Source organism: Heterodontus francisci, chromosome 18 (genome assembly GCF_036365525.1).
Source record: "Heterodontus francisci isolate sHetFra1 chromosome 18, sHetFra1.hap1, whole genome shotgun sequence".
NCBI classification, from domain to species: domain Eukaryota; kingdom Metazoa; phylum Chordata; class Chondrichthyes; order Heterodontiformes; family Heterodontidae; genus Heterodontus; species Heterodontus francisci.
Genome location: NC_090388.1, coordinates 19,992,718 through 20,136,896, shown reverse-complemented (window position 1 = coordinate 20,136,896; position 144,179 = coordinate 19,992,718). Strand labels below are relative to the sequence as shown.

The following is a 144,179-nucleotide window of genomic DNA, read 5'->3' as shown; positions in this document are numbered from 1 at the left end:
ACAAAAACAGATGATCTGGTCATTATCACATTGCTGTTTGTGGCAGTTTGCTTTGTGCAAATTGCCTGCTGACAATACTTCAAAAATACTTAATTGGCTGTAAAACACTTTGAGATGTCCAGTGGTCATGAAAAGCACTATATTTTATTTATGTAGAGATACAGCACTGAAACAGGCCCTTCAGCCCACCGAGTCTGTGCCAACCAACAACCACCCATTTATACTAATCCTACATTAATCCCATATTCCCTACCACATCCCCACAATTCTCCTACCACCTACCTACACGATGGGCAATTTACCATGGCCAATCAACCTGCAAGTCTTTGGTTGTGGGAGGGAACCGGAGCACCTGGCAGAAACCCACACAGTCACAAGGAGAACTTGCAAACTCCACACAGGCAGTACCCAGAACTGAACCTCAGTCACTGGAGCTGTGAGGCTGCAGTGCTAACCACTGCACCACATATAAATGCAAGTCTTTCTTTAAAAAAAAAATCTAACATCCAAAACATATTTGCCAGCTAGGTGTCACTAAGTCGTGCTCAGGAATGGGAATTCTTGCTAACTTGTGCCTTTCTGGCCTATGGACACAGAGATCAATCAGCATTCCCACAGTTGGGATAAGGTAACTCAGCAGTGAACCCAGGAGCTTTCTACTCTATATTGTTTAGTGTCACCTCAGATGGTGTATTTATCCACTGAACCATTATGACAATTCTTTAATGAAGGAAATCTACTGTCCTTACCTGGTCTGGCCTACATGTCTCTCCAGACCCACAGCAATGTGCTTGACTCTTAAATGCCCTCTGAAATGGCCTAGCAAGCCACTCAGTTGTATCTAACTGCTATGAAGTCAATAAAGAATGAAACCAGGCGGACCAGCTGGCCTCAACCCTGACACCAGAAACGACAACGGCAAACCCAGTCCTGTCGATTCTGCAAAGTCCTCCTTATTAACATCTGGGGGCTTGTGCCAAAGTTGGGAGATGTCCCACAGACTAGTCAAGCAACAGCCTGATATAGTCATACTCATGAAATCATACCTTACAGACAATATCCCAGACACGGTCATCACCATCTTTGGGTATGGCCTGTCCCACCAGCAGGACAGACCCAGCAGAGGTGGTGGCACAGTGGCATACAGTCGGGGGTAGGGAGTTGCCCTGGCAGTCTGCAATATCAACTCCAGATCCCATGAAGTCTCATGGCACCAGGTCAAACATGGGCAAGGAAACCTCCTGCTGATTACCACCTACTGCCTTCCGTCAGCTGATGAATCAGAACTCCTCCATGTTGAACAACACTTGGAGGAAGCACTGAGGGTGGCAAGGGTGCAGAATGTACACTGGGTGGGGAAATTCAATGTCCATCACCAAGAGTGGCTCTGTAGCACCACTACTGACCGAGCTGGCCGACTCCTAAAGGACATAGCTGGTAGACTGGGTCTGTGGCATGTGGTAAGGGAAGCAACAAGAGGGAAAAATATACTTGACCTCGTCCTCACCAATCTGCCTGCCGCAGATGCATCCGTCCATGACAGTATTGATAGGAGAGACCACTGCACAGTCCTTGTGGAGACGAAGTCCCGACTTCACATTGCGGATACCCTTCATCATGTGGTGTGGCACAACCACCGTGTTAAATGGGATAGATTTCAAACAGATCTAGCAATGCAAAGCTGGGCATCCATGAGGTGCGATGGGCCATCAGCAGCAGCAGAATTGTACTCAACCACAATCTGTAACCTCATGGCCCAGCATAACCCCCACTCTACCATTACGGACAAGCTGGAAGACCAACCCTGGTTCAACGAAGAGTGCAGGAGGGCATGCCAGGAGCAGCACCAGGCATACCTGAAAATGAGGTGTCAACCTGGTGAAGCTACAACCCAGGACTACCTGCATGCCAAACAGTGTAAGCTGCATGCCAAAGACAGAGCTAAGCGATCCCATTACCAACAGATCAGATCTAAGCTCTGCGGTTCTGCCACATCCAGTCGTGAATGGTGGTGGACAATTAAACAACTAACTGGAGGAGGCAGCTCCACAAATATCCCCATCCTCAATGATAGGGGAGCCCAGCACATCAGTGCAAAAGATAAGGCTGAAGCATTTGCAACAATCTTCAGCCAGAAGTGCCGAATGGATGACTCATCTCGGCCTGCTCCTGAAGTCCCCAGCATCACAGATGCCAGTCTTCAGTCAATTCAATTCACTCCGTGTGATATCAAGAAACGACTGAAGGTATTGGATACTGCAAAGGCTACGGGCCCTGACAATATTCCGGCAATAGTACTGTGCTCCAGAACTTGCCGGGCATCTACCCGGCAATGTGGAAAATTGCCCATGTATGTCCTGTACACAAAAAGCACAACAAGTCCAACCCAATCAATTCCCGCTCCATCAATCTACTCTCAATCATCAGTAAAGTGATGGAAGGTGTCGTCGACAGTGCTATCACGCAGCACTTGCTTAGCAACAAACTGCTCAGTGACGCTCAGTTTGGGTTCCGCCAGGGCCACTCAGCTCCTGACCTCATTATAGCGCTGGGTCAAACATGGACAAAAGAGCTGAATTAAAGAGGTGATGTGAGAGTGATTGCCCTTGACATCAAGGCAGCGTTTGACCGAGTACGGCATCAAACAGCCCTAGCAAAACTGGAGTCAATGGGAATCAGGGGGAAAACTCTCCACTGGTTGGAGTCATACCTAGCACAAAGGAAGATGGTTGTGGTTGTTGGAGGTCAATCATCTCAGCTCCAGGACATCACTGCAGGTGTTCCTCAGGGCAGTGTCCTAGGCCCAACCATCTTCAGCTGCTTCATCAATGACCTTCCTTCAATCATAAGGTCAGTATTAGAATTAGAATTAGAATTAGAACATTACAGCGCAGTACAGGCCCTTCGGCCCTCGATGTTGCGCCGACCTGTGAAACCATCTGACCTACACTATTCCATTTTCATCCATGTGTCTATCCAATGTCCACTTAAATGCCCTTAAAGTTGGCGAATCTACTACTGCTGCAGGCAGGGCGTTCCACGCCCTTACTACTCTCTGAGTAAAGAAACTACCTCTCACATCTGTCCTATATCTATCACCCCTCAACTTGAAGCTATGTCCCCTCGTGTTTGCCATCACCATCCGAGGAAAAAGACGCTCACTATCCACCCTATCTAACCCTCTGATTATCTTATATGTCTCTATTAAGTCACCTCTCCTCCTCCTTCTCTCCAATGAAAACAACCTCAAGTCCCTCAGCCTTTCCCTCAGCGGCACAGTGGCGCAGTGGTTAGCACCGCAGCCTCACAGCTCCAGGGACCCGAGTTCGATTCCGGGTACTGCCTGTGTGGAGTTTGCAAGTTCTCCCTGTGTCTGCGTGGGTTTTCTCCGGGTGCTCCGGTTTCCTCCCACAAGCCAAAAGACTTGCAGGTTGATAGGTAAATTGGCCATTATAGATTGCCCCTAGTATAGGTAGGTGGTAGGGAAATATATAGGGACAGGTGGGGATGTTTGGTCGGAATATGGGATTAGTGCAGGATTAGTATAAATGGGTGGTTGATGTTCGGCACAGACTCGGTGGGCCGAAGGGCCTGTTTCAGTGCTGTATCTCTAATCTAAACCTTCCCTCCATACCAGGCAACATCCTAGTAAATCTCCTCTGCACCCTTTCCATAGCTTCCACATCCTTCCTATAATGCGGTGACCAGAACTGCACGCAATACCCCAGGTGCGGCCTCACCAGAGTTTTGTACAGCTGCAGCATGACCTCGTGGCTCCGAAACTCGACCCCCCTACTAATAAAAGCTAACACACCATATGCCTTCTTAACAGCCCTATTAACCTGGTTAGCAACCTTCAGGGATTTATGCACCTGGACACCAAGATCTCTCTGTTCATCTACACTACCAAGAATCTTCCCATTAGCCCAGTACTCTGGGGATATTCGCTGACAATATCCAGGTTTGGCTGATAAGTGACAAGTAACACTTACGCCACACAAGTGCCAGGTAATGACCATCTCCAACCACAAGGTTATTAATTCAAGTCTTTCTCCAGAGACTTGAGCACAAAATCTTCCCTGACATTCCAGTATAGTACAGAGGGAGTGCTGCACTGTCAGAAGTGCTGTCTTTTGGGTGAGACATTAAACTGAGGCCCCGTCTATTTTCTGATGCGAATGCATGAGAACGCCACCACCTGCAAGTTCCTCTTCAAGCCACACACCATCCTGACTTGGAACTATATCACCGTTCCTTCACTGTCACTGGGTCAAAATCCTCGAACTCCCTTCCTAACAGCACTGTGGGTTTACCTACCTTACATGGACAGCAGCAGTTCAAGAAGGCATCTCACCACCACCTTCTCAAGGGAAGTTAGTAATGGGCAATAAATGCTGGCCTAGCCAGTGATGCACACATCCCATGAATGAATGAAAAAAAAGCTAACCTTTCCAATCAATTAAAAAAAAATTAAGAAGCATATCTTTATAATAGAATTCCTTGAGCCTGTTGTAAGCATTATCTATATCATAACTATTGAGTCTGTCCAAATCTTTCTTCCTCATTTGTTAAGAGCTTATCTTTCTGTTGTCCTATTTTCTAATTGGATATTTTCTACCATTATTATATTTCTGTGATTCACTGATCATATAACACAAACCTTTCTCCTCCAGCTTATATTTCACTTGAATCATTCTATAAGAAAATGGTCTGAGAGATAGAGTCACCAAACCTAATTTCAATGCGCTGAGAAAGGATCTAGCCGGGGTAGCATGAAACCAAAGGCTGACAGGAAGAGCTGTATCAGAACAATGGGTTATCTGTAAGGAAGAGATGCTTCAGGTACAAGCTAGGTACATTCAACAAGGGCGAAAGGTAAAGAAACCAACAACAGGGCTCCTTGGGATGGCGAGGGAAATAGAGATTATGATGAAACAAAAAGAGAGGGTGTCAGGTGAATTCGTCAAGTGAGAAACAAGCTTCATACAATAAGTTGAGAGGAAAGGTGAAGAGAAAAACAAGACTGGCAAAGAGAGAATATGAGAATAGAATGGCAATTAACATAAAAAGGAACCAAAAAAATATTCTAGCAGCATGTAAATAGTAAGCAGGTAGTAAGAGGTGGAGTGGGGCCTATTTGGGTCAAAGAGGGTAATATATATTTTGAGGCGCAGGGCAAGACTAATAAACTTCATGAGTACTTTGTATCAGTGTTCACTAAGGAAGTGGAATCTGACAAAATAACGGTAGAAGTGAAGAGAGTAAAGGTAATGGATAGGGTAAAAATTGAGAGGGGGAGGTACTAAAAAGGCTGGCTATGCTTATGGTAGATAAGTCACCTGGTCCGGATGGCTTGCATCCCAGGTTGCTAAAGAAAGTGGGATGGAGATAGTGGGAGGGCTTACCATAATCTTCCAATCTTCCCTGGATATGGGGAAGGGGCCAGAGGATTGGAGAGTGGCAAATGTGCTCATGGAATGGTTGCTCTTTCTATGTATGAATGGATCTTCATTGAGGGTAGAGTCAGAGGAGTGTGGTTAATTATTCCCTGCATTTGTGGGAATCCTGTCACATAATAGAAGAAGAGGGGTGTTGCTTGTTGCTGGTTGTTCCTTTCTGCAAAAAAAAAATTACATTAAATCACTGGTCTGGGCAGATATTTCCATACTTGATGCAAATGTGAGTTGAAGGTTGGAGAGATAACCTGAATATGCCTGGAAGAACCCTGTTATAAAATGGTATAATGCAACTGTAACCTCGACAGGCACTCAAAGAACAGTCCATGAGCTGGAACTGTCATCCATGTCTGCTTGCAGAAGTGTACATAGCTGTGCTGTAAGATTCTACAATTTTATGATGCTGTGATATTTTTTCTGATAGATTCATAAAATGGTTATAGCACAGAAGGAGGCCATTTGGCCTATCGAGTCTGTGCTGGCTCTCTTTTTCTTTAATTCATTCATGGGATGTGGGCATTGCTGGCCAGGCCAGCATTTATTGCCCATCCCCAATTGCCCTTGAGAAGGTGGTGGTGAGCTGCCGTCTTGAACCGCTGCAGTCCATGTGGTGTAGGTACACCCACAGTGCTGTTAGGAAGGGAGTTCCAGGATTTTGACCCAGCGACAGTGAAGGAACAGTGATATAGTTCCAAGTCGGGATGGTGTGTGACTTGGACGGGAACTTGCAGGTGGTGGCGTTCCCATGCATTTTCTGCCCTTGTCCTTCTGGTTGGTTTCACGGGTTTGGAAGGTGCTGTCTGAGGAGCCTTGGTGTGTTGCTGCAGTGCATCTTGTAGATGGTACACACTGCTGCCACTGTGCGTCAGTGGTGGAGGGAACGAATGTTTGTGGGTGGGGTGCCAATCAAGCGGGCTGCTTTCTCCTGGATGGTGTCGAGCTTCTTGAGTGTTGTTGGAGCTGCACCCATCCAGGCAAGTGGAGAGTTTTCCATCACACTCCTGACTTGTGCCTTGTAGATGGTGGACAGGCATTGGGGAGTCAGGAGGTGTGTAATTTGCCGCAGGATTGCTAGCCTCTGACCTGCTCTTGCAGCCACGGTATTTATATGGCTACTCCAGTTCAGTTTCTGGTCAATGGTAGCCCCTAGGATGCTGCTGTACAAGAGCAACTCAGCTAGTCCCACTCCCCTGCCTTTACCCCGTAGACCTGCAAATATTTCTGTTTATGTAAGTATCCAATACCATTTTGAAAGCGATGATTGAATCTACTTCCACCATATTCTCAAGCAGTGCATTCCAGATCCTAACCACTCACTGCGTCAAAAAGTATTTTTCTCATGTCACCACCAGTTTCTTTGCTATTCTACTTAAATCAGTGTTCCATGGTTCTCGAATGTTCTGCCAACAGGAACAGTTTCTCTCTAACTACTCTGTCCAGAGACCTCAGGATTTTGAACACCTCTATCAAGTCTTCTCTAAGGAGAACAGCCACCGCTTCTCCAACTTATCCTTTATTTATTTAGAGATACAGCACTGAAACAGGCCCTTCGGCCCACCAAGTCTGTGCCGACCAACAACCACCCATTTATACTAACCCTACAGTAATCCCATATTTCCTACCACCTACCTACACTAGGGGCAATTTACAACGGCCAATTTACCTATCACCTGCAAGTCTTTGGCTGTGGGAGGAAACCGGAGCACCCGGTGAAAACCCACGCAGTCACAGGGAGAACTTGCAAATTCCACACAGGCAGTACCCAGAATCAAACCCGGGTCCCTGGAGCTGTGAGGCTGCGGTGCTAACCACTGCGCCACTATGCCGCCCAGTTACAGTTATCCTTGTAACTGGAGTCCCTCATCCCTGGAACCATTCTCATCAATCTTTTCTGCATCCATTCTAATGCGTTCACAGCCTACCTTAAGTGTGGTGCCCAGAATTGTACACAATACTTCAGTTGAGGCTCAACCAGTGTTTTACAAAGATCCACCATAACCTCCTTGCTTTTGTATTCTATGCCTCTATCTATAATGTCTAGGATTCTGTATGCCTTATTAACTGTTTTCTCAACCTGCTCTGCCACCTTCAAGAATTTGTACATATATACCCATTGATTCCTAATATTTATAATATATTTAACATATTTATAAGGATGAATTTCAAATTTTGTTATATTTGTCTGCATGGGGAACTCTTCCATGGTTGCTGAACTATAAGCAAGGTGGATTGGTAGCATGCTGGGGGATATGTCATTGAGGTTCTCAGTATACGAATAGTTCACTTATCTATGCAATTAGTATGGATACCAAAAGGCTTAAATACCACAACAATGGTGAAGTTGTCTGTTGAAGTTATACAAAATATGTCATACAAAACATTGAAATAGTGCAAAAATGTGCCAATAAGTCTTTATATGCATTGTGAGTACAATTAAGCAGAAACTCAGGTTTAACAAATCCAATAGATGGTTTTTAAAACCAATAGATACACCACTCATAAATTTCTGAATTGTGTTCTTAACGCTGATTACAATTTCTGGTGTTAAATATACCAGTTCTCTATTTTAAATTCAAAACATTACATGTTATTGAACTTGGCTCCTCAGTCAATTACACTCAGTTTTTTTCTTCATCTATCCCATTAGGTGAGCAGGCAGATCAAAAGGCCATCAATTTCCTCATGGTCAGTATTCCCATAATTAGCCACAAAAGGCCGTGGACTTCTGAGGTGAGCTTGCCGCACAGTTTTAATTTTGTTCTAGAGACAGAATGCTGCTGACCATGAGATATGCCAATAACGGTTTTCACAAAATGCTAAAGCTTGGCTAAAGGGGCCCATTGAATTCTGCTGATACTGGTCCAGACTGGGATTCAGACTTGAGCTTTGTGGTTTTTATCCTAAAATTTTAATACTGCAGCTTCTGGGGAATTTCTTCTTGTTTTTAATAACTAAGCTGACCACAAAGGTTTTTTTCACATTCTGTTTAATGAAAACTTCTTGTTGCTGTTTTGCAGATATAATTCAGAAAGCAAGGAGAGGGCATCAAAAAATATTGGCAAGTGAAGTCAAGAAAAAATAAAAGTTGTTTTATAAATACATAAAGGGCAAGCGGGTAACTAAGGAAAGAGTAGGGCCGACTAGAGACTAAGGAGGTGCAAGCTGTGGGCATGGTTCTTAATGAATACTTCATACCTGTTTCACAAAAGAGGGGTAAGAAGCAGATATTGTAGTAAAGGAGGAGTGTGAAATATTGGATGTAATAAAGATAGTGAGAGAGGAAATATTAAGGTGTTTAGCATCCTTGAAAGTGAATAAATCGCCAGGCCCAGATGAAATGTATCCCAGGCTGCTAAGAGAAGCAAAGGAAGAAATAGCAGAGGCTCTAGCCATCATTTTCCAATCCTCTCTGGCTACAGGCATGGTGCCAAAGGACTGGAGGACTGCTAATGCTGTACCATTGCTTAAAAAGGGAGGAAGGGATAGATCAAGCAATTACAGGCCAGTCAGCCTTACCTCGGTGGTGGGCAAATTATTGGGAAAAATTCTAAGAGATGGTGTAAATTGTCATTAAGAAAGGCACCGAGTAATCAGTGACAGCTAGCATGGATTTGTTAAGGGAAGTTTGTGTCTGACTAACTTGGTTGAATTCTTTGAAGAGGTAACAAGGAAGGTTGATCAGGATAGCACGTTTGATGTAGTCTACACGAATTTTAGCAGGCTTTTAACCAGGGCCCACATGGCAGACTGGTCAGAAAATTGAAAGCTTCTGGGATCCAAGGGAAAGTGGCTGAGTGGCAGGAATCAATGGGTAATGGCCGAAAGATGTTTTTTGCAATGGCATTTCGCAGGGCTCAATACTGGCTCTCTTGCTGTTCATTACAGCAAAGTCATAAAATAGGGATGCCATTGAGATTAGAAACTTCTGCTGTTGCTGATGCACTAGTTTTTCATGACCCAGAATTTGCTGACAAAATAACGGTGAGTTTAATGGCATTCACCATTATTAATATGTAAACTATCCAGCAACTTGTGGTGAGGAAGAGATGCCTTGTGAATTGTATATTGCCACAGGTTGTTCGATGATTTGCATAACTTTACTGGTATGCAGCAATGAATGATTTGACCATTGAGCCACTTCCTCAGTGAATGTCTGAACTGGTCCATAAAGTGACTGCGATTGAGGAGAACTTAAGTGAAAATGAAATCAGGTTCAGAAACACAGGAACTTTCTGCAAACAAACAAGGGAAGAACTGTATAAGTAAGCAGTATTGAATAACCCATATTGGGGAATTTAGTTTGTGGTAATGATGCATATAATTTAAATTAGAGATGATTATTTCAAAGAGAATGCAAAACTTTTATAACAGGAAGCTGTTTTTATAATGTCAGTAATGGTAGTGCTTGGTGTGGTTTATTCCAGATATACTTAGTGGCAAAATAATATATGTTAAAGTGTATAGCCTCTTTTACTTTGACTTTGCTTGTTTTGTTTGCTTTTTTGGCGTTAGAGTGCATTTTAGAGCTGTTTGGAAGAACACAAACAAGTTAACATAATGTTCTTATTACTAACAATATATACGTAAGCTGAGACTTATCTATAGGCAGATCTCAGGGTTCTAAAAAGCTGAAACTGTGCCAAAGTCCATTCACTGTGTGCTCTCTAAATACAGTTATTTAACACATTGTACAAATTATCATCCTTCATTTCTTACGAATAACTCTATGTATTTAATTGAAGGTGAAAGAGCCGGTGGAAAGAACATGTTGTATTATTTTCACAGGTGTCCAACATTGCCTCTACTTGTGTGCTGGCTCATTATTGAAGCCTATTAAGTCTAACTGCTCTGTGATGGGATTTTCTTACACAATAGAATGATGACATCACACAAGTAGTTGAATATCTTTTCTGCAGTCAAACCTTTTTCTTTCATATAATATATATGGAACAGATATTTTTCAGAATTCTGAAGATGAGTATTAGATAATTGAATTAAAGAAATGAATATAACTAACAATAATTCCTTAGTCATAGTCATCATACAAACAAACGAACATACGAATTTGGAGCAGGAGTAGGCCACTCAGCCCCTCAAGCCTGCTCCGCCTTTCAATAAGTTCATGGTTGAACTGATTACTCCATATTCCCGCCTACCCATGATAACCTTCCACCCCCTTGCTTATCAAGAACGTATATACCTCTGCCTTAAAAATATTCAAGGACTCTGCTTCCACTGCCTTTTGAGGAAGAGTGTTCCAAAGACTCACGACCCTCTGAGAGAACAATTTCTCCACATCACTATCTTAAATGGGTGACCCCTTATTTTTAAACAGTGATCCCTAGTTCTAGATTCTCCCACAAGAGGAAACATCCTTTCCACATCCACCTTGTCATGACCCCTCAGGGTCTTATATGTTTCAATCAAGTCGCCTCTTACTCTTCTAAATTCCAGCAGTGCAAGCCTTGCCTGTCCAATCTTTCCTCATAAGACAGCCCGCCCATTCCAGGTATTAGTCTCGTAAACCTTCTCTGAACTGCTTCCAATGCATTTCCATCCTTCCTTAAATAAGGAGACCAATACTATACACAGCACTCCAGATGTGGTCTCACCAATGTCCTGTATAGCTGAAGCATAGCCTCCCTACTTTTGTATTCAATTCCTCTTGCGATAAACAATAACATTCTATTAGCGTTCCTAATAACGTGCTGTAGCTGCATACTCACCTTTTGCGATTCATGCACTAGGACATCCAGATCCCTCTGCATCTCAGAGCTCTGCAATCTCTCACCATTTAGATAATATGCTTATTTTTTATTCTTACTGCCAAAATGGAAAATTTCACACTTTCCCACATTATACTCCATTTGCCAGGTCTTTGCCCACTCACTTAACCTATCTATATCCCTTTGTAGCCCCCTTATGTCCTCTTCACATGTTACTTTCCGACCTATCTTTGTGTCATCAGCAAATTTACCAACCATACTTTCGGTCCCTTCATCTAAGTCATTTATATAAATTGTAAAAAGTTGAGGGCCCAGCACAGATCTCTGTGGCACACCACTTGTTACATCTTGTCAAACAGAAAATGACCCATTTATGCCGACTCTCTGTTTCATGTTAGTTAGCCAATTATCTATCCATGCCAATATATTACCCACTACACCATTAGCTTTTATTTTTTGCATTGACCTTTGATGTGGCACCTTATCAAATGCCTTCATCCACCAGCTTCCCTTCATCCACAGCACATGTAACTCCCTCAAAGAACTCCAATAAATTGGTTAAACATGATTTCCCTTTTACAAAACCATGTTGAATCTGCCTGATTATCTTGAATTTTTCCAAGTGCCCTGCTATAACGTCTTTCATAATAGCTTCTAACATTTTACCTAAGACAGATGTTAAGCTAACTGGCCTGTAGTGTCCTGCTTTCTGTTTCCCTCCCTTTTTGAATAAAAGGGTTACATTCGCTATTTTCCAATCTAACGGAACCTTCCCTGAATCGAGGGACTTTTGGAAAATTAAAAGTAACACATCAACTATCTCACTAGCCACATCTTTTAAGACCCTAGGATGAGGTCCATCAGGACCTGGAGACTTGTCAGCCCGCAGCTCCAACAATTTGTTCAGTATCACGTCCCTGGTGATTGTAATTTTCTTGAGTTCCTCCCTCCCTTCCATTTCCTACTTACAGCTAATTCTAGGATGTTACTTGTATCCTCTATAGTGAAGACCGATGCAAAATACCTGTTCAATTCATTTGCCATCTCCTTATTATCCATTATTAATTCCCCAGACTCACTTTCTATAGGACCAACGCTCACTTTGTTAACTCTTTTCTTTTTAAAATATCTATAGAAACTCTTACTATCTGTCTTTATATTTCTAGCTAGCTTTCTCTTGTACCCTAATTTTACCTTCCTTATCAATCTTTTGGTCATTCTTTGCTGTTTTTTATATTCTGTCCAATCTTCTGACCTGCCACCCATCTTTGCATAAATATAGGCTTTTTTAAAAAGTTTGGTACTATCTTTAACTTTTTTAGTGAACCATGGATGGCAGGTCTCCTCCTTGGAATTTTTCTTTCTCATTGGAACGTATCTCTTCAGTGTATTCTGAAATATCCCCTTAAATGTCTGCCACTGCATCTCTATTGACCTATCCCTTAATCTAATTTTCCAGTTCAATTTAGCTAGCTCTGCTTTCATGTCCTCATAATTGCCCTTATTTAAGTTTAAAATACTAATCTTGGACCCACTCTTCTCTCCCTCAAACTGAATGTAAAATTCAATCATATGATGATTGCTGCCACCTAGGGATGCTGTAACTATGAGGCCATTAATTAATCCTATCCCACTGCACAATATCAGGCCTAGTATAGCCTGCTCTCTGGTTGGCTCCAGAATGCACTGTTTCAAGAAAGTATCCCGAAAACATTCTATGTACTCTTCATCTAGGCTACCTCTGCACATCTGATTTTTCCAGTCTATATGTAGCTTAAAATCCCCCATGATTATCGATGTACCTTTCTGACAAGCTGTCATTATTTATTCCTTGATACCCCATCCTACAGTGCTGTTAATGTTAGGTGGCCTGTACACCACTCCCACAGGTGACTTCTTACCTTTATGATTTCTCATCTCTACCCAAACTGCTTCTACATCCTGGTTTCCTGAACTTAGGTCATCCCTCTCTATTGAGCTAATACCATCATTAATTAACAGAGCCACCCCTCTGCCTTTTCCTAGCTTCCTGTCCTTCCTTAATGCCATGTACCCTTCAATATTTGGGTCCCAATCTATGTCATTCTGCAGCAATGTCTCTGTAATGGCTATCAGATCGTACTTATTTGTTTTTATTTGTGCTCTCAGTTCATCTGTTTTTTGTTGAATGCTACGTGCATTCAGATACAGAGTCTTTAGTTTTGTCCTTTTATTATTTTTGTGACTTCTAGCATTATCTGTTGATTTATTTTTAGATTTGTATGCTCTGTCCCTTCCTGTCACAGTCTATCATTTTCCATATTAATACCTTTTTCTCTTGCCTCGTCTCTACTCCTTGATTTACCATATCTTCTCAAATTTGATCCCTTGCCCCCACTATTCAGTTTAAAACCCTCTCTATCTCCCTAGTTATGCAGCTGGCTAGAACACTGGCCCCAGCACGGTTCAGGTGTGGACCGCCCCAACGTTACAGCCACCACTTTCCCCAGTACTGGTGCCAGTGCCCCCACGAACCAGAATCTACTTCTACCGCACCAGTCTTTGAGCCATACATTCATTTCTCTAATCTTATTTGCCCTATGCCAATTTGCACGTGGCTCAGGTAATAATCTGGAGATTAATACCTTTGAAGTTCTGCTTCTTACTTTGGTGCCTAGTTCCTCATACTAACTATGCAGAACCTCTTTCCTTGCCCTGCCTATGTTGTTGGTACCTACATGGACCACGCCAACTGGATCCTCCCCCTCCCACTGTAAGTTCCTCTCCAGCCTTGAGCAGATGTCCCGAACCCTGGCACCGGGCAGGCAACACAGCAGTCTGGCCTCTCGCTCATAGTGTTGATTCCCCTAACTACACTGTCCACTACTACCATTACATTCCTTTTTGCTCCCTCCACTTGAATGGCTTCCTGTACCATGGTGCCATGGTCAGGTTGCTCATCCACCCTGCAGTCCCCACTCTCATCCAAACAAGCTGAAAGAACCTCAAACTTGTTGGACAATCGCAAAAGCTGAGTCTCCTGCACTCCTGCCCTCTGGGTCCCCTTACCTGTCTCAGCTGCAGCCACGCTGTCCTGTCCCTGACCACTGACCAAACCAGAAGACCCTAACCTAAGGGGTATGATCGCCACCTGGTACAATATGTCCAGGTAACTTTCCCTCTCCCCGATGTGTCGCAGTGTCTGCAGCTCGGCCTCCAGTTCAATGACTTTGAGCCGAAGCTCTTCGAGCCGCAAACACTTACTGCAGACGTGTTTGCCCTGGATCACACTGACATCCAGGAGCCCCCACATGCTGCCGCCATGACACATCACCTGTCCTGCCATCCTTAATGTGTTTCAATTAACTACTTAATTATTTTATTCAATTATTTCTTTTATTTTCCTTTTGTTATATATTTTATGAAGCTTACCACTAGTTCCTTTATTATTTTAAACGTGAGGATTAGAATAGATCTTAACCACTTACCAGATACTCACCAAACAGGTAGCTTCTTCCCCAGCCAATCACCTACCTGCTTGCCTGAGACATCACACTTGATTTTCTTTGAATGGGCTCTTCCACTGAACTGGATAGAGGATCTGATAGGATACAGGATAGGATAGGTTAGAGGATAGTGGATAGGATAGAGGATAGGATAGGTTAGAGGATAGGATAGGATAGAGGATAGGATAGGTTAGAGGATAGTGGATAGGATAGGATAGAGGATAGGATAGAGGATAGGATAGGATAGCCTCACCCCGCTCTTTTTGAAGTGAAGCCTCTCCCTGCATTCCGCGCTCTTTTTGAAATAAAATCATAGGGTGAATGCTCAGCTATTCATTCCAATAGACTTCATTGGTAGAATTTATTGCTATCTCATTATGGGTTAGAAAATCTCTGTGTGCTTCCAGGTAGGATACCAGCAGTAAAATTATCACATGGGCAAAGCAAATGTGCCTGAACTTACACCATCGATTCACCTTTCACCCATTTTACGCAAATTGTAAAATTTCAACATTTTGTTCGGTATTCTCCATATAGAATCATAGAATGGTTACAGCACAGAAGGAGGCCATTTGGCCCATTGAGCCCCTGCTGGCTCTCTGCAAGAGCAATTTAGCTAGTCTCACTCTTCGACACTTTCCTTTCAAGTGTTTGTCTAATTCCCTTTGAAAGCCATGATTGAATCTGCCTCCACCTACCCTTCAGGCAGTGCATTGCAGATTGTAACCACTCACTGCATAAAAAGTTTTTCCTCATGTCGCCTTTGGTTCTTTTGCCAATCACTTTAAATCTGTGTCCTCTGGTTCTCCAATCTACTGCCAATTGGAACAGTTTCACTCTACCTACTCTGTCTAGACCCCTCATGATTTTGAACACATTCAGCAAATCGACTTTGAATCTTTTCTTCTCTAAGGAGAACAGCCCCAGCTCCTTCAAACTTTATAGAAGGAAATGATCCTACTTTGTCTATCTTGTCAATTCCTTCCATATTTTTAACACCTTGATCGCATTGTCTCTTAACCATTTCATCTCTAGGGAATATGGCCCTGGAGATAAGGAGGTTAAAGGGTGATCTGTTATAGAATCATAGAGTCATAGAGGTAGACAGCACAGAACCAGGCCCTTCGGCCCATCATGTCTGTGCCGGCCATCAAGCACCTAACTATTCTAATATAATTTTCCAGCACTAGGCCCGTAGCCTTGTATGATGTGGCGTTTCAAGTGCTCATCTAAATAATTCTTAAAAGTTCTGAGGGTTCCTGCCTCTACCACCACTTCAGGCAGTGCATTCAAGATTCCAACCACCCTCTGGGTGAATTTTTTCCCCCTCAAATCCCCTCTAAACCACCTGCACCTTACCTTAAATCTATACCCTCTGCTTATTGACCCCTTTGCTAAGGGAAAAAGTTTCTTCCTATCTAACCTATCAATTCCCCTCATAATTTTGTATACCTCAATCATATCTCCCCTCAGCCTTTTCTGCTCTAAGGAAAACAACTCCAGCCTTTTCAGTCTCTCTTCATAGCTGAAATGCTCCAGCCCAGGCAATATCCTGGTGAATCTCCTCTGCACCCTCTCCAGTGCAATCACATCCTTCTTATAGTGTGGTGCCCAGAACCGTACACAGTACTCCAGCTGTGGTCTAACTAGCGTTTTATACAGCTCCATCATAACCTCCCTGTTCTTATATTCTATGCCTCAGCTAATAAAGACAAGTATCCCATATGCTTTCCTAACCACCTTATCCACCTGTGCTGCTGCCTTCAGTGATCTATGGACAAGTACTCTAAGGTCCCTCTGACCCTCTGGACTTCTTAGGGTCCTATCATCCATTATATATTCCCTTGCCTTGTTAGTCCTCCCAAAATGCATCACCTCACACTTCTCAGGATTAAATTCCATTTGCCACTGCTCCGCCCATCTTACCAGCCCATCTATATTGTCCTGTAATCAAAGGATTTCCTCCTCACTATTTACAACACCACCAATTTTCGTGTCATCTGCGAACTTTCTGATCATACCTTCTATATTCACGTCTAAATCATTAATGTACACTACAAACAGCAAGGGTCCCAGCACCGATCCCTGTGGTATACCAATGGTCACAGGTTTCCACTCGCAAAAACAACCCTCGACCATTACCCTCTGCCTTCTGCCATTAAGCCAATTTTAGATCCAATTTGCCAAATTGCTCTGGATACCATGGTCTCTTACTTTCTTAACCAATCTCCCATGCGGGACCTTATCAAAAGCCTTACTGAAGTCCATATAGACTACATCTACTGCTTTACCCTCATCTACACATTTCGTCACCGCCTCAAAAAATTCAATCATGTTAGTCAGACACAATCTCCCCCTGACAAAGCCATGCTGACTATCCCTGATTAATCCTGCCTCTACAAGTGGAGATTAATCCTGTCCCTCAGAATATTTTCCAATATTTTCCCTACCACTGATGTTAGACTCACCGGCCTGTAATTACTTGGTTTATCTCTGCTACCCTTCTTGAATAATGGTACCACATTCGCTGTCCTCAGGTACCTCTCCTGTGGCCAGAGAGGATTTGAAAATTTGTGTCAGAGCCCCTGTAATCTCCTCCCTTGCCTCACATAACAGCCTGGGATACATCTCATCTGGGCCTGGGGATTTATCCACTTTTAAGCCTGCTAAAACAGCTAATACTTCCTCCCTTTCAATGCCAGGAGAGGGTAAATGTCAACAAGACTGGTTGGGCTGAATGGTTTGTTTCTGTGTTGTGATTTCTATGTATTTCTCTATATTTAGGACAGGGAGGTTTTATCAAATGGCCATAAGGAGTCACTTAAACTCTAACAAACAGTCCCTCTTTAGAATAGTGGGAATGGAGGTTAAGGCAGTTGTATGTTCCTCCTGCAGAATGTGGGAGGTAAGGGTCGCCAAGAGTGTCCCTGCTGACTGCATCTGCGGGAAGTGCACCCAACTCCAGCTCCTCGAGAACCGCGTTAGGGAACTGGAGCTGGAGCTGGATGAACTTTGGATCATTCGGGAGGCGGAGGGGGTTATTGAGAGGAGTTATGGGGAGGTAGTCACACCTCAGGTAAAAGATGTAGGTAGATGGGTTACTGTCAGGGGAAGGAGAGGGAACCAGCAGGCAGTGCAGGGATCCCCTGTGGCCGTTTCCCTCAACAACAGGTATACCGTTTTGGATACTGTTGCGGGGGACGACTTACCAGGGGTAAGCAATGGGGTACAGGTCTCTGGCACAGAGTCTGTCCCTGTTGCTCAGAAGGGAAGGGGGAAGAGGAGCAGAGCATTAGTCATTGGGGACTCCATAGTTAGGGGAACAGATAGGAGGTTCTGTGGGAATGAGAGAGACTCACGGTTAGTGTGTTGCCTCCCAGGTGCCAGGGTTCGTGATGTCTCGGATCGTGTTTTTGGGATCCTTAAGGGGGAGGGGGAGCAGCCCCAAGTCGTGGTCCACATAGGCACCAACGACATAGGTAGGAAGAGAGATGGGGATTTAAGGCAGAAATTCAGGGAGCTAGGGTGGAAGCTTAGAGCGAGAACAAACAGAGTTGTTATCTCTGGGTTGTTGCCCGTGCCACGTGATAGCGAAGCGAGGAATAGGGAGAGAGAGGAGTTGAACACGTGGCTGCAGGGATGGTGTAGGAGGGAGGGTTTTGGTTTCCTGGATAATTGGGGCTTTTTCTGGGGTAGGTGGGACCTCTACAAACAGGATGGTCTTCACCTGAACCAGAGGGGTACCAATATCCTGGGGGGGAGATTTGCTAGTGCTCTTCGGGGGGGTTTAAACTAATTCAGCAGGGGAATGGGAACCTAAATTGTAGTTCCAGTGTACAGGATGTTGAGAGTAGTGAGGTCAGGGATAAGGTTACAAGGACACAAGAGGGCACTGGCAAGCAAGAACTTGGTTTAAAGTGTGTCTACTTCAACGCCAGGAGCATCCGGAATAAGGTGAGTGAGCTTGCAGCATGGGTTGGTACCTGGGATCTCGATGTAGTGGCCATTTCGGAGACATGGGTAGAGCAGGGGCAGGAATGGATGTTGCAGGTTCCGGGATTTAGATGTTTCAGTAAGTACAGAGAAGATGGTAAAAGAGGGGGGGGGGGTGGGTGTGGCATTTTTAATCAAGGAGAGTATTACAGCGGCAGAAAGGACGTTTGAGGACTCGTCTACTGAGGTAGTATGGGCCGAGGTTAGAAACAGGAGAGGAGAGGTCACCCCGTTGGGAGTCTTCTATCGACCTCCGAATAGTTCCAGAGATGTAGAGGAAAGGATAGCGAAGATAATTCTCGACAGGGGCGAGAGTAACAGGGTAGTTGTTATGGGGGACTTTAACTTTCCAAATATTGACTGGAAATACTATAGTTCGAGTACTTTAGATGGGTCAGTTTTTGTCCAGTGTGTGCAGGAGGGTTTTCTGACACAGTATGTAGACAGGCCAACCAGGGGCGATGCCACATTGGATTTGGTACTGGGTAATGAACCCGGCCAGGTGTTAGATTTAGATGTAGGTGAGCACTTTGGTGATAGTGATCACAATTCGGTTAGGTTTACCTTAGCGATGGGCAGGGACAGGTATATACCACAGGGCAAGAATTATAGCTGGGGGAAAGGAAATTACGATGCGATTAGGCAAGATTTAGGATGCGTAGGATGGGGAAGGAAACTGCAGGGGATGGGCACAATCGAAATGTGGAGCTTATTCAAGGAGCAGCTACTGCGTGTCCTTGATAAGTATGTACCTGTCAGGCAGGGAGGAAGTTGTCGAGCGAGGGAGCCGTGGTTTACTAAAGAAGTTGAAGCGCTTGTCAAGAGGAAGAAGAAGGCTTATGTTAGGATGAGACGTGAAGGCTCAGTTAGGGCGCTTGAGAGTTACAAGCTAGCCAGGAAGGATCTAAAGGGAGAGCTAAGAAGAGCAAGGAGAGGACACGAGAAGTCATTGGCGGATAGGATCAAGGAAAACCCTAAGGCTTTCTATAGGTTTATCAGGAATAAAAGAATGACTAGAGTTAGATTAGGGCCAATCAAGGATAGTAGTGAGAAGTTGTGTGTGGAATCAGAGGAGATAGGGGAAGCGTTAAATGAATATTTTTCGTTAGTATTTACAGTAGAGAAAGAAAATGTTGTCGAGGAGAATACTGAGATTCAGACTACTAGGCTAGATGGGATTGAGGTTCACAAGGAGGAGGTGTTAGCAATTTTGGAAAGTGTGAAAATAGATAAGTCCCCTGGGCCAGATGGGATTTATCCTAGGATTCTCTGGGAAGCCAGGGAGGAGATTGCAGAGCCTTTGTCCTTGATCTTTATGTCGTCATTGTCGACAGGAATAGTGCCGGAAGACTGGAGGATAGCAAATGTTGTCCCCTTGTTCAAGAAGGGGAGTAGAGACAGCCCTGGTAATTATAGACCTGTGAGCCTTACTTCGGTTGTGGGTAAAATGTTGGAAAAGGTTATAAGAGACAGGATTTATAATCATCTTGAAAAGAATAAGTTCATTAGCGATAGTCAGCACGGTTTTGTGACGGGTAGGTCGTGCCTCACAAACCTTATTGAGTTTTTCGAGAAGGTGACCAAACAGGTGGATGAGGGTAAAGCAGTGGATGTGGTGTATATGGATTTCAGTAAGGCGTTTGATAAGGTTCCCCACGGTAGGCTATTGCAGAAAATACGGAAGTATGGGGTTGAAGGTGATTTAGAGCTTTGGATCAGAAATTGGCTAGCTGAAAGAAGACAGAGGGTGGTGGTTGATGGCAAAAGTTCATCCTGGAGTTTAGTTACTAGTGGTGTACCACAAGGATCTGTTTTGGGGCCACTGCTGTTTGTCATTTTTATAAATGGCCTGGAAGAGGGTGTAGAAGGGTGGGTTAGTAAATTTGCGGATGACACGATGGTCGGTGGAGTTGTGGATAGTGCCGAAGGATGTTGTAGGGTACAGAGGGACATAGATAGGCTGCAGAGCTGGGCTGAGAGATGGCAAATGGAGTTTAATGCGGAAAAGTGTGAGGTGATTCACTTTGGAAGGAGTAACAGGAATGCAGAGTACTGGGCTAATGGGAAGATTCTTGGTAGTGTAGATGAACAGAGAGATCTTGGTGTCCAGGTACATAAATCCCTGAAAGTTGCTACCAAGGTTAATAGGGCTGTTAAGAAGGCATATGGTGTGTTAGCTTTTATTAGTAGGGGGATCGAGTTTCGGAGCCACGAGGTCATGCTGCAGCTGTACAAAACTCTGGTGAGGCCGCACCTGGAGTATTGCGTGCAGTTCTGGTCACCGCATTATAGGAAGGATGTGGAAGCTTTGGAAAGGGTGCAGAGGAGATTTACTAGGATGTTGCCTGGTATGGAGGGAAGGACTTACGAGGAAAGGATGAGGGACTTGAGGTTGTTTTCGTTGGAGAGAAGGAGGAGGAGAGGTGACTTAATAGAGACATATAAGATAATCAGAGGGTTAGATAGGGTGGATAGTGAGAGTCCTTTTCCTCGGATGGTGATGGCAAACACGAGGGGACATAGCCTTAAGTTGAGGGATGATAGATATAGGACAGATGTTAGAGGTAGTTTCTTTACTCAGAGAGTAGTAGGGGCGTGGAACGCCCTGCCTGCAACAGTAGTAGACTCGCCAACTTTAAGGGCATTTAAGTGGTCATTGGATAGACATATGGATGAAAATGGAATAGTGTAGGTCAGATGGTTTCACAGGTCGGCGCAACATCGAGGGCCGAAGGGCCTGTACTGCGCTGTAATGTTCTAGTTCTAGTTCTAGTTCTAGTTCTAGTTCTCTCCACAGACCCCCAGAGCAGTCAGTATTGCTCATTGGCCCAAATGTCTCTTAGTTATTTTCTCTGAGATATAGAGGCTCTATTCAACACATTTAAAAATCTTTTAAATGGTATAACAATAGAAATACTGAAACTATATTAAAATGCTTGTATGAAGTAGTTATCATCTGTTCTGTAGTGCAGACTAGCTACAAAAGCCATTAGAGTGACATCTTTCTGAATCGTCTGTTTCTAGCTGATGCAGAATTGACACCCTGCTGAAAAACTCCACTTCATTTCTATCTTCTTTGCTTCCCACCAACAGTTTGATCTTAATGCCAATGCTTTTATAATCAGAGCAGCAGCACTTAGGATTTCCTACATTACAATAGTGTCTACACTTCAAAAAGTACTTCATTGACTGTAAAGTGCTTTGAGACGTCCAGTGGTCATGAAAGGTACTATATAAATGCAATAAAAGCAAAATACTGCGGATGCTGGAAATCTGAAATAAAAACAAGAAATGCTGGAACCACTCAGCAGGTCTGGCAGCATCTGTGGAAAGAGAAGCAGAGTTAACGTTTCAGGTCAGTGACCCTTCATCGGAATGTAAATGCAAGTCGTTCTGTCTTTGACTTATGCTATGCCAGAATCCATGGCTCAGCTGGGAGCATTCTCCCCTTCTGGGTCATTCAGTTGTGGGTTCAAGTCCTACTCCAGGACTTGAGTGTAAAAATCAAGGCTGGCACTCCAGTGCCGAACTGAGGGAGTGCTGCACTGTTGATAGTGCTGTCATTTGGATGGGATATCAAACTGAAGCCCCATCTGCCTTCTCAGGTGCATGTAAAAGATCACATTGCACTATTTCAAAAAAGAGCAGGCGAGTTATCCATAGTTTCTTGGTCAATATTTATCCCATAATCAACATCACATAAGATGATTATCGAGATATTATCACATTGCTGCTTGTGGGATCTTGCTTTTTGCAAATTGGCTGCTGTGTTTCCTATTGTTATGACATTGCTTCCTTTTTCAATATTTTTGAGGACTTGTGTTAAAAATTATGGAAATTGATTCATTTGAAAGACTGAAGAGATTCCATAGATGCTAGACTTAGTTTTTTTTAACCAAAAAAGGTCACAGGAAGGAGTTGAGGCTCTGTTTAAAAACAAACACTTACAGGAAGTCACATGTCTTAAGCTAACTGAACAGCAGGAGCCTTGGTGACCATGGGAATTGTTTGCAGAGAAGTGACATGTCAAGATTTAGAATTAGAATTAGAACATTACAGCGCAGTACAGGCCCTTTGGCCCTCGATATTGCGCCGACCTGTGAAACCATCTGACCTACACTATTCCATTTTCATCCATATGTCTATCCAATGACCATTTATGGTGGTCAAGAGTTGGTTTCATCTTGGATATTGTTTTGGTTCAGTTGGGGGTAAGTCTGCGAAGAGAAAAGCCACCAGCTCATCCTTTTTCGACCTTTTTGAGAAACCCTGAGAATCCAGTGTGCTAGCTGAAACCCCTGATGCAGTGATTCTCCTGAAAAGCCTGCCAGACAAATCCTCCATGTCGCTTGAAGAGAACTGCTCTAAAACGATCCCAATGACAGCTGTCTACGTGTATTGGGATGCCAGGCTAAAAGGGACAGCTGAGATAATTCCATATCTTATTCTTTTTTTCTTCAAGAATTAGCAAGTATTTGGCCAAAATATTTTTGTTTTGCCTTTTTTGTGAACAGATATCTGTAGCAAAAACTTCTTTATTTTTTCTTTAACCATTTTGTGTGCATGTGTGTGGTGGGTTAACTTAGAAGGGAACTTTCATATTTCAACCTGTGTATTAATAAGCTTTGCATCTTTGTTGAATATGTCTTGTTTTATAATAAATTAATAATTGGTTTAGGACTTTGTAGGCTTGAGGAACAGTACCTCATTTTCTGATTAGGCACTCTACATCCTTCAGGACTCAATATTGAGTTCAATAATTTCAGACCACGAGCCCCATTATTTTTTGTTTATTTCTTATTTTTAAATTTTATTTATTTATTAACTATGTGCTAGTCATAAACTTATTTTTCATGTTTTTGCTTTTGCACAGACCTGTTTATTATTCTGCCATTAGCATTCTCTCTGGACGCATGCTTTGTCTTTTGCTACAACTATTTAGCACTCCCTTTGCATTCTGTTCCATGACATCTGTCATTTAACCTCTCCCCCTTCTGTCTTATCACAGTCCTTCCTTCTTGTTCTACTTGCCCCTTCCCCCTTCTCACTTGCTCAAAGACTGTTACATTTCTAACTTTTATCAGTTCTGATGAAGGGTCGCAAACCTGAAAAGTTGGTCTGGATTTTACCTTAGGCCGAAGGGAATTCACCACTGACGTAAAGGTTGGTGGCAAACCCGCTTCCGCCTAGTCCGGGGATCTGTCCCGCATTTTGCGGGTCCCCAGGCTTTAATTGTCCCGAGGCGGGACTTGCACCTGCTTGAGGGAGGAAGTCCCGCCTCATTGAGCTGCTAGCCAATCAGCAGGCCAGCAGCTCAGTCCCAGCAGCGCCACTGGGAGCAGTGGCTACTGCTGGGACTGCAGCCCAGCTGACCAGATGGAGCCATGAGTGAAGGTAAGTTGGGCATGCCTCACCAGGGAGATCAGTCCTTCCCTGGTGAGGCTGGTGTGGTCATTTGTGGGGGGGGCGTCTTGGGTCCCGGGGGTGGGTTAGGAGGTGGAGGCAGCTCTCAATCGGGCACACTGTGCCCGACTGCCATGGCCCCCCGCTCCCCGGCACACAGAAAGGCCGGCAACTATCACTGGGCGGCCTTTCACATCCCCAGCATGCGCGCTTGGCACGGGTAAAATACCCATGGAGGCAGGTGAGGACCGTTAAGTGGCCACTTAAGGGCCTTGATTGGCCTCGGGCGGGCCATTTCCTGCCCACCGCCCGACCGCCGTAAAGTTGATCGGAGGCGGGAGCGGGGCGGGTAGGTCTCCCGGAGCCTCCCCCTCAATTTAACGCCACCCCCACACCATCATTCGACCCGCTGGGGCGATGTAAAACTCAACCTTTACTCTGTTTCTCTCTTCACAGATGCTGCCTGACCTGCTTAGTATTTCCAGGACTTTCTGTTTTTATTTCAGATTTCCAGAATTCACAGTATTTTGCTTTTATTTTAATAAAATAGCCTTCTCATTTAAAGCTTGTTCACAAAAATGCACAATTGTTGTTGTTCCGGCACTTACTGTTCTCATTTCAACGTGCAATCCCTGCTTGGTCTGACCTAGATATGACTCTAGTCCCATAGTAGATGGTTGACACTTAATGTCCTGAGGACCATTAAGCATGACATAACTGCTACGGTTATCGCATGTCAAGGACAAATTAAAAACGATGATGGGTTTCTGTGTGTGTCAGATGCCTGGCTGAAAAAGAAATAGGTCCTGGATGGTGTAATGCCAGACCACGTGGTGTGTTTACTGACTGAACCATAGGGTGGCAGTCAAGGTAAAATGTGAATGGATAACTAGTACACTTATCTATGCTTTCTACCCTTGTATGTTGTCTGAGAACAGTGGTGGTAAGTGATACTGAGCAAGAAATTTTAGAGGCGTAGCTGAATAGTCAAGCATTCAGAAGTGTCTCCAGCAGAAGCATTTGGATACTACTTTTATTTCTTTTGGATATTTTAGGAATTAATTGCATGAGTTATATCTGTCTAGCTGCTCAGTGGATTTTGGAAATTTGAATAATAAAGAATGTGCGAGTGATACACATTGTTAAATAATGTGGATGTGTTATAAGGAGAGCACGTAATAGCATAGTTGACTGACCTGAAATGGTAGTGATGATGGGAAGCAGGAATGAATAGGAAGTTCTAACTGTGCATTGAAGAAAGCCACCTGATGAGCTGACCAGCCCCATGTTAAACTACCTGGTCAAAAAAGCAAAGGAAAGCTTAAATGGACATTAGAAACTGTCTAAATTGTTGAACTTTCCAGGAATAATGCCACAGGTAGTCCCTTGCCCCAGACCTGCTTAGTATTTCCAGCACTTACTGTTTTTATTTCAGGTTTCCAACATTCGCAGTATTTTGCTTTTATTTTAATAAAATAGCCTTCTCACTTAAAGCTTGTTCACAAAAATTCACATTTGTTGTTGTTCCGGCACGTTCTGTTCTCATTTCAACATGCAATCCCTGCTTGGCCTGACCTAGAGATGACTCTAGTCCCATGCTAGATGGTTGACATTTAATGTCCTGATCCCCAATTTTCTAAAAATAAAGTGCTAAGTAAGTCTTTTGCTGGAGTATCTCAAATCTTGCAGAATCAAACTTTTTTTAAATTGAGGTTAGTTGAGGTGAAAATGTCATCAACATTTATTCTGTTTATAATATTTAAAAAGTAATTTGAAAACTCAATGAAATGAGGAGGTAATGATTTACTTCAATTTTGTAGGAAGTAGCAAGTGGAGCATTAGAGTTTACAGTTTCAGTCAAAAAAGTACATTTTGAGGCAATGATCAGACTTTTACTCTAGGTTTACATGCTTTTTCTCTGTATATATTTTGACAATCTTTCTTCATTTTCCCATTATTTCAGTAGTCTGCCTCCTTGCTATCGATTTCCTATACATTAGAAAATACGATAAATATGTATTCATGTTGTGTCACATTGATTGTTGCCATGCAATGTAAGCTTCCATTGTACATCTGAGCTGTTCTGTGAACTGAGAAGTCTGGTTTATATCAGAAAGGAATTGATTTTATTAAAAAATAAAGAACTATGTATAATTATTCAAATAAGATTGAAGAAACCACTTGTGCTATTTCATACAAGCAAACTCAAGTGGAACGGGTCATTTGTCCCATATTTTAAGATCTCTGTTCAACATTGGTTAGTTAAAAGATATGACAACCATTCTATCTTTTTAATCGCTGATCTGTGATTAAAACCATGGTCTTAAGTATTTATTGGTTTAGTACTTTGTAGGTACATAACAATAGCACAATGAGTTTTTTTCCTCATATTACTATGAACAGATTGCTAATATTTTTAAGATACTTACTTAAAGGTGTGTGTAAAATGCACTGTAAAGCAATAAAGGGTATAGTTAGATTTCAATTGAGTTTAAATGTTATAATCTTTCCAAAAAAAGTCAAATTACAATATTTGAATTTGTGTTTCCTGTAAGAAGGTTTATTGATTTTCTGGCTTTTGTCTGTGGAAAAGGACATTTGGAACGTTATTGTCTGATGAAGATGATCGTAACAGTTTTATTTGGCTGCTATACTGAAATACTCTTATTGGCAAAAGATGGAAGATAGCTAATAGAGTAGACAAATGGTTAGTATAATATCTAGGGTATATAAGTGATTTTTCTTGTGCTGTTGCCCAGCTGAAAGGGCATGAAATTCTGTCGCTTGTTTTATATATTTATAAACTAAGATAACCACAGTTATCTATGTATGTGGCTGATAACAACAGTGATATTACTACCATTGTATTGGGATACAGTAGTGTAATGGTTATAGTACCAGACTAGCAACCCATGTGGTGTGAGTTATGCATTTGCTCCTATCTGAAAAAGCATATTGAAATGGTACGTTGGCCACATCCCCAATTTAAACTCATTTTATTATTGGAAAGAGTGCAAACTATATGAAAGTTCTTGTAGTTTAACTAGAAAGCCTTAATCAATACAGTGAAATGTTGAAGTATGATTTGTGTTCTGTTCCCTAGTCTCATACCAACGATTGTTCTAGAAACAGAATTCATATGAAATGGTTCAGAATTTGATATGCACTGAATTTCTACACTGATTCTGGGCAAAACTAAATTACTGAAATCTGAATGGTAAAAAAGAGAGAGGGAGAGAAGGCCAATAGAAGAACAAAAATGAATATCATGGTGCCATTTCCTCTGGGATACTTCCATCTTATAGGTTCCTGTGCTAAATATGGATACAGAACAATTGTCTTCAGACTCAGATTTCCATTTTTGTTCCCCTCATGATTGAATTTGAGATCGGAGCATTAACCAGCAAGAAGAAATGAAACATTTGTGACCTTTGGGTCATCTTGACATTCCCCACTATTATTGCCTGTGTTGGTGAAGGTCACTGTGACCCTCAACATTTACACCTCAGGATCAGTCCAGGGATCCTCTGGAGACATCTGTGGGATCTCAAAAGCCCATTGTTGCATCAAGCTGGTAATCTATGCCTTGTAACGGAGGGCAGGCCAGTACATACAGTTTCACACCGATTAGGCCTGACAGGCCGAGAGGGCGGTTGCATTCAGGGCCATTGCTGGATTCACTCAGGTTCAGGGGGTAATCAACTGCACACATGAGCTTGCTTCTCCTGCAAACACAGACATACTCTAGCTGCGCTCGTCATTCTGTGCCGGTTTCAAGGTCCAGAACTGTGCCATTGGCAGAACTGTGGCAAGGGGCCTTTCAATATTGACAATGCAGCAATCAACTCTGAATGACCAGGGGCCTGTTCTGTGAGACTGCTATGCATTTCGCTGTGAATGCTGACACCTCCCCATGCCTGATGCTTGGATCGTCAACCTCTTTTCACATTCCATTGGAGCCTTTTGTCACATCCAGGGCTGCGAGCTTGGCATTACGATGTCCACTCACCTTGCCAGAGTGCAACACAATATTGAATCACTTGCCGTACTGCAACCATATCCATGTGACCACCCTGTGGCTGCTGACTTCCACTGCGACCTCCAGCCATGTCTTCTTGGTGAGGCTTCCTGGCCTCTTCCTCCCATCGACTGGGAAAAGCACCTCTCTCTGCGGCATTGGGGAGGCATCACAACCTCGGAGCCACTCTTCCTCTAACTGCAGCCATTCCCTGAAAGCAATCCTTGTTATCTCTTCCTTCCAGGTATGATGGCTTTAAACCAAGTACTACTGTCTCTTTAAATATGGCACCTGCATTTCAGTTTCCAGGACTTCCTCCTGCCCGCCACCTGCTTTTGGCCGGCTCCCATGCCTACTGGCTGTTAATTGGATGCTCCCTTCAAAATCCAGTATCATGCCCCACTGCCCACATTAAGCGGCCACGTGACCTGATTTGGAGCCTGATGTCAGAATTTCCTCCCTTCCAGTACGTTCTCTGCTGCTCAGGACAATGAAAGTGAAAGCTGCTGCTTTTTTGGTGCCGACAACCCTTTTCAAAAACTTATAATCAAGTGAACTCAACTACACTGCAAATGTTTTTGGTGTGGCTTTAGAAGGAGAAGAATAGGAAAGCTGAAAAATACAGGAGTACAGGAGTAGTGAAGTCTTGCTTCAATTGTATAGAACCTTGATTAGACCGCACCTGGAGTACTGTGTGCAGTTTTGGTCCCCTTACCTTAGGAAGGATATTATTGCCATAGGGGGAGTGCAACGAAGGTTCACCAAACTTGTTCCTGGGATGGCGGGACTGTCCTAAGAAGAGAAATTGGGGAAACTGGGCCCGTAGAATTTCGAAGAATAAGAGGTGATCTCATTGAAACCTACAAAATACTTAAAGGGATAGACAGGGTAGATGCAGCGGAGATATTTCCCCTGGTTGGAGAGTCTAGAACCAGAGGATACAATTTCAAAATAAGGGGGAAGCCACTTAGGACGGAGATGAGGAGAAATTTCTTTACTCAGAGGGTTGTGAATCTTTAGAATTCTCTACCCCAGAGGGCTGTGGAAGCTCAGTCATTGAGTTTGTGTAAAGTAGAGATTGACAGATTTCTAAATACAAATGACATAAAGGATATGGGGAAAAAGGCATTGAAGTGGATGATCGTATTGAATGGCGGAGCATGTTTGATGGGCTGAATGGCCTATTCCTGCTCCTATGTTCCTATCTGAAAACTCTTATGTGGGTGAAATTGGTCTTAGGCGGTAAAACAAAATCACTGCCCGTTTTATATTCTGCTCGATTTGCCTTCCTAATCAAGTAAAACAGGTTGCCAATCTGTGACCATCCATTTCACACAACTGCCCAAGACAATTTTAGAATGAAAGTTCTGTATGTCGGAGGAGTAGAAAGATTGGAGCTGAGCATTGTCAAAGCTTTTGCAGTCTCACCAGATTCCCACGCAGTGCTTGAACAGTGGTAGATATATTATGGTAAGAGAGAGATTTGTATACAAGATCTAATGCTGCCAGGTACCATTTTGCTCACAGATTTAAATATTTAAAAGTGAAGTGCATATTTAGATGTTCAAATGAAAGACTTCCTTGCTTGCATATATTGTTTCTATTGGCTTGACAAGATAAGAATTGAGAACAGGAACAGACAATTAGGTGCAACAAATCAGTTTGTTTTTCCATTTAAATATAATTGTGAGAAGAATGGTACCATTTATTCATATTAATGCTGCATATGAAAAAACTTAGATTATTAAGAAAAATGACCAATAAACAGTAGGCATTCACAATGAATGAGAACCAGACAGGGACTAGAGCAAATCTATTTTCTGACAGAGTGGAGGTGAGATCGGTGACATTCTTCACTGAGGGAGTGGGCAGACCAGTTTGGCAATATGCTGAGGCTGTTCATAATGGGTGGGATTAGAATTATAAATGCCAGTGGAATGTCAGGTTCTCCACAATACCTGTCAGCTAGCTGCTAAAAAAAAAATGTGGCTTTAGAAAACCTGCACAGTCCTTTATTCTTGCCGTGCCTTTGGTCTTAAAACTTGGGATGCTTGAGGCTGTTCAAAATAAGGTGTCATAAGTGGAAAACTGACCCCATTGCCATTTAATCATCAACACTCCAATCAGTTAACTAAAAAGCTAAAGGTTTCGCTAGTCCCGACAATCACTTTGAGTAAGAGATATTAATTAATTGACACTGAACACGAAATCCATGTGGCGAATCTCTGAAAAGGAAAATGCATTACATAGCAGATCCTTTAGAAAAACGAAAGCAAAGCTCGCCATTGAAATGCTCTATGTTCAAACCTCTTGTGAAGGTCACTCTCACTCATTGATTATGCTCACCTTATTGCATAAGAGGAGGCTATCTGAGTACAACCTTGAGCTTTGAGTGAATGGACTCCATTTTAAACTGCTGAGCAATTTGGCTCATTTCCATGTGGGATGTAGCAAAGCATTTTGTAATAAATTTGGTCAGATAACAAGTTATCTAAAGGCATTTGTCTCCTGTTAAAAAAAAACCCACAGGCACTGCTGCAGCTGCATTGGTAAATTTCAATACAGCTGCTTGATGTTACAATGATGGGCACTTTAGAAAATGGGCATCAACTTAATTGCAATTCAAGAGTATAACCAACCCATTATACAGAGAATAAATAGCAGCTGTACAGTGCTGATGATGCTATTATTTGTAAAAACAAAATTCGAGTGGTTTGTAACTGAATGAAAGTCAGAGATGGTGTTACAGCAGGCAGCATGCTATTAGTCATCTCATTTTTTTTGATTGGCATATGTAAGTTAGTGAGCTTTCCTGATTGTTCATGAATTTCCCGTGACTAGCATTTTGACAAAAACAACTACAACAATTTGCATTTATATAGCGCCTTTAATGTGGTAAAACATCTTAAGATGGTTCACTGGAGCAATTATCAAGCATAATTTGACCCTGAGCCACATAAGGAGATATTAGGACAGATAAACAAAAGCTTGGTCAAAGAGGTAGATTTTAAGGAGCACCTTAAAAAGAGGTGGTAAAGAGGCAGGGAGGTTTAGGGAGAGAATATGGAGCTTCGGGCCCAGACAGCTGAAGGCATGACTGCTAATAGTAGACTGAAGTAAATTGGGAATATGCAAGAGGCCAGAATTGGAGGAGCGCAGAGATCTTGGAGAGTTGTTGGGCTGGAGGAGGTTACAGAGATAGGGAAGGTCGAGATCATGCAGGAATTTGAAAACAAGGATGAGAGTTTTAAAATCAAAGTAGCTGGACTGGGAGCTAATGTAGGTCAGTGAGCTCAGGGGGGGTTGGTGAATGGGAGTTGGTGCGAGTTAGGATATGGACAGCAGTGTTTTGGATAAGCTCAAGTTTACAGAGGGTGCAAGGCAGGCGGTCAGCCTGGAGAGCATTGGAATAGTCAAGGCTAGAGATAATAGAGTCATGGATGAGGGTTTCAGCAGCAGATGAGCTGAGGTGAGGGCAGAGATTGGTGAGCTATGAATACTTTACAGAGCAATTACTAGAACATAAATTGTCCTGTCTCCTCACATGACTAAAGCAAATGATTTTATATTTATATTTACCTACCTGCCCCACAATGCAACTGTGTCAAATTGGTGAGTTTTCTTAAAGAATTGTCTTCAAACTTGTTTTGATCCTTCCATTATCTGAATTATGTAGAACTGGGCTCAGGAAATGATCCATGGGCCTGAAAGGATAGGCCCAAGATGCATTCAATATTAGGCCTCAGGCCTCATTTATTTCCATTTTTACAGTTTTACACTATTGCTGGAAGTTAAAATTACCCCCAACACCCTCTACTGAATTCAGTGGAAATCATCTAATATCACATCAAACCTAGCTGAAACAATAACTTAACAGGAGTGTGCTGTTATCACAGTATCGAGAGTATAGAATTTATTTTGTTAGGTGAGAAGTAATGACAACTTTTTTTTATTATACTGCATTTATTTTAAAAGCTTTATTTGCAGTCAGAATTATCTAAGTTTAGCATAGAATAATTGTAATACTTTTAAAGGAAGCAAGAGATGGCAATTTTGGAATATTACATAATAGGAAGAAAGGAGGACTTGCATTTATAAAATTTCAATAGGGACAGATCTATCTCAGAGTTTGTGATAACAATTTTGCTACCTTTCTGAAAATTAGGAGTCTTTTTTCCAATCTAGAACAATGTAAAACAAGGCAGTTGATAACAGGGACACAGGACCATGAGAAATGTTCTCTCGAATGTACGCACGTGTGTGGCCGTGCAGCAATCTGGAATGTACTGTGCATTGAAACAAACAAACTGCTCACGATTTCATGACAGTTCAATGACGTTTAAATTTTAAGTCGCTCATGGATCGAAACGTAGTGCTCAGAGGAGTTTGTAGCCCGCCCACTACAAAGAAGATTTAGAGGGAACATTGAACAGGAGTAGGGCATTCAGTCTCTTGACCGCATTCAACCATTCAACTGGATCATGACTGATCTGTATCTTAACTCCATCCACCTGCCTTGGTTATGCAACCCTTAATATCCCTTCCTAAAAAAGACCCATCAGTCTCAGTTTTGGAATGTTTATGTGATAGAGATATGTGGATACATTTCGTACTTGCAGTGTTGTATTTCTCCATTCCACCTACGCATCCTGATAATCTTGATAATTGGGGGTAGTAGTTGCCCTTATCCTTAATGATCCCACATCTCTGTTGCCAGTTGGTTTGCACTGATACTATTTATTCATAATTGGATCAATCACATCACCTCTTTTGGGCAATGCTGTGCATTTTTGCAACTGAATATTATGGATCCAAGAAAAACATCATAGAAAAGTTGATGTTTGATTAGACCAGCTTGTCATGCAACTGTATTCTGTTTGCGTTCAACCAAGATTAGGGGATTTTTAGCCTCCAAAGGGGTTGGGTATGGAGGTGAGTTGGTGGGGAATTTCACGCCGCTGGTCGGCGTGCTGGTTCCCTAGTTCCATCCCACCCTCTAGCTTCAAGAGCCTGCCTGCCATCCTTAATTGGATGGCAAACCCACCCTCTGGCCACTAATTGGTCAATTCAGAGGAATATCACAAATGATTGACTGTTCACCACACAGTGTATGCTTCTGACCCCATATGAGCCTGACGGCGGAATCCTGAAGCCCATGGGGAAAATCCTGCTCTAGATTTTGAATGAAATGGCGGGAATCAGGTAGGTGAAATTCAGTTGGAGAGCTGGCCTGTCAACTGGGAGTGATAAATTCAGATTCCAGTTTTGAGTGAAATTTCTGTCAGAGATTCCTCATAAGGACAGGGAGAAATCTGAGAGGTCAGCATGCCTCTTGAAAAGTTATTCAAATCTGAACAGTAAATAGATTATATAAAGTGCTTTGACGATGATACTTTTCAATATCTGCGAATAAGTTTAAAGGTCTCAAATGATGTAGAAGTGGACAGGACAAAATAGGATGTTTTTTCACTTTGGTTTTACCAAGCCGACGATGCAGGCTCTATGGTGGGGGTTGGGGGCTGGAAGATGGTTCCAGCAGCAGTCCACCACAGAGGTCGACGCAAGAAGGTCTAGTCCAAGTTCCTGGTGGTGGTGAGGCTCCATGGCAGCCCCACCCCCACCCCCGCCACTGGGCGACGGGATCTGAATTTAAATATTTAAATTAATGACATGCATAAATTTAAATCAACTTGCCTTGAATCATCCAGGCGCGCTGTGATCTTGGGCGCTGCGGCTGGCACTCCCGCACCATCAATTCCCCATCCGGGGAAAGCCGGCGCGACACTGATGGGGAGGGGGGGGGAGGCGTTAAAATTTCAGTGCGGGTGTGGGGGGAGGGGGGACAGGATCAAATAAACGTAATGGGTGTAGGGGATGCTGGGAGAGGTCGAACTTTAAACTTTGTGCAGTCTGGGCGAAGGGGGAAGTTAATGTAATTGTTATTGGGGGATGGGAAAGGGGCTTTAGAAATTTATTTGATAAATTTGGGGGGTGGGGGGATGGTGTATCTTTAAAAATTGAAATATGCTGGCAGGGCTGCCTTCCCTTTAAAAATGGCGCTGGCACTTGCCCACAGGCAGCTGTTGCCATTGCCAGCGTCAGACAGCCCGACCTTTCCGCATGATTTTGGGGAAAGGGGGGTGCGGGCCATCCCGACTATTTAAATGAACCACCGTGTAGGCGATCATAGCGGCTGTTTGGTATGCGGGCCGCCATTTGTTGAGCTCACCGCCGAGATCGGCGGCAGGCTCTTAAAATCCTGACCACAGTGTTTATATTGGTTGAGTTTCAAAATACACTAACATGGGATTCTTATGGATGGCCATGCAGCATATTTAAAATTTTAATAGATGCAGATTTAGTTAGATTGATATGTAATTTCTAGCTGTGGCCATGTGGGAAAGCACTGTAGCAGAAAATTTTGAAAGGAAATATAACCTTATTCCATTGTCAACCCAGGTGTGAAGCCTGCCAATGTTTTGTTTGCTTGACTGCTCAATAGATATGGCTAATAAATATCCCAGTTCTAGCTACTAGTCTTTGGTTCTATGTCATGCTTGTGTGAGCATTTGAGTCTCATGTGTAATACCTCATCCCAAAAGACACACTTTGAGACTGTATCCTTTGTGCCAAGAAATGAGAGAAGGCTGAGCACAAACCATTCAAAGAAACTTCAAAGGGCAATTTTCTGAAAAGTGTTTTTAATTACAGTTACTGAACAATAAGGTGGCTAGTCATGGTAACACTGAAATTAAAAGGCACACTAAAACCAAAACCCATCCATCCAGAGCAGCTTATCAGTTCCCTGTTGACTGCATACACTGGCTGCTGTGTTGAGCAAGTCAAGGCTGGAGCTCCAGGCTGGTGTCGTCCTCAAGTACCGGCCCACCAAGATCCAGAGCTGGTCCGAGACATCAAGGTGACCAGTTTGCCATCTCCAACAAGAAGCTTGACATGTTGCTGGGAGCTGCCACTATGGCATAAGACAGGATCCTACCCAACATCCAGGCCATGCTGCCAGTAAAAAATATCAGGCTTCCAAACAAGGCTGAAGTTGAAGGATGGAAATCATCAGTTGGGAACTGATGCTAGATGACCATTAAGTATGGCTCTGTTTGTCATATTACTGTTTATTTCTTTACAATAAAAAAAATATTCACAGTTCCTTTTGCTGAATATTTTTAATGTAAGTATATCTGGACCATACATAGCTTGTTGCTGCATCATCTTCTTTCATCGTCACTGAATCAAAATCCTGGAAGCCCCTGCCCGACAGCATGGTGGGAGTAGCTTCACCACATGGATTGTTCGGGTTCAAGAAGTCCCACCACCACCTTCTCAAGGGCCACGAGGGATGAGCAATAAATGCCCACCTTGTCAGCGATTCACACATATCGAGATTAAATATATAGAGAAAAGCAAATATATAGCTGGTATAAAGTGGTTTTGAGTGTGACATTTTTCAGTATCTAAGTTAACATATAATATGATGAACATCCTGTCTTAGCAATTTACAACAACTATGGTTCATTGTTAAATTAGAGCTACAATAACTCCAGAGTAAAAGACGTGGGTTTCAGTCTGTCGAGGATGCAGCTTGATTATAGAAATTGTCTCGCTGATGATCATACAAAAAAGGATGCTGGATGCTGGAATGTAACAGCAGAGGCATTGCTTAAAATAAGAAAAAAAAACACAGCAAAGGAAAAAAAGCTGAATTTAAACTTGGAACAAATAATGAAATGAGACTTCTAATCCAGTCGTGTGGGGTCATTTTTTATATGAGGCTTGCTGGAAGGAGCACTGAAGTTGATTCTGTTTTTCCTTATAACAGAGAACAATTTAAATGAGTTCCAGCAGTGCTCAAATACTTTAGAAGTTTCCTTATTAGCATTTAACACTGTACCAGCCTGATTGAGAGAAACCTCGAGGGCTCAAGTTTACTTTTTAAAAATTCCACTTGAAATGTTCAGCTCAGCAGGGGAGCTATGAATACTTTTTTTATTTGAATGTTAGAAATTTCTGAAAGCATTCAAATATGCGTGAGGAGAAACAGCACTGAATAATTTCAGTTGTAAAAAAAAACAGAGTACTTTAGTGAGAGAACTGTGTCCTTTTTTGTTAATAGACAACTATGGGCATTTCAGTCAGCAAATATGCAGTTGTGGTTAACATGCCCAGTTTATGAAAAACTGGTGAAAAGTGACTCCCTTGACCAAATAGCAGTTATTAAATATGTAGTGCTGCTGCATCAATTTTAAGATAGTTGGCAAAAAATCCAGAAAGGAAATGAAGATAATTTTCTTTCTACACAGTGAGTTGTTGTGATCTGGAATACGCTGCCCAAAAGGATGGTGGATGCAGATTCAAAAGTAACCTTCAAAAGGGAATTTGATGTGGACTTGAAAAGGAGAAATTTGCAGCGCTGTGAGAAAAGGGTAAGGGAGGGGGACTAATTGGAAAGCTGTTTAAAAAGTGCCAGCAGGCACCTGATGGGCTGAATGGCCTCCTTCTATGCTGTAAGATTCTCAGATAAGATTCTACCATTCTATGTTGCAATACCTCACGCCTTGGCAGATACATGAAGTTGAGCAAATGGTGAATCCAAGTCAAAGTTTTTCAGCCTTGTTTCTAAAGTTGCAGTATTCCACCACCAGTTACATCGAGAGATTCCAGGCTGCAGCACCCCCAGTGGAAGCACTGCTTGCAGGAAACACATTGTGAAAAATTGGGGATGCACAGCAATGGAAATAAAAATCAGGAGAGGTGTATAAACAGGCTGCCAATATGCTATCACCTGATTTTATAGGTTGCACAAAATCAAAGTTACCCCCCAATCAATGTCACATTGCCTATGAGTATTGAACGCGGATCATGCAAGTGAAAGTCCGCATTCCATTAGTAGTCATGTCACTTCATTTTAAGGCATTCCCCTGTGCTAAGATTATTTCATAAAAGAGGAAGATTGAAAGAATGATTTCTACAATATCTAGGCTCCCTTCTTCATCTTTTGCTCCCGACACTTCAGAGATAGTCACCAATATCATCAAAGGAATTATTGAGCACACTGAAGTCATCTTGAAGCAGCGCTTCAGATGCCTGGACAGATCAGGTGGGGTGTCTTACAATACAGCTCTGCTAGGATCTCCATGATAACCATAGTTTGCTACACACTGCATGCCATCTAATGAATCACAAGTGTTGGGTAGGTAGAAAATAAGAGAATACCCACCCACTGTTACGGACAAGTTGGTTTCCAGTGCCTGGTTTCCACTGTTCACCTCCCAACTGACCACAGTGTTTTTGCATTATTAATGTTTCAGCCCCTGTGCTTTGTTTGCCAAATAAACAGACAATGACAGGCTTTCTCATAGGTTTAAATCAGAAGATTAAATATTTATTGAACAATATGCATCACCTGAAATGTTTGCAACATATTCATATTCACATATTCACTCTCACAGGCACACACAAGAGAAGATAGCTAAATAGTAGGGAAAGGGTAACAGGTGTTAAGAGTTCATAGTGTAAAAGTCTATAATTTCAGGAAAACCTGTGGGATCCTCTCGGAAGGTGAGTTTTAAAGTTGCCAGCCTGTTTGCTGGCTGTCTCGTATTTGTTGGGTTTATGAAGACGGCTGGCAGTTCACTTTCATTTGAAAATGGTGCTGATGTTCTTTGTTCAGTTTTCACAGGTGGAGGAATGATTTTTAAAAAGGCATTCTCTTTTCTCTGCTGCAGTTGGCTTTTAACTTGTCTCAGCCTTGTTCAAAATTTAGCTGCAACTGGTCTCTCTCTCTCTCTCTCTCAACCTTATGCTGAAATTCAAAATGTTGACCGTGTGATTGGAGAGAGACCAGGCTGATGTTGATGACTTGATGGCTGAACTGGAAAGATGCCTTTGTTATTCAAAACAATTACCTTTAAAGGTAAACTCATTGAGTGTTAGTTTCACTCATGTGACTTTAGGTCTCAGTTCTCGACGGGCTGGTACAATGGCTTTTGATGGTCCCATGTTGATAAAGGCGGGGCTAAAGTGTGGCGAGTCGAAGAGACTTAGCAGTTGGCAGGAAAAAAGACAGAAGCGCAAGGGAAGAGCCAACTGTGTAACAGCCCCGACAAACACATTTTTCTGCAGCACCTGTGGAAGAGCCTGTCACTCTCGAATTGGCCTTTATAGCCACTCCAGGCGCTGCTCTACACACCACTGACCACCTCCAGGCGCTTACCCATTGTCTCTCGAGATAAGGAGGCCAAAGAAGAAAGAAGGATGTTGATAATGAGTGCTGTACAAAATCTATTGTAGTGAAGGGTAGTTGGAGATGTAGAGTCTGGGAGTGTCTTTGTTTTAGCTCGTTTTGTGTATAGCTCACATCCACGTGTGATAAGTTGTCCATTTCCATGTAGACTAGGTTAATTGGTTTAAGTTCTAGTAGACATGGATGCGTATTATAGTGCAGGAGGTGATATTTGTCATGTGACTGTGTGCTCCATCTTGTTGAAAGCAAATGTACCAGTCTTTTAAAATTGTTCTAATTTTTTAACTCTTCAGTTCATTTTTTTTGTATTTTCATCATTGCATTTCCTGTGAGTGTGACAAGAGCAAGATAAAAATGAGGGTCCAGGCAGAGTCTTGTTGATCCTTCTTGGAAAGCAGAAAGAACCATAAAGCAGGCTCTCAATAATAAGATAACAACAGAAAGTGCTGGAAATACTCAGAAGGTCTGGCAGCATCTGAGGAGAGAGAAACAGAGTTCATGTTTCAGGTCTGTGACCTTTCATCAGAACTCCTGTCATCACAACAGTCATCGCAGAGTGTTTGTCATACCCTTTCATGACTGGAGAACATGTTAGATAGCATTCTTATTTTTGAAATACGCCCACTGAAGTATGGATTCCAATGCTTTGCAGCTGAGGAAATGTAGAAGGTAGCACACAGCTCAGCACATTCCTTCTGATCCTGTATCTTCACTTGCTGAAGCTCTCTAGTAACCTGTACTTCACCTGGTATAACTACTTAAATCTCTCGGCATGAATGTTTTTGTGTTGATCTTAACAATGGGTAGAGTGAATGACACTGAGTGCTGTGAGGTATAGATTTCTTGGGTACCACTCAGACATGCAGTTTGTTCTTTAGGGCTGTCCAGAGAAACAGAAGAAGAATACATTGTCATGCAGATCCCCACCTGCCAAAAATGAGGCATATTGATTTCGTTGTATGAATATTGATTTTAAACTGTGCCTGGAGTGAAGAAATAACTGGTTTGAAGATCACCAGACACTTGGCTGGAAGAACAGCGGCATACTAAGAGACAGTGCTTGGAGAGACAAAGGAATTGATCGCTGATTCAATTAACAGAGATTGGTCTGACAGTGGTTCCACATCTTGTTGGTAAAAGATAGCACTACACCTCCCCCCCCCCACCAAGAGCCTTGAAATCCACAAACCTCGCAGGAGAGACTGTTCCAAAATAAGGAGCTAGTCACATGCCTAACCTGCTGGGCAACCTGGGGTTTTTTTGAATTTTGCCACAGAGAAAGGTACAGAAGGCAGTGTGCAACTGAGGCTGGAATAAAGAAGCCTCTCTCTCTCACTTTCACCTCAAGCCACTGGATCCATGGAAGACACCTAAACCTCAAGAGAGAAAAGCCTCCTACATCGGAACAAGTTGAAGGGTGAACTGGGCCCCAATGAATTGCAAGACTTATCGGTAATCAAAGACTCCACATTGAATGTAAAGGACTGTAACTACCAGATATTGCCTCAAGCTTTTCCCCTTTAGTCCTTCTACTTTTTCTGTCTCTACCTGCGTGTGTGTTTATCGCGTATGCATGCTAATGTGGTCATGTCGCATATTCGTAGTCATTAACCGGATTAGAATTTATGATTAATAAACTTCTACCTTTCTTGTTCAAATCTAAGGAAACCTGTTTGATTTTGTTACCTTACAATTGGAGCAGTGAATAAGGATTCACTGAGGGGAAGCTAAAAACACGGTGTTTAAAAATTAAACCCTGTTACAGTTAAACCAGGCAAAGGCTGAGAGGGAACCCCTAGACCCCTTCTCACCTGGTCGTAACAACATGTTGGAACAGTGGAAGAAAAACACTTCCAAAACTGAACATACATCACTAATAGTGTGTGTCATGGTGATTTTGTTTAATTAGATATGTGTTTGTGTGTAACTGTAAGTGTATAAGCAGGTGATTGTGTGAGGCAAAGACGAGGCAGAAGTACAAGTAAAAAATGGCAATAGCTCTGAGTTTCATGACTCCTCTATTTCACTATATATTCTCAAATGCCACAAATGTTCAACATGGCATTTTCATGCGGACTTAGGGGTCTAAACTGAGGGAGATCTCTCATGGTTTGGGTTTGTCCACTTTGGTCATGTGAAGCTTTACTTTACAAGCAGAGATTAAGTACTGAGACCTTGGATGTTGGAGAGGCACAGAGATGGATGAGAACCAAGTGGGCAACGTGCATTGCAGCTTCTGTGCGAGTCAGGGAACACACATCATGTGGAGTAATTATAACTTAAGTTTGCCTTTGGCGGTCATCTTGAGCACCAACAGAAGTCATTTGGAGTAATGGCAATAAAAAGTGCCCTATTGCTTTTTTGGGCATGCATATGATGTTGGGAGATGCTGTTTTCTGAGGGATTAGTTTACAGTCTCAATCAGGATGTAACAGAATGACAGGAAACTGTTAGCGCATTACACTCTTACTCATCTATTTTTTTACGGTTCATTGCTCATTATCCGTCCCTTGGCAGACTTCCTAAGGCTATTAAGCTTTTGCCTCATCTGCTTTCAAGGCTGCTGGAGACTGCATTTACCCTGACAGTCACTCCCCTGTCAAGTAGCCAATACACTTCTTCTGAGAGAGGCTGTGATCCCAAAGAGGTTAATCTTACTTTGCCGCTAAGTGTATCTTCAAGCTTGCATTTGAAAGAGGGGCTGATTCATTCATTCATCCAACCATTTCTCCTTATCAACATTTAATCTCCCTTTTAAATAGCAGTTGTTGCCTCGAAGAACTGCAGCTGCCTGCTATTTCCACCCCCCCCCGCCCCCCCCCCCATCGTCAGTAACCTCATGCAGGCCAAGTTGGGATCTCATCATGAAACCAATTACACCAATCTTGGGAAATCTTACAAGTTCGACTCAACATAATTTAGGGAATGTCATGCTCTTAATTCCTGGCACATTAGCATCTGGAACAGAAAATGTACCTTCACAGCTGACAATGGAGGAATAGAATGCTTAATGTTTCCTCTACCATCATTAGCGGTAGCTCAATATCAGTCTCATTTGCTTATAGAATAACTGAACTGGACTGTTTCACTTTTAGCACCTATATCTAGTCCTTTTTTACTGTAATTCAGCATATGGTTACCAGCACATGAAATGGAAAATAGTTGTAATTGACTCTGTCAACTCATTGCCGAGGCGCTATCCTATGACTCAGTTGGTCGCAATCTCACCTCTAACCACAAAGTTATCAGTTCAAGTCTCCATCCAGAGACTTGAGCACAAAATCTTGCCTGACACTCCAGTATAGTACTGAGGAGTGCTGCACTGACTTTTGGGTGTGACATTAAACTGAGGCCCTGTCTGTTTTTTTTAGATTAGAGATACAGCACTGAAACAGGCCCTTCGGCCCACCGAGTCTGTGCCAAACATCAACCACCCATTTATACTAATCCTACACTAATCCCATATTCCTATCAGACATCCCCACCTGTCCCTATATTTCCCTACCACCTACCTATACTAGTGACAATTTATAATGGCCAATTTACCTATCAACCTGCAAGTCTTTTGGCTTGTGGGAGGAAACCGGAGCACCCGGAGAAAACCCACGCAGATACAGGGAGAACTTGCAAACTCCACACAGGCAGTACCCGGAGCTGTGAGGCTGCGGTGCTAACCACTGCGCCACTTTGCCGCCCTTTTCTAAGGCGGATGCATAGGAACACCACCACCTGCAAGTTCCCCTCCAAGCCACACACCATCCTGACTTGGAACTATATCGCCGTTCCTTCACTGTCGCTGGGTCAAAATCCTAGAACTCCCTTCCTAACAGCACTGTAGGTGTACCTACCTCACATGGACTGCAGCGGCTCACCATCACCTTCTCAAGGGCAATTATGGATGGGCAATAAATTCTGGCCTGGCCAGCGATGCCCACATCCCATGAACGAATAAAATAAAGGCAAAATATACCATGGCATTATTTCAAAGAAAGGAAGGAGAATGGTGTCCGGGCTAATATTTATCCCTCAATCAACATCACATTATCTGGTCATTATCACATTGCTCTTACTGGGACTTTGCTGTCAGCACGTTGGCTGACGTGTGTCCTACATTACAACAATAGCTATACTTCATAAAGTGCTTTATTAGCTGTAAAGCACTGTGGGAAGCGCTGTGGTTGTGAAAGTCATGACATAAATACACGTCTTTCTATGGCTGGAATTTTTTGTTGGGTGGGAGGCCCCGTCCACTGCTGAAAAGTCGGTGGCGAGCCCGCCTCCGACAGGCTTGGGGAGCCAGACTGGGAAATTTCGTTCCCCAGGCCTTTAATTGGCCTTGGGCGGGACTTCCACCTCCTTGAGGCACGAAGTCCCGACTAATGGAGCTGCCTGCCAATCAGTGGGCTGGCAGCTCTTGGTCCCAGCAACGCCACCGGGAGCGGTGGCCACTGCTGGAACTACACCCAACCATTGCAAGAAGATGAAGTACGGCCCTGGAAAAGAGGTAAGTTTTTAGGGCATCGTCAGGGACAATCGGTTGAGCCCCAGCGAGGCAAGGGGGTGCTGGTTAGGGGGGGGGAGGCGGGGTTTAAGGATCTTGATTGGCCTGGGGTGGGCAGGCCGTTTCTCGCTGCTGCTGCCCCACATAAAATTGCAGCGGGTGGGGGGGAATGTGTTCAGGAACAGCCCCTCCACTTCCCACTCTCTTTTACGCCCCCTGCCATTAGCCTACTTGTTTGGGGGATGTAAAATTCCGGTCTTTCTTTCTAATTGTGCTATTTCCTTCTCAAACAATGATATAAATGTCTCTTCATTTGCCAGGAATCCTACTCCTGTCTCCACCATAAATATTATGTTGTAGCTGGGCTGTCTTCCTTCAGTTCTTTGTAGTGTACATTTTGTTTTGCTTTCATTATGCCCCGTAATAGATTAGTGGCAGTAAATGTGGGAGTTTTACTTTGATTTGATAGTTGAAACCTCAATTACATATAAAGTTAGTTGTCCTAAATGCCTTTCATCTGCCAAATGTATTTGCTGATTATTGAGGGTTATGACCTGAAGCTTAAGGAGGAATTTGATACAAAGGACTGTAACAGATTGACTGTGCTGAGTACTGTCATATTGGCCTAAAAAAATCTGCTCAAATGTGGTATGTGAAATGTGCAGACCAAATTCCTCGGGTTTTTCCATGTTTGGCCATAATTAGTTATCCTAGGTGAACTTCTAGCCCATCTATCCAGTTACATTGAGTCTACAGCACAGAAACAGGCCATTTGGCTCAACTTTACACAACTATGCTGGCATTTATGCTCTAAACAAGTTTCCTTCCACCCTTCTTTAGCCAATTCTATCAGCATATCCTTTTGTTCCTTTCTCCCTCATATGCTGATCTAACTTCCCTTAAAAGCATCTATACTATTTCTCTCAACTATTCCTTGTGATAGCAAGTTCTTACCACTCTTTGGGTAAAGAAGTTTCTCACCCCTGTTGCTCCAAATCCCCCCACCCCTCAGTCTTCCTTTTTCTAGAGAAAGGCGCCCCACTCTGTTTGGTCTTTCCTGATAGTTAAAACCTCTCAGTTCTGCTGTCATCCTCGTAAATAACTTTTGGATCTTCATCAATGCCTCGATGTGCTTATTATAATATGGAGCATCATAGAACAGTTACAGCACTGAAGGGGGCCATTCGGCCCCTCATGTCCATGCCAGCTCACAGCAAGAGCAACTCACTTAGACCCACTTCCCTGTTTTTTTCCCTCGTAGCCCCGCAAATTTTTTTGCTTCAAATATCCAATTCTTTTTTGAAGGCCTCGATTGAATCCGCCACCACCACACGTTCAGGCTGAGCATTCTAGATCCTAACCACTCGCTGCATAAAAAAGGTTTTCCTCATGTCATCATTGCTTCTTTTGTCAATCACCTTAAATCGGTGTCTTCTGGTTCTTGACCCTTTGGTCAACAGGAATGGTTTCTCCCTATCTACTCTCTCCAGACCCATGATTTTGAACATCTCTATCAAATCTTCTCTTAATCTTCTCTTCTCCAAGGAGAACTGGATCAGCTTCTCCAATCTATCCACATAATTGAAGTTTCTCATCCCTGGAACCATTCTCGTGAATCTTTTCTGCTTCCTCCCTAATGCCTTAACATCCTTCTGAAAGTGTGGTGTCCAGAACTGGACACAATACTCCAGTTGAGGCCAAAGCAGTGTTTTATACAGGTTCATCATAACGTTGTTGTTTTTGTACACTATGCCTCTATTTGTAAAGCCCATGATCCTGTATGCTTTATTAACTGCTCTCTCAACCTGCCCTGCCACCTTCAATGATTTGTGCACATATACCCCCAGGGCACTCTGATCCTGCACCCCCTTTAGATTTGTACCCTTTATTTTATATTGCCTTTCCTCATTCTTTCTACCAATCACTTCACATTTCTCTGGATTAAATTTCATCTGTCACTTGTCCGCCCATTCCACCAGCCCAAGTCCTCTTGATGTCTATCACTAACATCTTCACAGTTCACAATACTTCCAAATTTTGCATTATCTTCAAATTTTAAAATTGTGCCCTGTACACCCAAGTCTAGGCCATTAATATGAAATATATCAAGAAGAGCAGTGGTCCTAACACTGACTCTGGGGAACCCCACTACATATCTTCCTCCAGTCCAAAAAACAACCCTAGGTCAGAACTGTACACTCTATTCAAGTATGGACTAATCAAGGTTCTATGCAAGTTTAACATGTCCTCCCTGCTTTTCTATCTCTCTGAAAATGAATTCCAGTGCATAATTTGCTCTTTAAGGCCTTATTAACCTGCATTGCTCTTTTTAGTAATTTGTGTATCTGTACCCCTAGATCACTTTGTTCCTCAATACCAAGCAGTATGTGTCCTCCTTCTTCTTCCTACCAAAATACATCACTTCTCACTTATCTATAACAGGCTTGATGCTGGGATTTCACCAAAGAAAGAAAAAACTTGCATTTGTAAAGCACCTTTCATGACCTCAGGACAACCTAAAGTTCTTCACAGCCAAGTGTAGTCATTATTTTAATGTAGGGAAACGCAGCAATTTGCACTCAGCAAGGTCCCGGAAAAGGCATTGAGATAAATGATTAGATAATCTGTTTTTCCTCATGTAGCTTGATGAATAAACATTGGCTAGGATACCAGGTGAACTCCCCTGCACTTCTTCAAATAGTGGGACCTTTTACATTCACCTAAGAGGATAGACTTGCTTTAAAATCTGATCTGAAAAACAACACCTCCGACTGTGCTCTTTTAGTATTGCACTGAAGTCTCTGGAGACGAGGCTTGAACCTATGCCCACCTGACTCAGAGGCAAGTTTGCTATCACTTTGACAAGGTCAATTCGAGTAAATCATTGCATTTACAAACTCTCACTCTAAATCACTTGGTTTTATCTCCACTATTCAACCTGAAAGTCAATTTCATGTGCTGATCAGTTCTCATTGTGAAGAACATCCTGATATTAGTCTTAAATTTATCTTTCGCTTGTTTGCCTCCTTGTCCTACTCTGGTTCACGGCACTTTTTCAGCTTTATATGCAAGTCTGATATTCCAATGCTGTAGCGCATGTTTTCAAAGTATAGCTTTGAATTTGTTCCCTAGTTCATCAATATCATAGTCATACCTCTCACTTCAAACATCAACGCAAAGCAGCTTGTTGCTGACACCTACTGTAAGTTTTCCGTCTCTTCTGAGGGCCCATAAAAGGGTTGTCACATATTATTTGTAGACTGCCTATGGAGTTTACTTCAGGATTTAAAATCACAGTCAAACACAGTAAAATTGCTGCAGTGACTACATACAATGTTTCTTTCAGCCATAAGAAATATTAATATTTTCCCAAGGCTGACATTTTAGCTGCGAGTTTTGAGAGTTGTTTATGGAAGAAAATCATAATTCATTTTTTATTTCCATGAGCAATTTATGGTTGCTTTCACAAATGGGAATTTAAACCACATCATATATTCCCCCAAGAAGCATTCTATTCATAACTCCCATCTTAAAAATTTAGCTTATATATTAAAGAAAGGTCCTTTAAATAGATGAGTCAGGGTAAAACCATCCGGCAATGTCTCAGTTACATTCTGACTTCACTGCAAAGGAATTACAGGGGAGACATTGTACAAACACTTAATCATTTATATCAAACTCCTCTCTAACACAAAAGGGTTAATGCCTGCATTAAAACAGCACAGCGAAGAATCTAGTTTGAGAACATTCGGCATTTGCACAAGAAAAGCAGCAATTGTAATTGCTACCCAACAATTATTTAGATGATCCAGGGCCAACACAAATGTAGCAACTTGGTTTAAATGCCAATTTAGATAGGAACCTATATAAAAATGCTGATAAACCCAGATACCGTGCCCCACATATTTTATTTATATGTTCCAGAATGGCAGTCGTGATTCTTAAAAAAAAAATCTGTTTTCTGTTCTGCTGGATAAAATAAAAAAGAAAGACTTGCATTTATATAGCACCTTTCACGAACTCAGGACGTCCCAAAGTGCTCTACAGCCAATTAAGCACTTCTGAAGTGGAGTTACTGTTGTAGTGTAGGAAATGTAGCAGTCCATTTGCGCACAGCAAACTCCCACAAACCACAGAGATAATGACCAGGTATACTGTTCTAATGAAGTTGGATGAGTGATACAATTTGCCCAGACTTCCCTGCTGCCCTTCAAAATAGTGCCTTGGGATCTTATACATTTACATGAGAGGGCACCGCTTTATGAACGGGTTTCTAGACTATAGAATTTTTCATCAGCAATAAAGCACACAGCATACCTAGCTGGTAATGTATCCAAAGCTTAGGACAGGGACTCTATTAAATATTTGTAACCCAAATATGGGTTTCCACCAAATTGATATTTCAATTTTTTAAAAAAATGAAGGACAGATTTTCCTGCCTCACTCCAATTCTGGACCCAAATGTGTGCTGCTCCTGTTCAGTCCAGTGGTGCTAGCATTTCCTGTCCCTGGGCTTTTACATGACCCATGGAAGCTTAGGAAATGAAGGAGTAGATTTACTCCCCCACCTCCCTACCCCAAGCACAGTAGGAGTTGTCGGCCTCAATAGACCTGACAAGAGTTCAGTCTATTTTGAGTTGAGTCTCGCTAGTATTGGGCTGGTGGGCTGTGGGTGGAAAAGTACTGCTCTGGGGAAACCCACTGGTTCTGGGCCACTACAATATTTGCACAACCTTTGAACTGGTAGATGATAGGTCTGGGGGAGGAATCTATTCACAGGAGGTGGGAGGCAGGTGCAGCATGGCAATGACCCAAGTGGTTTTTAGGAAGCCAAGAGGAAACATCCTGTTCCTACCTGACTCTACAAAAAATAATTAAAACTTCTGGGCTCCTCTTTGTCTGCACCACCAACAAAAACTGCATGGAACCCTCTGCGGAGTCCTAAAATTGCAAATAGGCTTCCATGTATATCATAATGCGTGTCCTTGATAAGTATGTACCTGTCAGGCAGGGAGGAAGTTGTCGAGCAAGGGAGCCGTGGTTTACTCAAGAAGTTGAAGCGCTTGTCAAGAGGAAGAGGGCGGCTTATGTTAGGATGAGACGTGAAGGCTCAGTTAGGGCGCTTGAGAGTTACAAGCTAGCCAGGAAGGATCTAAAGGGAGGGCTAAGAAGAGCAAGGAGAGGACACGAGAAGTCATTGGCGGATAGGATCAAAGAAAACCCTAAGGCTTTCTATAGGTATATCAGGAATAAACGAATGATAAGAGTTAGAACAGGGCCAATCAAGGATAGTAGTGGGAAGTTGTGTGCGGAATCAGAGGAGATAGGGGAAGCGTTAAATGAATATTTTTCGTCAGTATTTACAGTAGAGAAAGAAAATGTTGCCGAGGAGAATACTGAGATTCAGGCTACTAGGCTAGATGGGATTGAGATTCACAAGGAGGAGGTGTTAGCAATTTTGGAAAGAGTGAAAATAGATAAGTCCCCTGGGCCAGATGGGATTTATCCTAGGATTCTCTGGGAAGCCAGGGAGGAGATTGCAGAGCCGTTGTTGTTGATCTTCAAGTCGTCATTGTCGACAGGAGTAGTGCCGGAGGACTGGAGGATAGCAAATGTTGTCCCCTTGTTCAAGAAGGGGAGTAGAGACAGCCCTGGTAATTATAGACCTGTGAGCCTTACTTCGGTTGTGGGTAAAATGTTGGAAAAGGTTATAAGAGACAGGATTTATAATCATCTTGAAAAGAATAAGTTCATTTGCGATAGTCAGCACGGTTTTGTGAAAGGTAGGTCGTGCCTCACAAACCTTATTGAGTTTTTCGAGAAGGTGACCAAACAGGTGGATGAGGGTAAAGCCGTGGATGTGGTGTATATGGATTTCAGTAAGGCGTTTGATAAGGTTCCCCACGGTAGGCTATTGCAGAAAATACGCAAGTATGGGGTTGAAGGTGATTTAGAGCTTTGGATCAGAAATTGGCTAGCTGAAAGAAGACAGAGGGTGGTGGTTGATGGCAAATGTTCATCCTGGAGTTTAGTTACTAGTGGTGTACCGCAAGGTTCTGTTTTGGGGCCACTGCTGTTTGTCATTTTTATAAACGACCTGGATGAGGGTGTAGAAGGGTGGGTTAGTAAATTTGCGGATGACACGAAGGTCGGTGGAGTTGTGGATAGTGTTGAAGGGTGTTGTAGGGTACAGAGGGACATAGATAGGCTGCAGAGCTGGGCTGAGAGATGGCAAATGGAGTTTAATGCGGAGAAGTGTGAGGTGATTCACTTTGGAAGGAGTAACAGCAATGCAGAGTACTGGGCTAATGGGAAGATTCTTGGTAGTGTAGATGAGCAGAGAGATCTTGGTATCCAGGTACATAAATCCCTGAAAGTTGCTACCCAGGTTAATAGGGCTGTTAAGAAGGCATATGGTGTGTTAGCCTTTATTAGTAGGGGGATCGAGTTTCAGAGCCACGGGGTCATGATGCAGCTGTACAAAACTCTGGTGAGGCCGCACCTGGAGTATTGCGTGCAGTTCTGGTCACCGCATTATAGGAAGGATGTCGAAGCTTTGGAAAGGGTGCAGAGGAGATTTACTAGGATGTTGCCTGGTATGGAAGGAAGGTCTTACCAGGAAAGGCTGAGGGACTTGGGGTTGTTTTCGTTAGAGAGAAGGAGGAGGAGAGGTGACTTAATAGAGACATACAAGATAATCAGAGGGTTAGATAGGGTGGATAGTGAGAGTCTTTTTCCTCGGATGAGGATGGCAAACACGAGGGGACATAGCTTTAAGTTGAGGGGTGAAAGATATAGGACAGATGTCAGAGGTAGTTTCTTTACGCAGAGAGTAGTAGGGGCGTGGAACGCCCTGCCTGCAACAGTAGTAGACTCGCCAACTTTAAGGGCATTTAAGTGGTCATTGGATAGACATATGGATGTAAATGGAATAGTGTAGGTCAGATGATCGGCGCAACATCGAGGGCCGAAGGGCCTGTACTGCGCTGTAATATTCTAATTTTAAAAAAAAATTCTAATAGGACCCTGTTATGGCCATGTGGTGAGGGGTGTGGGTGGTTCCCACTGTTCAACTCCCACTTGACTGAAACAAGTGTTTTTTATTACGATTTTAACCCCTTGTGTTTTATTTGTCAAATAAGTAGACAGCGACAGGTTTTCTTGTAGGTTTAAAAACAGATGATTAATTATTTATTGAGCAATATACCTTATCCTGAAATTGTCGCAACTGCGCCCACTCACGCATTCACTCTCACACATGCCCTCAAGAGAAGATAGATAGAAAAGTGCAGGGTTAAAGGTGTACAGAGTTCAGATTGTAAAAGTCTGTTGAAAGGAATAATTTGTGGGCTCCTCCTCAGAGGGTTAATTTTTAAAGTTGCAGGCCTGTTTGCTGTTAGTCTGGTAATCGTTGGGCTGTTGCAGTCTCTTGGCAGTTCACTTTGGGTTGAAGATGGTGCTGATGTCTTAGGTCAATTCTCACTGGTCGAAAAGTCGTTTTTGCAAAGGCACTTTCTTGTCACTTTGTAGCTAACCTCTACTCGCCTCAGCAGGGTTCAACTGTGTTGTCTTGAAATGATCTCCCTCTACTCCCTCTCAGCCTTTTTGGAATTCAAGATGTCTTTTTGTTGCACTGTGTGGCTGAGGAGAGACCAGACTGATGATGTTGTCTCTAGTCCTGTCCTGAAAAGGCTTCCCCTTTGTTCCTCAAAACGATTATCTTTTAAAGTGAATATTTTACAAAGCTTAACTTCACCCATGTGACTTCAGGTTTCAGTCCTAGCTGGGCTGTTTAACAGTCTTGAAGATAGCCCCATCCTGAGGAGATGAGGCTGGTACACATTCCATTGTAATGGAGGTTATGCAGAAATGAGAAGTCTGCGAAAGGTCTTCTTTTATAGTATTTGAGTATAGCTTACACCCAGGTTTCATTATCTGTAACATTTCCATGCAGATGGGACTTAATTGATTTTCAGTCTTAGTAGACACAGATGTGGATTTGCGGGCAAGAAGTGCTGAGGGTCATGTTTTGTCCTCCATTTTGTTGACAGCACATAGTCCTCTTTTTAAAAGAGAAATCCATATTTATAACGTCAGTTTAAGTTCTGTATTTTCCAATCGCTGCACTTTGGGTGAGCATAACAACTCTGATTTGCATACGATAAGAGCCTACCCCCTGAACAAGGCGGGCATTCTGCTCACCTAGCGAATACATCTTAGGAAGGATTGGGATGGTCTCCTCCTCACCAGGAATGGGGCAGTAAAGCCATTCCTCATCATTTCTGATTGCTGCAAAGCTACAAAATCTCCCAAATGTTAGCTGTGGCTCAGTTGGTAGTACTCTCATTTCTGAGTCACTAGGTTCAAGTTCTATTTGAGGGCTGAAGCACAAAAATCATTTGGGTGAGCCATTAAACCGAGGCCCCATCTGCCTGCTTGGGTGGATGAAATGACCCCAAAATACAATTTCAAAGAAGAGCAGGGGAATTATCCCTGATGTCCTGGCCAACACTTATCCCTCAACCAACATCGCAAAAACAGATTATGTGGTCATTATCACATTGTTGTATGGGGGAGTCTGCTGTCCGTAAATTCCGCAAACATGTATTCATTTTTTTAAAAGCTCTGTTGGGTTTATCTATCATTAACAGGCAGAAAGATTCATTGGTCTGATAAAACTACTACAAAGTGTGTAACCCACACCTTCTTGGAGGCCCATGAATGAGAAAATATCTCTTCCTACCAGTATGTGATTGTTAACTACAGCTCTTTTAAGTTGCTCTGTCTTTATTAAGACCAGCTGATAGCTGTTTTTCTCAAAGCCCTCCTCTAATGTTGAGCCAAAATGCCCTGTGGAGCTATAGTGCTCACAACATGCTCACAAATTAATCATCGCCGTTAAGGGCTAAATTTCAACAGAAAAAAACTTACATTTCAACTGGAGTTTTTTATTACTCTCCAACAGAATTGTGGGAAAGTGAAATTTAAACATGAGTAGCTCCTGAGAATGTGATTTAATTTATGGGAAAAAATAAAAAGCAACTAATTACAGCACATCTGTAGTGATGAGCTTTTAATACTCCTGAAGCAGCGAGCTAGGGAGTTAACTAGTAAAATATTGATGTTTGTTCTTCCAGTTATTTTGGTGCTTCATTTTTCTGGGAAGTATAACAAGGCAAAATTCAAAAATCCAGCATTCCAGAGCAGGCCTTTGTCTTCTTGTCACCACAGGAGTGGGCCAACATGGGGAGATTGTTAACAGAGAAGATCAGACCGCAAACAAGTAAAGGAAGCAACCACCATGGTAGGAAGTGATGGATCCAGGGAGCACATTCAAGAGGGTATAGACAGGTTGGTGGAATGGGCAGGCATGCAGCAGATGAAATTTAATGCAGAGACGTGTGAACTGATACATTTTGGTAGGAAAAACGAGGCAAGGCTGTATCAACTAAAGGGTACAATGTTAAAGGGGGTGCAGGAACAGAGAGACCTGGGGTTATATGTGCACAAATCATTGAAGGCAGCAGGGCAGATTGAGAATGCAGTTAAAAGGGCATATGGGATCCTGGGCTTTATAAATAGAGGCACAGTGTACAAAAACAAGGAAGTTATAAAACATTGGTTCGGCCTCAACTAGAGTATTGTCCAATTTTGGGCATCACACTTTAGGAAGGATGTGAAGGCAGAAAAGATTTACGAGAATGATTTCAAGGATGAGAGATTTCTGTAACATGGATAGATTGGAGAAGCTGGGGCTGTTCTCTTTGGAGAAGAAAAGGTTGAGAGGAGACTTGATCAGAGCGTTCAAAATCACGAGAACTCTGGAGAGAGCAGATAGAGAGAAACTGTTCCCATTGGTAGAAAGGTCGAGAACTAGAGGACATTGATTTAAAGTGATTAGCAAAGAAAAAAACAAAGGCAACACGAGGAAAAACATTTTTTCGCAGCCAATGGTTAGGAAGGTCACGGGGAAAGGGGGGTGGGACTAGCCAGAGAGTTCTTGCAGAGATCCAGCAAGGGCTCGATGGGCGAAATGACCGGCATTTGTGCTGTAATCATTATACAATTCTCTGGGCAGGATTTTCCAGTGGGCTTTAAAATGCCGATGTCGGGACGAAATATGGGTCCTGAGACTGTACTTGCCGGGAATAAGACGGGGAGAGCTATTTCCCCAGAGGTGGCCTCCTAGTTGGCTGCCTTTGTGATGCCATCCTATTAAGCTCCAGATGTAGCCCAATCACCGGAAGAGGTAGACACTGCTGAAGCAAGTAGGAGCACATGAGGGTGCTTCAAAATGGAGGTGCCCTCGGAGGCATAAATTTAAAATAAAAATTCAGAGGAGCCAAGCAGGCAGGCCCCTTGGAGTGGAGGGGAAATCCCTTCGACAGCAGCATTTGGGCCGCAGTTGCGGTCTTTGCTGCCAGTGGTCCTCTCTTTGGGGGATGGCACTGGAAGCTGTCTCCCTGGATCTGACGGCCTCTGCACGCGGTTGGGGGAGGGGTGGGGGGGGCTGTTGAGGGACCACTCTATCACCTGCAAGTCCTCTGAATTGCCCTTAATTGGGGCTACCATGGTGCGGACAGCAGATCGGTATTCCTGCCTGTCCCTGGGAAACTTCCCTGGCAGTGGGAATGCATCAGGGAGCTGTCTTTTTTCCGGCCCCTCTGCCTCTAAGCCCACCATCATAGGGCTGGGAAATTTATTCCCTATGATTCTAGCAGCTCTGAGAAAATGGAGCAGAAAAAAGGAGTTTCAGAACTTAAAAACAGCAATAATGTCAGGCTGATGGCAAAGTAGCAGCAAAGGCTACACTTGAACATGAAGGAAAATAGAAACTTTTAAAAGTAAGGGCCTGGAAATTCTGTGTGGGTTCTAATGATCCTTCTCTTGAACTCCCAGGGAAATGATGGAAATGACTGACAATGGCCGTTTAAGGGGTTTCTGCAAGTCTCCCATTGATGTAATGGTGGGAAAATAACAAAACATCCATGCAATTTCAGAGCATTTTATTTCTACTCCTATTTTAGGTTCAAAACTAACGGTGGGACATGAAACCATTTGTTATATCGCTCTGCATTTTGGTGAAATTAGATTCCAAAGCACTTTGAATAGCCTCCCCCATGATGAAGACAATGTCTTCCTCTTGCCTAACTTGGTTGTGGTTGAAACTGAGAAGGACAACAGCTGCCCACTGTACTGATGTTTCACTATAGCTGGGAAATGATTCTGAGCTTCTCCTGCTTTACCACAAAGTGGGACCAGCTCCGAGAAATTTACCTGGCTTGTCTCTTTTTCCCTTGATTACTTAGTTGGTGTACATCAATCCAGAGGGGGCTTATAGAAAATGTGATATCTTTATCCGCAACAGAACAGTCTCCAGCGTACTCTCAATCACCTGTTTTCCTGAATGGTTGGGTTTTTCTCATTATCATTGACCCTTCCTTCTCTGAAATGATTGCTAGAATTTTAGGCCACTCCCCCACACAGGAGCAGGCTGGTGTCGGCGTAGAATTGAGTGCGAGGTGGAGGGTGCCGTTCCCATCGCCTACCGCCCCCACTGTCATTTTACCAGCAGTGGGGGAGGTTGAAAAAGGCCCACCTGTCCCAGGGCAATTGAAGCCCTGAAGTATTTTTCCAGCTGCGGCTGGGGTGTTCAGCACCTGAGGAGGCCGCCTGGTTATACATGATAATACCAGGCAACCTCCTTGTGACCCTGGGCGGGGCTTCCTCCTCAACGTGCGCCCCTGAAGGTGCACCTCCCCTCCTGAACAACCCCCAACCCCACTTGCCGGGGCCCAGCCGATGCTCCCTGGCAAGGCCCGAAACCTGACTCCCCTTTATGGAGGTGAACATCTACAGTCCTCTTCTAGATGGGTGCAGTCCTAGCAGTGGCCACTGCTCCAGGTGACGCTGCTGGGACTGAAGAGCTGCCAGCCCACTGATTGGGTGGCAGCTCTTGGAGGCGGGTCTTCCAGCCTCAGAGGGGCGGAAGTCCCACCTGAGGCCAATTAAGAGTCTGAGCCACACAAAATTGCTGCGTGACCTTTAGGATTTTAAGCCAGTGGGCGGGGCCTCTGCCGCCGCATAAAATTCCAGCCGATGATGATGGCGTCCTTGACAGGAAACAAGCTGACTTGGATAGATAAGAATTAATTAGAATATACAATACAAAGGCAGGTCATTCACCCCAACCAGCCCTTTCTGGTGTTTCGGATCTACCCGAGCCTCCTCTCCTCTTTCGTTACCTAACTCTATCAGCATTACCCTCTATTCCCCTCTCCTTCATATACTTACCTAGCCTCCACTGAAATGCATCTATACCATTTGCTTCAACTACTCACTGTGACATTGAGTTCCACGTTCTCACCAATCTCTGGGTAAAGAAGTTTCTTCTGAATTCGTTATTTAAATTCTTGGTGACCATCTTATATTGATGATTTCTAGTTTCAGTCTTCCCCATAAGTGGAAATATTCTCTCTGTGTCTACTCTAACAAAACTTTCAGAAACTTAAAGAGCTCTATTAGGTCAACCCTCAGATTCCTCTTTTCAAGAAAAAAAAAGTCCCAGGACTGAAATTTATACGAAAACAGTGGTGGCCTGCCTGTTCGGCCGCACGTTGCGGAGTATCGTGCTGAATATCACGATGGGATAAATAGCTGGGGTGGAACCCCCCCGCCCCCAACCTCACGATGACGTGGAGTGGGTGGGCTGTCCGTCCCCGGCAATGGCGTCAACTGCCTGTGTGCAGGCGCTGACACCATTTTTAAAGGGCTTCGAGCCCTCCCATTGAATTTAAATATTTAATGAAACAGGTAACAAAAAAATTTATGAACATTTAATTTGCCCCCCCTCTCGCCCCCCCCATAATAACCATAAAATTAATTACTTGCCCTCTCCCCCCCCTTCCAAAACACTTCCCTTGCGCACCTGACCTTTCCCCCCACCAAAGCACATAAACTTCAAACTATAACCCTTCCCACCATTGGTGGCACAGTGGCGCAGTGGTTAGCACCGCAGCCTCACAGCTCCAGCGACCCGGGTTCAATTCTGGGTACTGCCTGTGTGGAGTTTGCAAGTTCTCCCTGTGTCTGCGTGGGTTTCCTCCGGGTGCTCCGGTTTCCTCCCACATGCCAAAGACTTGCAGGTTGATAGGTTAATTGGCCATTATAAATTGCCCCTAGTATAGTATAGGTAGGTGATAGGGAAATATAGGGACAGGTGGGGATGTGGTAGGAATATGGAATTAGTGTAGGGTTAGTATAAATGGGTGGTTGATGGTCGGCACAGACTCGGTGGGCCGAAGGGCCTGTTTCAGTGCTGTATCTCTAAACTAAAAAAACTAAACATCCCCTACACCAATGATATTACATTGATTCCACTCCCCCTACTCCCACGCTGAGAAACCTACCTGCTCCCCCCTCCCCACCAGTGTTCCGCCTCGGTTCCCGGACAGGGATCTGAAGGCATGGGAGTGCCGGCCAGTGGCATGAATATCGCACCGGGACAGACGGTGGGAACGTGAAGGTAGTTAATTCATTAATTTAAATTTATTTCAATATGTTAATGGCGGTCCCATCGCCCAGCGGTGGGTGGGGGGCGGTTGGGTTAGGTGGCCACCGCAAGGCCTCGCCATCGCCGGCAATATCAGGCCAGTCCCTCTTGGCATCAGGATGCGTGGCAGCCCTCTTCCGGAGGCATTTTCCAGCCTCTCACCCTCCCCCACCCCCCCACAAACGATCCCTGACATCAGGGGGTGGGGGGGGTGGTTCTGTAAAATTCAGCCCCCAGGCTGTTCATCCTTTCCTAATAGATATAACCCCACATTTCTGGTAACATTTTTGTAAATCTTTTTTGCACTCGCTCCAGTGCAAATCTGAAATGTACACACTAATCGAAGTGTGATCTAACCAAGGTTGGATACAGGTTCAGCATAATTTCTTTACTGTTCAATTCCATCCTTTAGAAATAAACCCTAGTGCTTTTTTATGGCCTTATTAACCTGCGTCACTGCTTTTAGTGATTTGTGTATTTACTCCCAGATGCCTTTTCATCTCAAATTGCAATACCTCACAATTATCCGTGTTGAAATTCAATTGCAATTATATGCCCATTCTGCAAGTTTATTCATGTTTTCATGTTATTTGTTACCAATGTCCTCAGTATTGACTATTCCCACCAACTTGGTGTCATCTATAAATTTTAGAAATTGTATTTTTGATTCCAAAATCTAAATCATTAATATAAATTGTGAACAGTGATCCCAGCACTGAACCTTGTGGGATTGTACTCTCTACCTTCTACCACTCTGAAAAGCTATTCTTTACCCTTACTCTCTGGGCGGGATTTTATGTCCTTCCCCACGGCGGGTTTGGAGGTGGGTTGAGCATTTAATCAGGCGGGATGGTGATGGGTAGGGACCCTGCCACCTTCCCGCCTCCACCCCAATTAAGCCCGTGAGGGGAAGACCCATGGATGGCCTTCCTACCTCGCCGCCAATTAATGCCCAATTGAGGACCTCATCCTGCTGCCGATATTAGCCTAGTGGATGCCATGTGGGGAGCATGACAAGCAAACCCGTGCAGGTTACTTGCTAGCTCCCTGGTGGGGAGGGGGAGGGGGTGGTCCCTTGTTCAACTGGCACTTAGTGCCTGATCAAAGAACCTGGCATTGGGAAGTGGGGGGGTGGGGTGGGTGTGGGGCTGCTGAAAGCCACGTCCATGCCTTCGCTGCCAGCCCCCTACAGCCAGCTCCCCTGCAACCCCCCACCCTGCAAAAACCCTCCCGCCATGACATACCTGTGGCATGGGTCCCTTGACGATCCTAGGACTCAGGTGGGTGCTCTACTGGCAGCTGCCACCACCTCCTCGATGGTGCTTCTTGGCCTTTTGGCTAACATCAAGTGTAGTATCTGTTCTTATCAGTTTAATACATACCTGGCAGGGAAGAGACCATGATCAGTGGCCCTTGAATCTGTAAGTGCTGCTTTTGTGCTTTTATTTTGAGTTTTTTGGAGGGTTTCAGCGCCGTTCGCCCTTTAGGATTGGAGATCTACCGTGGTTGTTGTTTTCCTGTTGGTTGGGGTTTTAGTACCTGACCCAGGAAAGCTTCAAGCAAAAAATGGCTGCAACCAACACCCAACCTCCAGGCCAGCGGGCGTGTAACACCGTTAGGGTGGCAGTGAAAGATAGCGAAGGAGGTGCACCCATCGAATGCGCCTTCTTCATTAAAAAAATCCTGTTCGAATGCTGTGGATTCCTAGCTGCGGACATCTTCTGCCTGCAAGACTTCCCCAGGAGTGGATATTTCGATGTAACTTTCAAGAATGTGGTGCGATGTATCAAGTTCTTGAAGGTGTTCAAGGAGAAGGGAAACCAGGCGCCGCTGTCCATCCACATAGTGGAGCCACTCTTCACGCTGCCATCGCAACGCAACCAGGTGGTGACAATCCACCTCTACAACCCCCATGTTCCTGTCATCGATGTGCTCACCTTCCTCGCCAGGTACTTCGAGGTGGCCAGCAGCAGCACCGAGGTCAAGGACCCCTTTGGGATTTAGACCCACAAGCAGCAGGTCAAGGTCACCTTGAAGGTTGACGCCAATGGAGCCATCATCCATCCTCCCTCCAGCTTCGCTATCGGGGGAAGCTGAAGCTTCTTGGTCTACATGGGGCAGCCCAGGGTTTGTCGTACCTGTGGCAAATTTGGACATGTGGCCGCCAACTGCAGCACAGTCGTCTGCAAGAACTGCAAGCAGGAAGGCCATCAGACAAAGGACTGCAAGCCGAGTAAGTGCTGCAACCTGTGTGGTGGGGCAGGCCACCTCTACAAGATCTGCCCCAAACGCTGCCTCAGTTACACACAGGCGGCAAGGTCCAAGGAACGGTGACTGCGCCTCGTGCTGTATAGGAGACAAGCAACCCTCCCCGCAGTGAGGAAAATCCATCTGAGAAGGAGAGGAAAGGGAAGGCAGCTGCAACCAGTGACCCAACATCTACCCCGTGCCTGGAAATTCCTCCTCAACAAACAGAATCCATGGAGGAGGAGGCCGTAGTGGGATAACTGGATGAATGACAAGTGGTCAAAAGGAAAACTACAAAGAGGAAGTCCCAGAAAAGGAACAGGTCACCACCCAAACCAGTGGCAAGAGGAGGCTACCATCTGAGACGGACTACGGCAGCTGCACCTCATCAGATGAGGAAGGGCCGGAAAGACGGCACGTGCAAAAGAAATGGCAGAACACAAAGCAGCTGGAAGAGAAAGCCCCCCAGCTCCATGGCACTGGAAGCAGCGATGGGCCCAGCGTGACCCAACCCCAAAGCGCTGAACCCAGCGAGACATCCAACCCACCCCAGCTCCGGGAGACCAAGAGCAGCAAAGCGTCCAGTGCACTCCAGCTCTAGGAAGCTGGGAGCAGAAACATCCTTGAGGAGGAGCAGAGGGGAAAGACAACACCAGCAGAGGACAGTCCTAACCTTGCTGCGTACAAGATCCACCCCCCCACCCCTGATGTCATCCCAGTGGAAAATAACCCCGTGAGTGACCAGAAGGGTTTTCTGAGCCCAACACAAGTGTACACTATGGGTATGCAGGAAAATACCCAAGGACTGGGACTAGTAAGGATACCTGGTGTGGTAAGCAACATCCAGTTTTAAATGCGTATAAAGATTGCTTCGATTAACATGCGTATCATTAAATTCACTACGCGATGTGTTTTGACCTTGGGTTACTTTGCCAAGGTCAAAGCTGACCCACTGTTTCTGCAGGAGTGTGGGATTCAAGGAGGATCTCCAAGAGGTGAAGAGCCAGCAGGCCTCGCTCTTTGCCACGGACGCCTCCAAGATCATCTTCCGGTCCAGAGTCCATTCTGTTGAGCAGGATGAGACATGCTCGCGTTTCTTCTTCCAAAAGGTACACAGAGAGAGCTCTGTGATCAGCAGCCTGAAGGAAGAGGATGGCTCGGTAACGTCATCTCAGTCTGACATACTAAGGATCAGCAAATCCTTTTATGCTGGGCTGTACGACGTGAAGCCGACGGACAGCATGACCTCCCAGTCATCTATCATGGAGGTCTTAGCTGACAAAGGCCGTCAGGTCCTTTGAGATGAGTAAAACTCCCAGAAGCGACGGCTTACCCGTTGAGTTGTATTTGACTTTGTGGGTACTGGATTGGCCCAGACCTGCTGGAAGTATACGAGAATATGCTTCTGGCCAGCAGCATGTCAGAATCCATGAGGAAAGGCATCATCACCCTCATCTAGAAGCGGAAGTGGAAGAGGGTGGAAATCAGAAATTGGTGGCCCATCTCACTGCTTAATGTAGACTACAAGATTCTGCCCAAAGTCATCGCCAGTCGGGTCAAGTCTGCTCTGAAGTTGGTGATTCACCCCAATCAGACCTGTACTGTATCCGGCAGGAAGATCTCTGATAGCCACACGCTACTCAGAGATACAATCGCCTATGTACGGGACAGAGAGGTGGACACTTGCCTCATCAGCTTGGACCAGGAGAAGGGTTTTGACAGGATATTGCACACCTACATGATGGATGTGCTCTCCAAAATGGGGTTTGGGGAGGGAATCCGCAATTGGATCCAACTGCTCTACACAAACATCAATAGCACAGTCTCAATCAATGGGTGGGAATCAGAAAGTTTCCTGATCAAATCTGGAGTCAGACAGGGCTGTCCTCTCTCCCTGGTCTTGTTTGTTTGCTGTATCGAACCTTTTGCTGAATCCATTAGGAAGGATGTGGGTATAAGAGGGGTGACAATCCCAGAAAACGGAGGCACTCAGGTCAAAGCCTCCCTGTACATGGACGACGTCGCCGTCTTCTGCTCAGATTTGCTGTCCATTCGCAGGCTGATGAGCATCTGTGACCAGTTCAAATTGGCCGCTGGAGCCAAAGTAAATCGCGGCAAGAACGAGGCCAAGTTCTTCGGGAACTGGGCTGACCGATCCTTTGTCCCCTTCACCGTCAGGTCAGACCAGTTGAAGGTACTGGGGATATGGTTCAGAGGGGCCGGGGTGTGCGCCAAAATCTGGAAGGAACGAGTAGCCATGGTACACCATAAACTGAGCATCTGGGAGCAGTGTTCTCTCTCCATTGCCGGTAAGAACCTGGTCATCAGGTGCGAGGTGCTCATGTTGTTGCTGTATATGGCGCAGCTCTGGCCCATACCCTACTTCTGCGCTGTGGCAGTCGTCCGAGCCATTTTCCGCTTTATCTGGAGATCTAAAATGGACCATGTCCTGAGGGACATGGATAAAGGATAAAGGATAAACTTCTGGATAAAGGCAGAAAAAAATACCCAACATCGCCTTCATCCTGATGGCCACCTTTGTGTGCGGCTGCTTCAAGCTGTGTGTAGAACCCCAGTACGCAAACACCAAATGTCACTAAATACTGAGGTTCTATCTGTCCCCAGTGTGCCATCCCTCTGCCCTCTCTTTCTGTCTTGAAGCCAACTATTATCCATTCTGCTACTTGTTCCTTGACTTCACATACTCTGACCTTATTCATTAATCTATTATGTGTCACCTTAATGCCTTTTGGAAATCTAGATAAATTACATCTACTGCATTATCCATTTCTACTCTCTCTGTTACCTCTTCAAATAATTCAGTGAGGTTTGTCAAGCAAAGCTTTTTTGAAATTCATTCTGACTAATCTTCTTCTTTGGCCTCCTTGTCTCGAGAGACAATGGGTAAGCGCCTAGAGGTGGTCAGTGGTGTCAGTCGCTGTGAGGCAACTATGGAGTGACCTCTCCATGGCGCATGCCTGGGCGAATGTATGGAGGTTGAGAGTTGCCCAAGCGTCAAAACCCCCCTCTCGGCCTTTCTGGTGGGGTCCAAAGGAGTGCAGAGCATATTATATTTTTGGTTTCTGGATGTTTTATATTTCCTCTTTTATTAGAATTCCATTATTTTTCGTAGCACCGATGTTAAGCTGACTGATCTATAGTTCCCTGGGCATGTTCTATCTCCCTTCTTAAATTATATTGTATCAAGTTTAAATTTCTACCTCATTGGCTATAAAGTACTTTGGGATGTCCTGGGTCCGTGAAATGGAAACCTTTTTCCTTTGATTTTGGCCTAAACTGCCCAAAGAATTACGAGAGTTTGAAGGAAATCTTCATAGCAAGTTAAATGTCTAATGAACTGTGCATTATGGGATATTTTATTGCAATTAGAGGAAAAAGTAAAGTGTTTCATTAAAAACTCGTTTGTTATTATCTCCTTTTACATAATGTTTCAGTTACTTATAGTCCCAGCTGGTAAAAGAAGGAAAACAGTTAAATACTTCCTGAATATAATTAAATGTCTGTCACTCTTATTTGTACTTGCAACCAGATACTCCATGCCTGGTGTATTCAGCCTAGCATTTGCAGACTAATGAGATCTGACCTGGCAACAAATAAAGTCACTCCATTTTTAAAAACCCTGCAGTACAGATCTGCTTTGTATTATATAGACCTGTGTGGTCTCTTAAATTATTATTTTTATTGGAAAATGCATCTTTTTCTTTGTTTAATCCAAGTGACTTGCAATCAGATTTTAATGGCTGTAAAGCTGGGAGCTTCACGAGGGAGAATTTAGTCCCCGTTATACCCATTTTTCCTGGAAGGAAATTCAGGGAAAAATGCCCTAAGGCTAAAGGGGCCTGAAATACATCCGACCCCATGCTGGCCCTTTGAATATGTTAATCAGGGGCCTAATATATGTTTATAAACAGATTGTTATTAAATTCTTCAACACTGTTGAGTTTTTTGGATTATCATTTTTTTATTAGCTCATGGGATGTGAGCGTTGATGACTGGGCCAGCAATTGTTGCCCATCCCTAATTGCCCTTGAGAAGATGGTGGTGAGCCACCATCTTGAATCACTGCAATCCATGTGGGGTAGGTACACCCACAGTGCTGTTCGGGAAGAAGTTCCAGTTTTGACCCAGGGACAGTGAAGGAACGGCGATATAGTTTCAAGTCAGGATGGTGTGTGGCTTTGAGGGGAACTTGCAGGTGGTGGTGTTCCCATGCATCTGCTGCCCTTGTCCTTCTAGGTGGTAGAGGTCATGGGATAGAAAGATGCTATTGAAGGAGTCTTGACAAGTTGCTGCACTGTATCTAGTAGATGGTACACACTGTTGCCACTGTGCACCAGTGGAGGATGGGGTACCAATCAAGCAGGCTGCTTTGCCCTGGACGGTGTTGAGCTTCTTGAGTGGTGTTGGAGCTGCATTCATCCAGGCAAGTGGAGAATATTCCATCACATTCCTGACTTATGCCTCATAGATGTTGGACAGGCTTTGGGGAGTCAAGAGGTGAATTCCCAGCCTCTAACTTGGTCTTTTAGCCACAGCATTTACATGGCTGGAGCAGTTAAATTTCTGGTCAATGGTAACCCCTAAGATGTTAATGGTGGGGGATTCAGCGATCGTAATGCCGTTGAATGTCAAGGGTAGATGGTTAGATTCCCTCTTGTTGGAGATGGTCATTGCCTGGCACTTAGTGGCGTGAATGTTGCTTGCCACTTATCATCCCACGCCTGAATGCTGTCCAGATCTTGCTGCATGTGGGCACAGATTGCTTCATTATCTTTGGAGTTGTGACTGATACTGAACATTGTGCAGTCATCAGTGAACATCCCCACTTGTGACCTTATGATCGAGGGTTGGTCATTGATGAAGCAGCTGAAGATGGTTGGGCCTAGGACACTATCCTGCGTAACTTCTGCAGTGATGTCCTGGGGCTGAGATGATTGGCCTCCAACGACTACAGCTTTTGTGTTAGGTATGATTCAAATCAGCGGAGAGTTTTCCCCTCGATTCCGAGTGATTTCAATTTTGCTAGGGGTCCTTGATGTCACACTTGGTCAAATGCTGCCTTGATTTCAAGGGCAGTCACTCTCATCTCATGTGTGGAATTCAGCTCTTTTCCCCATGTTTGGACCAAGGCTGTAATGAGATATGGAGCAGAGTACCCTTGGCAGAACCCAAACTGAGCGTTAGTTATTTCTGAGTAAGTCTCACTTGATAGCACTGTAGACGACACTTTCCACCACTTCGCTGATGATTGAGAGTAGACTGATGGGGCGGTAATTGGCCAGATTGTATTTGTCCTGCTTTTTGTGGACAGGACATACCTGGGCAATTTTCCACATTGTCAGGTAGATGCCGGTATTGTAGCTATACTGGAATAGGTTGGCTAGGTGGGGCAGCTAGTTCTAAAGCACAAGTCTTCTTCCTATAGCTGGGTCTAGTCAGGGCCCATAGCCTTTGCTGTAATGTGGCCTAACCAGCAGTCCTTTAAAGGCAATATTGGAGGCTGCCACTAAAAAAGTAAGTAAAATCTTTTTAAATGTACGTATATATGGAGCAAGAGGGAGGGTGAAATAGTATACCATTCAGCTTCAGAGTCTGCCTAAATGTTTAAATATTAGGCATTTTGCATATAGTTATTTTTTTCCTATGACAAACATACCAACAAAAAAGGAATGTAGCAGGAAAATGCTATTTGCTTTATTGTTAAATTCATGTCTGGATGCTAACAGGAGTTAGCCATGTAAACAGTGGGTGTGGGTGTGGATTGGTGAGAGTGGAGGAGTGTTCGGGGGTGGTGTTTTGGAAGAGAAACCCAGAAGTACAAGTTTCCTCACATGTTGTGGAGTTTTAATTACACAGCATGCATCTTTTGTACTAGGAAGGTTTCCTGCCTGGAAGTCAGTCTACTTGACAGACTTAGGCGGAAATTTATGCTACCCCAATGAGTCGGATGGTGGTGGGAGGGTGGTGTAAAATGAAGCAGGAGGCTCAGCGAAGCTTTCCTGACTCGCTGCTGCCTCTGCCCTCCTTTATGTAGGGCGGTGGGGAGGGGGTGCGTAAAATGGCCCCCCGCCTCAGGCCAATCAAGGCCCTTAAGTGGCCACTTAACAGCCACTTAAGAGCCTTCACCCGCCTCCACGCGGATTTTACGTGTGGCAAGCGGGCGTCCTGAAGCCAGGAAAAGCCACCTGGGAAAAGTATGCAGCTTCCGATCGTCCCGGGGGAGGGAGGTCCTGCTTATCGGGCACAGGGTGTCTGATGATGGGCTGCCCCCACTACCCCAACCATCCCCAAGATCCAACACGCCCCTATTGCTCCCAAAGACCACCTTTGCCTTGTCGGGGCCTGACTGATTACCCCCGGCGAGACAACCACAACTTATCTGCCTTCCCGGCTCCCAGGCATCTTCTGTGCATGCTGGGCTGCAGTCCCAGCAGTGGCCACTGCTCCAGGTGGTGCTGCTGGGACTAAGAGCTGCTGGCCCGCTGATTGGCCAGCAGCTCAATGAGGCGGGACTTCCTCCCTCAAGCAGGTGGAAGTCCCGCCTCGGAACAATTAACGCCTGCGGATCGGTAAATTGCGGGTCTTATCCCCAGGCAAGGTGGAAGCGGGTTCGCCACCGACTTTTGAGTCGGTGGCTGGCTCCCATCCGCCCAACATGAAATCCCGGCCTTAGCTTTCAGTCAGGTGGGATGCCAGGGGTGCCAGGTGGAAGCACAAACTGTGCTATCATCAAGACACTTACCTTCTCCCCAAAGCTGTCCTTACCTCCTTTCAGCTGCCAGATTTCCCAAGGCCTGGGAAACCTAGGTGACTACTGTAAAACCTATACATCAGATTAAATCAGAGGCTGTCAGCCTCATTAAAATACTTCAACTGGGACCAGGTTGGCTGCTTATCTCTTGTTCTGCCTCCGTTAAGCCTAGAAGTGGGCAGGTTGAGGTTGGGTTTCAGATTTTTTTAAATTTAGAATCTAATCTGATCTCAACCTAGGCATTTTTGGTGCTAAAGTTCAGGCCTATGTTCCTCCTTTATGGACTGCAGATTAACAGCAGGTTAAGATGTTGGCAGCGTAGACATGAAATACAAATGTGGTTTAATTTGCAGAGTGCTATCATTATTCTGAAACTTCTGTGGGCCCTACCAACACCGGTGAGCAGGAAACAGATTAAACTTAGAAAAATTACACATTCTTTAAAATAAAATTTCCTTATTTTGAAAATTATAGCCAATGCTGATAGTTGAAAATCCATTAGAAATGGGATCATGCTTTTAAGTGCAATAATTCAAAACTATTCTTGCCTCTAAATCAGAAGGTTGTAGCTTCATGTTTCACTTCTGGACCTGAGCACGTCACAGCACTGACATTTCAGTGCAGTACTGAGGGAGTGCGGCATTGTGTTGCCTAGCAGACAAGATATTAAATAGAGGTTCTGTCTGTCTTCTCAGGTAGATGTAAAAGGTCCTGTGACACAATTTGAAGGAGAGCAGTGGCATTCTTCCAGTATCCAAATCTATTTCTCCGCCAAACACAGATTGACATTGCTGTTTGTGGGATCTTGCTGTGAGCACAGTGCCTGTAAACAGCTTTGACTACAAAGTAACCTGTTGAGCTAATCCCCTGGCCTCAAGGATAGTTACCAGGTGCTCATTAGATAACACATGTGGCTTTTAGCCCTCATCTTGTGTCTCAGGCATGATGTGGGCCATTTTGCGACTGATCTATAACAAAAATTCTACTCAATAGCCATTCAGCTCAGTTGGCTACACTTGCAATACCCTCTTCAATCTTACTCGTGAATTGATTTTCCCCTTTTGTTGCATTTCTTGAGTTTCTGCAAAGTATACAAGAAAAGGAGATTGGAAGAGGAACCTGTGCATGAACATGAGCAGCCAATTATTTGCATTCTTTGCTGTACAAACACTTCATTATTTACTTGGTTAGGAAACATACCAGTGTTATCCAGATCCAAGGAAAATGGTAAAGAATAAAGCTAGACACAAATCCTTTTCTCAATAATCAGTTTATTCACAAAATACCCTCCACACCCTGTGTCCCAGCAGGCTCTCTTTATATCCTGCTAAGTCCTTAATTAAACAATGCCATTCACATGTGTATCTTTAACAACATAATTAACCAATCATTAACAACTAGCAAACTAAATCATTGGCTAGGACTTTACCCTTGGCAGACGGGAGCCGTCCACCAACAGAAAAATCAGTGGCGAACCCGCTTCCGCCTGGACTGGGGATTTGATCCGTATTTTACAGGTCACCGGCCTTTAATTGTTCTGAAGTGGGAACTTCCACCTGCTTGAGGCAGGAAGTCCAGTCTGGGCTGGCAGCTCTTAGTCCCAGCAGCGCCACTGGGAGCAGTGGTGACTGCTGGGACTGCAGCCCAGCTTTGTGAAGAAGGTGTTGGGGGAGCACGGAACGAAGATAATTTTTTTGTTGCCTTGCCGGGCGTGATCACTCTGGCCCCAGCAAGGCAAGGGTGGTCAACTGGGAGTGGTTGGGGCAGCGGGGGCGGCCCTCCGTCGGGCACAGGGTGCCCGATCATGAGGGCGTTCCCCCAGGCTGTCAGAGAGCCACCTACTTTTAATAGGCGGCTTTTTTCGGGCCTGGGCCGCCTGCTTGCCACGGGTAAAATCCTCGTGGCGGCATGCGGAGGCCTTTACGCGGCCGTTAAGGGTCTTGATTGGCCTGGGGTGGGTGAGCCATTTTTCACCGCCGGCCTAAGTAAAGCAGCGGTGGAGGTGGGAGGGGCTCCCCGATCCTCCTGCTCCATTTTACGCGCCCCTCCCTCGCCACCTTCCCACTCTTTGGGGAGGCATAAAATTCTGGCCATTATTTCTAAAATAGAAAATACTTACTTCAATGTGGAGTTAGGAGGAGTAGGAGTTCTGCTCTTGGCTTTACTGTAGTGCTGAAGACCATTTACCCCCCACCATTTGCTCTCTCCCTTCTCATTGACTCCTCGCCTAATCATTAGCCTCCTTTCCCAGGACCTACCCGAGAGCTTCTGCCAGCAACTTTGCTTCAATCTGTGAGCACCAAACAAATTCTTCGAGCACATCATTTATTTTGCTGATTTGAAAATATTAGATGAAAGACGTTCAGATTTCAAATCTAGCCTCAGATCATAACTACTGGTGCCTAAAGCAAAAAAAAAACTGAATTAGAATGAGGTATTTATGAAGTAATATATGTTATCTTGAATGAAATTCAAAGCATATGTGAGGAGAAATTGTACCCTAAAGACTGTAAAACGCAATTGAACTGCCAAAGAAAACATTAAGGGTAACAACAATAGAGCAACATAATTGAGTATTCGGCTGTTGATTGGTACGTTAATTAAAATATGCAGCATGTCAATGTCGGAAGCCTGAAAGAAACCATAATTAAATAGTACAGCTTTCCTTCCAGAACTGAAGCCAGCAATGGCATTTCATAAACTCAAGAAGGGTTAGTAGGTGATAAGAAAAACATGTGGCTAAAAATGCCTCAATGCATTGAATTTATCCCATGGGCAAAGTCATAATGAACACAAGACTTCTGGATAAATATAATGTTTGGAAGAATTTCTGGCCATTGATGTCATGAGTACTTCGCTATTTCCTGAAATGATATGTTGACTATCAAAATTGAAAATTTTGAAATAAATTTTGGGAGGGGAAAATACCTTATAACTTAAAGGCAAATGTAAACAATCGTACTGGCAATGTTTTATTTTTTTCTAGAGACCTTATCTAAATATGAAATATTTTCTCACCTTCGTTAAAAATATATGTTAGGGCCCCAGAGCAAATATAATTTGTTTTCTTCAGTGAATTGCATGGACAAATGTAATCAGAAAAATTGTGACAATATTTGGAGACATGTCTAGAGCCAAAAGTCCTAATTTTAATAGAACCATAGAAAAGTTATGGCACAGAAAGAGGCCATTCAGCCCATTGTGCCTGCGCCGGCTGATAAAACTAGCCGCCCAATCTAATCCCACCTTCTAGCACCTGCTCCGTAGCCTTGCAGGTTACAGCACTACAGGTGCAGGTCCAGGTACATTTTACTTGAGTTGAGGGTTTCTGTCTCCACCACCAATCCGGGTAGTGGATTCCAGACACTCATCACTCTCTGAGTGAAAAAATTTTTCCTTATGCCCCCTCTAATCCTTCTATCGATCACCTTAAATCTGTGTCCCTTAGTAATTGACCTCTCCACTAGGGGAAACAGGTTCTTCCTGTCTACTCTATCTAGGCCCCTCATAATTTTGTATACCTCAATTAAGTCACTCCTCAGCCTCCTCTGTTCAAAGGAAAACAACCCTAGCTAATCCAATCTTTTCTCATAGCTGCAACTTTCAAGCCCTGGCAACATTCTTGTAAATCTCCTTTGCATTCTTTCCAGAGCAATTATGTCCTTTCTGTAATGTGGTGACCAGAACTGTACACAATACTCCAGATGTGGCCAAACCAGCATTTTATACAGTTCCAGCATTACATCCCTGCTTTTGTATATTATATCTCGGCAAATAAAGGAAAGCATTCCATATGCCTTCTTCACCACTCTATCTACCTGTCCTGCCACCTTCAGGGACCTGTGGACATGCACTCCAAGGTCTCTCACTTCTTCTACCCCTCTTACTATCCTCCTGTTTATTGTGTATTTCCTTGCTTTGTTTGCCCTCTCCAATGTATTACCTCACACTTCTCCAGATTGAATTCCATTTGCCACTTTTCCGCCCACTCAACCAGACCATTGATATCATTCTGGAGCCTACAGCTATTCTCTTCACTATCAACTACATGGCCAATTTTTGTGTCATCTGCAAATTTCTCAAGCGTGCCTCCCACATTTAAGACCAAATCATTAATATATACCACAAACAGCAAGGGTCCCAATACTGAGCCCTGTAGAACACCACTGGAAACCGCTTTCATCCGTAAAAGCATCCATCGACTACTACCCTTTGTTTCCTGTCACTGAGCCAATTTTGGATCCATCCTGCCACATTCCCCTGTATCCCATGGGCTTTTATTTTTCTGACCAGTCTGCCATGTGGGACCTTGTCAAATGCCTTACTGAAATCCATGTAGACCACATCCACTGCACTACCCTGATCAATGCTCCTTGTTACTTCCTCAAAAAATTAAATCAAGTTAGTACGACACTACCTACCCTTAACAAATCCGTGCTGACTATCACTGATTAATCCATGCCTTTCTCAGTGGCAGTTTATCCTTTCTCTCAGAATTTATTCTAATAATTTACCCACCACCAAGGTCAGACTGACTGGCCTGTAATTATTTGGCCTATCCCTCGCACCCTTTTTAAACAATGGTACAATGTTCACAGACCTCCAATCGTCTGGTACCTCGTCTGTATCTAGTGAGGATTCAAAGATGTTCCTCAGAGCATCTGTTATTTCCTCCCTGGTTTGCTTTAACAACCAGGGATACAATCCATCGGGCCCTGGTATTTATCCACTTTCGAGGATGTCAGACCCTCTAGTGCTTTCTCTTTCTTTATGCTTATCGTATCTAATATTTCACACTCCTCTTTTACCACAATGTCTGCATCATCCCTCTGGGGTGAGAGGTCAGTGTGGGGCTATCAGGGCGAGCACCAGTTTTTCTCCGACTTGCTGGTGTGAGGCTCATTAATCAAAACTAGTGTAGGCCGGATTCTTGTCTGAACCTGGCAGGAATGTATGAGGCCGGCAGATGGGAGCTGCATGAGTGTAGAAGGACAGATCCATGGGAACATATCCAGCAGTCAGGTAAGTAGATGGGGGTGGTGAGGTTGGGCGGGGTAGGGTGGAAGGATCATAGCACTACCTGAAGAAGATCAGGGATTGCTCTTCGTGGCTACATTTCTCTCTTGACCAACAGCACTAAAAACAGATTGATTAATCTTCATCTCATTTTCTGTTTGTGGGACCTTGCTGTGCATAAATTGGCTGCCACATTTACCAACATAACAACAATAACTGAATGAAGAAAGAAAGAACTTGCATTTATATACTGTCTATCATGACCTCAGGACATCCTAAAGTTCTTTACAATCAACATATGGGGAGGCGATGGCGTAGTGGTATTGTCACTGGACTAGTAACCCAGAGACCCAGGGTATTGCTCTGGGGACACGGGTTCGAATCCCACCACAGCAGAAGGTGGAATTTGAATTCAATTAATAAATCTGGAATTAAAAGCTAGTCTAATGATGTCCATAAAACCATTGTCGATTGTTGTAAAAACCCATCTGGTTCACTAATGTCTTTTAGGGAAAGAAATCTGCTGTCCTTACCTGGTCTGGCCGACACATGACTCCAGACCCACAGCAATGTGGTTGACTCTTACATGACCTCTGAAATGGCCTCTCAGTAGTATATAACCGCTACGAAGTCAATAAAAAGGAAAGAAACCGGACGGACCACCCGGCATCGACCAATGGCAAACCCAGCCCTGTCGACCCTGCAAAGTCCTCCTTACTAACATCTGGGGGCTTGTTCCAAAGTTGGGAGAGCTGTCCCACAGACTGGTCAAGCAACAGCCTGACATAGTCATACTCACGGAATCATACATGATAGACACAGCCATCACCATCCCCGGGTATGTCCTGTCCCACCGGCAGGACAGACCCGCCAGAGGTGGCGGGATAGTGATATACAGTAGGGAGGGAGTTGCCCTGGGAGTCCTCAACATTGACTCCGGACCCCATGAAGTCTCATGGCATCAAGTCAAACATGGGCAAGGTAACCTCCTAAGGTAACCACCTACCGCCCTCCCTCAGCTGATGACTCAGTACTCCTCCATGTTGAAAACCACTTGGAGGAAGCACTGAAGGTGGCAAGGGCACAAAATGTACTCTGGGTGGGGGACTTCAATGTCCATCACCAAGTGTGGCTCGGTAGCACCACTACTGACCGAGCTGGCCGAGGCCTAAAGGACATAGCTGCTAGACTGGGTCTGCGACAGGTGGTGAGGTAACCAACACGAGAGGAAACCATACTTGACCTCGTCCTCACCAATCTGCCTGCCGCAGATGCATCTGTCCAATACAGTATTGGTAGGAGTGACCACCGCACAATCGTTGTGGAGATGAAGTCCCGCCTTCACATTAAGGATACCATCCATCGTGTTGTGTGTGGCACTACCACCGTGCTAAATGGGATAGATTTCGAACAGATCTAGCAATGCAAAACTGGGCATCCATGAGGCGCTGTGGACCATCAGCAGCAGCAGAATTGTACTCAACCACAATTTGTAACCTCATGGCCCAGCATATATCCCACTCTACCATTACCATCAAGCCAGGTGACCAAACCTGGTTCAATGAAGAGTGCAGGAGGGCATGCCAGGAACAGCACCAGGCATGCCTCAAAATGAGGTGTCAACCTGGTGAAGCTACAACACAGGACTATCTGTGTGCCAAACTGCGTAAGCAGCATGTGATAGACAGATCTAAGCGATCCCATAACCAACGGATCAGATCTAAGCCACATCCAGCCGTGAATGGTGGTGGACAATTAAACAACTAACTGGAGGAGGTGGCTCCACAAATATCCCCATCCTGAATGATGGGGGATCCCAGCACATCAATGCGAAAGATAAGGCTGAAGCATTTGCAACAATCTTCAGCCAGAAGTGCCAAGTTGATGATCCATTTCGGCCTCCTCCTGAAGTCCCCAGCATCACAGATGCCAGACTTCAGCCAATTCGATTCACTCCGCGTGATATCAAGAAATGACTGAAGGCACTGGATACAGCAAAGGTTATGGGCCGTGACAATATTCCGGCAATAGTACTGAAGTCCTGTGCTCCAGAACTTGCCGCGCCCAAAACCAAGCTTTTCCAGTACAGCTACAACACTGGCATCTACCCGGCAATGTGGAAAATTGCCCAGGTATGTCCTGTACACAAAAAGCAGGACAAGTCCAACCTGGCCAATTACCGCCCCATCAGCCTACTGTCAGTCATCAGTAAAGTGATGGAAGGTGTCATCAACAGTGCCATCAAGCGGCACTTGCTTAGCAATAACCTGCTCAGTGACGCTCAGTTTGGGTTTCGCCAGGGCCACTCAGCTCCTGACCTCATTACAGCCTTGGTTCAAACATGGACAAAAGTGCTGAACTCAAGCGGTGAGGTGAGAGTGACTGCCCTTGACATCAAGGCAGCATTTGACCGAGTATAGCATCAAGGAGGCAGAGCAAAACTAAGGTCAATGGGAATCAGGGGGAAAACCCTCCACTGGCTGGAGTCGTACCTAGCACAAAGGAAGATGGTTATGGTTGTTGGAGGTCAATCATCTGAGCTCCAGGACATCACTGTAGGAGTTCCTCAAGGTAGTGTCCCAAGCCCAACCATCTTCAGCTGCTTCATCAATGACCTTCCTTCAATCATAAGGTCAGAAGTGGGGATGTTCGCTGATGATTGCACAATGTTCATCACCAGATACTGAAGCAGTCCATGTAGAAATGCAGCAAGACCTGGACAATATCCAGGCTTGGGCCGATAAGTGGCAAGTAACATTCGCGCCACACAAGTGCCAGGCAATGACAATCTCCAACAAGAGAGAATCTAACCATCTCCCCTTGACATTCAATGGCATTACCATCACTGAATCCCCCACTATCAACATCCTAGGGGCTACCATTGACCAGAAACTGAACTGGAGTAGCCATATAAATACCGTGGCTACAAGAGGAGGTCAGAGGCTAGGGATGCTGCGGCAAATAACTCACCCCCTGACTCCCCAAAGCCTGTCCACCATCTACAAGGCACAAGTCAGGAGTGTGATGGAATACTATCCACTTGCCTGGATGGGTGCAGCTCCAACAACACTCAAGAAGCTCGACACCATCCAGGACAAAACAACCCGCTTGATTGGCACCCCATCTACAAACATTCACTCCCTCCACCACCGACGCACTGTGGCAGCTGTGTGTACCATCTACAAGATGCACTGCAGCAATGCACCAAGGCTCCTTAGACAGCACCTTCCAAACCCGCAAACTCTACCAACTCGAAGGACAAGGGCAAAAAATGCATGGGGACCTGCAAGTTCCCCTCCAAGTCACACACCATCCTGACTTGGAACTATATTGCCGTTCCTTCACTGTCGCTGGGTCAAAATCCTGGAACTCCCTTCTTAACAGCACTGTAGGTGTACCTACCCCACATGGACTGCAGCGGTTCAAGAAGGCAGCTCACCACCAACTTCTCAAGGGCAATTAGAGATGGGCAATAAATGTTGGCCTGGCCAGCAACGCCCACATCCCATGAATGAATAAAAAAAACTAAGAACTTTTGAACTGTTGTCGTGTTGGAAACATGGTGGCCACTTTGCTGCAGCAATCTTTCACAAACAGCAATCAGGCAATGACCAGAAATGTTTTTCAAAAATAATTCATTAGTTCTGAAGTCTTAGAATGTGATAAGGTACCATTATAAATGCAAATTCTTTCAGTTTTGATATCTTTTCATAGCACAGATTGACTCATTGAAACACACAAGATACTGAAGGAGCTCGACAGGATGAACACTGAGGGGTTCTTTCCCCCGACTGGGGAATCTACAGCATGGGGGCACAGTCTCGGGAAAATCATTTAGGACTGAGATGAAGAGAAATTTCTTCACTCAGAGAGTTGTGAATCTTTGGAATTGTTTACTCCAGATGGCAGTGGATGCTCCATTGTTGAGTTGAGTTGAGGCTGAGGTAGAAGATTTTTTGTCTGTCGGGGAATCAGAGGATATGGAGAGTGGGTAGGAAAGTGTAATTGAGGTAGAAGGTCAGCCATGATCAGATTGAGTGGCGCAGCAGACTGGAGGGGCTGTATGGTCTACTCCTGCTCCTACTTCTAATGTTCTAATGACTATCCAGTAAATCAAAGAGAATACTACTAACTCAGCCTGATTTATTTCCGATTCTGAAAAGTAGTACTGCTTTACAGTAACAAGTCTGAATTTCAGTGAGATTTGAGAATTCAAGCATCAGTTCATCTATGTTTGACCCCAAATAGCATAAAGTATTTTTTCAGTTGACGGTTACCTTTTGAGCAAGGAAGGTTCAGAAATACAGTTCGTTATCTGCACCTTAGCATTCCAAAACTGCAAGGAAACCATCTTCAATTTCTGACTCAACTGCAATCAAATCCAAACGGCAGGGCTGGTTTCTAACTATGCCAGTAGGAACTTTGTTTGAGGCCTGTAAAATAGCAAACTGCCCGATAGATCCAAAATCACAGGCAACCCACCCACGAGTTCTTGGTGCATGCAGTTGACATGCAAAGATCTGCATGAGCACCACAGAAAATTTGCTATTTATATATGCAGACAATGCTTTTCATAACTCATTTTGAGTTGCCTTTATGAGAAAGATATTGATGTAGATTGGAACAAGAAAGATTTCCATTTATATAGGACTTTCTATCACTTCGGGACATTCTGAAGTGCTTTAGAGCCAATGAAGTACTTTTTGAATTGTAGTCACTGTTGTACTGTAGGAAATGTGGCAGCCAATTTGAACCCAGCAAACTCCCATAAGCAGCAATGTGATAATGCCCAGTAATCTGTTTTAGTGATGTTAATAGACAGCTAAATGTTGATTAGGATCCTAGAAACAACACTCCTGCTCTTCTTCAAAATAGTGTCATGGGATCTTTCATGTCCACCTAAGAGGGGATCATATACAGCAGGAAAATAAAAGGCTTTAATATTGTCCTAATGAAGGCAGGGGTGGCAGGGCTAGGTAAACCAATTAATTTCCTTGCTTGTCCTTCACAGTACTGCCAACAAGGAGAGGTGGTACTGGTTGTGGTAATGATGGGAAGGTCACAGTATGCATTCGACAAGGCTAAGGACACAACTCCCTTTCTTCTGCCCGCAGTGTTGATGTTGGTTCATTCCAAGTCTGTAACCCAAGATTAGGATTTGTCCTTCAGCAGGCCTGTATCCTTTGTAATGTCAACTCCTCCCTCTTCCAGTGCTATAACGAGTCTCCTTTTGTTTCCTTAGGTGTAGTTTTGGACTCTCTCCATAGGATTTTAGTTACTCTGGGAGCTCACCATGCACATATAATTAACCCCAGGGTCTGTATAATGGGAAAGCAGCTTGGGGTCATGGCAGTGTCCATGTCCAATGCTGCATAGAAGTCAAGTAGAAATACCATGCCATGGGCATAGTCACAGAGCGGGTCACGGAGACTTTAAGGAGCATGTTTCAATGCTGTGGGAAAAGTGCATGCCAGATTGAAAAAAATCAAGAAGGGCGCTTTGGAAAAGGTGAGCAAAGAACACATACTGAAGGAGTGCTGAACTGTTGAAAATGCTGTCTTTTGATGAGATGCTAAACAGAGGTCGCAACAGTCTGTTCCTGTCATTTATAGGGACATTAAAGAACCCATGACACTGTTTGAGGAAGACTAGTGAGTTTTATCAATGTCTGGAAAACATTCTGCCATCAGGCAGTACTACCAAAAAAAACATAAACAGAAGCTGGTAGTTTGTTGGACATTGGAGATGGAGAATGGCTGCCATGTTTGGTTACATAACAAAAGCCACTACACACTAATTCATGACATTCCATATCATTGTAAATACATATTAGCAGATACAAACAAAGCAAATATGTTGTCCTGTAATTTACCAATGCTTGGTTTACAATTTTCTACAAGACTAGGGTTATTACTTCTTCTGAGCTTTTGCTAAGTAAATGAGTTCTTTCGTGTAGCTAAAAGCTAACAAAGCCTATCTAAAACTGAAGTCTCAGAAGACTATAGAATTATTTCTGCTCTTCACAGAAAATATTAAGATTTTTTTGAGAATGATTTACTTCATGGACTATATGAAATCTTATGGTGACTCTGTTGAATTTTTATTTACTAGTAGGAAGTAGGAGACAGGACAATGTGTAGCACTCAGCCTGCTTGCATGCTGTGGAATTTTCCACTGAACTTGCTGTATTTGGGTCATGTGGGAAACAGCTCCACTGTCACATCCGTGCACACGGAAAGACCCTACTGCTTTACACGTTAATCCTAATGTTCAGTGAAAGCAGCAGGATGCCTTCAGATGCTTGTTTACAGAATATGTTGACCTTTGCTGACAGCAAGAATTTGTGTTGCTTGTCTCCTATTCACTGTGGAAGGGGATCAGGCATGTGAAACTAGAAAAAAAGAGATAGAATTGCCAATTCAGGGTGGGCATTACTTTTTTTAAAAAAAGGGAAGGTTCTGGACCAGAGAGAGCTATGTAAACCTTGATATATCATTGAATAATATACAAATGACTTAGCTATCACATGCAACCCATCAAAGAAGAAATAATATGCACTGAGCAAAGTTCACTTTGATAACAAGCCCAAACCTAATTATAGTTTTTGATTAGAAATGTCACAGATATTTCAGTTGTTAGTTGGAGTAAGAACATGCTTAAAATAACAACCTCTGGCTTGAACCGCTTGCTGAAAGATGCAGTCTTGGGTGGCCCAATCTTCAGCTGGCACAAAAGCCAATTTATGTCTATTAATGACTCACACTTCTTCCCCTCAAAGGAAGTTCAGTAATTATTTTTAAAAGGAGAAAAAGAACAAAATATCAGCATGTTACAATACTATGAACTTACATTACATCGCTTGGAGCGGTTGTAATGACCATATTTTCAATTATTGTTTTCATAGCTATCACAAGAGTTCAAAAAAGCAAGATACCTCGTTGAGTGGAGAGGCAATGTGTTAGTGCAATCAAATTTACTTTGCAGCTATTTCTAGGCCAGAATGTTGCGCCACCCAACAAGCCGGATGGTGGAGGGTGGGTGGTGTAAAATGGAGCAGGAGGCTCCAGGAGGCTTTCCTGACCCGCTCCCACCTCCGCCCTCCTTCACATAGGGCGGGGGGGGGGGGGGGCGGTGGGGGCAAAAAAATGGCCTGCCCACCCCAGGCCAATCCTCCGAGCGGATTTTACGCTTAGCAAGTGGGTGTCCTGGAGCCGGGAAAGCCACCTGTGAAAACTAGGCGACTGCGATCGTCCCGGGGGGTGGGGGGGGGTGGGGGTCCCTGCTCATCAGGCACAGGGTGCCCGATGGAGGGCTGCCCCCTCTACCCCAACCACTCCCAGCACCCAACACGCCCCCCGCCCCCTTCCCCCTCCAACCATCCCCCTTGCCTTGCTGGGGCCCAACCAATTACCCCCAGCAAGGCAACCAAAACCTACCTGTCTTCCCGGCTCCATGTTTTTGGCTGGGCTGCTGTCCCAGCAGTGGCCACCATTCCCAGTGGCGTTACTGGGACTAGGAGCTGCCGGCCCGCTGCTTGGCCAGCAGCTCAATTAGGCGGGACTTCCTCCCTCAAGCGGGTGGAAGTCCCACCGCGGAACAATTAAAGCCTGGGGACCCGTAAAATGCAGGTCGGATCCCCAGGCGAGGCAGAAGCGGGTTCGCCACCGACTTCAGTTGCCCATCTGCTCAGCGTGAAATCTCGGCCCTAGTAGAGAAATCAGTTCAATTGTCTGTCACCTGCATCTTGTCCCGAATGGTTTAAAAATAAAGTATTTAGGTTAAACCCTGATGGAGGGGAAAGGGAGAACAATCATCAGTCATCCCAACACTGTAAGTGACCATTCCTCCCCCATTACTAGTAAATTGTGATTTCAGTGCTAAAAGAGTGCAGATTATCCATTTATCATGATATTTAAATAGTACCTTTTAACACCGCAGTGTAAATAAATTCAAAATTAGAAGTAAAACAATAAGCATAAGCCCTTTAAAATCTTGTTAGTCCGAGGCAGGAGGAGTGCACTATCTTTCTCGAGTTCAATTCTCCACAGGTCACAATGTATATTTAAATGTTTACCCAGTTACCGATACGGCCAATTATATACTCTATTTTTATTTCAGAATAAAATCCACCAACCAGGTTTCTTTAATAAACAACCAAATTATCAATTTATTATAAAACAAGATGAATTCAGTAAATATGCAAAGCATTAACACACAGATTGAAATATGGATGTTCCCTTCTACCTTAGCCCAACACACACACACAGGTTAAAGAGAAAATAAAGAAGTTTTCTCTGCAGAGATCTTTTTATAAAAGACAAAAAGGAATAATTTGGCCAAATACTTGTTTATTCTTGAAGGAAAAGGAGAAGATATGGAATTATATCAGTTGCCCTCTTATTCTGGCATCCCAAATACGCGTATATGGCTGTCACTGGGATCTTTCTGGAGCAGCTCTTTTCATGTGGCATCGAGAATTAGTCTGGCAGTTTTTCAGGAGAAATGTGGCATCAGGGGCTTCAGCTATCACACACTGGATTCTCAAGGTTTCTCAGAGAGTGTGAAAAAGGATGAACTGATGTCTTCTCTCTTAGCAGGCTGACCCCCAACTGACTCAAAGCAATATCCCAAATGAAACCAACTATTGACCACCATAAATCTTGACATATCACTTCTCTGTAAACAACTTCCCTAGTCACCAAGGCTTTTGCTGTTTACTTAGCTGAAGATAAGTGACTTCTAGTAAGTGTTATTTTTAAACAGAAAGCTCAAGTCCCAAAGTCTTTTCAGTGACCTTTTAAAAAAAAATAAAACCAATTCCAGCATCTATGGAATCACTTCAGTCCTCCAATGAATCCATCTCCACAATTCTAAAACATGAGTTCTCAAAAAAATTTTAAAAATGGAAGCACTTTCATAAAAATGTTCAAGTTGCCTTTTCTTGGTTTATGCACGTTGATCAGTTCTTTCAGTTCATTAGCCATGATTGTTCAAAGGTACATGTGATTTCTAAATTCAGCATGCAATTGTGATTCTGCAACCAACATTTGAGATGAACTATTTATGATCAGTGTTCAAGAATCCTCATTATTTGATGTACAAGCAAATTATCTGACAATATGAATTTATAGCAATTTGAATACAACATGGTATAAATTTCAAAGTTATTAATGCTGTGTAGTATTACTATAAACATACAACCGGTAGATACAAACTCAAGGTTTTGTATGTCTGAAATTATTGTGCCCTATATCCCTTAATACCTTTGCTAACAAAACTCTATGAATCTTAGTTTTAAAATTAACAATTAATCTAGCATTAATTTCCATTTCTGGAAGAGAGTGTGTAGAAGTGTTTCCTAATTTTATTCCTGAAATATCTGTCTCAAACTTTTAGACTATGCCCCCAGTCTGGACTATGCCCTCCAACTCATGGAAATAGTTTCTCCCAATCTACCCTATCTGTTTCCCTTAATATCTTAAAAACTTTTGATCCACTCAACTTTTGTCAAGAATTGTTCATTCATGGTATCACACCTGCTCTATGTAATTGCAGGGTGATGTTATCAGGATTTGTTGATAGTCAATGTTACAGCAGGAGTCACTGGGGAAAATTAAATGTTCCTCAAGTTAGTCAGTTAAATTAATAGTGGCTTCTTATAATCAAGAGGTAGCCACCAAGAATGTTTACAGTTTCCCCCAGTTAGTGCTGTTGTAATGGTTATTGATGATGGATAATCATTCTGCTGTAACTGAAGTTTTAGACTCTCAGCTACATTTCCTTGGTAAGAACAACTGGATTAAGATTGCTGTTTTAAGTAGTCAAAAATGGTGGGAAGAATCCTTATATTTTGATTGACTATGACCACCATGCAGTTCAACTGCAGATTGAAGCTTGATCAATAGTAGGTCCGGAACACATGTTCGTTATATATTAACCTTATATTTGAACTGATTATTTTAGCTGACCTTAAACTTGTCAATATCAATAGCCTAGAAATTACTGTTAGCAAAATGAGTGATTAAACACTCAGCTCACTTGTATGACATGTCTTTGTCCATTATTGAACACTGATATTCACTCGTTTATTTTAAATGGATTAAGGTCTCCACAAAAATATCACACAAAAGCATGTCATGTGATTATGTAGAGCACTTATCCTCAAAAATTTCTGGGTTAAAGGTTCTACCTAAAAACTGTTGTATTTGGTTGGATAATTGGCTGTTAAAAAAAGAACTGAATTCTAGTGTTAACACCAGTAACTGAGAGAGATTGGAGTATTTTCCATCCATTGAAAATAGTGGAAGTAGTTTTGTTCAATAAAAATCATTTTTTTTTGTGCTGAGGAATTAATATTGTTGAAGGACTTATAGAAACTTTAAAAACTGTTCACCACTATGGCAGCCATTCAAATAACAGAACAATGATTTAATTTGAAAGGCAGGAAATGGATGTATGTTCATAATTCTCCACACTTACTGGGCTGAATTTTATTCAGGCACACGCTGTGCAGCGGCGCCCTTTGAACTCGGTGGGGTGACCGCATTCAGCGGCTGCCGCAGAGCCCCCGCAATATTTGCAGGGGGGCGAATTGAAATAGTGGGGGTGGAGCGCCTGCCCCTGATGACGTGTAGGGGCGGCCTCTGCGTCCCCGGCAATGGCGTTCAGCGCCACCATGGAGGTGCTGGCGCCATTTTTAAATGTCCTTAAGCCCTTAGAATTTCTTTAAATTTTTAAATGGGCAGCAGCATAAAATTTTTATGAAACAGTAAGAAATATGCGGATGGACCTTCCCTAACCCCCCAATGGTCATTTCAATGCCCGAAATGACTAACACATTCCTTTTTCCCTACCCGACCTTTATCCCCTAAACTTATAACATTTGGCCTGTAACCCCCCTCCCACCATCCTCACATCCAATAAAAACTGATTTCCCTGCTCCTCCACCCCTCCCGTCCTGAAATTTTTATTACTCCCCCTCCTCACCAAGTTCTCGCCTCGGAACTCCCTGCTAAGTTCCGAAGGCGCGCGAAGGCTGAACGGAGGCCGTAAAATTGGCATGGGACGGCAGGTAAGTTAATTTGAATATCATTACTGTCAATTTAAATATGCAGATGAAGGGCCCACCGCCAGGCGGCGGCGGGGGATGGGGGCGGTGGGGGGGGTGCCGCACCAAGGTCCCCCTGCTGCCAGTAATATGCGGCGGGCCCTTCTCACGTCGCGGGTCGAGGCGGGCCTCTCCCCGCAATATTTTACCGGCACCTGAACCACGACCATCGGCATCGAGCGTCCGGTAAAATTCAGCCCACTGTGTTTTTAATCCTTGCTGAGCCATACTGGGAGACTCCAAGAAGTAAATGTGCAGATGGAGGGAGTCACACTGAGTTGCTTTTGTGCCTTTCCTAATGCCTGATTTCAGCATTGGGTGAAGCCTGGAAGCAGAGGCCTTCTTACCCTGAAATCTGTGGATAGTGTATGGCAGTGGGAGAAATGATAAAAAATACTTAAAAAGAGGGAGTCTGACCCTCATTAAATACACAGAAATAATGATATCCCAAAAATTGACGTGTCTCTTTGTGTGAAAATGGTCAGAGGAAAAAGGAAGATGCCACCTTAACAGTGGTGCACAGGAAAATCATGGAGCAAATGAAATAAAAATGTAAGTACAAGTACAAACAAAAATCACAGTTGTGGAAGAAAAGTCAATTTCTTGTACATTTTTCTCTTCCCCAAACTTATAATTCTTAGCTGCCATGAAGTGTTGCGAAATTAAACACTACTAGGGCTGGTCATTTATTAAAATCTCACACACCAGGACAGTCAAATAAACCATAATGTTACGATAATAATTCTATTAAATTGTTACTTATCACCTTGTAAAAAAGAACTTGTATTTCTATAGTAATATCAAGTCAGAAAATGCTGTAAATACGTAACAGGTCCGGCAGCATCTGTGCAGAGAGAAACAGAGTCAACTTTTCAGGTCGATGACCTTAAATCAGAACTTTGACGGGTCAAAAACCTGGAACTCCCTTTCTAACATCACTGTGGGTTTACCTACACTAGATGGACTGCAGGGGTTCAAGAAGGTAACACACCTTCTCAAGGGCAATTAAGGATGGGCAACAAATGCTGGCCTTGCCAGCAACACTCTCATCCCATGAAAGCATAATAAAAAAAATGTACTTCTATAGACCTTATCATATCATCAGGATGTCCCATTGTACTTACAATCAATTGATTACTTTTGAAATGCAGTCACTGTTGTGGGAGCCAATGTGTGCCCAGCAAAGTCCCACAGAATGTCTGCAGTGTATTTTTTTATTGAAGGACTAATGTTGCCAAGGACATCAGAAGAGCTCTCTGTTCTTCCTTAAAAAGTGCTCCAGGATCTTTTACATCAGTCTGCTGACAGACAGGACATTGTTAAAGTTCTCATCCAAAAATTGAAATATTGCTGTTAATACTACTCTAATACTAACACTGTACGATCAAAATAAATACTTAAACTGTTTTATTTTTACTTTAAAATATATTTTAACAACAACTTATATTTATATAGCACTTTTAATGTAGTAAAACATCCCAAGGTGCTTCAAAAGAGTGTTATCAAACAAAATTTGACATTGATCCACATAAGGAGATCTCAGGGCAGATGACCAAAAGCTTGGTCAAAGAGATAGGTTTTAAGGAGTGTCTTAAAGAAGGAGAGAGAGGCAGAGAATTTTAGGGACTTCTGCTTGTCCTGTTAGAATAAGAAGTCTGGTCACAGAAAACCAACTTGTACCCATTCTCTAACCTGATCATGTATCATCCATCGGTCATAAACCAAATGAAGATAAGCTTTCAAGAAAACTAAGCTCAGTAAAAATTTCTCTCAATCCTCCAGGATAACTAAGCAAAACTCCAGAGTAAAGCAAATCGGATATTAAGATGTATTAAAAGGCTAATATTGAGTGAAAGAAGTGAGGTAATCCTGCCACTTTATAAATTATCGGTGTAATCACACTTACATTCTGTGCACAGTTCTGGTTGCAGCTATTGAAAGGATACAGAACAGGCCAAGCAGAATGAGATAAATAATGGGACGAGATCAACAGACCATGATGAGCTGTTTCACCTTGTGCAGAATAGTCGAATCAAAGGACATGGGTTAATTCAGAACAAATCTGCAGAAACACATCTCAGTGATTGAGTAGTGAATCTATGGAACTATGTGCCCTAGCAAGAGGGTAGTAGTAGAAATTGTTGATTCATCTAAATGCAAATTAGACAGATTTCTTTCAGAAGCTAATATTTTGGGCTAGGTATGTGTCTCATTTGAGAGATGACATGTAGTGGATATAGCATGCTTACATGGAACAAGTGACTTTGGACCTATTGTTCCCAAACCACTTATGTCTGGGTCCATTATAAACTAATTAATAAAGATTCCAAACATACGAACACATGAACATATGAATTAGGAGCAGGGGTAGGCTACTCGGCCCTTCAAGACTGCTCCGCCATTCAATAAGTTCATGGATGAACTGATTACTCCACATTTCCACCTACCCCTGATAATCTTCCACCCCCTTGCTTATCAAGAATCTGTCTACCTCTGTCTTAAAAATATCCAAAGACTCTGCTTCCACCACCTTCTGAGGAAGAGAATTCCAAAGACTCATGACCCTCTGAGAGAAAAAATTCTCCTCATCTCTGTCTTAAATGGGGGACACCTTATTTTTAAACAGTGACTCCTACTTCTAGATTCTCCCACAAGGGGAAATATCCTTTCCACATCCACCCTGTCAAGACCCCTCAGGATATTATATGTTTCAATCAAGTCGCCTCTTACTCTTCTAAATTCCAGTGGATGCAAGCCTAGCCTGTCCAATCTTTCCTCATAAGACAGCCCACCCATTCCAGGTATTAGTCTAGTAAACCTTTTCTGTACTGCCTCCAACGCATTTACGTCCTTCCTTTAATAAGGAGACCAGTACTGTACACAGTACTTCAGATGTGGTCTCACCATTGCCCTGTATAGCCGAAGCATAACCTCCCTACTTTTGTATTCACTTCCCCTCACGATAAACGATAACATTCTATTAGCTGTCCGAATTACATGCTGTACCTGCATTCTAACCTTTTGCAATTCATGCACTAGGACACCCAGATCCCTCTGCATCTCAGAGCTCTGCAATCTTTCACCATTTAGATAATATGCTTCTTTTTTATTCTTCCTGCCAAAGTGAACAATTTCCCACTTTCCCACATTATACTCCATTTGCCAGGTCTTTGCCCACTCACTTAACCTATCTAGACCCCTTTGTAGCCTCCTTATGTCCTCTTCACAAGTTACTTTCCTACCTATCTTTGTATCATCAGCAAATTTAGCAACCATACCTTCAGTCCCTTCAACTAAGTCATTTATATAAATTGTAAAAAGTTGAGTCCCCAGCACAGATCCCTGTGGCACTCCACTTGTTACATCTTGCCAACCAGAAAATGACCCATTTATGCCTACTCTATGTTTCCTGTTAGCTAGCCAATCTTCTATCCATGCCAATATGTTACCCCCTACACCATGAGCTTTTACTTTCTGCAATAACCTTTGATGTGGCACTTTATCAAATGCTTTCTGGAAATCCAAGTAGAATACATCTACTGGTTCCCCTTTATCCAAAGCACATGTAACTCCCTCAAAGAACTCCAATAAATTGGTTAAACACAATTTCCCTTTCTATTTCTAGCTTGCTTTCTCTCGTACTCTAATTTTACCTCCTTATCAATCTTTTAGTAATTCTTTGCTTTTTTTTTATTCTGCCAATCTTCTGACCTGCCTCCCATCTTTGTGCAAATATACGTCTATCCCTGTCTCAATAGCTGCCAAATTTGGTTGTATGGAGTCAGTATTGTTGGCATCATGGAAGACTGAACCTCTAAAAATGTTGGCTGGAATGCTTCTGACATGGTCCATGTGGCCCACCCTGACTGTAAAGGTGCTAATGCCAATGCACTGGGTGTACTCCAGAAGTCAAATAGTATCTCATGCTGATTTGACTCAAGAACTGCCATTTTGGCATGTCCTACAACTGGACCTGCAACCGCACAGCAGGGCGAGAATAGCATTGTCAGTGGCCATGAAGATCGCTGTGGCCCTAAATTTCTATGCCAGCAGATCCTTCCAGGCAAGAGTAGGTGATATTGACAACATTTCAGTTTGCTGTGCATCGCTAAATCAGAGGCCTTGTACAGTAGGAATGGGAATTTCGCCATCTTCCTAATTACCAGAGAGAGGCAGGAGCTGTGAGAACAGGGCTTTGTTAGACTAGGAAGAGCCTCAATAGTGCAGGGTGCTATCAATCACATGCACATGGCTGTTTAGGCCCCACATGTTAACAAGAACCTGCACTGAGTGCTGTTGGAGGGCACAGAGTGTGAAGAAGGGAGTTAGGTAAGTGAGTGGATTTTAAGGGTTAATCTCTCTAAAGTCTAGTTTTTGTTTTGTTTACATTTAGCAATTAATTGAAATTCTTGTTTAAGTTAAGAGGTAAGTTAGGTTTCTTACAGTTTAAACAAGGCTATATAAGCTCTCTGATTAGCTGTAGCTAGTTAATTAGGTAGCTAGCTTAAACTGATTTCTGAGCTCTAGCAGAGCTGACACTGCATTGTTTTCAGAGTATAAACTCAGGGGACTCTCAATACTTTTTGGAGGGCACAGAGTGTGAAGAAGGGAGTTTAGTCAGTGAGGGACTTCGGAAAGGGAGGGAAACTGTAAATTAATTAAGAAAAATAAATTTGACTGCACTCAGGTAGAGCAGCACGAATCAACGAGACCAGTGGGACTCGCTATCACCTGTAACCAGTCAGAGCCCGCATTTAGAAAGAGAAAAAAAGAGGTGTGACATCACAGGAAGCAGGTAGGTGATTGGCTTGTGAGTTTTGCAGCTTAGGGACTGTGTCTCAACAACTGGTAGACTAAAGGCAAGAAAAAAATGAGTATTAATAAGGAACAAGTGAGTAGCTGGTGAGTTTTTTTTGAGTAAGGTTTACTTTAACTAGTGAACTGTATTGATTAGTAGTAGGATTTATCAGTACTAGTAAGGTTTTATTAATAGTTCTAAGGTGTTTAAGTATTGGTAACATTTTTTTTTTGCGGTAGCAAAGAGTCAACTAATAAGTGAAGGTATGGCAGGGTTGCTTCAACCTTGGGAGTACACCGCTTGTGCTATGTGGGAGCTCCAGGAGGCTTCCTCTATCCTGGATAACCATTTGTGCAAGAAGTGTCGTCAATTGAAGCAGTTTGAGCTCCAGGTTTTGGAATTTGAGCAGCAGCTGGTGACACTGCGGTGTATTCATGAGGATGAGAGCTACATGGATAGCATATTTATAGATGTGGTCACCCCACAGCTTAAGATTATGCCGAAAGAGAGGAAATGGGTGACTGCCAGCCAGTCAAAAAGAAACACAGGTAGTGCAGGAGACTCCTGATTGCATCTCACTCTCCAACAGGTATTCAGTTCTAATGCTGATGAGAATGATGGTTCATCTGGGAAGTGCAGCCAGAGCCAAGTCCATGGCACCATGGATGGCTCAGCTCCACAGGGGGGTACAGGGAAGACTGGAAGAGCCATAATAATAGGTGATTCAATAGTCAAAGCAACAGGCAGGTGTTTCTGTGGCCACAGATGTGAATCCAGGATGGTGTATTGCCTTCCTGGTGCCAGGGTCAAGGATGTCACTGAGTGGTCGCAGAGCATCCTGAACGGGGAGGGTGAACAGCCAGCAGTTGTGGCCCACATCGGAAACAATGACGTAGGTAGAAAGAGGGATGTGGTTCTGCAGTCAGAATTTATGGAGCTAGGTAAAAAATTAGCAAGCAGGACCTCAAAAGTAGTAATCTCTGGATTACTCCCAGTGTCATGTGTAAGTAAGTACAGGAATAGAAGGATAAGACAGATAAATGCATGGCTGGAAAGATGGTGCAGGAGGAAGGGCTTTAGATTCTTGGGATATCGGGACCGTCTCTGGGAGAGATGGGGCCTGTACAGGCCGGATGGGTTGCACCTGAACAGAGCTGGGACTGAGTTCCATGTGGGACGTTTTGCTAGTGCTGCTGGGGGGGTGGAATTAAACTAGTTTGGCAGGGGGATGGGGACCTGAGGGTAGATTCAGTTGGGAAAAAATCAGAAATTAAAATGGCAGGCAGAAAATTAATGTATGAGTCTGGAAGATAGAGGAAACAAAGGTTAGAAAATTTAAAAAAAAAGTTTGGCAGGGGTTCAGAGTAAACATGTCCCCACAAAGAAAAAGGTTGAGATGGCCAAATCTAGAGCCCCATGGATGTCAAGGAGCTTACAGGGTAAGATAAGGCAGAAAAGGAAAGCTTGTACCCGACACCGAGAACTCAATACTACAGAAAGCTGAGAGGAGTATAGAAATTGGAGGGGTGAAATCAAAAAGGAAATTAGGAAAGCAAAGAGAGGGCTTGAAAGAATATTGGCAAGCAAAATCAAGGTAAACCCAAAGATGTTTTGTCAATACATTAAGAGTAAGAGAATAACTAAGGAAAGAGTAGGGCCCATAAAAGACCAAAAAGGTAACCTATGTGTCGGGGTGGAAGATGTTGGCATGATTCTTAATGAATACTTTGCGTCTGTCTTCACAAAAGTCGGGGGGGGGGTGGGGCAATGCAGATATTATAGTTAAGAAAGAGGGGTGTGAAGTATTGGATGTGATCAACACAGGGAGAGAGGACATATTAATGGAGTTAGCATCCTTGAAAGTGGATAATTCACCAGGGCCAGATGAAATATACCCCAGGCTGTTAAAAGAAGCAAGAGAGGAAATAATGGAAGGTCTGACCATCATTTTCCAGTCCTCACTGGATACAGGTGTGGTGCCAGAGGATTGGAGGACTGCTACTGTTATACCTCTTTTTAAAAAGGGAGTGAGGGATAGACCGAATAATTACTGCCAGTTAGTCTAACCTCAGTAGTAGGCAAATTATTGGAATCTATTCGGAGATACAGAATAAGTTGTCACTTAGAAAAGCACAGATCAAACAAGGATAGTCAGCATGGATTTGTTAAGGGAAAATCTTGTCTGACCAACTTGATCGAATTTTTTGAAGAAATAACAAGGAAGATAGATGAGGGTAGTGCAGTTAATGTGGTCTACATGGATTTAGCAAGGCTTTTGACAAGGTCCCACATGGCAGATTGGTTAAAAAAATAAAATCCCATGGGATCCAGGGAAATACAAAAAAGTGGATACAAAACTGGCTCAGTGGCAGGAAATGAAGGGTGATTGTTGATGGGTGTTTTTGCAACAGGAGGGCTGTTTCCAGTGGCGTTCCATTGGGCTCAATACTGGGTCCCCTGCTTTTTCTGGTATATATTAATGAGTCAGTTGCCAGCGTTCGCCAGAGCTGGCGGACAGCCATAAAGGCGGGGCTAAAGTGTGGCGAGTTGAAGAGATTTAGCAGTTGGCAGGAAAAAAGACAGAGGCGCAAGGGAAGAGCCAACTGTGCAACAGCCCCGACAATCAAATTTTTCTGCAGCACCTGTGGAAGAGCCTGTCACTCTAGAATTGGCCTATATAGCCACTCCAGGCGCTGCTCCACACACCACTGACCACCTCCAGGCGCTTACCCATTGTCTCTCGAGATAAGGAGGCCAAAGAGAAGAGAAAGAGAGAAGAGAAGGGAAATAAATACGGGGGGCATGATCAATAAGTTTGCAGACAACACAAAGATTGGCAAAGTGATAGATAGCAAGGAGGATAGCTATAAGCTGCAGAAAGATATTGATGGTCTGGTTATATGGGCAGAAAAGTGGCAAATGGAATTCAACCCAGAGAAGAAGTGTGAGGTGATGCATTGGAGGAGGTCAAACAAGGCAAAGGTATACACAATTAATGGGAAAATACTGGGAGGTGTAGAGGAAGTGAGGGAACTTGCAATAAATGTCCACAGATCCCTGAAGGTAGCAGGACAGGTTGATAAGGTGGTTAAGAAGACATATGAAATCCTTTCCTTTATTAGCCGAGGTATAGACTATAAAAGCAGGGAGGTTATGCTGTATAAATCATTGGTTAGGCTACAACTTGAGTACTGTGTGCAGTTCTGGTCACCACATTACAGAAAGGATGTAATTGCACTAGAGAGGCTAGAGGGGGGATTTACGAGGATGTTGCCAGGACTGGAAAAATGCAGCTATGAGGGAAGATTGGATAGGCTGGGGTTGTTCTCCTTGGAACAGAGAAGGCTGAGGGAGATCTGATTGAAATGTACAAAATTTTGAGGGGCCTGGATAGAGTGGAGGTGAAGGCCCTATTTACCTTAGCAGAGAGGTCAGTGACTAAGGGGCATAGATTTAACAAAGTGATTCCTGACAACGCAGCCGGCCACTGATGTCATCAGGCTCCGCCAAGGTGCGCACATGCGCAGATGGTCTCCTGTTCTCTGCACGTGCACTGCGTTCCGACTTGCCAGGACTGGTTAGCGCATGCGCCAATGATGTCATTGCGTGACGTGTGCATCTTTGGACAACGCACCTGGTCGGCCTCTGCGCATGCGCTTTACGCGTACGGCAATGCAACGGCAACGAGTATTCACCCATGTGTCAAGCTCCGCTTCCCCCCCCCGGATGCTCTCTCCGGCTGCTCCGCTCCCCCCTCGCTGCTCTCTCCGGCCGCTGCGCTCCCCCCTCGCTGCTCTCTCCGGCCGCTCCGCTCCCCCATCGCTGCTCTCTCCGGCTGCTCCGCTCCCCCCTCGCTGCTCTCTCCGGCCGCTGCGCTCCCCCCTCACTGCTCTCTCCGGCCGCTCCGCTCTTTCTGGCCGCTCCCCCCCTCCCCGCACCACGTCCCTGGCCTGCTCCGCTACCCCCCCTCCCCCCCGCCCCCCCCCCCCAACCTTGTCCCGCTCCGCTCCCCGCCCCGCACCCCGTCCCTGGCCCGCTCTCTCCGTCCCATCCCTGGCCTGCTCTCTCCCTCCCGCCATTGTGTGCTGCCATGTGTTTAGGTTAGGTTGCCTTCATGTGATTATTTGAGCAGCGCCATCTTTAGTCCTGGCAGCTGCCTGAAGTCGCAGACTGTGATGTTTTAGCGGCACATGCTGCATTTGTGCATGTGCCACTGCAGCGCCACCTAGTGATAGCGTTGTCAGCAAACGCAGCCTAGATTTAAAGTGATTGGTGGAAAGTTTAGAGGGGAGATGAGGAAAAGTTTTTTCACCCAGAGGTTGGTGATGGTCTGGAACTCACTGCCTGAAAGTGTAGTTGAGGCAGAAACCTTCAACTCATGCAAAAGAAGTCTGGATATGCACCTCAAGTGCTGTAATCTGCAGGGCTACTGACCAAATGCTGGAAGGTGGGATTAGAATGGGTTGGACGTTTTTTGGCTGGCACAGACACGATGGGCCTAGTGGCCTCTTTCTGTGCTGTAAAGTTTCTATGATTCTATGAAGGAGATGTACTGCAACTGCAAGGCCTACCACTCCATTGTTATGTAGTTAATGTGTGACCATGCCCAAAACATCTTGTTGATGAATGCCCGCTTTCCTGGCAGCATGCATGACACATTCATTCTGTGCCAGACAACTGTATCTTCCATCTTTAGGTCATCATGATGAACCAGAGGCTTGCTGCTGATTGACAAGGGATACCCCCTCTAAAGCTGACTCATGCCTCCCCTGTGCCACCCAACCACACTTGGACATCATGCCTACAATGAGAAACATGCCGCCACCAGGGGTATCGTGGAGCAAACCATCAATGTCCTAAAACAATGGTTTCGCTGCTGAGACCACTCAGGGTGTGGGTGCGTCTTCATGTTTGTGGTGGTCTGCTGCATCCTCTACATTCTTGCTCTCATGAGGGCATAGCCCTTGTCACCAAACCTTCGGAGCCCACCTTGGGAGGAGGAGGACAAAGAGGAGGAAGGGAGGAGGCATTTGAGTCCCCTTCACTCCAGACAGGCTGTCCTGGAACACAGCAACATAGGAATATAGGAACAGGAGTAGGCTCTTCAGCCCATTGAGCCTGCTCCACCATTCAATTAGATCATGGTTGATCATCTACCAACCCTTTCCTATCCTGAGTGAAGTGAAACAGGACTGTGTTCTCGCACCTACACTGTTTGGGATCTTCTTCTCCCTGCTGCTCTCACATGCGGTCAAGTCTTCAGAAGAAGGAATTTTCCTCCACACAAGATCAGGGGGCAGGTTGTTCAACCTTGCCTGTCTAAGAGCGAAGACCAAAGTATGGAAGGTCCTCATCAGGGAACTCCTCTTTGCTGACGATGCTGCATTAACATCCCACACTGAAGAGTGTCTGCAGAGACTCATCGACAGGATTGCGGCTGCCTGCAAAAAATTTGGCCTAACCATCAGCCTCAAGAAAACGAACATCAATGGACAGGACGTCAGAAATGCTCCATCCATCAATATCGGCGACCACACTCTGGAAGTGGTTCAAGTATTCACCTACCTAGGCTCAACTATCACCAGTAACCTGTCTCTCGAAGCAGAAATCAACGAGCGCATGGGAAAGGCTTCCACTGCTATGTCCAGACTGGCCAAGAGAATGTGGGAAAATGGCGCACTGACACGGAACACAAAAGTCCAAGTGTATCAAGCCTGTGTCCTCAGTGCCTTGCTCTATGACAGCGAGGCCTGGACAACGTATGTCAGCCAAGAGCGACATCTCAATTCATTCCATCTTTGCTGCCTCCGGAGAATCCTTGGCATCAGGTGGCAGGACTGTATCTCCAACACAGAAGTCCTTGAGGCGGCCAACATCCCCAGCATATACACCCTACTGAGCCAGCAGCGCTTGAGATGGCTTTCTGTCGATGAGTCTCTGCAGACACTCTTCAGTGTGGGATGTTAATGCAGCATCGTCAGCAAAGAGGAGTTCCCTGATGAGGACCTTCCATACTTTGGTCTTCGCTCTTAGCCAGGCAAGGTTGAACAACCTGCCCCCTGATCTTGTGTGGAGGAAAATTCCTTCTTCTGAAGACTTGACCGCATGTGAGAGCAGCAGGGAGAAGAAGATCCCAAACAGTGTAGGTGCGAGAACACAGTCCTGTTTCACTTCACTCAGGATAGGAAAGGGTTGGTAGATGATCAACCATGATCTAATTGAATGGTGGAGCAGGCTCAATGGGCTGAAGAGCCTACTCCTGTTCCTATATTCCTATGTTGCTGTGTTCCAGGACAGCCTGTCTGGAGTGAAGGGGACTCAAATGCCTCCTCCCTTCCTCCTCTTTGTCCTCCTCCTCCCAAGGTGGGCTCCGAAGGTTTGGTGACAAGGGCTATGCCCTCATGAGAGCAAGAATGTAGAGGATGCAGCAGACCACCACAAACATGAAGACGCACCCACACCCTGAGTGGTTTCAGCAGCGAAACCATTGTTTTAGGACATTGATGGTTTGCTCCACGATACCCCTGGTGGCGGCATGTTTCTCATTGTAGGCATGATGTCCACGTGTGGTTGGGTGGCACAGGGGAGGCATGAGCCAGCTTTAGAGGGGGTATCCCTTGTCAATCAGCAGCAAGCCTCTGGTTCATCATGGTGACCTAAAGATGGAAGATACAGTTGTCTGGCACAGGATGAATGTGTCATGCATGCTGCCAGGAAAGCGGGCATTCATCAACAAGATGTTTTGGGCATGGTCACACATTAACTACATAACAATGGAGTGGTAGGCCTTGCAGTTGCAGTACATCTCCTTCATAGAATCATAGAAACTTTACAGCACAGAAAGAGGCCACTAGGCCCATCGTGTCTGTGCCAGCCAAAAAACGTCCAACCCATTCTAATCCCACCTTCCAGCATTTGGTCAGTAGCCCTGCAGATTACAGCACTTGAGGTGCATATCCAGACTTCTTTTGCATGAGTTGAAGGTTTCTGCCTCAACTACACTTTCAGGCAGTGAGTTCCAGACCATCACCAACCTCTGGGTGAAAAAACTTTTCCTCATCTCCCCTCTAAACTTTCCACCAATCACTTTAAATCTAGGCTGCGTTTGCTGACAACGCTATCACTAGGTGGCGCTGCAGTGGCACATGCACAAATGCAGCATGTGCCGCTAAAACATCACAGTCTGCGACTTCAGGCAGCTGCCAGGACTAAAGATGGCGCTGCTCAAATAATCACATGAAGGCAACCTAACCTAAACACATGGCAGCACACAATGGCGGGAGGGAGAGAGCAGGCCAGGGATGGGACGGAGAGAGCGGGCCAGGGACGGGGTGCGGGGGGGGGAGCGGAGCGGGACAAGGTTGGGGGGGGGGAGCTGGGGGGAGGGGGGGTAGCGGAGCAGGCCAGGGACGTGGTGCGGGGAGGGGGGGAGCAGCCAGAAAGAGCGGAGCGGCCGGAGAGAGCAGTGAGGGGGGAGCGCAGCGGCCGGAGAGAGCAGCGAGGGGGGAGCGGAGCAGCCGGAGAGAGCAGCGATGGGGGAGCGGAGCGGCCGGAGAGAGCAGCGAGGGGGGAGCGCAGCGGCCGGAGAGAGCAGCGAGGGGGGAGCGGAGCAGCCGGAGAGAGCATCCGGGGGGGGGAAGCGGAGCTTGACACATGGGTGAATACTCGTTGCCGTTGCATTGCCGTACGCGTAAAGCGCATGCGCAGAGGCCGACCAGGTGCGTTGTCCAAAGATGCACACGTCACGCAATGACATCATTGGCGCATGCGCTAACCAGTCCTGGCAAGTCGGAACGCAGTGCACGTGCAGAGAACAGGAGACCATCTGTGCATGTGCGCACCTTGGCGGAGCCTGATGACATCAGTGGCCGGCTGCGTTGTCAGGAATCACTTTGTTAAATCTATGCCCCTTAGTCACTGACCTCTCTGCTAAGGTAAATAGGGCCTTCATCTCCACTCTATCCAGGCCCCTCAAAATTTTGTACATTTCAATCAGATCTCCCTCAGCCTTCTCTGTTCCAAGGAGAACAACCCCAGCCTATCCAATCTTCCCTCATAGCTGCATTTTTCCAGTCCTGGCAACATCCTCGTAAATCCCCCCTCTAGCCTCTCTAGTGCAATTACATCCTTTCTGTAATGTGGTGACCAGAACTGCACACAGTACTCAAGTTGTAGCCTAACCAATGATTTATACATCATAACCTCCCTGCTTTTATAGTCTATACCTCGGCTAATAAAGGAAAGGATTTCATATGTCTTCTTAACCACCTTATCAACCTGTCCTGCTACCTTCAGGGATCTGTGGACATTTATTGCAAGTTCCCTCACTTCCTCTACACCTCCCAGTATTTTCCCATTAATTGTGTATACCTTTGCCTTGTTTGACCTCCTCCAATGCATCACCTCACACTTCTTCTCTGGGTTGAATTCCATTTGCCACTTTTCTGCCCATATAACCAGACCATCAATATCTTTCTGCAGCTTATAGCTATCCTCCTTGCTATCTATCACTTTGCCAATCTTTGTGTTGTCTGCAAACTTATTGATCATGCCCCCCATATTTATTTCCCTTCTCTTCTCTCTTTCTCTTCTCCACGTTCCCATGCTATTCCCATATCCCTTGATGTCATTAGTATCCTGATACCTATCAATTTCTGTCTTGAACATGCTCAATTATTGAGTTTCCACTGCCTTCTGGGGTATAGAATTCCAAAGAATCACCTGCCTTTGAGTGAAAAAAGTCCTCCTCGTCTCAGACTTAAATGGCCTACCCCTTATTCTGAGACCGTCTTCCCTGGTTCTCGACTCACCAGCCAGGGCAAACATCCTACCTACATCCACCCTGTCATGCCCTGTAAGAATTTTGTAAGTTGCAATGAGATCACCTCTCATTCTTCGAAACTCTAGAGAATACAGGCCCAGTTTTATCAATCTCTCCTCATCAGACAATCCTGCCATCCCAGGAATTAGACTGGTGAACCTCCATTGCACTCCCTCTATGGCAAGTGTCATGCTTGGTTCCCACCTGCCAAGAATGAGCCACATTAATTTTGTCATGCACATTGATTTTAAACTGTTACTGGAGTTAAGAAAGGATTTGTTAAACAAATCAGCAATGGCTGGAAAAGACATTTGAATATTAACAGACAGTGTTTAGAAGGACAAAGCAGCCATTCCCTTACACAATCAACCCACAGTGGACTTTTGGTCACCAACATGACTAACCTACTGGGTAACCTGAATTTTTTGAATTTGAACAAACAGTTTAGGCAGAAAGCTGTTTTCTCCTGGACTGAGAAGATCTCTCTCCTGTCTGCTCCCATCCCTTTCTCACAAGCGTCAGTATTCACTGAAGACACATGAACCCCAAGAGAGAGCCCCGACAGCAAATGAGGTTTAAGAAGAATACTGGGCCCCAACGAAAAGCAAGATCTACCTAAAATCAAGGACTCTACAGTGAGCTCGAAGAACCGTAACAACAACTGTTCAGCTATTGCCTCAAACCTTTCCACTTTATTTTTCTTCAGCCCTTTTCTGTCTCTATTTGCATGTGTGTATCGCATATGCATGCTGTTGTGGAGCATGGTGTGTATCTGTACGTGTTAACCGAATTAGAATTTAAGTTCAAGTTTAATAAATTTCAACTTTTCTTCTTTAAATCTAAGAAAGCCTGTTTGTGCTGGTTTCTTTGCCTTATAATTGGAAAGCAGTGAACAAGGATTCATCAAGGGGGAGCTAAAAACACGGTGTGTTTAAAATTAAACCCTGTTACAGTGAGACCAGGTGAAGGCTGAAAGGGAACCCTAGACCTCTTTCTCACCTGGTCATAATAGAAATTTGGGTGCTAGCGTCCGGAACTGACCCACAGACAAATGAGAAATTGGAAGTGGGAAGCCAAATTGTTCCCAAGCAAATAATGAGCAAGATTTCAACACAGGTTTTTTTGTGGTTGTGTGTGATTGAATACTAACAGATCTGTAACTGAAGCTAGTAGGTCTCCAAGCCAGGATGAAGTAACTTGGGATAAGTTAAAAGTCTATGGAGGAGTTGAGGAAAATGGCTGAGCAGTGTGGGATCACTGTATGTGGCAAGGCTAGGAAGTCTGAACAGCTAAGGCTAGCGACCAACCATTTTTCCCTAGAATCTGAAGAAGCAAAAACAGGGTTAGAAGCAGATTCTGACAGAATATTGTTATCAAAGATATAATTGGAACAGAGGAAACTTGAATTTGAGGAGAGGGAAAGCGAAAGAATATTCTGGAAGGAATGTGAAGAGAGAGAGTTGAAGCAGCTCGAGTTAACTAGGGCCGACAGAGTAACCCCAGTGAAAACATGGAGGAGCATAATTCAGGGCTGGGTACAAAATTGTTAAAACTAGCTCAACTAATTCCAAAATTCAATGAAGAGGATGTAGAAGTATTTTTGTGTCCTTTGAGAAACTGGCAAGGCAGCTAAAATGGCCCACTGCAACCTGGCCTCTCTTACAACAAAGCAAGCCAACTGGAAAAGCCCATGAGGTTTATTCCCTGTTGCTAGATGAGAGCTCATCAAATTATGAACTGACCAAAAATACTATCCTCGGGGCATATGCATTATCACCCGAAGCCTATCGCCAAAAGTATATAGAACCCTCGATAAGCAAGCTAATCAAATTTATCTGGAGTTTGAAAGAAGTAAGCAGCTGGCTTTTGACCAATGGCTGAGGGCTTTTAAAATATAGCTGAGCTATGAGAATATCAGAGAAGTAATTCTGTTAGAGGAATTTAAAAACTCTTTCCCACTCTCCATAAAGACCCATGTAGAGAAGCAGTGGGTCCAGAGAGCCTGGCAAGCGACCGTCCTGGCTGATGAGTTTGCTTTAATTTATAAGTCGGTTTCCCAGGGGAAAACCTTTCCTAGTCACCCCCACGAATCCAAAAGGGACAAAGGGTGGGAAGGTGATTGAAGCCTAGGCAGTGCTGGGTGAGAAAGGAAAGCAGGAGACACAGGGGGCTCTCCTCTAGCCAAAAAGGAAGGTGCTGTGAACAAGAGTGAGACTCGGAGATCTGTGTGCTTCCATTGTAATAAAACAGGGCATTTAAGAGCTGACTGCTGGAAACTAAAGGGAAAAACGGTAGGGTTAATCAGGGCACACTCGCTCAGTGAAGACAGGAACCTGATGGAAAGCACAGCAGAACAAGTTATGGCTTTAACTGCAGTAAGAGTGCAACACAGGAAGTCTACCACTGCAAGTGCAGGAAAATTTAATAGGCTTCCTGAGGGTTATCAGGGTTTTGTGTCTGAAGGGAGAATAACCCCATATCCCTGGAGTGGGGCAAGCAAGCCCATAGGGATTCTCAGGGAGACAGGGGCCACTTGATCCCTTTTACTGGGAAAAGGTCTGACCTTTCCCCCAGAGAGTGCAGTGAACACCAAAATGGTGGTGAATAGTATTGGAGGGCAGTGTATGCCTGTACCTGTATACCGGGTGCACCGGGACTGGTGACTGTAGGGATTGTCCCTAGTTTGCCTGTGGACGGGGTTGACCTGCTCCTAGGTAATGATCTGGCGGGGTTGAATGTGGTAGCCTCCCCAGTAGTGAAAGAAAGACCGCAGGAGGTCAGAGAGACAGGGTCATGACGGGAGATGGACCCCTGCAGTTTCCCTGAATATGTAGTGGATCAGGCCATGATCGAATCATCTCCCCCAGAGGAGACTGAATTAGCACTGCAGGCAGATGACCATGAGGTCTGCCTGTCCGAGACGTTCGTTGCAAAGTTAGGAGACCCAGGGAATGAATTAAATGGATTTTCTCTAGCTGAGGCTCAACGAGCCGACCAAGTATTGTGAGAGTTAGCACAGGCTGCCCAGTCTGAGAATGAAGCAGAGCAAGTCCCTGATTGGTACTATTTAAAGAATGAGGTACTGATGAGGAAATGGAGTTCTCCACACAGACCTGAGAGCAAGGAGTGGACAGTAGTTCACCAGTTAGTGGTGCCACAGCGGTATCGGAGAGAAATATTAAGAAGGGCCAACGAGACTACTGTTGCTGTACATGCCAGTATACGAAAGATCAAAGCCCGCATAAGACAGCAGTTTGACTGGCCAAAACTCACCTTACAAGTTAGTGTTTAAAGACACTCCTACGACAAGGTTTAGTCAATACTAAGGTAAGGGAAAAGCAAGACAGTGTTAAGATCAGTCATGAAAATTAGAGACTTCATTGCTGGTCCCAAGGTAATGGTCGAAACCGCCGAGGTGATAAGCCGAAGTATATGTTTGTTGTTGTTGTAAAAAGATTAGGTACATTCATGCATCTAGGGAAGATTGGAGTGAGACTCCGTCAGTGTCATGTCGATCATTTGCTTGAAAGAGGAAATTTGACAAAGGGACAACATGAGAAACCTCCTATAGTCCAAATTCCTACAGTCCCAAGTAGAAGTCAGAAAGTAAGTGAAAGTCTCAAAGAAACGGAAACTTTGCCGGTATCACAGCATCTACCAGCAGAACAAAGTGAGCCAGTGTGTTTGATTAAGACGAATCAATCAATTTCACAGTCCCAACCATTAAGTGGAGTTGGTAATCAAAATCAAAGTTCAGGGTTGACACAGTCTGAGATGTTGCGAGAACAGAGTCAAGCAAATAGAAATAGAAGAAGATAACCTGACAGAAAGAGGAAGAAGCCAGATAGGTTAAATGAAAGTATGCAGGAAGAAAAAATAAATAAGTTGTTCTTTTCATTACTTCTTGTCAATGATGATATTTTTGTTAAAGATATACTGGTGTTGAGGAAAAACAAATTTGTTCACATGCAAAGTATTCTGGAAATATAGGTTATATATGTTTAGTTGTGATTACAGAAATAACGAGCATGCAACCCAACTTGTTAAATTTCAGGTTATTGTTATTGTATTCTCTGAAATGATGTACAAGTACCATTTTACATTTTAATGTGTAAGTTTTTTTTAATTGGGGAGAGAGTGTAGTATACTGTATTGAACTGGCTGAGTGTATTGTGATAGCTAAACATTTGTATACTGCTATACTACCTCTCTGCTGTCCTTTCTGTTGGGAGGTGTAAATAACATTTCAACATGGCTGCTCCCAGTTAAGACCTCATGTAGATTTATTCTGTGCGTACACAACAGGCTGTAAGACTGTATCTATTCAAGGCTGCGTCTTTAAGGGAAGTGCTCTTTTAGGCATCTCAAAGTGAGTTCTAGTGCATGCTGTCCTAGAAGGATTCAGCTGAAACATTCCTGGATCAGATGATCACTGATGTTGATGGCATCCTGACAAGACCCTTGAGTCCTGCATTGGGCTTCCACCTCCCTATACAGCTGGGGTACCTCTGTGTTCTGCATCTTTCTCCTGCTCATCTTCCACCTCTTGCTCCTCCTCTTCCTCCGATGAGCTATGTTGTTTCGGTGCCTCATTTTCTTTAAGGTTCATATCTCACTGGAGGGCAATGAATGGAGCGTGCAATAGACCACCACAATGTGCAAAACCTTGCAGGAGTGTAGTGCAGGGCACCACCTGACCAGTCCTGGCACTGTAACTGTATTTTCAGAAGCCCAATGAACTGCTTGATGATTGTCTTTGTGAGTTGATGGCTTTAGTTGTAGTGTCTCTGTGACTGTCTCATACACATCTCTTCAAGGGATAACCCTTGTCCCCTAGATTCCGACCACAGAGTTTGGGGGGATAGAATGCAATGGCACTCTGGACTGCCAGAGGATGAAGGCCAGGAAAGTGAGCGTACTCATACAGAAAGCTCCTGTTGAGGTCACAGACTAGCGGAACGTTGAGGGAGTGGAAGCCAATCCTGCTGATGAACCTGACTGGCCTGTCAGTCGGTGCCTTGAAGGACATACGGGTGCAATCGAAGATGCCCTGCACCTGAGGGAATCGAGCGATGGAGGAGAAACCCCCTGCTCTCTGTACCTGTGTGACCACGTCTGTCTGAAATTGGATGCATGTTCAGCTGTCACAAATAGGGTATAAGTGACCTGCTAGATGCAGTGGTGTGCATCCTTTGCGAGATGCCACCAAGGTCTGCAGCTGATCCTAGGAAGAAGCCAGAGGCAAAGAGGTCAAGGCCACAGTGATTTTGACGGCTAGTGTCAGAGCATGGTGAGCCGTTGCTGCAAGGTGTGAGGTCTTCCTCCACGAGGGCACAAGTCTCTGTGACCATCGCCTGGGTAGGCGCAGTTTCCTGCGGTACGAATTCTCTGACATGTTCAGGTAGCTCTGTCTTTGGCGGTAGATCCTATGCTGAGGGTATGGTCCCCATTGCCTTCCAGGCACTCGTCCCTCTCCTCTGACCTCCTCATGCCTGGGACTCTTGCTGCTGAGGGTGTTGCTTCTCATCGCCACGAGACCCAAGAACTGATAATCGTGCTTCCATTCCCAGCTGTGTCCTTCCTTGTGCTTGTCTGGACTCCCAATAATGTCAGAAACCCTAACCACCTCCTCTTGTGCCCCCGCAATGTCAGAAGGCTGATGATCTCGGAACTGCCTGACCACACTCCCCACAACATCGTCACTCTGATGGCACCTGTTTGCCAATAGCTGCATGCTCCTCTCAGTCGTGCTCCTTTTTGTGGGCCCACATAATATCATGGCGCGGCCATGACTGGCTCCCCGCTGTGTTGCTGCCTCCATGCCTGGTCTCCCCCTGACACAGCGTGTAACTGATGCGCCCCACCAAGATCCGAAACTGGTTCTCAATGACCTTGTTAACAACATTAATTGGCCTCATCTCCAATTTGGTCAGGTCGCCGAGTTCCACCTCCCACCGTCCTGAGGAAAATCACCGGCAGCAGGAACGGCGAGGCAAAACCAACATGCTGGCTGGCGCCACTAATGTTAGTGCCCACCTACCTCCATTCCTGCCCCATTGGGACCTAACAATCCCGCCCATGTTCTGCGTTATCTCCTGCACTAGTTTCAATTGCCTGAAGGTGTCGGGAAGGAATTTTCCATATTTTTTCCCCTTATTGGCTCTGGATTTTTCTCTTCTTTTTTGCACTTCTTAGGAAATTACATTGCTGTGGGGTGAGGATAAGATGTGACTAATCATGATGCTCCTGCCATCATGAATGTGGGGCAGATATTATGGACCAGCTGGTCATTTTCCTCCATTCATATGATAAACCAATTTGCCTCTATTTGAGTTCTGTGCCTTTAAAGGTATGTTCTCTCAGAAATTGTGAGCAGTACAATATCTGAAAGTATCCACAGTAATCCTGGAATATTCAATTCTAACTGAATTTCTAAATACGTGGCGGTTAGCAAGTTGGATATTTTGATGATAGAGAAAATCTACTGTCAGGTAAGTAAGCTTTCTTGTTTGAACATCTTTGCTTTAAAATTCGAGCAGTGAATTATCAGGGCTCAATTGAAGGAAAAAGTCATCTTTTCAGCTAGTTTTCAACCAATGGGAGACGAAGGGGTAATATTCAGGGGCCATGTTGCTAGAAAGGTGATTGTCCACCAGTGAGGTATGAACTTATGAAACAAACCAGAAACAGACACTTCCGCCAAAACAAAATGGATTTGAGCGTTCAGGTGACCTTATCCTGTACTGCTAATACAGATGGAAACTGCAAGAACCCTGAGCCAATCTTCATGTCTGGACAAGCCATGGAGAAGGCATTAAAATATAAATACCAATGACCAATTCTGTGTTAATGGCTACTTCTCTTCAACGACTTGGTTTAACAATAGCATTGCAGACTTGGTGATTCCAAATGCAAACTCAAGAGAATGGGTGTGAAAAAACTCCACTTTATCAAGATGGAATGACAATGAGTGACGCACAGACCCCATTGTCTAACAATGGCCTCACCATCAGACACCGTTTATAAGAACAATGAAAGGGAAACTCTAGTCACGTGAGAGAAACCAGGTTTCTGATGAGGAGTTTTAATAAGAGACATTCGACACAGACAACGCCAGGAAGAACAGAGAGAGAGAGATCCATCTATGCCATCAAAGAAATAGGACTCTGCCTTAGATTACCAGTTTTGAACTACATATACACAATGACTGGAGTATGGCCTTGAACTTCCTACCTGAGAAATCATACCAGGATTTTGCCATTGACCTTTGGCTGGAATATAACAATAGTAGCCTGCAGCAGCGCATCTGTCTTTCTAAACCTCCCAAGTCTTTCTTCAGTGAACAAGGGAAAAGAATACTGGCCTGCATCATTTCACGTCTTCACCCCAGGGGAAATGCAAATGTAAGAGGACTCTTTTAAATAATCAGACCTAGTGCATGTTATCTTTGAATCTTTATCTTTCTTGTGTGTGTGTGTGTGTGTGTATCTGTATGCGTGTGAGAGTGGGTGAAGTTGCATACATTTTCAGGTGTTGCATAATAAGCATTTATCTTTCTTTTAAACTTACGAGAAAACCTGTCATTTGTCCCTTTGTTGACCATTAAAATGCTCAGCGGATAAAGCACATTTTAAAAAATGCTGTATTGGATAAGTTGAGAAGTGAAAAAGGGGAAATCATCCCTATAAACTCCCACATGTCCGCAACAAAAGTCACAAGCTCACTGCCCTCAACTGCCCATCTGTTATGAACAGAAGATGGTGAGCAGCGACACCTGCGATTTTCTGGTATAAGCTGTCAGTGTGTAAGACTCCACTGGTGGCTCAAAGTCAGAAAAATGGATTATATGGTCATTATCACATTCATGTTTGTGGGAGCTTGCTGTGTGAAAATTGTCTGCCATGTTTCCTACATTACAACAGTGGCTATACTTGAATAAGTACTTAATTAGCTGTAAAGCGCTTTGGAACATCCTGCAGTCAGGAAAGTCGCTATATAATTTTTTTTTTCCAGTGTTGCTTCCATCTCCAAAATGGACAATGGGAGAAAGGAGAAATACTAAATATTTTAGATAAATAGATTAGAATTAAAGGATAGAATACATAGTAGGGTTAAATAAAAGTAGAAGACAATGAGGCAGAAGATACAATAACAATAGCACATAGAAGGAATGCAATTCAAATGTAATCTTTATTTTTTTTTGCATTAGACTCATTTTTCAGCAGCAAAGATTCTAGCATCATCTATAATTAGTGCAATATTAGTGTTGACTTAAACGTCATGATCTGTGACCAAAAGGCAGTTTTACGAAAATACAATTTCATTGCACATACTGGCTATCTAAGGATTAAATATGATATGATTAAACCTGGATTAAAATCACATAATTAGGGCAGCATTTCACCACAGTGATCCTGTATCAATAGAAGTCATTCCAATGCCAAGGGTTTTGAAGTCTGCTTGATTCTTCAGTCCACGCTATCTACATTTTGCATTAATATAGAACATAGAACATAGAACATTACAGCGCAGTACAGGCCCTTCGGCCCTCGATGTTGCGCCGACCTGTGAAACCATATGACCTACACTATTCCATTTTCATCCATATGTCTATCCAATGACCACTTAAATGCCCTTAAAGTTGGCGAGTCTACTACTGCTGCAGGCAGGACGTTCCACGCCCCTACTACTCTCTGAGTAAAGAAACTACCTCTGACATCTGTCCTATATCTATCACCCCTCAACTTAAAGCTATGTCCCCTCGTGTTTGCCATCACCATCCGAGGAAAAAGGCTCTCACTATCCACCCTATCTAACCCTCTGATTATCTTATATGTCTCTATTAAGTCACCTCTCCTCCTCCTTCTCTACAACGAAAACAACCTCAAGTCCCTCAGCCTTTCCTCGTAAGACCTTCCCTCCATACCAGGCAACATCCTAGTAAATCTCCTCTGCACCCTTTCCAAAGCTTCCACATCCTTCCTATAATGCGGTGACCAGAACTGCACGCAATACTCCAGGTGCGGCCGCACCAGAGTTTTGTACAGCTGCAGCTTGACCTCGTGGCTCCGAAACTCGATCCCCCTACTAATAAAAGCTAACACATCATATGCCTTCTTAACAGCCCTATTAACCTGGGTAGCAACTTTCAGGGATTTATGTACCTGGACACCAAGATCTCTCTGCTCATCTACACTACCAAGAACCTTCCCATTAGCCCAGTACTCTGCACTCCTGTTACTCCTTCCAAAGTGAATCACCTCACACTTTTCCGCATTAAACTCCATTTGCCATCTCTCAGCCCAGCTCTGCAGCCTATCTATGTCCCTCTGTACCCTACAACATCCTTCGGCACTATTCACAACTCCACCGACCTTCGTGTCATCCGCAAATTTACTAACCCACCCTTCTACACCCTTATCCAGGTCATTTATAAAAATGACAAACAGCAGTGGCCCCAAAACAGATCCTTGCGGTACACCACTAGTAACTAAACTCCAGGATGAACATTTGCCATCAACCACCACCCTCTGTCTTCTTTCAGCTAGCCAATTTCTGATCCAAAGCACTAAATCACCTTCAATCCCATACTTCCGTATTTTCTGCAATAGCCTACCGTGGGGAACCTTATCAAACGCCTTACTGAAATCCATATACACCACATCCACGGCTTTACCCTCATCCACCTGTTTGGTCACCTTCTCAAAAAACTCAATAAGGTTTGTGAGGCACGACATACCCTTCACAAAACCGTGCTGACTATCTCTAATGAACTTATTCTTTTCAAGATGATTATAAATCCTATCTCTTATAACCTTTTCCAACATTTTACCCACAACTGAAATAAGGCTCACAGGTCTATAATTACCAGGGCTGTCTCTACTCCCCTTCTTGAACAAGGGGACAACATTTGCTATCCTCCAGTCTTCCGGCACTATTCCTGTCGACAATGACGACATAAAGATCAAGGACAAAGGCTCTGCAATCTCCTCCCTGGCTTCCCAGAGAATCCTAGGATAAATCCCATCTGGCCCAGGGGACTTATCTATTTTCACACTTTCCAAAATATAGCACCTTCAATGTTGTAAAATGTTCCAAGGTGAATAATCAGACAAAAACAGACGCCGAGCCAAAGAAGGAGACATTAGGACAGATGACCAAAAGCTTGGTCAAAGAGGTAGGTTTTAAAGAATGTCTTAAAAGGAGCAGAGAGCGAGTTGGAGAAGTTTATGAAGGGAATTCTAGTGCTTGGGGCCTAGACAGCTGAAGGCACAGACACCAATGGTGGGAATAAGGAAGGGGGGTGTACAAGAGGCAGAATTGGCGGAACACAGAGTTCTTTGAGTAAGCAGAAACAAAGGTGATTGGGTGTAGCTTGAAACAGAGTGTGAGTTTGGGAATTTGGTAAGTTTGCGAATTTGGTGCAGTGAGGGAGGAGGTGCTGTTCTGACTTTTACCAAAAAGGAGTGGTCTGAGAAAGGGAGCTGGTGACCAGCAGCGAGACATGAGAGCTGAAGCCCGGAAGCCGTAATTAGGTTGGCGAGTTTTACGTTTTCCTTCTCTCTAAATGGTGGCAGTCGTTTTAATTGATACTGGGGACATATATGTATTGCATTAAATTTAGAGCTTAACTAGTTAAACAAATTGAAATAACTACAGATAAATTGTTGAGTGATATTTCTAAACCTAATTAGTTAAATAAAACACAGCAAAGATGGCAGGGCCGGTGATGTGTTGCAGCTGTAGCATATGAGAGCTGGTGAGATCCATAGCAACCACAACTGCAATAAGCGTCTGCAGCTTGACAAACTTTGGCTCAGAGTTGATGAGCTGAGTCCGAGCTTCAGACACTGCGATGCATCAGGGAAGGAGAAATTTACCTGGACACTTTGTTCTGGGAGGTAGCCACACTCCTTCGGCTAAGTACTTCTGATTTGGTCTGTGATCAGGGACAGGAGGGTCTTGCTGCAAGAGAGAGGTATGGGGATCCAGAAGGTAGCACTGGAGGAGCCTCAGCCTTGCAACTGTCCTAAAGGTTCAATGTTCTTGCTGCTTGTGTGGATGAGAGCAGGGACTGCAAGGAGGATGAGCAAACAGACCATAGCGCTGTGGTGCTAGGGGCTATTCAAGTGGGGGGAGTGAAAGGAATGTAGTTGTAGTAGGGGATAGTACAGTCAGGGGGAGTGATACAGTTCTCTGCAGTTGAGAATGTGAGTTTTGAAGGCTATGTTGCCTGCATGATGCCAGCATTAAGGATATCTCCTAGGGGTTGGAGAGGAACTTGGAGCTGAAGGGGCAAGATCCAGTTCTCATGGTGCACGTTGCTACCAACAACATAGGTAGGACTAAGAAAGAGGCTCTTCTCAGGGAGTATGAGCAGCTAGGGGCTAAGTTAAAAAGCAGAACCACAGTGGTAATAATCTCTGGATTATTACCTGAGACACGAGCAAATTGACATAGGGTAAATAAGATTAGCGAGTTGAATGCGTGGCTCAAAGATTGATTTGGGAGAAGTGGGTTTTGATTCATTGAGCACTGGCACCAGTACTAGGGAAAGGGGGAGCTGTACCTTTGGGATGCACACAGCATTCATAACAAAATGACTGCATTGATAGCATAAATAGAAATAAATGAATGTGATATGATAGCCATTACAGAGACATGATTGCAAGATGACCAAGGCTGGGACCTGAATATTCAAGGGTATTTGACATTTTGAAAGGACAGGAGGAAAGGAAAGGGAGGTGGGGTAGCTCTGTTAATGAAGGATGAGATCAGTACAATAGTGAGAAATGATCTTGATTCAGACAATCAAGATGTAGAATCAGTTTGGGTGGAGATAAGAAACAGCAAAGGAAAGAAGTCACTGGTGGGAGTAGTTCATATGCCCTCTAACAGGAGCTACAAAGTAGGACAGAGTATACATCAAGAAATAATGGAGGCTTTCAAGAAAGATATGGTAATAATCTTGGATGATTTTAATCTTCACATCGATTGCACAAATCAAATTGACAAAGGTAGCCTGGAAGATGAGTTCATAGAGTGTATGTGGGACAGTTTCTAAGAACAATATGTTCTAGAACCTATCTGTCACCAGGCTGTTTTGGATCTGGTAATGTAAAATAGACAGGATTACTTAAAGTCCCCATAGTAAAGGATCATGTAGGCAAGAATGATCATAACACGATAGAATTTCACATTCAGTTTGAGCGTGAGAAACGTGGGTCCATAACTAGTGTCTTTAAATTAAATAAAGGCAATTACAAGGGTATGAAGACAGAGTTGGCTGAAGTAGACTGAGAAAATAGGTTAAAATAAGATCGTAGAGAAGCAGTGGTAGACATTTAAGGAGATATTTCATATGTCGCAACAAAGGTATATTCCATTGAGGAGGAAAGACTCCACCATCCGTGGCTAACTAAAGAAGTTAAGAGCGATATCAAATTGAAAGTAAAGGTGCACCATGCTGCAAAGATTAGTGGCAGGCCAGAAGATTGGGAACATTTTAGAAACCAGCAAAGGATAGCTTAAAAAAAGGGAAAAATTACAGTATGAGAGAAAACTAGCAAGAAACATGAAAACAGACAGTAAAAGCTTCTACAAATGTATAAAAAGGAAAAGAGTCACTAAAATGAACATTGGTCCCTTAGAGGGAGCGACTGGGGAATTAATAATGGGAAATGAGGAAATAGCAGAGGCTTTGAATGAATATTTTGTATTTGTCTTCACAGTGGAAGACCCAAAAAGCATCCCAAGAATGATAGAAAATCAGGAGGCAAAACGGAGGTAGGAACTTAAAACAATCACTATCACTAGAGAAAAAGTAATGGGAATACTAATGGGACTAAAGGCTGACAAGTTCCCTAGACCTGCTGACCTGCATCCGAGGGTCTTAAAGGAAGTGGCTACAGAGACAGTGGATGTAATGGCTGTAATCTTCCAAAATTCCCTATATTCTGGAAAGGTCCCAGTGGATTGGAAAACCGCAAATGTAATACCTTTGTTCAAGAAAGAAGGGAGACAGAAAGCTGGAAACAATAGGCTAGTTAGCCTAATATCTGTTGTTGGAAAAATGCTATCATCCATTATAAAAGAGGCAATGGCAGAACATCAAGAAAATCACATTACAATCAGGCAGTGTCGACATGGTTTTACAAAAGGGATATTGGGTTTAATATATTATTAGAATTCTTTGAGGATGTAAAAAGCAGGGTCTATAAAGGGGAACCAGTAGATGTAGTGCATATGGAGTTCCAAAAGGCATTCGATAAGGTGCCACATAAAAGGTTACTACACAAGATAAGGTCTCGTGGTGTTGGGGGTGATGTATTAGCATGGATAAGATGGCTAGCTAACTACCAGGAAGCAGAGAGTTGGGATAAATGGGTCATTTTCAGAACAGCAAACTGTAACTAATGGAGTGCCACAAGGATCGGTGCTGGGGCCTTAACTATTTATGATCTATATTAATGATTTAGATGAAGGAGCTAATTATTGTAGCTAAATTTGCTAATGCTATGAAGATAGGTAGGAAAGCAAGTTGTGAGAAGGATGCAAGGAGTCTGCAAAGAGATATAGATAAGTTGGGCATAGAGTGGGCAAATATTTGGCAGATGAAGCATAATGTGGGAAAATGTGAGATTGTCCACTTTGGCAGGAAGAATAGAAAGCAGAATATTATTTAAATGGAGAGGAACTGCAGAATGTTGCGGTACAGAGGGACCTGGATGTCCTTGTACATGAATCACAAAAAGTCAGCATGCAGATACAGCAAGTAATTAGGAAAGCAAATTGAATGTTGCTCTTTATTGCAAGGGGAATGGAATGTAAAAGTGGGAAGTCTTGCTACAACTGTGCAGGGCATTGGTGAGACCACACCTAGAGTACTGTGTACAGTTTTGGTCACCTTATTTATGGAGGGACATATTTGCGTTGGAAGCAGTTCAGAGAAGGTTCACTAGGCTGATTCCTGGGATGAGGAGTTTGTTTTATGAGGAAAGGTTGAGAAGGTTGGGCCTATACTCATTGGATTTTAGAAGACTGAGAGGTGATCTCATTGAAACATAAGATTCTGAGGGGAGCTTGACTGGATAGATGCTGAGAGGGTGTTTCCCCTCGTGGGGGAATCTAGAACTAGGGGGCACAGTTTCAAAATAAGGGGTCTCCCATTTAAGGCGGAGATAAGGAATAATTTCTTCTCTCAGAGGGTTGTTAGTGTTTGAAATTCACTTCCCCAGCAAACAGTGAAGGCTGAGTCATTGAATATATTCAAGGCTTAGTTGGACGGATTTTTGATTGACAAAGGAGTCAAGGGTTATGGGGGGCAGGCAGGAAAGTGGAGTTCAGGCCACAATCAGATCAGCCATTATCTTATTGAATGGTGGAGCAGGCTCAAGGGGCCGAATGGCCTACTCCTGCTCCCATTTCTTATGTTCTAGGCAATGTTCTTATTAAGCTGTGTGCATTCAGTCATGGAAAGTACCACTCTATCTGCTCATAAGTTGTTTCCTGCAAGATAACATGTATGTGTGGCCGAAACAATTTAAAGGTACTGTGCTTTGAAATAAATAGACCATAGACAATAAAGAAAATTGGTTGTAGGTCAGGAGGAGGTTACAGGGATATGGAAGGGATGAGGTAAATGCCTGCTCAGGTCAGGAAAAAAAAACCCGACACGAACCACATCGGATCCATTTTTTCCCGCACCCGACACGAGCCGAGCCCTAGCCCGAGCCCGAGCCCAATCCAAGCCCGACCCGACCCGACCCGAGCCTGACCTGACCACCGAATTGTTCACTTTAACCTACCTTCCGATTCCAAATCCGTTTCTTTTTAAACAACCTTTCAAGTCCAATTAATAATGTGTGTGTCCAACCCGGACCCGGCCTGATCCGGACCCAGCCCAACTCGACCCAAGCCCAAAAGCCGGACCCGGAAGAGCGACCCGACCCGAACCCGACACATGTCGTCGGGTCACGACAGGTTTGGGCCGGGTAGCAGGCCTTTAGGATGAGGCGATGGAGAACACGGATAAATGACTAATCATCTCTACTCTCGTGGAATTTTTCAGCGGCTAGCTGAGCTCAGATCTTGGGTTTGGAATCACAGTTATAGGATTAATACACTGCATCTTGTTGCTTTTATTATTATTCAGCTAAAGCTTTAATCATGTCTTTAATTACTGAAGTGAAATTATTTTAATTCACAGCAAATTATCCGTCAGCTAAGTTCAACAGAGAAAACCTGCTCCGAGTTTCAACATTGCTTTGAATGGACTCCAAAAATCAATTACCATCTACATCTATAAAAGGATTCATTTTGGAGTAACATGCAGTGTGAAACATGCAATCCTTGGTGTATTTGAAGTGGAGCAAGAGTTAAACATGTGATTTATACGAAAATTGTCTTATGCCTTTCCATGATATACTGTAGAGTAAAGCCAAAGCTGCATGATGTATTTACTGTAACCATGAGAAATAATAACTATATTAACAAAAACTATTAATTTCTTTCCCATTAATTTCTCTGAAATAAGGGTTCTTCTTCCTGGTGTGGACTAGAAAATCAAGTGACGCTGTAGTCAGGACGTGACTATTCTTGAAGACTGCAGGTTCAACCATATTTGGAGTGGCATAATGCTATTTCACTTCTGAGACCCATGATTAAGTCCAGCCCAGTCTCTTCTCCCTGTTATATGCATAGGTCCTACACAAAATGAATTTGGGTAGTTCATAACTCTGTTCACAGCAGATCTGGGCTCACAGTACAAAACCAACCATAAGTTGGCACTATGTCAAAAAAAAACCTCATTAATGAGGCCACAAAGGTGGCTACTATGCCAAGTAGAAAAGTTCACAATGGTACAGTGGGGTGATGCTGCATTGAATGCAGGGCAAATGTGCATTGTTGGGGCAAAATGGAACAACATTCAGGCTCCAACTGCTTGTGGAATTCTTGATACTAATACTGTCCCACTCTTTAACAATGACAACATCTCTTAACTTAAACCACCACAAAACATTCACAAAAAGTACTGTGTTATATGAATTCCCAGTACTAGATATTGAAGCAATGGGAATCAACCCATCATCCATTAATCCATGAACGATCTGTGAAGGTATTCCTGAGCGATGAGTGTTTTATAGGCCTAAGATTATTTTTGTTAAATGAGAACGAACCAATGCCAGCAATCTGACGAGCACCATACCTTCATCTATCACAGAGAATATAGCACTGTTGACGACACCTTCCATCACTTTACTGATGATTGAGAGTAGACTGATGGGGCAGTAAGTGCCCAGGTTGGACTTGTCCCGCTTTTTGTATACAGGACATACCTGGGTATTTTTCCACATTGCCAGGTAGATGTCAGTGTTGTAGCTGCACTGGAACAGCTTGTCTAGGGGCATGGCAGGTTCTGGAGCACACGTCTTCAGTACTATTGCCGGAATGTTGTCACGGCCCATAGTCTTTGCAGTATCCAGTGCCTTCAGTTGTTTCTTCGTATCATGCGGAGTGAATCGAATTGGCTGAAGACTGGCATCTGTGATGCTGGGGACTTCAGAAGGAGGCCAAGACTTGGTACTTCTGGCTGAAGAGTGTTGCAAATGCTTCAGCCTTATCTTTTGCAATGATGTGCGGGACTCCCACATCATTGAGGATGGAGATATTTGTGGAGCCACCTCCTCAAGTCAGTTGTTTAATTGTCCACCACCATTCATGACTGGATGTGGCAGGACTGCAGAGCTTAGATCTGATCCATTGGTTATGGGATCACTTATCTCTGTCTATCGCATGCTTCTTATGCTGTTTGGCATGCAAGGAGTCCTGGGTTGTAGCTTTACCAGGTTGACACCTCATTTTGAGGTATGCCTGGTGCTGTTCCTGGCATGCCCTCCTGCACTCTTCATTGAACCAGGGTTGATCCCCCGGCTTGATGGTAATGGTAGAGTGGGGGATATGCCAGGCCAGGAGGTTACAGATTATGGTTGAGTACAATTCTGCTGTTGCTGATGGCCCACAGCGCCTCATGGATGCCCAGTTTTGCATTGCTAGATCTGTTCAAAATCTATCCCATTTAGCATGGTGGTAGTGCCACACAACATCATGGGGGTATCCTCAATGTGAAGATGGGACTTTGTCTCCACCAGGACTGTGTGGTGGTCACGCCGACCAATACTGTCATGGATGGATGCATCTGCGGAAGACAGATTGGTGAGGATGAGGTGAAGTAGGTTTTTCCCTCTTGTTGGTTCCCTCACCACCAGCTGCAGACCCAGTCTAGCAGCTATGTCCTTTAGGACTCGGTCAGTTGTGGTGCTACTGAGCCACTCTTGGTGATGGACATTGATGTCCCCCACCCAGAGTACATTCTGTCCCCTTGCTACCCTCAGTGCTTCCTCCAAGTGCTGTTCAACATGGAGGAGTACTGATTCATCAGCTGAGGTGGGGGGGGGGGGGGGTGGCAGTAGGTGGTAATCGCAGGAGGTTTCCTCGCCCATATTTGACCTGATGCCATGAGACTGGTAAACGTAATGCTAATGATCCATATCTTCTTTCTGAGTCAGACTGACTGGGTTGAAACCTCAGTCCAGGACTGTATTAGGCCAGAAGCATCTAACCAGGATTGCTGCACCACTTTAGATCAGATCCTTCAGACAAGAGGGTCTTTAAAAGGCCCAAAGTGGTTCAGGTAAATGTTCCTTGGTATTTCTAAATTATCTTTTTATTTAACTTGCTTTGACAGAGGCTAGGTTGGTGGAGGTCAATCTTGAAAGGAAACTAAGCTAGAGGACTCCTGGTGGATTCACTACAATGTTTGAATGCTTGACTGTTATGCTGGATGATTCTTTGGAAACATCCAATCACAGTATGCCTTGCTTTAATATGAAAGAAGGCAAATTGAGGTGTTCATTAGGAATATAGGAATAGAAGCAGGCCATTTGGGCAATCGAGCCTATTGTTCTGCATTTAATTAGATCATGGCTGATCTATATCTCAGCTTCATTTACTCCCCTTTCTTCCATATTCCTTGATAACTAATAACATCCCTTGAAACCCCATTAAGAGCCAATGTTAAGATCTTCTTCTTTCTTTCTTTTGGGCCTCCTTATCTCGAGAGACACCTTCACTTATTTCTAATAACACACCTGTCTCAAGTGGCAGTGGCACTCTGTATTCTCTGAGTCCATTTAGGGTCAGCAGAGATGCAAATGTTGACCTGTGCCACCTGCTGCAAGGACAACTGCAACTACCATCCAGCACTGTGCTGATACATGCAGGAGCAATAATGGGCCGCTATGGCATGACACTTGGCTGCACCTCCTTATAGGCATTCTGCAATGCTACCCATCGGGTTGGTACCATGGAATGGGAGAAAAAGCAACCTCCCTGCAAAGACCTCATGAAGCACCACCTCAACTTCAGCAACCTCCAAAATAGCGTTAGGTGCTGGGTTGCTTTGTCCCATGCCTACAGCTTCATGGGTGCACCTGGGGTTTCCTTTCTATTCATTAATCCCCTAGCCCTTCAAATTTGGCAAAGATTGCTTTCAAGGCTCTGTTTAAGCTTTACAGCCTTCAGGACTCAATAATTTTAGATCATAAGATCTTCCCCATTTTTTTCCTATTTCATGCTTTTTTTTGCAAGTTCACTCCCCCCACGCCTTCCTTCTTTTTTTGCATTAAGACAACTGCTATTCAGCCATTTACACCTCATCCAGACACATCTTTTGTTTCTTCACTTGGCTTTGTACAATGAAACTTTTTGTCATTGAATATATCCTGCCTTCCACCCTATCACAGACCTTCCCTTTTGTTATTCTTCCTCCCTGCCCCCTTTCACTTGCTTGAAACCTATTACATTTCTAACTTTTGCCAGTTCTGATGAAAGGTCACTCAGACCTGAAATGTGAGCTCTGTTTTTCTCTCCATATATGCTGCCTGACCTGCTGAGTATTTTCTGGTTTTGTCTCTCTTTAAGCTTGACTAATTATTGTCCCCCATTGGGACACTCCCCATTAATTATCTCTGTCCCTTTTAATTTCACTCCCCCACCACTTGTGCCATTCCAAGAGCCATCTGAGTTTGCACCTGTGCACCGAATAATCACGCAAATGAGCTTGAACCAGATTGTTGAGTGTTATTAACCCTTTCTAATGTGATTTATACCAGTACATTTATAACTCACTGAAACCTGCAGAGGAAAATTAGCCTCATTAAGTTTAACTGTATGTTCCATTAGTTTGCATATAACTCAGGTTATCACTGCAGGTGTTCTGTTTGATGATTTCCAAACTGCACAGCGTACAAATTTCAAACAGAACAAATAAGAAATAAGGGGTTGAAAGTCAGCAGGTGTCCCAGTCTTCCACCACTATAACTTCTACAGGAGTGTATTAGAATGGCTAGAAGCTAGGCTGAGACCTGCATACAGTGCCAAATAATCCAGACCAACCTTGAGGGTGAAACCACAAAGCAAAATATAGATTTTTTTCTCAAATGTATTCTTTTAACGTAGTCCTTTTCCAAGTAAAATCCTCATAGCCAGAGGTAGGGGGTCGGGGAGCAGAACAGGGTTTTGCCAGGGCGACTCGGGAAGCCAGCTCCTACCTGCCAACCTCTGCATTGAACTGCAGCGCATTTAGCTGCATGCAAGAAACCCTTCCCCTGCCTTGGGAGAGTCAGTTTGCTAATTTAAATATGATAATAAATCATTAACAGTGGTACGACCGAGGCAGGAGGAGTGCGCTGTTTATTCTAGTCCCATTTCTCCACAGGTCACAACATATATTTAAATTTTCCCACTTACTGATACAGTCAATCGTATACTCAGAATAAAACACACTAATCAGGTATCAGCTTTTTAAAACAGTCAATAATGAAGTAAAATATACACACACAAATTGAAATATTAAAGCCCCTTATTTAACTTAACCCCTCACACACACATATACACTGGTTAACCAGAGAAATAAAAAGGATTTTTTGTTTAGCGCTGTTACGAAACCTCCCCCCCACCCCCACACCCCCAAAAAAACCTTAGGCTGAATACTTGGTTTTGGTTTGGTGTCCCAAATGTGTATAGACCTCTGTTACTGGGATCTTCCTAGAACAGTTCTTTCCAGGCAATGTTGAAGACCCATGAAAGCAAGACGAGAGCACAGTAACAATTCAGGGGGCTGAAGGAATGACAGGTAACAATCCCATAAGTACTGAAATCTCACACCTGCTTCCTTGCCTAAGTGAAAGACTTTTGCTCAGAGTACTTGTGCGAAAAGTGTACTTTCACTGAATTAGAGTTGATTTCCACTACATTCCATTACTTTAGAGGTTTGTACCTCTTATCTCCACTTTTCATCTGTCACACATCATTTCAGTATGGGTGCCTCTTATGTTGCATTCCCCTGGACCTGAGATAAGGATTAAGATGAACAGCAGCAGCAACAGGGTAACCAGCAACATAAGCACCAACAGAAGGAGCAACAGCAGCCTTCTCCTTACAGACCTGCCACTCCACAGGAGAGAGAGGATGAACAGAGAGGTGCAGCTCACAGGAGGCAATACCACTAACAAAGGGTTTACAGGCAAAGGATCAGTTTCCTTGTCATGCCTGATCATAAGTGCCTCAGGAGGCTCAGGGCACTAAGTCAGCTTGTTGCAAGCATTTGCAACCTACTGGAAGAAGTCCTTCTACGAAGTGGACCTGGTGGCCATGCTTTACCAGTAGCTATCAAAGTGACCCTCAACATTTTTGTGTCAGGCTCATTCCAGGGAGCTGAACAAGATAATTGCAGAATATCACAGTCAGCCTCCCACAATTGCATCACATAGGTGGCCGATGCCATGTTTGCCAGGGCAGGAAATTATGTACACATTTCCACCAATGAGGCCAATTAGAATGAGTGGGCACTCGGGTTTGCAGCTTTGGCTGGCTTCCCACAGGTAGAGGGTGTCATTGACTGCAAACGTGGAAATCAAGGCACCCCTAGATCACTCAGGATGTTCATGAACAGCAAAGGCTTCCACTTCATCAATGTGCAGCTCGTGGGAAACCAAAAAAAGGTCATCATGCAGGTATGTGCAAGATTCTCAGGGAGTCGCCATGATACATTCATCCTGTGCCAGTTCACCCTCCCTGAACTCTTCAGACCTCGGAACAGACTTACTGGCTGGCTTCGTGGAGACAAGGGCTACACATTTAAAATGTGGTAGATGACACCCATGAGAAGCCCAAGCACTGAAGCCAAAGAGCACTACAAACGATGATGAGATGTGTCATTGAGCAAGCAATCGAGATGTTGAAGATGCACTTCAGGTGCCTGGACAGATCTGGAGTTGCCCTTCAATAAACACCAGCCAGGGTCTTGAGAATGATCATTGTGCTGCTGCACTCTGCACAATATAGTGCAGCAGTGAGGTTTGGAACTGACGAGGAGCAAGGTGAGGAGTGCACAGTCCTTTCAGAGGAGGAGGAACTGGAGAAGGAGCAACATGATGAGGCCATGGCACCAGCAGTGGCACACCTTTCTGTCCTGTGTGTTTTCATAATGGCCAGATTTAGTTAGGTTGCAACAGTGCACCCATCTGACAGCCACATGCCCCCCCGGCACTTGGCGACAGTCAGCTTAAATCTGTTCTCTCTGGTTGTTGATTCTTCAGCCATTGGAAACAGTTTCTCTTCATTTACTCTATCTAAACCCTTCATGATTTTAAACACCTCTATCAAATCTCCTCTCGGCCTTCTCTCAGGAAATGTGTTACTTTACAAATAAAGAACCTACAGTTTTACAACCACTCAATTTAAGATTGTTTGGTACCTTATTACTACAGCAAGGCAATAAGGCAACAAAATGCATTGCAGATACTTCGAGGTTCACCAAGCTCTATCAGGCTCCTCCACTGCTGGCAAGCCATGCTAAAATTCCACCCGTTAACTCTGTTTCTCCCTCCACAGATACTGCCTGACCAGCTGAGTATTCCCAGCATTTTCTGTTTATATTTCTGATTTCCAGCGTTCGCAGTCCTGCAGGAATTAATTACCTTGGCTATATTGTCAGTGCTTGAGGTCATAGATTGTGAGGGTTTGCTTTAGCTGTCTTTAGCTTCACTGATTGCTTTCTGCAATTGCTCACATCTTTAGCCAGCGTTTAAAAGTAATACAAAGATAAGTTAGAAAATTTAACTTTTTTCTTTTATCATGCAGAATTGTGTCACTCAAAAGGCACCATGATGTTACACAAGACTGTTGCTTCTTGCCAGTTGAAAGAAACAGGTATGGTAAAAGAAAACCACTTGAGGCTTGGGTTTCAGATTTTCAGTTGTGTCAAGAAGCCAAATACAGGAGACCTTGTACAAAATAACACAATATGCAATTAGCATGGTATATTTTTAACTGCAGTTAAGCAAACGTAGTCAGATATCCTAACGAATAACTATTTTTAAACATAATTGAGGCCATGATAGCTTGTGACTACACTTTCTTTCTTCTGGTTTCAGGAATGCAGCTCCTGCACGATAAACCAAATACATGACCTTTGCATGGGCCTCTGGCACCATCATTCTCGTAACCAGCTGCTCCAAGGTGTCTGTCTCTTTCTTTGGAGAGGTGCCCCACATCCACTCATGCATGGCTTCTTTAATATACACTGCCATTGTTTTACAACACCAGAATAAATTAAATTTTCCAAAGCCCCCTTGTTGCTAGCAAGGCCTCACATACAGTCAGGACACATTGTGAAATCATGGGCTGTTAACCTATGATTTTGCAATATGTGCTGATTGCATGTGGCCTGTGACATTGAAAAATGCACCTTAATATATTACCTGTATAACTGAGTGCACCTCATGTGTGATAGTGCTATCACTAAGCCAAGCTGTCGCCTCCATACCATAAACATGGGAATTACTTTTTGCAATATTAAGGTACAAATGCTGAATACAGTGTATGACGTTCTCTTATGCTATTTTAAGGAAGGTATTAACCCATTTATTTTAACACCTTACAATAATACATTAATCATTCCTACACTAAATTCTCAAACAGTCGAATCATAGAACCATACAGCAAAGAAGGAGATCCATTTGGCCAATCATGCCTATGCAGGCTCTTTGAAAGAGCTATCTATTTAGTCCTACTGCCCCACTCTGGCTCTATTGCTCTGTAAATTTTTCCTTTTCAGCTATCTGCCCAATTCCCTTTATTTGGAGATACAGCACTGAAACAGGCCCTTCAGCCCATCGAGTCTGTGTCGATCAACAACCACCCACTTATACTAATCCTACATTAATCCCATATTCCCTACCATTCTCCTACCACCTACCGACACTAGGGGTGATTTACAATGGACAATTTACCTATCAACCTGCAAGTCTTTGGCTGTGGGAGGAAACTGGAGCAGCCAGCAGAAACCCACTCGGTCACAAGGAGAACTTACCAACTCCGCACAGGCAGTACCCAGAACTGAAGCTGGATTGCTGGAGCTGTGAGGCTGTGGTGCTAACCGCTGCGCCACTCTTATGAAAGTTACAATTGAATCTGCTTCCACCGCCCTTTCAGGTAGTGGATTCCAGATGCACTATTCACTATGTACACAATGAAAAAAGAAGAATTGACTTTATAAAGCAATTGAGAATTGATTATTTGGTAGATGTCTTTGAAAAGAAGTAATTTTACAAAGTCAACCTCTGGTATGCAGTTTTATTCACTGGGAGGGTAGGTCAGAAATTCAGGCAGTCCCACTGAGGAATACAGGCATGGTCCATTTACCTGAATGGATGCAAAATCCTGGGAAACATGCTCCGAATGGGCATGTCTTGGCACCAGGAGCATAATCTCAAAATTAGCTTTGAAAGATGCCTAGTTACTAACTGATTCATAAATTAGTTTGGTTGATAAGGACATTTAATAATGAATCATTAATAAATATGTGAACTTTCATTGATCAGTACCTGGGGACTGGCACATAATAGATGCCAACTGTTTTTGTACTGAATGCCATCTTGTGGACACGTTCAGCTCTTCGGAATGTACTTCTGGCAAAATGCTCTGAAACTGCATTCCTTACGCAATGCTGTGCAACTGGAGTATGTGCTGGGAATTTGGGCAATGAGATCAACAGTCCCACATATGTGAAAATAATCTTATTGCCATGCCAAATCCCCTCCATATGCTGCTGTCGTGCAAAGCTCGGCAACCAGGAACACTAATTTGTGAAATCTATCCCTAATCATGTGTGACTCCAACACTACATTTTGATCATAGTTGTAGCTAATTTCATGTATTTTTTCAGGCAAAAGAGTTCAGTTCTTAATGTATTTTACAAAATTGCTTTGTATAATAAAATTTTCCACTATTTCCTGATTTCTGTGTGAAGTATCTTACTCTCCTTGTTCTAAGAATACTATGAATCATGATATTCTTCACTGCAGTTTTTGAAATGTATTTATAATGATCAACAATAGAAATGCACAGAAAAAGATTTTTTATCGGTGCATGAGGTTTGACAATATACGCCCCAAGGTGGGGGGAGGGGGGGGGGGTGGTGCATGGTATCAGTTCAATACTTAATAACGTGTTATAAAGGTGTCTTGCCAAATTTCATGTCTGTTGGAACTTGGCGCATGAAGAGTTTCAGGTTCTCACCTGCTCAAGTAAGCTTCTTCATGATAGTTCTGTTGCAGGTAAAAAAAATACACTTTTAAACACCCTTTTCTGTAGGTATTACTTGGCTTTACTGGACACTTTTTGCTTCATTATTCTTGGTTGCTGCGAGCACATAAATTTCAGTATACAGAGATGAGGAAGACAAGTTCATGAGGGGGTCAAAGACAGAAGATGCAATGGGCCCCAAGGTATTTTGGCCACGCTAGAGACTGCCACAGGGCATGAGTTTATGAAACTGTTGACACGCTAGTGGATATAGAACAGGAGACCTGTCTCCGCTTCACAATCCAGACATGCTGTAAGGCATTTGGATATCTCTTGTATTTTTGTTATGTTGTGAGGCATTTGTTAATATCTCCTGTATTTCTGTTCATAAGTAAAATGTAACCAGTTGTGGTGTGGACCAGTGTGTGGAGCTCACCCGGTTGGTGAAGATATGGAGGCAAAGGGCATTGGGACGAAGGGAGAAGAATTCTGACTGAAGACATCATCGCTGGAGTTCATTTTGGACTTTTTAAAAATAAAAGACAATGTAAGTGAACTAGGAACCCCCGCATATACACACACACAGACAGACGAATCAGGACATGCCACTGATGTGACAGTCTGGGCTGTTAGAACAACAAACAGCCTGTCTAGAATCACACTCAGGGACAATGGCCTTTTGAAATATGCGTGAATGGTTTCCATTTTGCCTTATCAAGTTGCAGATATCACATCCATAGGTGGTATGCACCTAAGAACTCCCTCTGTTGAGAGCAGGATATGACCACATGCAGGTGGTCTTGCATAGCCAGGGTGGGACTGATAAGGCACTGAAACCCAATCGGATGACTCAATTCAAAACATTACCTTATATGTCGAGGGACCTGGGTCAGAAAGGGGTATAAAGCCACAGCTCACAAGGACATTGTTGCTGCAGCCGGGAAGTGTGACTTGGTCAGTTACAGGTAGTCATGTGTAAGACATTGTTCAATGGACCTGAATACTGGGAATGAGTTTCTGTACATGGGTCTACGAAGCAACTGGTGTTGTAAGTATATACTATTGCTTGGTGAGTTAATAAAGGTGTTCCACATTGAGGGGAATTTGCAACCAAAGTCTGTTTCATGCGATTGATACTCTGTACGGGCTCAGGACCTTGGAGGGAAGTGAGATCTCCCCCCCCTTTTAAGTGTCTTACATCACGTACTATCGGCTGCTTGATGCCCTGCCGACAACTTCTGAATCTTAGGATAGGTGGGAGACTAGGGAACTGGGTGGTTGCAATGGTTCAACTGGCAACCACCCTCCCTGGAGTCTGCGTCTGTTCTATTACTAAACAACTGCCTTGCTGTCTTAAATAGGGACCACACTCTTTTGGTACACCCCCTGCACTAGCACCTCTGACCCTTCAGCATAAAAGTGTTGCTCATATGTCTTTGCCATGCCACTGTGAGCAATTAGTCCACTTTTTGGCCATCACCACAACACCTACATTAATGATGAGCTATCTCTCTTTCTGAGCTCCAGCCTTGCCAGACTCGGTGCTCTGCAGCCACATGTGCTACAGGCTGAGCTCTCCATATATGCTTTATATGTGCCAATAGGCTAATCAAATTAGGGGGTAAACTCTCATTCACAAAATTAAGAGCCAACTGTCCCCTGAGCTGCTGGCATGGTGTGCCCTACTATAGGCCAGCAAGAACTTATTTTTGCAATTTTGGCAAAACTGGGCTATGTAAGTATGTAATACACAAATTCCAATCTTAATTGGCTCAAATAATGTGAAACATTAAACTCTCAGAACAATTACTTCACTTACTAGATTCTTCTTTGTTTCAAAACATATTGAGCAATAAACTGTGAAACTTAGGTACCTTGTTCAGCAGGGAGAACATAAAAAGAAAGTTGGAATTAGAAAGCTACGTGTAAGCATTGTAATAAGATACATCTCACTAATATCTAACAAAGAAGGGATAGGGAGAGAAAAACTGCATTGATGGGCCCTAATTCCACAGGTCTGAGTTGGTGTTGAACAGATCTTGATGATCAATAGAGACAACTGCCCTCAGTTGTCAGAGGAAGCCTTTACTTGATATTTCTTATTGAACCATTTCTAAAATCAGAACTTTGCCTGATAATAAAATGCTCCCTCGAGTGTTAAAGAACGAACTTGATTGTGCTGTTTATTGGTAAGTGTGTTATTTACAAAGTAATTACTTTGTTTCTCAGGAAACATAAAGGGGAAGGCCTCTTCATGCATGTGACCCAGTTCTTTTCTTAGGTTCTGACAAATTTTGAACGACACATTAAATAAAAGCAATCATAATGTTACCTGGAAATTAGCAAATATTACAACTCTTTGTCCTTCCCAATATTAATGAGATCCCCTACCTTTTTGTCCATTCCACTAACATGTCCAGCTGATCTTCTTGTTATCTACAACTTACATCTCTCAATTTGGTGTCATCACCAAACTTGGAAAACTTTGTCACCAGCCCTATCTGCAAATCACTCATATACATCAAAACAACAATGACTCTAGAAGCTATCTCCATGGCAACCCAGTAGTCACATCTTTCCTTGTAATGGCATTCTCTTCGTAATTATGTTTTGCATTCCCAAACTCAAGTGGAAACTCTCTATAATACATCCATTAGATTGGAACCTGAAACCAGAATGAAACCAATATAGTTAATGTAGTGGTGGCATTTATCTCTGAGTGCTCACCTGCATGCAGTGCTACTACCTCTGCCTATTGGAAGCTGAATCTAAGGTCAGTTTTATGAATGAGTCTTCTCTTCAGTGGAATGCCTTTTCTACCAGGAGTACGTACTGGGGAATTGCAGGTGCACTCCGCACAACTTTCCATCCATTCATGTGTGAGGATCCTTATTGTGAGTAAGCTTTCATCAAACTATCCCTTCAGTATCCAGAAATGTCTATGTGGGTTACCATCTGGTTTATATCAGTTAATGGAAAAACTTGGAGCTAGACTATGAATCCTTTAGCTCCACTGCAGTTAACTTTTATCAATTCACTCAGGATTCTTAAAAAACCTGTTTATAATCTTTGTTATTCTATAAAGATGGGCAATGTTTTCTTTACCCTGTGAAATTATGTTATGAAGCTGCAACTCACAATACAATTTGTAAAAAGCAAGCTGCCGAACTGCAGGCACAGATTGCTACTTGGGATTATGACATTGCATTAACAGAGCCAAAGCTCAAACAAGGTCAGAAATGGGTTCTTAACAGTCTTGGTTACCAAGTGTTCAGGAAAGATAGAGAAGGAAAGAGAGGAGAAACTGTGGAAGTATCAATTAAAAATAATGCTAAGTTCCAAAAAGAGAAGGTATGCCAGTTGTTCTCGGACTTATATTTGGCCTGAGTTGAGGAACAGAGGGGGAGCTGTTACATTGTTGAGAGTTTTTTTTTTAGAGAGTTCCAAACAATGTCAAGGAGATAAATGAGCAAATTTGTTGGCAAATTTCAAAGGCATGTAACAAAAATCGAGTACTGGGGAAAAAAACACAATGGTAAGGGTAGGGAAGGAGAGGAACTTCTGCTATGGGTACAGGAGAATTTTCTCATGTGGAGTGTGTAACAGTTGAAGATCATCTAGCTAACATTGACAACAATATAATTGGTTTTGGAGTAATTATGGAAAGAGGCCAGAAAAGATCAAAGGCAAAAGTGCTCAACTGGGGAAGAGCTAATTTCAATGATTTAAGAAGGTACCAAGCACCGGTAGATTGGAAATAGCGATTGCAGGGTAAAGCAGTAACAGAGTAATAGAAGGCATTCAGACAAGTGATAGTTCAGGTACAAACTAAGCATATATTCCTTTAAAGGAAAAGGTAGAGCATCCAAAGCTAATGCACCCTTGGTGCCAAAGGAAATAAAAGTTAAAATAAAACACAGTAAGGAAGCTTATGACTAATGTCACAAGCAAGATTCCGTTAATAACTAGGAAGATTTTGGAAAGTACAGGAAGGAATTGAAATGTTAATATGGGAGGCAAAGAGAGGTTACATGAAAAGATTAGCAGACAACATTAAATTGTAGCCTAAAACACTTTATAAAACATGTAAAGTGTATACTGTTAGCTAGGGGAAAAGTTGGGCCTACTAAGGACTCGAAAGGACATGTAGAGACAGAGGATATGACTAAAGTATTAAATGAACACTTTGCATCTGTGTACACAAAGTAAATGGATAATGTGAAGATTACACTAAAAGGGAAGAGGGAAGTTATGGACAAGATAGTTATAGATGAACTAAAAAGTTTTGTATAATTCCTGGTCCGGATGGAATGTATTCTAGGTTGCTTAAAGAAACAAAGATAAAAATAGCAGAGCCATTGGTCACAATCTTTCAATCCTCATTGGATACAGGAGTGGTGCCAGAGGACTGGAGGGTTACTAATGTTATACTGCTATGCAAGAAAGGGGAGTGGGATAAACCAGGAAACTATAGATCAATCAGCTTACCATCAGTGATGGGAAAGTTATTGGAAACCATTATCAGGGAACAAAAGAAACTTGAATTTGGAATGGCATGGGTTAGTCAAGTAGAGCCAGCATGGATTTGTTAAAGCCAAATTGTGTCTGACTAATTTGATTGAATTCTTTGATGATGCAACTGAGAAAAGTAATGCAGTATATATTGTATAAGTCGACATTCGGAAGGCATTCAACAAAGTGTCGCACAGAAGGTTTGTTAGGAATATGGAAACCCATAGAATTATGGAGTAAGTGGTGGTATGGGCACAGAATTGGAACAGTAACAGAAAGCAAAGAGTGGTGGTGGATGGCTGTTTTTCAGCCTGGGGGGTGGCTTGCAGTGGTGTGATCAGAGGGTCAGTTTTGGGGCTATTACTCTTTGCAATTTTTATAAACGCCCTAGACCTGGGTATAGGAAGCAGCATTATAATGTTTGCAGATGATACATAACTTGGTAAAGTAGGAGATTGTGATGAGGATAGTTACAGACTTCAGAATGACGTAGACAGGATGGTGAAATGGGCAGAAGCATGGCAGATGGCATTCAAGGTGGGGAAGTGTGAAACGATGCACTTTGGATGGCCTAATATGCAAAGACAGTATACTATAAATGGCATGACTTTGCAAAGTGTAGATGAGCAGGGAGACATTGGTGTCCATATACACAAGTCCTTAAAGGTGGCAGGGCAAGTCGATAAGCTGGCTAAAAAAAAAAGCATATGGGTTACTTGGGTTGAAAAATAGAGGAATAGAATAAAAAAGCAAAGAGATCATGCTAGAACTTGATAAATCACTGCTTCAGCCTCAGCGGGAGTATTGTGGGCACCACACTTCACAAAAACAAAGAAAAAGCAAGAAAGACTTGTATTTATATAATGCCTTTCATGACCACAGATGTCTCAAAAGCACTTTACAACCGATGAAGTACTTTTGAAGTGTAGTCACTGTTGTAATGTAGGAAAGATGTATAGGCCTTTAGAAAGGGTGAAGAGGAGGTTTACCAGGAAGTTTCCAGGGATGAGGGAATTCAGTGATGAAAAGCGGTTGGAAAAGTTAGGAGTGTTCTCCTTGGAACAGTGAAGGGTAAGATGTTTTCAAGATGATTAGAGATTTTGATGGAGCTGATAGAGAAGTGGATTATTATGATCATTGTAAAAGATCTAGAAGGGAGATGAGGAGAACTTTTTTCACAGAGAGTTGTCAGGATCTGAAACAATCTACTTGAAAGGATGGTGGAAGTTGGTTATATGATTAATTTTAAAAGGGAGCCGGGCAAGTAATTGAGGATGAGTAAATTACAGGGTTATGGACAAAAAGCGGGGATGTGGGACTGTGCACAACTGCTCTTTCAAAGCACTAACACCAGGCAGGACAAGTCAAAAGGCCTCCATCTGTGCTAAAGTTTCTATGATAAAAAGGATACAAAAAGGACACACAATAGAGTTTGGTGTGTTAACAGAAAGTAAATCAAGTGACACTGGACCACATTAATTATTAGTGCTGTTGCCAAGGTTATCCTATGCTAACTCATCAGTGGTTTACAGTATCACTAGAATGGAGATATCCATGTTTCTATTTCAGTTTGTTTTCAGTAGTTTCAAGCAAAACACATGGAGATTCTGTTATATTATGAGTCTGTAATGCTTTGATATAAATAAGTGTCTGACGCTGGCAAAAAAGGTCGGTAAATATTGCCAAGATTCTTTTTCCCACAGTAGTGCTTCTGACAAGCTAATAAAAGCTCTGTTCTTGCATGTTAAAGATAGTGTTAGTGTATGTTTTAAATAGTAGCTTTCATTACTGTGTCGAATGATGTCTTTGGTACTATGCTTAGTGTTCCTTAATTTAATGATAGAATTAAAGTTTTTCCAAATATTTACATGAGGGATACATAATTACCATTAAATATGGGCCGATTAATAAAGCAAACCAAATTTGATTCAGTGAGCTAGATCTGACTAGATAGGTTTTTACAAACTTGTTGCTGTTCTTCCAAGGAAGATTATTAAGAGATGCTACTGGATTAAACTCCCACAAGATTTCCCCTTAGTTTCATAAGGTTACCATAGATGCTCCTCTCATGGCATCACAATTAAGTGTGCTCAGTGTTATGATATTAAATGTATGTAACAACTAAAAGGCACACAGTAAGGTCCAAGAGACAGCAATGAGATAAATGACCTTTTTTAAAAAATTGTGTTGGTTGAAGGGTAAGTGTTGTCCAGGACACTGGGAGAACTCACCTGCTCTTCTTTAAATAGCATGATTAGACCTTTTATATCTACCTCAGAGGGCAGATGGGGCCTTAGTTTAACATCTCCTCATAAAGATAGGGGGCTGAATTTAACGCTGTCCCAGCGGGTTGGTTGGTGACGTGGGGGCGGTGTAAAATTGAGTAGGAGGCTCCAGAAGGCCTACCCGCCCCACTCCCGCCTCCGGTCAACTTTACGGCAGTTGAGTGGGGAAGTGGGGGTGGGGGATCTTCCCACCCACCTGAGGCCAATCAAGGCCCTCAAGTGGTCACTTACTGGCCGCTTAAGGGCCCATGCCCGCCTCCACGGGTATTTTACCCATGGCAAGCAGGTGTTCTGGGGATGTGAAATGCCACCCAGCGATAGTTACCAGCCTTTCCGCACCCCGGGGGTGGGAGGGCCATGGCAGTTGGGCACAGAATGTTCGATTGAGGGCTGCCCCCGCCTCCCAACCCGCCCCCGGGACCCAAGATGCCCCCCTCCCCACAAAAGACCACTCCAGCCTCACCAGGGAAGGACCAATCTGACTGGTGAGGCAAGCCCAACTTACCTTCACTCCTGGCTCCATCAGGTCGGTGGGGCTACCGTCCCAGCAGTGGCCACCGCTCCGGGTGGCGCAGCTGGGACTAAGAGCTGCCAGCCCACTGATTGGCTGGCAGCTCACTGAGGCGGGACCTCCTCCCTCAAGCAGGTGGAAGTCCCGCCTCATGACAATTAAAGCCTGGGGACCTGTAAAATGCGGGACGGATCCTTGGGCTAGGCGGAAGCAGGCTCGCCACCGACCTTTACGTCGGTGGTGAATTCCCGTCCGCCTAAGGTAAAATCCAGCCCAGGATCTCAGACAATGCTGGCTTCACTTAGTACAGCACTGGAATGCCAGCCTAGATTATATGGTCAAGACTCTAGAGTGGGGTTTGAACTCCAACCTTCTGGCTCAGAGGTGAGAATGCTACCAACTGAATGAAAGCTGACACCTTTTGATAAGTGCATTGCAAGTGTGAGGCTTAGTGTGACTTAGGATTTGTGCTGTTCTGTTTCAATGAGTTGAAGTTTGTGGAGGGTTAAGAAAGAAATAACTGAAGTTTTACCAATGGTTCAGCAAATTTAAAGAAAGAGTGTAACTATGCCATACAAACTATAAAGTCCAAGGTTGGATTTCCATTTGTTAGTTGATCTCAGCTGGTGTGTTAAAAGGTCTGCTACAATTGGCTTTAGAGCCACGGTACTAGAGAAGGGAAAATTAGTCACAGTTCTCATACTCCATTATTATCCTGCTGGAAGGTACATGAGTGTGAATGCTGGCTGAGGACCAGATTGGACCCAACACTAATGCCCCTCTCATGGTTTAAGAAACCTAACCTTTAAGCTTACACATGAGAATAGTTCACTTGGGCAAACACCTGAGGGCATCAGGTGTCCATGGAATCATTATTCAGCATGAACCAGTTACTTCAAAAAGGTGGGGTAAGTCAATTAGAGTAGGAAGAACACTGACTTTTAAAAAAATTTAACACTAATACAGGGATGTTGGTTGTGTCATGATTATGATAATGAACTCGCAATTTAAGAGTTCAAATCTCACTGTAGCATGAATTTAATAAATGTGATAAATAGCAAATTAGCACCACATACAGTACTATGAAGGTTGTTGTAACAACCTAACTGGTTCACTCATAGTTCTTCAGGGAAAGGAAACATCACTACCTGGTCTGACCTATACATGACTTCCACCCCAAACTACATGGTTGATTATTCATGCCTCTGAAGTGACTAAGCACAGGTACTTGCTCATAAAAACAATAAATAAGAAGAAAGCTCATCACCTTCTCAGGGCAACTAGTCATGGGTAATAAATGTGGTCTTGCCAACCTTGCCTTCATTCCAAGGACAAATAAAAAAAGATTTTCTGCCTCGGTACTCTCAGTTAAATTGTGCAAACCCAGCCAAATTAATCCATTAGTTTTAATAGGAGAAATCACTTGCTGGGTACAATAATCTCCGGATATTTCGAAACTCTCCCATACAATTCGCACCAATGGGAGCTTACACCATTAAAGTTACTAGAAGTTAGTTTAGAAAACAGATACACAAACAATGACAGCAGATTAAAATGACTTATTAATAAGATAACAAGATTCCTTGTGACTTTGCATATCGATTCTAATTGAAATGTTTGCAAGAAAAAAGTATCTTATGACATAAGATACGTTATATAACATCTCTTTCTGTCTAATTAGTGTCCATTTATAATATGCTCCGCAAGGAATTATTTGTCATTGGTTTGATGTCGTGAAAAAGTTCCAAGACCATTAACTGGAGCAATTAGGAGCAATCATGTCAAAATCTTCAGGAAATTGTAAAGCTTTGAAAACAATCATATCAAGAATGGCATTCTAGCAGTGGTATTGAAGGTTATGGAGTAAATTAATGTACTTTGAAGGAAAATCTTCCCTGGTGAGAAAATCTTTCTTTTGAGTTACAAAAGCTTCACAGTGGTATCACAGTCAGACTTCTAACAGCGTACCAAACTGTTGCTTCCAATTCCGCTCCCCCCCACCACCGCATAACATGAATCACATCCAAGAGCTGCTGTTTATTTTGTATCAATGCCGGAGTGATTGCAGTCACGTACTTTGTTCTAATGGGACTAACATTTTGTAAGGCAGTGTTGTGCAACTCAATTATGTGTTCATTTTAATCTGGTGCCCATTGGATGACAATCAAGTTCACTTCAGCTGGGGTTGAAAGTCTAGTTTATTTTTTACAGGCTGAGTGTTTAAGCGGTACCATCAGGGCATCAGTATGTATTACTCTAGAGTGTTACCCTCTGTATTTTACTAATTTAGGATTCCTTGCCTTACCTTTTTAACCATTTTACCATTTTACACCTTTAACTTTTTCCCTAATTGGGTGTCACGGCAAGTAGCACCAGCAGGGATGCAATTTTAACCTAACCCGCCGGTTGGAAAACTGAAGGGATTGCATGCAACATGGGTTTTACATCCTACCCAATTTTACCTTCCAGTGAAGTCCCATGGGTTTCCTGCCTGGTGAGTCTGGTTACAATTACCTCCAGGTCCCTAATGCTCGATGTGTGCTAGCTCTTTGGGAGGAGGTAGGGGCAGGAAACAGGAATGTACACCACTGTCATCAGGATTGGATGCTGCCCTGGAATGGCATCCAAATGGCAGCTCAGTAAAATGCCTCAAGTGAAGGAAAATTAGGTTGTTGTCCACCATAAGGGCAGAATTTCATGGGGCCCTGGGAGATGGGCTGAGAGATGGGGGACGCCCATAGAATCCCAATGGAAGGTGGGGGGTGTAGGGCCCCATCGCCTTCCTATTGCAACGCAATTAAGCTGGGGATGGGAAAGACCGAAGATGTCCTTCCCACCCAGAGGCCAATTGAGGCCCTTAATTAATGGCCACTTAAGGGCTTTTCCCCACCGTCACTGGAACTAAACCAGCGTGAGGGCCTTCGCCACATGGGGAAGTCAGTCAGTAGAACAAGGTGACCTCCCTGTGTGTTTGGATGGGGAGGGGTCTTCAGATTTGGCAATCTGTGGCCCACGGAGTGCCCCCAGCAGCAAAAGGCTGCCCCTCTGCTAACCTTCTGCCCTCAAAGACCATCCCACCCCTACCTTTTGCCGGAGCCTGCTGGATTGGCCCCACTGACCCTGCCTCTCCTACCTCGGGTCTGGTGCTCCATCGATGGCCCTGGTCCCAGGCCTGGTATAGTAACGGCAGTGGCCACTGCTCCCGGTAATGCTGTCGATACTACTGAGCTGCCGACTCTCTGATTGGTCAGCAGCTCTGGGAGGCGGGATCCTTGTCCTTAAAGGGATGGTGACCCTGCCACTGAGCTGTTGAGTGCCCAAGCACTGTTAAATTGCTCCGGTGGGGCTGCGGCGAAGGGCTGAGGCGGGGCTCCCCTCGCCTTTGCTCCCCATTGTCGGGAGCCCTGTCAGCTCCATTAAATTTGGCCCTTATTAAGTGTTTTGTTAGTGTACAGCATATTCTGGTGATCCAGTTACTGACAATGCTCTATCATCAATTATTAGTGATTATTAGCACAGAAAGTTTGGTAAGTACTATCAAAAGGCCATTGATGTATTCCTGCATTACGCTAGCAGTCAGAGTTGCTGTGAAGATTCAAGAATACCTGTGGGAACATCCCATGCATGGTCATGTTAGAGACTATATTTATTGATGATTATATGTTCTATCCATTTGTCATAACCAATAAGGTTCTTGAAATGTTAAAGATCAGGCAGTCAAATTTATTAAGCATGTAGCACTTGCAATAGTACTTAAGCATATACATAATCATTTGATGCATCCAATCACATCGGGTGACGATTGGGAAATCAAACTCCATGGGCTGAGCTCAGTATTCAGGTCAATCAAATTTGCGAGTTCAAATTCTCATTTCAGCAAGTAGTCTTCATATACATTTTTTCTTATCCCTGATTCTTGACAATTAACATGCCTCCCCACTACAGGGTTATACCAAAATGTTAAAAACAGCTCCACATAAAGGAAAAATTAATAAGGGACCAAGACGGTATCAATAACTCAGTAGACAAGCTGAACCTCATCCCCCCGCAAACGAGCCCCTTTTCTGTTGTTGATAAGAATCAGCAGCATCATTTAGCTATTCCAAGATATAATAATTTAACAAATTAGAGTTAAAAGTCAACATTGCTACAATATCAAATCACTTTAAGCCAGCAGCAGAATTCTGCTGCAAGTCCCTTTCCTCACAGTTAACTGACAACTTGCTTGTACTAACTCATTAGAATATGTGAAAACAGTCTTCCACCAACCATGAACCATAACTCACACAAATCAATATTCTATGAGCAAACAATCAAGTTTCACTTCCAGCAGATTTAGCTGTGTTTATACTGACACCAGGGGCAGGATTTTTACCCCCATATAGGAGCGAGTATGGGAGGTGGTTAGGTGCAGAAATTCATGCCACAGGCTGACGTATCGGTTCTCCAGCACCATTCTCCGCACCGGGCTATTTTCCTGGAGATAGAATGGGGGGTCGGAAGGAGTGCCCACCAGAACATCAGGGGTAGTCAGCTGAGGTCGTTTAATGGCCTATTAAGGCCAATTGTCAGAGGCCGACTAGAGGGGATCCACCTCCACGATAGTGACTCGGCTGCTGAAGCAATTTTTTTATACTTTTAAAATATCTGAATTGCTGGCTTTTTTGTATCCATTCATAGGATGTGGGTGTCGCTGGCTAGGCCAGCATTTATTGCCCATCCCTAATTACCCTTGAGAAGGTGGTGGTGAGCTGCCTTTTTGAACTGCTGCAGTCCTTGGGGTGTAACTCAGTGCTGTTAGGAAGGGAGTTCCAGGATTTTGACCCAGCGACAGTGAAGGGATGGCGATATAGTTCCAAGTCAGGATGGTGTGTGGCTTGGAGGGGAACTTGCAGGTGGTGGTGTTCTCAGGCATCTTCTGCCCTTGTTCTTCAAAGTGGCAGAGGTCTCAGGTTTGGAAGGGGCCGTCTAAGGAGCCTTGGTGTGTTGCTGCAGTGCATCTTGTAGATGATACACACTGCTGCCACTGTGGTGGTGGTGGGAGTGAATGTTTGTGGATGGGGTGCCAATCAAGCGGGCTGCTTTGTCCTGGATGGTGTCGAACTTCTTGAGTGTTGTTGCACCTGCACCCATCCAGGCAAGTGGAGAGTATTCCATCACACCTGACTTGTGCCTTGTAGATGGTGGGCAGGATTTGGGGAGTCAGGAGGTGAGTAACTCACCGCAGAATTCCTAGCCTCTGACCTGCTCTTGTAGCCACGGTATTTATATGGCTACTCCAGTTCAGTTTCCAGTCAATGGTAACTCCCAGGATGTTGATAGTGGGGGATTCAACAATCGTGATGCCATTGAACATCAAGGGGAGATGGTTAGATTCTCTCTTGTTGGAGATGGTCATTGCCTGGCACTTGTGTGACGCGAATGTTACCTGCCACTTATCAACACAAGCCTTGATATTGTCCAGGTCTTGCTGCATTTCTACATGGACTGCTTCAGTATCTGAGGTGTCGTGAATGGTGCTCAACATTGTGCAATCATCAGCGAACATCCCCACTTTTGACCTTATGATTGACCTCTAACAACATAAACGTCTTCCCAGTTTTCCCCCGATTCCCATTGACTCCAGTTTTGCTAGGGCTCTTTGACGCTATACTCGGTCAAATGCTGCCTTGATGTCAGGGGCAGTCACTCTCCCCTCACCTCTTGAGTTCAGCTCTTTTGTCCATGTTTGAACCAAGGCTACAATGTGGTCAGGAGCTGAGTGGCCCTGGCGGAACCCAAACTGAGTGTCACTGAGCAGGTTATTGCTAAGTAAGTGCCACTTGATGGCACTGTTGACGACACCTTCCATCACTTTACTAATGATTGAGACTAGACTGATGGGGCTGTAATTGGCCAGGTTGGATTTCTCCTGCTTTTTGTGTCCAGGGCGTACCTGGGAAATTTTCCACATTGCCAGGTAGATGCCAGTGTTGAGGCTGTACTGGAACAGCTTGGCTAGGGGCGCGGCAAGTTCTGGAGCACAGATCTTCAGTAATATTGCTGGGATACTGTCAGGGCCCATAGCCTTTACAGTATCCAGTGCCTTCAGTCGTTTCTTGATATAATGTGGAGTGAATCGAATTGGCTAAAGACTGGCATCTGTGATGCTGGGGACTTCAGGAGGAGGCCAAGATGGATCAGCAACTCGACACTTCTGGCTGAAGAGTGTTGCAAATGCTGGAGCCTTATATTTTGCAATGATGTGCTGGGCTCCCCCATCATTGAGGATGGGGATATTTGTGGAACCAACTCCTCCAGTTAGTTGTTTAACTGTCCACCACCATTCGTGACTGAATGTGGCAGGACTGCAGAGCTTAGATCTGATCTGTTGGTTATGGGATCGCTTAGCTCTATTGCATGCTTCTTACACTGTTTGCATGCAAGTAGACATGGTTTGTGGCTTCACCAGGTTGACACCTCATTTTGAGGTATGCCTGGTGCTGCTCCTGGCATGCCCTCCTGCACTCTTCATTGAACCAGGGTCAGTGTCCCGACTTGATGGTAATGGTAGAGTGGGGGATATGCCGGGCCATGTTGTTACAGATTGTTGTTGAGTACAATTCTGCTGCTGCTGATGGCCCACAGTGCCTCATGGATGCCCAGTTTCGCATTGCTAGATCTGTTCAAAATCTATCCCATTTAGCACAGTGGCAGTGCCACACAACAGAATGGAGGGTATCCTCAATGTGAAGATGGGACTTTGTCTCCAAAAAGACTGTGCGGTGGTCACTCCTACCAATACTGTCATGGACAGATGCATCTGCGGCAGGCAGATTGGTGAGGGCGAGGTCAAGTATATTTTTCTCTCTTGTTGGTTCCCTCACCACCTGCCACAGACCCAGTCTACCAGCTATGTCCTTTAGGACTTGGCTAGCTCGGACAGTAATGGTGCTACTGAGCCACTCTTGGTGATGGACATTGAAGTCCCCCACCCAGAATACATTCTGCACCATTGCCACCCTCAGTGCTTCCTCTAAGTGCTGTTCAACACGGAGGAGTTAAGGGGCAGGTGGGGGGGGTGGGGGTTGTGGTAGGTGGTAATCAGCAGGAGGTTTCCCTGACCATGTTTGATCTGATGCCATGAGACTTCATGGGGTCTGGCGTTGATGTTGAGAACTCCCAGGGCAACTCTCTCTCAACTGTATACCCTGTGCGCCACTTCTGCTGGGTCTGTCCTGCTGGTGGGGCAGGACACACCCCGGGATGGTGTCTGGGACATTGTCTGTAAGGTATGATTCTGTGAGTATGACTATGTCAGGCTGTTGCTTGACTAGTCTGTGGGACAGCTCTCCCAACTTTGGCACAAGGCCCCAGATGTTAGTAAGGAGAACTTTGCAGGGTCAACAGGGCTGGCTTTACCATTGTCGTTTCCGGTGCCTCAGTCGATTTCGAAGGAGCTGCTGCTCCTTCTGAGCTGGAGAACCTCCTATTGGCCCTCCAACTTTAAGAGTCAGTCCGCCATCCTTCATTGGATGGCGAGTCCGCCCTCTGGCCAGTCATTGGCCAATCCTGCCAGGTGAATGTTTCCCTGCACAGTGTAGGGTCAGGACCCCCATTTGATCCCGATGTTGGGGTCCCAACCCAAAAGGCAAAGTCCTGCCCCAGATCTTCATTTGCGCCTCAGAAATTGGATTCCTCCTTTCAGCACTTTTGCAGCCTGGTGGTGAAAGGCAGAAAGGCTTTGTGGGTCATTTTACAAATCTGCTGCTGCTGAGGAGCTTCACTTGCTGGCAGTGGAGACTCGTAAAATTATCCCTCTAATTGTTAAGCAAACTGGTTAAACATAACATTAAGACTATAGTTCAATGACTTCAGGATATCCCAAATCACTTTGCAGCCTCAAATATCTTTGAAGGGTAGTCAGTACTGTAATATAGGGAAACACAACACCCATTTCGTGCACGGCAAGGCCCCACAAACAACAATGTCATAAATGACCAGATGTTGTGTTAATAGCCAGAAATGATCGGGGCTGGAGCATTTTTAGGATCCTAAATGAAGTGAATTTAACATTCTGAATCCAGTTCCTGGTGGGTTAGAATCATATCACAGATTTTTCTCAATCTGGTGCTAAATTAGGAAGGCTAATGGTATGTTAGCCTTTATTACAAGAGGATTTGAGTTCAGGAGTATTGAAGTCTTGCTTCAATTGGTTAGATCGTACCTGGAGTACTGTGTGCAGTTTTGGTCCCCTTACCTTAGCAAGGATATTATTGCCATAGAGGGAGTGCAACAAAGCTTCAGCAGACTTGTTCCCGGGATGGTGGGACTGTCCTATGAAGAGAGATTGGGGAAATTGGGCCTGTCTTCTCTGGAGTTTCAAAGGATGAGAGGTGATCTCATTGAAACCTACAAAATACTTAAAGGGATAGACAGGGTAGAGGCAGGTAAGATGTTTCCCCTGGTTGAGGAGGGGAACCAGGGGACACAATTTCAAAATAAGGGGGAAGCCACTTAGGACCGAGATGAGGAGAAATTTCTTTATTTTTTTATTTTATTTAGAGATACAGCACTGAAACAGGCCCTTCGGCCCACCGAGTCTGTGCTGACCAACAACCACCCATTTATACTAACCCTACAGTAATCCCATATTCCCTATCACCTACCTACACTAGGGGCAATTTACAATGGCCAATTTACCTATCACCTGCAAGTCTTTGGCTGTGGGAGGAAACCGGAGCACCAGGGGAAAACCCACGCAGACACAGGGAGAACTTGCAAACTCCGCACAGGCAGTACCCAGAATCGAACCCAGGTCCCTGGAGCTGTGAGGCTGCGGTGCCAACCACTGTGCCACTGTGCTGCCTAAAAGGGTTAATCAGAGGGTTGTGAATCTTTGGAATTCTCTACCCCAGAGGGCTGTGGAAGCTCAGTCATTGAGCATGTTTCAAACAGAGATTGACAAATTTCTAAATACTAATGACAAATAGCGACATGGGATAGTGCGGGAAAAAGGCATTGAAGCGGATGATCAGCCATGATTGTATTGAATGGCGGAGCAAGCTTGATGGGCTGAATGGCCTACTCCTGTTTCTATGTTCCTAAATTGCACTAAACTACAAACTTCAAAGAAATCAGAAGGATGGCTGCTGTGGAACTAAAACAATTCCTAGCAATCGAATAGCTGGTGTTCTTTTAAGGGGATTATTAAGGCACCCATTATCGGCTACGGCCTTTATTAAAGTGCATGTTACACTTGACCTTGGAGTGCTGACATTCGGGGATACATTTTCCAGGTTGCAGAATGGAGTTAGCCAGAGTGGGGTGTTGCAAGATTTTTGCTTACACAAATGACCAAGCTCCAACTCTTTAGGATCTGCTGGTGACAGCCCTCATTTAGAATACAAGATGAGCTCAGGGTCTAGACTGAGCACAGATTCAGGAGCTGGTCAAATGGGGGTGAGAAGATTTACTACACATGATCAAGCTTCAGAAGACACATGCCAAAATTAAAGGGATGTCATCCACTTCAAAGAAGGTGCTCAGATGTGGGGAGAAAATTGTTAGATTCTCCGAAGTTTGTACGGGACAAAAGACGTGACTATCTAAAAACAGAGCATGGCAACAAATATGGGTATAGAAAACTGAGTTTGTGGGTAAGGAATGGAGCAGTCAGCATCCAAACCCCCTGTTTGATGGCTGGTGAAGTGGAAAAAGATCACCCTTTTGGTACTCCAGAGAACACTTCCCAGAGGGCAGAAATGCGGTAAGCCTTTAAAAAAAAAATCATTTGGGATTTGAATGTTTTTGGCAAGGCACCTTTTATTGCCCATCCCTAATCACCCTGGAGGTGATGTGAGCTGCCTTCTTGAACCGCTGCAATCCGTGTGGTCCACAGTGCTATTAGGAAGGGAGTTGGATTTTGGCCCAGTGACGATGAAGGAACGGCAATATATGTTTCCAAGTCAGGATGGCATGTGACTTGGAGGGGTAAGTGCAGGTGGTGGTGTTCAAACGTGCAGTAGAGGCTGTGGTTTGGGAGATGCTGTCGGAGAAGCCTTGGTGAGTTTCTGCAGTTGTATATTGTAGATGGTACACACATTATAGCCTCCGATGGTTGAATGAGTGAATGTTTAAGGTGGTTGATGAGGTGTCGATCAAGTGGGCTGCTTTTTCCTGGATGGTGTTAATTTTCTTGAATATTGCTGAGCCTGCACTCATCCAGGCAAGCGCAGAGTATTCCATAACATGCCTGACTTTTGCCTTGTAGAGGGTGGACAGGCTTTGGGGAGTCAGGAGGCAAGTCACTTAGCACAGAATTCCAAGCCTCTGATCTTCTCTTGTAGCCAGAGTAATTATATGGTTGGTCCTGGTTTCTGGTCAATGATGACTGCCAGGATGTGGGATTTGGTGATGATAATGCCATTGAATGTCCAGGGTAACCGCTTAGATTCTCTCTTGTTGGAGATGGTCATGGCCTGGAACCTGTGTGGCATGAATGTTGCTTGCCACTTATCTGCCCAAGCCTGAATGTTGTCCAGATCTTGATGCATGCTAGCATGGACTGTTTCAATATCTGAGGATTTGCATTTCGTCCTGAAAACTGTGCAATCATCAGTGAACATCCCCACTTCTGACTGATGATGGGGGGTGGTGGGGCGAGGTCATTGATGAAGCAGCTGAAGATGGGTGGGCCTAAGACACTGCCCTGAGGAGCTCCTGCAGCCATGTCCTGGGGCTTAGGTGATTGACCTCCAACAAATATTTCCTCCTTCGTGCTAGGTGTGACTCCAGTCAATGGAGAGTTTTCCCCGATTCCCATTAATTTCAATTTTACTGGGGTTCCTTGATGCCACTCTCAGGCAAATGCTGCCTTGATGTCAAGGGTAGTCACTCTCCCATCATCTCTGGAAGTCAGCTTCTTTATCCATATTTGGACAAAGGCCTTATTGAAGTCTGGAGAAGAGTGGTGCTAGTGGAACGCAAGCTAAGCATTGGGGAATAAATGCTGATTGATTTCACTGTCGACAAAACCTTTTATCATTTTCCTGATAATTAAGAATAGATTGATGGGGCATTAATTAGCCAGATTGAATTTGTCCTGCTTTTTGTGGACAGAACATTTTCCCCACTGTTGGGTAGATGCCAATGTTGTAGCTGTATTGGAACAGCCTGGCGAGAAGTGTGGTTAATTTGGGAGCACAAATCTTCACTTCTACATCCGGGATGTTGTCGGGGTCCACAGTCTTTGCTGTATCCAGTGCACTCAACCTTTTCTTGATAGCATGTGGAGTGAATCAAATTGGTTGAAAACTGGTTTCTGTTATGGTGGGGACCTCAGAAGGTGAACGTGATGGATCATCCACTCAGCACTTCTGGATGAAAATGGTTGAAAACCCTTCAGCCTTGTCTTTTGCACTGTCATGTCATGCTGGCTCGGCGATTATTGAAGATGGAAATATTCATGCAGCCTCCTCCTCCTGTTAGTTGTTTAATTGTCCATTGCCATTGGATATGGCAGGACTGCAGAGCTTTGATCTGATCCATTGGTTGTGAGATTGCTTAGCTCTGTCCATTGCAGGCTGTTTCCACTGTTTAGCATGCATATGTTGTAGATTCACCAGGTTGGCACCTAATTTTTAGGTATGTCTGGTGCTGCTCCTGGTATGCTCGCCTGCACTCCTCATTGAACCAGGGTTGATCCTCTGGCTTTATGGTAATGGGAGTGTGGGGGGATATGCCAGGCCATGAGGTTACAGATTGTGGTGGAATGCAACTCTGCTGCTGCCGTTGGCCCACAGTGCCTCATGGATGCCCAGTTTATAGCTGCTAGATCTGGTCTACTGGTTCCTGGGATGACAGGGTTGTCCTATGACGAGAGGCTGAGTAAATTGGGCCTATATTCTCCAGAGTTTAGAAGAATGAGAGGTGATCTAATTGAGATATACAAGATTCTGAAAGGGCTTGATAGGGTAGAAACTGAGAGATTGTTTCCACTGTTTGGGGAATCTAGGCGAGGCCATTTCAGAGGACAATTCCAAATATTACACCCTTGTTCAAAAAAGGATGTATGTATAGGACCAGCAACTATAGGCCAGTCAGTTTAACATCAGTGGTGGGAAAGCTTTCAGAAACAATAATCTGGGACCAAATTAACAGTCACTTGGACAACTTTGGATTAATTAAGGAAAACCACCACAGGTTTGTTAAGGGTAAATTGTGTTTATTTTATTTGATTGAGTTTTTTGATGACGTAACACAGATGGTTGATAAGGATAATGCATTTGTTGTGGTGTACATGGACTTCCAAAGGTGTGTTTGATAAAATGTCACATAACAGGTTTGTCAGCAAAGTCAAAGCCCATGGAATAAAATGAACAGTTCCAGCATGGATGTGAAGTTGGCTGAGTGACAGGAAACAGAGAGTAGTGGTGAACAGTTGTTTTCTGGACTGGAGGACAGTATATAGTGGGGTTCCCCAAGGGCCGGTACTAGGACCACTGCTTTTCTTGATCTATATTAATGACCTAGACTTGGGTGTGCAGGGAACAATTTCAAAATTTGCAGGCAACACAAAAGTTGGAATTATTGCGAACTGTGAGGAGGATAGTGATAGACTTCAAGCAGACATGGACAGACTGGTGGAATGGGAGGACATGTGGCAGATGAAATTTAATGCAAAAAAGTGTGAAGTGATACATTTTAGTGGGAAGAATGAGGACAGGCAATGTAAAATAAAAGATACAGTTCTAAAGAGGAAGCAGAAGCAGATGGACCTGGGATATTGTTACGTTTTTGCTGGTTTTGCTGGATATTTTATATATCTGATTAGCAAAGACTTACTAAATTGGTCCCTGGGATCAGGGGGTTGTCCTATGATGAGAGGTTGAGTAAATCAGGCCTATAGTCTCTGGAGTTTAGAAGAACGCTCTAGCCATTGTCCTAAAGGACTATAGGTATCTCTCCCCATTTGAGAGAGACAGTCGGTGATGTATAACTTGAGGGTCACTACTCCTCAAACATGCAGCAAGGCCAGGAAGCAGGCCTCTATAACTACCACAGCCGGTACAGTGATTGAACCCACACTGTTGGCATCTTTCTGCATCACATTCTAGCCAACTGAGCTAACCGACCCACAGTTTAGAAGAATGAGAGGTGATCTAATTGAGACATACAAGATTCTGAAAGGGCTTGATAGGGTAGAAACTGAGAGATTGTTCCAGCTGGTCAGGGAATCTAGTACAGGGAGACACAGTCTCAGGATAAGGGGCCAATCATGCAGGACTGAGATGAGGAGAAATTACTCCACTCAAAGTGTTGTGAATCTTTCGAATTCTTTACCCCAGAGAGTTGTGGATGCTCCATCGTTGAATACATTTAAGGCTGGGATAGATAGATTTTTGTCTCACGGGGAATCAAGGGATATGGGGAGTGGGCAGGAAAGTGGAATTGAAGCCCAAGATCAGCCATGGTCGTATTGAATGGCGGAGCAGGCTCGATGGGCCATATGGTCTACTTCTATTCCAATTTCTTGTGTGTTCTTCTTATCTCAGAGCAATGCAGATATGATGCTAGTTCTAAAGCAACAACAGGTTTATGTACAGTACTTTAAAACGTCTCAGCACTTACAAGATTTTAGTACAATGTCTTTCACAGAACACTCTTGTAATTACGAGAACTTTCCAGCCTCTTTTAGTTTCAGTTTCAAAACTAGGCTTAAGTAATCAAGCACAGTGAACACTGATCAGTGAACAGACTAATGCAATAAAACCCAGCAAAGTCAAAGCCCATGGAATAAAATGGACAGTTCCAGCATGGATATGAAGTTGGCTGAGTGACAGGAAACAGAGAGTAGTGATGAACAGTTGTTTTTTGGACTGGAAGACCAGTATAACCCAGATCAATCAAACTATTGAACACTATAGGTATATGTGCACAAATCATTGAAGGTGGCAGGGCAGATAGAGAAAATGGTTAGTAAGGCATACAGGATCCTGGACTTTAGAAATAGAGACACAGAGTACAAAAGCATGGAAGTTAAGGTGAACCTTTATAAAACACTGATTTGACCTCAACTGGAATATTGTGTCCAATTCTGGATACCGCACTTTTGGAGGGATGTGAATGCATTTTGGAGGGTGCGGAAAAGATTTATCAGAATGGTTCCGGGGTGAGAGATTTCATTTATGTGGATAGATTGGTGAAGCTGGGACTGTTCACCTTAGAAAAATAAAAAAAAAGACTTTCATTTATAAAGCACTTTTCACAAGCACCAGATATTAAAGTTCCTTACAGCTAATGAAGTATTTTTGAAGTGTAGTCACTGTTGCAATGTAGGAAACGTGGCAGCCAATTTGTGCACAGCAAGCTCCTGCAAACAGCAGTGTGATAATGACCAGATAACTTCTTTTTGTGATGTTGATTGAGGGATAAATATTGACCAGAACACCTCTGCTCTTCTTCAAAGCACAGCCATCTGATCTTTTACATCCACCCAAGCAGGCAGATGGGGCCTCAGTTTAACATTGTTTTTCCCAAAAGAAAGCACCTCCAACAGTGCAGCACTCCCTTAGTACTGCACTAAACAATCAGCCTTTTTGTGCGTTCAGGCCCTGGAGTGGGGCTTGAACCCAGAACCTTATGACTCAGAGACAAAGGCGCTACCCACTGAGCCATATCAAAGAAAGGAGAATATTAAGAGGAGATTTGATAGATGTGTTCAAAATCCTATGAACAGAATAGATAGGGATAAACTGTTCCCATTGGCAAACAAAAACGAGGCGTCATAGAATCATAGAATGGTTACAGCACAGAAGGAATCCATTCGACCTGTCGTGTCTGTGCGGCTCTCTGCAAGAGCAACTCACTTAGTCCCACAACCCTGTTTTTTCCCCATAGCCTTCCAAATTCTACCTCTTCATATAATTATCCAATTCTCTTTTGAAGGCCTCGATTGAATCTGCCTCCACCACACTCTCAGGCAGTGCATTCCAGATCCTAACCACTTGCTGCGTAAAAAAGTTTTTCCATGTGTCACCATTGCTTCTTTTGCCAATCACCTTAAATCAATGTTCTCTGGTTCTGGATCTTTCGACTAATGGAAACAGTTTCTCCCTATCCATTGCGTCCAGACCTCTCATGATTTTGAACATCTCTATCAAATCTCCTCTTAATCTTCTCTCCTCCAAGGAGAACAGGCTCAGCTTCTCCATCCTATCCACATAATTGAAGTTCCTCATCCCTGCAACCATTCTCGTGAAACTTTTCTACACCCTCTCTAATGCCTTAACATCCTTCCGAAAGTGTGGTGCCCAGAATTAGACACAATACTCTAGTTGAGGCTGAACCAGTGTTTTATACAGGTTTATCATAACTTCCTTGTTTTTGTACTCTATCCCCCTATTTATCAAGCCCAGGATCTGATATGCATTATTAACCACTTTCTCAACCTGCCCTGCAACTGTCAATGATTTGTGCACATATACTCCAAGGTCCCTCTGCTCCTGCATCCCCTTTAAAATTGTATCTTTTAAATTACATTGCTTCTCTTCATTCTTCCTACCAAAATGAACCACTTCACACTTTTCTGCATTAAATTTCATCTGCCACTTGTCCACCCATTCCACCAGCCTGTCTGTGTCCTCTTAAAGTTTATCACTCTCCTCCTCACAGTTCACAATACTTCCAAGTTTTGTATCATCTGAAAATTTTGAAAAACATTTTTTACGCAGTGAGTGGTTAGGATCTGGAATACACTGCCTGAGACTGCGGTGGAAGCAGATTCATCGAGGCCTTCAATACAGAACTGGGTAATTATCTGAAGAGAAAAAATTTGCAGGGAAACAGGGAAAGGGACTGGCTGAGTTGCTGTTGCAGAGTTGCCACAGATACAACAGACTGAATGGTCTCCTTCTGTGCTGTAACAGTTCCATCATTCAAATATGAGTCAACCACATTTCACTAGGCCACATAGATTTCCTTCCCTAAAGCACATAAGTGAACCAAATGGGTTTTTCCTGATAATCCCATAGTCACCATTACTGATACTAGCAGATGTATTTAATTAACTGAATTTAAATTTTTCAGCTACTGCAATGGAATTTGAAGTCATATCACCAGATCATTTGTCCAGGAGCTCTGGGGCATTAGTCCAGTAGCATAACCACTGTATTACCATGCCCATATTCTAGAAGGAAGTCGTGAACTAACTGCAGAATAGTTGTAGAAGATGTGCAAAAGGCCAGAATTAGAGGAGTGCAGAGATATCAGAGGGGTGGAAGCAATTACAGAGAGAGGGAGGGGAAAGGCTGTGGAGGGACTTGAAAACAAGTATGAAATTTAAATAGGGGTTCGCAAAGAAATAGAATGAAAAAAAAGTACAATGTACAGCTTTGAAGTGACCACTAGAGGAAGCTAAAGTCCACTTCAAACATTCTGTACTGTGATCTCAATTTCTCGGTATCAGAATGAACTGAAAACAGCTCAAATGTCCGTTAAGCAAGGTTGTGAATGTCAAGTGCATTTTGATAAGGAGGATGCAATTTCTAATAACCAGTTATACTGCAATGTTTGATAGAGCTGCGTTATCTTGGACCTCTGTGTGACTAGATAGTGAGAAAAAACTGACAATACGGTTGAGCACACCTGGCTCGACACCTTTTTAAGCATGTATCATTCTGAACCTGTACTTTCAGTCAAACAGCCCCACAAAATACATCAAAACGATATTAGGGTAGAAATTAATTGGCATCTAGTTCAGGGGTGGGTTGGGAGGGGAAAAGAAAATCCTTTAGGGATACTGTGGTGTCAAGTCTCCAGATCCCCGGCTATGGTTTTTAAACTAGTTTATTGGTGGCAGTTGCCAAGTAGGGCAGGCCTGGTCTCCTGCCTCATTCTGCAATACCCAATATAGCAGTGGATGCCTAAAGCAAGCGTCAGGCCCCTCAATTACATTTGTTTTATACATCTGATCAGATGCCTTTGAGAATTCCTTTCGGCGTGGGATGCTGGTTCATGAAATTTGTACCCCATTCTGTTTCCTACTAGTTACAAAAAGAAGATCATTGTGCTTTATACTTACTGTACTTA

General features: G+C 43.9%; 1 long non-coding RNA gene and 1 pseudogene across 1 annotated transcript; both read left to right on the top strand.

Annotated features, from left to right (window-relative positions):
- The first annotated feature begins 27,824 nt into the window (after positions 1 to 27,824).
- On the top strand, positions 27,825 to 110,519 carry LOC137379807 (uncharacterized). Its single transcript, XR_010976919.1, has 3 exons — positions 27,825 to 28,325; positions 107,885 to 107,939; positions 110,362 to 110,519. It is a non-coding gene; the product is annotated as an uncharacterized lncRNA (long non-coding RNA).
- Positions 57,711 to 57,877, top strand: LOC137379907 (U2 spliceosomal RNA; annotated as a pseudogene).
- Positions 110,520 to 144,179: the final 33,660 nt, after the last annotated feature.